At 42.2% G+C, this 111,829-nt stretch overlaps 3 protein-coding genes across 3 annotated transcripts in view; 2 read left to right on the top strand and 1 right to left on the bottom strand.

Moving 5' to 3' along the window:
* The window catches only part of CLTRN (collectrin, amino acid transport regulator), a 22,893-nt gene extending 1,118 nt beyond the window's left edge, over positions 1-21,775 (top strand). The window contains exons 3-6 of the mRNA XM_054186595.1: positions 5,268-5,353; positions 12,172-12,288; positions 15,074-15,268; positions 19,379-21,775. Of these exons, the coding sequence (XP_054042570.1) occupies positions 5,268-5,353; positions 12,172-12,288; positions 15,074-15,268; positions 19,379-19,535 (555 nt within the window). The 3' untranslated portion in view covers positions 19,536-21,775. The remainder of the gene's footprint in view (positions 1-5,267; positions 5,354-12,171; positions 12,289-15,073; positions 15,269-19,378) is intronic.
* Positions 21,776-30,284: 8,509 nt separating this feature from the next.
* ACE2 (angiotensin converting enzyme 2) lies at positions 30,285-55,766 on the top strand. The gene is made up of 18 exons (XM_054215123.1): positions 30,285-30,569; positions 33,279-33,437; positions 35,370-35,463; positions 36,090-36,233; positions 37,509-37,621; positions 38,174-38,282; positions 39,012-39,109; positions 40,596-40,765; positions 41,817-42,043; positions 42,842-42,986; positions 44,585-44,683; positions 45,349-45,471; positions 45,832-46,004; positions 47,410-47,468; positions 51,666-51,766; positions 52,737-52,853; positions 54,127-54,321; positions 54,971-55,766. Exons 1-18 carry the CDS (start codon positions 30,387-30,389, stop codon positions 55,092-55,094), a joined length of 2,433 nt encoding a protein of 810 aa, XP_054071098.1. The 5' UTR covers positions 30,285-30,386; the 3' UTR covers positions 55,095-55,766.
* A 2,772-nt stretch (positions 55,767-58,538) lies between these two features.
* Positions 58,539-88,279, bottom strand: BMX (BMX non-receptor tyrosine kinase). Its single transcript, XM_054214570.1, has 18 exons — positions 88,142-88,279; positions 87,045-87,149; positions 82,466-82,547; positions 81,768-81,887; positions 79,912-79,973; positions 75,036-75,214; positions 72,969-73,031; positions 71,926-71,985; positions 71,139-71,193; positions 69,478-69,557; positions 68,277-68,404; positions 67,791-67,865; positions 66,876-67,047; positions 65,738-65,954; positions 62,841-62,905; positions 61,775-61,893; positions 59,647-59,804; positions 58,539-58,645 (listed from the first exon to the last, which is right to left on the bottom strand). Exons 1-18 carry the CDS (start codon positions 88,277-88,279, stop codon positions 58,571-58,573), a joined length of 1,953 nt encoding a protein of 650 aa, XP_054070545.1. The 3' UTR covers positions 58,539-58,570.
* Positions 88,280-111,829: the final 23,550 nt, after the last annotated feature.

Raw genomic sequence — 111,829 nt, 5'->3', positions numbered from 1 at the left:
GGCTCTCAGACATGCATGATCTGTAGAGATCATTCAAGCATATCTCATCAATTCCCTGCTAATGTAGGGCTCTGGATAGTGGCCTTTCTTCTCTGTGGGTGGTGCACTGGCTAGTCTCATGAGGACTGAAATGCTTTGGCTTAATTCAAGTCCTTGCACTTAATGTAGAAGTACTGGTGTGAGCAATAAAGGTTTGTGATACGTAAGAGTTTGGGACATTAGATGACAGAATGGTACTTACTGATCTAAAGCGTTATGAAATGTGGCAGAGCCTAGTACTTCATTTGCAGTTTCGAATGCTTAGAGCAAATCTGCATCGTGTTACAGGGCTCAGCATAAAATTAGATATGAAATGCCTTGGACAGTCATTTCTAATGGAAATCTGGTGTCTGATTACGTTAGGAGCTCTGGGAAGCAACAAGCAGTAGGTTAGATGTTATAAGAGATTGAAGATAAGAGAATCTCCCTATGACTGTAGAAGCCATTCTAAAATTACCGTGAAATATCAGGTAATTTAAACTAGCATTAGCAGAGATCTAATTCCACTGGTAACTTCAAAACCAGGCAAATTGGGAAGAAATATTCAAGATACTTGCTAAAGTATTTTTCTGCGGAAATTCATATTGAAGTCAGTTCTCTTTGGTGAAAGCCTGGTTTGTTTAAAAATTTATTAAAAATAGTGTAATCCTGTGGCTGAAAATATGTCAAAATCATTATTGAAGCTCCTCTTGATTATAACTGCTAATATTTTGATTTAATCTTGGCTCAAAATAGTATCAAAGAATGAAAATTGCAGTTCCCAGTAGTGTTCTTTCTTAGTGCTTTGTACTCCAACTATAGTAAAATAAGGGGGTTTTGTTTGATCATTTGTGATTTTTTTATTTTTTGTCCAAAAAGGGTATGATACAAATCATTAATCTTAAAGTCACTTTATATTACAAGAAAAAAGCAATAACTGAGGAGTCTACTGTTTTTTGTGGCTAGATAGTAGTCTATTTCATATAACAAAGTGTGTGAAAGCCCTAAGAACAGGACAATCTAGAAGAGCATTTTAGAACAACATGTTGAAAGTGGTGTGATACCATACAAAATTACCCACAAATAATGTACAATTTATTAAGTGCACAGGTAATAATAGTTCCTTTTCAGAGCCATTGCAATCTTCTCTGCAAATGACTGAATTTGAAAACTGAAACTACTATCAAACTGAAATTCATTTTACTTGAAGACTTTGGAACACTTTACTTTTTAATTTTATTTATTTTAGCAAAGTAAAGGGTAATACTGTCATTGTATCACCGTAGGACACAGTCAGCTTAGAATATCTTGATATGATGCTTTGCTGTTAAATCCCATTTCATTCATTTCCAAGTCACTTCAAGATAGATGATAACAGAAAACCCTTATACTGTGGGCATTTTGGTCTAGGACTGACAGGATAACTCCAATGTTCATTCAGGGGCATAGGAAATAGGTTAGTATAGTTTTCCACATGGTTTAATGCATGCCATCTACTTTGTGTCATGCTAATATAGACAGGACATCATTTTTTAATTTGTTCACAAGGTAGGCTGTACTTTGGCAAGGAATGCCATTTAGTGTATTTATATAGTTCTTATCACGATGGAGCTGGCAAGAGTAGCTAAGATACAGTAAGTATTTAGCGGTTATCATTTTATTTGCAAATAAGGAGTGTACTTGACAGAGACGTTATTTGCTAACTGGTGGGAGGAAACACGGTGTCTGTAAGCCTGAACGGAAGGAAGGTGATTTATGAGTCTCTCTGAGGATGGTGTTACCTTTATGAGTGGCTTCTGGAATAGCTGCTAGTCACTAGTTGCTTCCTAATTATGGAGTTAGCAGAGTGGTAGAGAGTTAATTCAAAAGAGCCAAAGACAGCTAGGGAGCGAGCAGAAGTGATATGCGCTGAGAAGTCTATGTAACTCTGTGTCACCACTCAGTTTAACTGTAAGAGTCAAAGAGCTGGCACATGAGGGCTGCAGCCAGGTGAAGTAGAAGGTGCACTTCCCTTCTGGCTCATGTATTCAGGCTGTTCCTATGGTAGAGGATGAAGGGGAGGAAGGCTGACATGCACCTGGAGTTTTGCCACCAAATGGGGCCCAGAAGTGTGTTCGCATGTATGTTGTCACATGCCCGAATGGCTGTCTAGTTAAAACACAGAACTATTCAGGAGGGAAGGGACCTTAGGAGGTCCCAAGTCCCCTGCTGCTCAAAGCCAGGTCAACACTGAAATCAGATCAGGTTGCTCAGGTTGCAATCTTGTAGTATTATAATCTTGTTCTACTAGTTTAAATTTTGTCTTCCTTAGAGCACTACTATAGCATTTCATCCCACTGACAATGTATGCTCATCATCTTCTACCCATTATCTCATCAACCTCCTCTTTCACTAACAGGCACTTAAGACTCACGTTCACCGTCAGCTGTGTCTAATTCCGCTCCTCCTTAACATATAAAGGGTGGCAAGTTCGACTGAGCCAAGGTCTTTTTAGAGCAAAGAAGATGGTAAACGTTAATAATTCTGATACCATCATGTAATGTTTCATTGATAACAGAGTTATCTTATGTTTATAGTGTGTGGTTGCAAATTATGTTTAATACATTTCTTCTATAGCGGCACAAAATGTGCATCAATAGCTGCACTTCACAGGAACATAAGAACAGAAGCGACATTCTCAGTCATCATCTGCGGTCCAGGCCTTTGCAATGGCAGGATATAGATGAAACTGATTATCCCCATAGTAGAAGGATTCAGGTTTCTTTGCATCTATTCCTCCAACTAGAGAAAGTTTATGGTTAGAAATTGGCTTCTGGCAATTTGTGCCCACTTGTCTTTAGTTGATACAGTTGATTAGCTTAAAGGTATTCTTGCTGTACTTTTTCTCCTCATTATGTTGCCTCCCCCTGCATATCCCTGCGTGCAGTCATGTACAGAGGTTCTTGTTTATATGGAGCTCACAGCCATCTCCATCTCCTCTACCTCCTGTCTGATCACTGTTTTCTTGGGGCTTCTTGCCCTTCTGCCCAGAAGGTTGACTGCAGCATCTTCCTCTCACTCAAGCAGACCTCTGATTTCTGCTGAGCTTTCTCTGCAGGTCTCCTCCCCCATTTCTGCTGAGCTTTTGGTTTATCTGTCTTTTTTAAAGTGCTTACTCTTTCAGCTGGGGCTGGAGTTCCTCATTACAAATTATTTTCCCTGTTTTGAGATACCCTTTTTGTTACTTTGACTTAAAGAAGCTCTAGGCTACTTCATTATTTATAAAAACTAAATACTTGATATTGATAAATTGTGCATATACATGTACTGCACTAAACATAAATAAGTATATATACTTGGTAGTGCTGCATTGCATTTGTGTCCATGTAAGCATGAAATGGAGTGTACTTCATCATTATCCATTTTCAAGACAACAGATTACATTATCTCTTCAGCTGGTTTAATCCACTGGATAACAAATGACTTTTTTTGTGTCCTTTCGGACCTGTTCTCAAAGACTGCAGATGGCACGTAGGGATTTAGTCAATAGTACTACACACAGAAAAAGGAAGATCTTGCCTTTTAGTGCTGCTAATTATGCTCTGTGGTTTAAATACAGATGTCTTTAAAATTACGATAAATAGTTTTATGGCTGTCATCTATATTAATTCCTCTACTACATGATCTCTTTTTCTTTTAGTACTGGTTGTTGTCATTACTGTCATGTTTTCGTCAGTGCAGTGGGATCAAAATACAGGCTTTTATAATTTCTTTTCAAAGACACTCTCTTTTTTTTTTTTTTTTTTCAGTTTAAGTTCCCAGACTGGCACGCATTATCACAGTATGCTTACACCTTCCTTCATTCACAAGGCAAGAGTGGTGAGTCAGAACCCAGATTCTCAGCACTGCATCTGGATTTTAATGCTACTCAAGTTCTGTATTGCTCAGCTTTGTTGTCCCTGTCCTGGTGCATCTCAGAGAGCCTATTTCGCAACTCATCATTTTTCTAGGGATGATAAATATGATCAGTACAACATTCCGCCCTTTAAATGACTGCCGCCTTCCCTGTTTACATTCCCAGTCCACAGCATGTCAGAGCAAAATGATGCCTGGAAGTTGTATTCCTTCTTTCTGCAGAGAGGTTGCAGCTCCATGTATCCAAAATCAGAATTTAAAAAATAGAATTAAGATTTGGTATTTTCTATGCTGTTTACTGTTTTTTGATGTACATTGGTGGTTTTTGAATGTGTTATAAAGGCCCATGAGAAAGTAGGTCCAAGTTGTCAACAGTAGGTCCAAGTATCCACATCATTGGGTTTCTTGTTTGGATGATTACAGTGCGGATTTTTTTTAATGCTGAAAGTTAAAGATTAGATTTGTGTTCTGATTGACTGAAGAAAGCTGCCTCTAACCTCCATTAATATAATTCCAAGAAACTATTAATCTTTGTGATCTGATGAAAGGGGAAATTCAATCAGTATGCCTCAGTCATGTCTCTTGTTATAAAAATGTAATAGGTGCAGTTCTTACAGGTCATTAGAATTGCATACATGAATGAAAGCCCAGGGGAACCTAGTGAAGCTATCTCAGAAAACTGAAATTATGGAAGCATGATTTTTCATCAAGACAACAGAGAACAGGTTTTGGAGCCTGCATTTTCCTTCTTATTGAAGTAGTAAGGATGCTGTTTTCTTTCATCTCACTTGCGATGCAGTAATCCATACTATAGTTGAGTCTGTCTTCTGGTTGCAAGGATGATGTGCAGCAATAAGGCCATAATCTCATTTTATTTCCTGGTGTCCTGACATCCAACTCCCAGAGACTACCTTCAACATTAGCTTTTTTTTTTTTTTTTTTTTTGGGCAGAGCCAAATGGTCTTTGAGAGTGAATTTAAACCTCCTACTTTAACAGGGCTTATCCAGCAAAAGAGGCAAGGCCATGGGTGCCGCTGTGTGTGGAGAATTCTAGTAATATGCCTAGTCTTTGGTACAAGGAACTTTGCATCTCCAGTTTGGTCGGCTTTCAGAAACATTCAGTTCATTCAGTTTTTGGAAACATTCTTTGTACTTTATATTGCGCTTTATAACAACTGTTAGAAAAAGGTCCTTTGTGCACACTAAATAACGGTCAGGAATTTCTTTTTGTAACACAGCCAGAGAATTTATTCATTTTCTTGATCAATATAGCATTTCAAGTTCAGTGACTCCTTTCCCTTTCAGTACTGTCCGCACTACTGCTGAAACTGATTATTTTCCATCTTCCTTTACAGTATACCTGGGATGCCAATGAAGAGTACCTCTTCAAAGCAATGGTGGCTTTTGCAATGAGAAAATATTCCAGGAAGAGCACAACTCAGTAAGCATCTACTCTGATTTGCCTTTATACGTATTAACAATGTTGCATGTGGTGGCCCATTCTCTGCTGTACTGAACTGTAGAAATCATTATACACAGCTTCTAAAAACAGACCATTCCAGCATATTTGTTAAACACCAGATAGATCATACTCTCTCTGTCTTAAGCAAGCAGTATTCAATCTTTGGACCAATATCCCTGTTGATGTGAAGTGACACAGCTGTGGATCTCAGTGAGATTGTGCCAGTTCACTCTAGCAGAATCTGACACGATACCTTCTGGAGGCCATACTGGGAGGAGACGAAGGCACACATTAGCAAGGTCAAGAAATGCGGTACAGATCCTTGAATAAGCAGCTTTGGTGCACGTTTTCTTAGAGCGCAGCTTCAGCAGTATGCTGAAGATGAGCTGACTCTGAGAACTGGAAGGTGGGTGGCTCTGCTAGCGCTGTGTTCTGCTGGGTGTATCTATCCCCAATAGTGCAGTGGTTGAGTTACCTAGCATCAAGAAGTTTCAGATGTTGCAGTTCAGACATAAATCAGCCTTTAATTGGTTTTGGGATTAAGTCTACCCTGAGGTATTGAATATTCTTCTCAGGCTTCTGATCCTTGCTACTTATGAAATTAGATACCAGATTGGACAGACCATTTAGCAAACTATTTTCAGTATGTTCTTATCTTTCTTAAATGAGAAACCTTGTAAGTGTATTTCTATAGGCCTATTATTTTTTCATTGTTTTGCAATCTTAAAGGAAAGATTTATGGTTCTGGTAGGCTAATGAGGATAAGGTTCTCAATTTACTTTCAAAAAAACTGCTTCAAGCTGTCATTGCATCAGATGAAGCATATTCCATATTTGCAAAGATATTAGTTCACTTTAGTCACATGATGGTTATTGTGGCTGCCGCACTTTCTCTTAAATAGAAGGTGATTTTCCCCTCCATGTAACAGGAGTGTTTTGTTCCTTGCTCTTTCATTTTTGTCCCTCAGAAGTTGTCGCCTTTGAGCAAGAGAGCCATTACACCAAACTTAACAAAACCAGACAAGTACGCTACTGCACACAATTAAAATGAGACTTACAAAATATGAGTTCAGCATACAAGCTAATTAAAGGTGATTATGCAGGGCTTTTTTTCAGGTTTTCAAATTAGCAGAGTTTTCATCCAGTATCTGATCTATAAATGTTCGCTTTTGTATACCTATTTTAGTTCCAGGTCCTTTTTAAAAATTATTCTCTTCCTTCAAAGTCATGGTGCTTTCACACAGCAAAAAACCTGTGTCAGAAGCCAGTGATCTTTTTTTCTCTTCAAGCACCATTGCTTTCTGCAGACTCAACTAATATTAGAAAGCTTGGTGCAGAAATGGGAAAAAATCAAACCCGTATGAAAGGAGTTTTAATGGAAGTTATCTCTATCCGGTCTGGGAAATCATCGAATTCATGCTCACTTAATTCAGTTTCCTACCAAGACAATTTTTCCTATGGACAAATTTCATAATGTCAGTGTTACTCCAGTTCGGAGGTGGGGTTGGACACATCAATAATTTCCTGCTACTGTGTTTGTCAAAGGAGAAGTCAGTGTAATATTTGGAAACAGCTAGGTGTGGGCGTCTTTCCCTCTTTTTAAGATGGTATAGGACTTCCTTATGGGGTATAACTTATTGGGGTGTACCTTGGAGGTATGACTGATCTAGGAGTTCTAGATACCTTTGGGGTCACGTGTAGATGGGCATGTCAGCCGAAGTACAGCTCTGCAGCTCTGAGATCTGGTACAACTTACTAGGCAACAGGATGAGGAGTTTCCTATCCGTAGATCTCTCCCAAATCCCAGGGTACCTCGGAGTCCGTGTTCAGTGAGGGAGAGCTAGATGAATCTCCCGATACACCCCAAATAACCCGCTTGTTACACAGGAGCAGGAAAGCTATGAAAGCCTCCATCCTGCTAGAAGTCCTGGGAATAATGCACTCCTTTCCCCACCCTCGTGGCTGTCAGCTGGAAGGAACTGGGTACAGAGGAAGGAGTGAGGTCCATCTCCATCTCCTCTGCAACGGGTATGGAGGTGTGGGAGCACTCGCCATCCTAGAGGGTACAAAGGGTACAGCAGCATGCCGTGCACACAGGAGCAGCACTGTCGCATAACTGGTAAGGATAGTGGCAGGGGCTCGCAGTGTGGTGAAGAGGGAGACAGAAGCAAGAGCTTGTGGCAAATAAATTACATTATGCTATGGGAGCTTTTACAGTTAAAGGCCAACATATTTTCATCAGGACCTGTAAAAGATCAATGATCAATTATTCTGTCATAAAAGAACAAACAAATTGCTTGTGACTGCATTCTGGTAGCATCTAAAGTTACGCAAATTTTGCATCTGGTTAATTAAAGATTTTTGTCAAAATAAAGGCTTATGAAAAATTCACCAGTATTTTACATAACCAAATGCTGGTTCTTCCAGGCTATAAATTCTGCACAGGGCCATAACCAGGATGTGACAAACCTCCCCTTTAACATCCCGTTAATTTCTAACACACTCGCAGCCCTGCAGTAACTCACAGCCACAACTAACTCCCACATGAGACCAAATGCCATTAACTTCAGCAAGCTGGATCAGGCCCTGATAATTTGTCTGGTGGATCAGCATAACCATTGTTGCAGCCTGTGCCACCATTTTTGAGAGTCAAAGTCACCTTTTGTTAGATTTCTGAAGCTGGATGAAAGCCAGGCTGTAACGACAAGCATTTGAATGTGCTGCAGTTGATGCTGTTGTTGCACTTGTGTATCCACTGAGTGACCTAACACAGAATGGACAGGATTGCACATTACATCTCAAGTTCTCTGAAGTTAATTTCTAAACTAAAATTTAATAAACCATGGAGCTGTGTTTAATGTTTGAAAGGCTTGTCAAATTTTCAAGTTTATGTGAAACTTGAAAATTTATGTGAAAGACACAATCCATCAAATTACTCAATAGTAATTAATACAGATAAAATAAATACTTCTTTTTTGGTGGAGAAATAAAAATCCTTTATTTCCTGCTCTACATATGGACTTTCTCAATACATATATTCATGAACTACGTAAGCCAACCTTCGATCTCTCAGTGTTAAAAAATGATTGTTTGTAGTCTGTGTTAGTAACCCTGGTTTCTCTAATCTGTGACTCATTTGAAATAATATGCATCTCTTTTGGGCCTGAGACTAGTTAATCTTTAGAGCAGAAAGAATGTCATCACATTTACTTTCATTCAAGTGACAGAATCTACTTTTGGTACATCTCCCCATTTGTAGATAAAAAAAGCTGCAGTTTTCCTCAACCAGAGGAAAAATTAATCAGACCAGAAAAAAAATCAGACCAGAAAAAATTAATCAACGTTATCCATCTTCCTAAAACATGCTATTTTGATACTAAAAATATTGTGACCATTTAGAACAACAAAATAAGCTTCTAGAGTTAAAGCTGTTATATCAAGGTGATCCCATGGCTGCTGCTCACAAAAAGGAAGAAAATAACATCCCTTTGCAGGAGCAGCTGTGCAGCACTAGGTTGGAAGAGGTCTGATGCTTTTGGGGGAGCTAGAGATAGGTGCTTGGGACTTGGGGCTGTGGTTCTCCCACAAGCTAATGGCTGCTGTAGGCACCCAGCTCCCTTTGAGTCTCTGGAAGCTCTTTCTTACCCCTAAACAATCGTTTAAATCTCCATAAGGAACAATGATGGTGTTTCAGGCCAAGGAACCATCAGGGTTTCCTGCCCTCTACTCACTGGTGTTCACTTGCAATTTTGGACTTTTGCCATGGTGCCATAAGGCCAGGACCAGGATCTTGTTGTTCTGACAACAGCCGCCTTATCCCCATGACAAAGGTCTGTCACTTTCTGAGGAAATAAGATGTCCGATATTTGTTCACAAATACACTTAATTAGCATAGTGCATGAAGAAGTCAGGTTTCTGAAATCTAAAGAGTGTAAAGGTATATTTTTTTTAATGCTTCTGCATGCTGTGAATCAAACCTACATACAAATAGCATAGGAAAAAAAGCCTATCTGCTGCAGAGAAATTGCATTGTTGCTTGTTGAACCAGTTTGTTTTGGTGTTTACTCAATCCCCTTTGAACTTCTCGTGAGCAGTATTATTCTCTTTGGAGACTGGAAGGATTTACAGCATTCAGATTCCACTGATGAAAAAGTGGCAGTGAAGCCAAGTTTTGGGTGCTTAAAATCGAGCAAGGATTTTAGACACAACAGGGAGCAGGAAGAAGGCAAAATTTACATATCCTACTGCGAGCCTTGCTAACTGACACATTCAGTACTGTTTGTTCTAGAGAAAGAGAAATGCTGCCCCAAATGATGACTGACTGCCCTATCTCAAGTTGAAAGCCCTTGACACTGTAGGGAAGACCCCAGGCTGAAGAGTCTCTGAGTCTCTGAATGAGAAAGTCAGGGTGTTCTGACAGTCTTTGTCTATCAAATTTATTTTTCTCTTTGGGGATTGGACTTTCCGCGCTCGCCCCATTTTGAGAACATCCGTAGGGCAACATGAACACAGATTTTCTAGCTGGACCAGTTTTTGATTGTGCCACAGAAATTCCAGCTTTAAGAACTGCAGAAGCATGAAGATTTAGGTCCTATGGTTATAAATTCTCCTCATGGAAAACTTCCTCTGCAGATACAATTTTAGATATTCTGTGAAGTCAGCAAGAATTTGTCAGCCACCAGCCAAAAGTAGACTCTTCCCCTCCCCCGCCCTCTAAATTTTGTGCTTTGCTTTTGTTTTGCAAGGAATAAATCTGCTTTCATCTTTTGACTGTTGCCAGCAAACTGATGTGAACATCTTTTCAAATTCCAGAGGATGGCTTTCCTCTTTTATCCATAAAAATTCTGTATTTGCAAAACTGACATTGTTCCAGAGAGGTAAAAGTGGATATTTCAGCTCTGCAAAATCATTGCTTTCCATTTTACTGCACGTGTCTAAGGAATATTTACCTTCTCCGTAAAATGAAAGGTTGCACTACTCGAGGCATCCAAAATACCACCCCCAAAAAAAGCTTTCAGCAGTAAGTAAAATATTTCTGCAGAATATCCATAATGAACTGCTGTGATCAAGCCAATACCTGTCCCACTTTAAAAGTGGGATGGAGACTACACATTCATCGGTAATTTTGGCTCCCTTACATTCCTTCCTACCTCATGCTTCCTGCTTCTCAGGCCGCCGTAGAGGTTATTTAATTATGTTTGTAATTAGCCAGCAGATGGCACTACAAAACAGAGCTCTGTGGCAGGGGAGATGGCTTGCAGCCGGAGACCTGTCACCCGGAGAGAGAGGAAAAAGAGCAGAGGTGGGAAAAGAGATGTTAAAACTTGCTTTTTGATGGTGGGCAGGCCAAACTTTAAAACCAATTATACTAGTTAGTAATGAGCATTACAGACATGACTGTAGTTAATTAAAAGAGAAACTGCATTCTTCTTTGCTGGCTCACAGCGGGGTTTCCTTCTCCAGAACAGCAGGTAGTGTCTGAAGACTGATCATCCCAAGCAGGGTCTGTCAAGAAAGGGCAGCTGTGGTGTGTTTGTGGCCAGGTAGACCTCATGCAAAGGTGAACCAAGTCCAGGCTGCTCCCTGGAAATAAAAATGATCCTAATTCTTGGTTCTGGACTTTCAGAATATCTGCTCGCTGCTTGGATACGGCCAATAAATCTGAACCCTGAGCAAAATTCTTTGGGTTGTTTATTAATGATATAGAACTAAATATTTTTTTCCCATTTTTATCTCTCTAGTTATCTGTCATTGAATTCATAATGGCTTTGACTGTCCTTTTATGATACATGCTGTGTTTCTTGCCGTGCTGTAATAAATGTCACCTTGTACAATTCCTGTATGTTACACAAGTTTGCCTGGTTTGTTTCTTAGTTGTGTGAATAAACTAGGAACAGATAGAAGAACACAGGGGCACTGTCTTCCCTCATTCACTGTTGATATTAATGTATTAGCCTTCACTTATTTAGTTTGAATACTCATGATGATGTAATTCCACGAGGTTTTTCTAATGATTGTTCCACCATTTACTAGTATTAGTGGTAGAAAACAAATTTGTAAGAATCTGAAAAAAAGGAATTTAAAGGACATTTGCACACTTTTTACATAGTATGCCATGAGAATCTGCGTGCCTGTGCCCTTCCAGTATTAACTTCACATAAAGCTGAGCAATCTTCTTTTAAAACAGATAAGTATTTGTCATAGCATAAGCTAAAGGGCATAGGCTGGTGCCAGTAAAATGTCTAAATTTAGCCTGTTGCCTCCACTCAGTGCCTGACTCTGTGAACAAAGATGTCAAAAAGAATAACATCAATTTCATTGCTCTTCCCTCCAACAAATATATCCTGTAGAAGGAATGCACTCACTTGAAAATCATGTGGGGAATCTCCCATGCTTTGTTCCTGTGGTATTAGCTGTCAAAACCAAAATTCTTAGTTCACCAATGACTTTGCCCTATTATATGGCCTTTGTCACAGCCCTGATGATTAAGATGCAAATATGTATTTTTCCATTTGATTACACTAAAAGAATGTCAAGACCATGCAAGTTTGTAATAGATTCAGAAATTTGTTTGAAGACTCAAGTTTGGTCTCAATAAGCTTTTTTTCTTTTTTATCATATTGGAAAATGGGAAATGCTGTAAGCGGTATTTCTTCTTTGAGCACTAACTGTTAACTTTTTTTAAAAGTAAGACTTTTCCCCTCTTTAGACGAAAGCAATACTTGAAGAAAATCTGAAATATGTCAATTATTCCTTCCGTGCTTCTTTGATGATGGTTTTTGTTTTAATTATCTGCAGAATTTCCAATGTGCTGCTCTGCAATGTGACAGATCGGGTGTCATTTTGGTTTGTGGTCACAGATTCTTCCAAAAATGTGACAACTGTTCCTGGAAGTGAGGTAGAGGCAGCCATCAGGTACAGTCACTGCTTCTGCAACCTTTTCTTCCTTGCTGATTGAGGATGCTTTCTCTCTCTGGGGCTTGTATAAATGAGCACTCTGCCTCTTTAAGGATGAACTAATCCAAGTTGTTACAACACCAAGGGGTCAGTACTCTTTCATGCATGTGAGGTTAGAAGGATTTTTAACAGTCCCACAGAATGCAAAGCATGTGAGCCTTGGGATTATAACCTCCGAAGGAGTCTTACTCTTAACGCTGGAGCCTCAGAAGAAATAGAGTCCCTTTCCAGAGCCCTACCTGTAATTTGCTGTACAGTCTGTGGCACATACACTGCTCTTATCCAGCTGCTACATTTCCCAGTGAGAGAATCTTCTCTCTCAGATGACAGAATTGCACACTTTCTGGGTGGGATTTATATCATTTAACTTTGTGTGCCACATGCACATCCATACCTGGACTAATGACCATAGGCTCCCTTTCGGTGCTTCTTGTCTGACTTAATTTAGAAGTCAGTTTTCACATGAGAAGAGCTCGTGTGAACCCTTCATGAGCAGAGCTGGCTGTGTCCCAGCTTGGCTTAAACAACCTTATACTCACATTCTTTTCATACCAGCTCTGTCTAGAATGCCAGTCAATATCTTAGCTGAGCATTGCTTGTACAAAGTACCATGCGGTACAGATCAGTTTGCTTTCTACTAAATATTGCATTCTGTAGACAATAAAAGCAAGAGTGTGGAGCTGAAGAGGGGAAAAAGAAAAAATGAGTAATCTCACTTCAATGGTTCACCAAACCTACATAAGGGGTTTATAGGGATGACTCCCACAAGCAGCATAACGCATGTACATTTCTCGAGCGCGGAGTGGAAAACAGACCTCTTTGTTTTCAGGCATTCTGTACTTTGTCTTGAAAATTCATGTTATCTCTATGGAGGTGTAATACCTAATTCCTGATGAATGAGTATGCGTTCTTTTGGAAAGATTAACTTTTAAGCTTATGAGCAGATTAAACTATTTCCTACAGAGACACCAAACAATAGCTTCATAGCATTAGTGGAGGAAGCAGATTATTTATTCACTGAAGCTCTCTGTAAGAGTGCTGGAATGCAGGGTTTTTGCATTTCTGTTATTCTTTGATACTTTCAGTAGCGTAAGCTGATTTATTTAAGTCTTTTATGTGCCCTGTTTGCCACAGAAATTGGATGCTATTATAGTATGTTTGGTTTTTTAACTGTTGTCTGTCACCCAATAAAGAATATGCTATTTATGAAAAGTTTTAATTCCTGCCTAACTTAGAAACAGAAAATAAAATGGTCTATAAAACTACAATACTTTTTATTCAGCCATTTCTGATTGCAGGCTTCCATGCTAAACCATTATTCTAATTCTTCATACTGCATTAGCACATAAGAACGCTACTCATGGACCAGAATTTCATTGAATGAGATTCTCTACAAAGTAAGAACAAAGAGGAAGGTAAATCTTCTCAGAGCTCTGTATGAGACCCAAGATCTTGCATAAGTATACACAAGATATATTTATGCATATACAAACATGAAATGCACCTGTAGTTGCCTGCATGTGGTTCAGCACATAATTCTGTAACTCCAGCCGTTAGATGAGGGTGAACAATGCTTATTTCAGCTGTTCACAATGATCCTTTCATCATCATAAGGATGAAAATCTTTTCTAAATCAAAGACGGCTTACTGTATTATGAGTCTTATCATATGCAATGGCTTTCAGTCCTCTCCAGGAATCCTAGCTTTCCATTAAGGCTAAGAACTTCCTGTTTAAGGGACAGTCAAACGTTATGATTTCCAAGAAAAGAAATTTGCAGAATTTCACCTCTAGTTCCCATATATCTGTTCTTAGGAAATGCTTGCTCTATGGTAAATAAATTGAATTGTATACAAGAAAGAGCTGCTGTAAATCATACAACTGCAATCGAAAAGAAGCTCTCAAGACCAATACATGAAACACATTTTCTCAAAAAATGTTAACATTTTGGAAAAGCTAATGAAAGATACTGCTAAAACCTCTTAAGGCTGCATAGACTCAGATCCAGAAATACCTGCAAATGCTTAGAAGTAGTGAATGTGGCTGAAGATATCCATTAAAGGATAGTACTTGTCCTACTCATGTGAAAAAGCGTATTTCTCAGACTTACAGTTTATCTAACGGAAAAAATGTGCAAAGTACAAATCCCTTTAGCTGCATCCTGCAGGGAAGAAAGGCATGTTGGCAATAGGGGTGGATTCTTCTGGACCATCTTGTATCCTGTGCCTCATGGACCTACGAAAATCTATAGCAGCGAGAGCAGATGTACCGGCCCTTAGCATGCAGGATGGTTCAGTTTGAGGAGCCAAGGGGCACTGATAAGTAAATCCTCTGAGCATTGCAGGGTAGATCTGCCACTCCCATGCTAATCTTGAATGCTGCATGAGCAAGACAACACAGCCACCCTTACAGATTACAACCTGCTATGTCTTTGGCACATGGTCCAAACCAGAAATAAATGCTAATATTGTATGTACTTTAGGTCTCATCTATATTTCTACTTTTTCAGATAAATACATACATAAGTCTGGTGTTCAAAACCCTGTCTGTGGGTGTCTATGGATTACTGACAAGGTCTATGTTAAAAGTGAAAGTCTCTGTAATCCTACCAACATCATGCTGGATCAAATTCAGCCCTGCCAGACTTGAAGCAGACACATGAAAATTCTTTTTTTTTTCTTGTATCTTTTTAACTTATGAAATACCGTCATAAAGATTTGTGATATTCTTTGTGTTTTTATGAAGGATGAACCGGAACAGAATCAACAGCGCATTCCTACTGAGTGAGAAAACGCTGCAGTTCCTGAAGATAACCTCAACTTTATCACCTCCTGTTGAACCGTCCACACCTGTCTGGCTTATCGTATTTGGTGTTGTTCTTTGTCTCATTGTGGCTGCAATTGTTTTCCTCATTGTTGCAGGGATTCAGCAACGCAAGAAGTAAGCGGCTTAGCCTTACTTCTGTTTTCACTGAATACTGACTGGCAAGTTAAGTCAGCTGGGGTGGTTTTGCTTTCCAGATCAGCCTCAGAGAAATTATAGCTGTGCCCTACCCGCCCCCTCCCTCCAGAGGTAAAGAAAACCCATGTGTCCTTTACTGAGGAAAGGGATTAAAATTTTCAACTGTGAAGTATAGTATATCTTAGTAATGCTGGGCTGTAATGAGGAAATAAGTATAAGAATACGATCCTACAAGCCACATATCTAGAGATGATAGCTTTACAAAGAGATTTGCTGTCATTCTTCTCAAGGTTTAATGTGCCACAGGTGAGCCTCCTCTCACAGATTACTCAAATAGCTACCAAGAGGGAGAAGGCTGGCAGTGACTGTGTCTCTTCCTTTGTCAAAAGCTGGCAGGGCTAAAAAAAAATTTGCTGCTGCAGTTTGAGAAGCCTCAGTAGAGGACACAATAATGATTAATGTATGGCCTAAGAGGGCCTGCTCAGTGGAATGGTGGTGCACGGTCTCACCTACCATTGACCTGATGAGTCCAACATACCCAGCCCTTCACAGTTCATGACCAGATCTCCCCATGAGCCTAGGAGTTTGCTGTTTGTCAGCAGGGTGGGAGAGAGATACTCTCTTTTCCTTTCAGTTTCTGCCCTGGGGTGTCACTGGTGAAAAAGGGAAGGCTCTTCATGCTTCCCTAGTGTGAGCATGTTGGAGCAAGACAGTGAGTATGTGGAGTTTTGGTTCTGCCATAAGGGGTAGAAATTTCTCAGCTGAGCTGAGATTCTGCCACAGAAGTTCAGCTGCTGCCATGCTTTAGGCTGCCATGGGGGTTACGTTAACACAAAATTAGGACTTCAGCAAGAGTCGTACAGGAACAGCAGAAGAACTTAAAAAGGGTAGATTTCTGCTGATAACTAGATAATTTTAAAGTTGTTGACTGTATGGTAGACTGCATCTGCAAATATATCAGAATAAGGGATTAATATATGAAAAGTGGTGTGTTGCAGAGACTTTTCCTTTCTGCCTCCTTATCACCTTGAAGAACAATGTTAAAAGACCTGAGAAAAACAATACTTACTGTGAAGGATAAGTGCTTCTCATAGACAACCCTTAGTAGTGTAGTCAGAATCTCTTCAGTTACATTTTGCATTCAGAAGAGTTGCATGAATTTGCAAAAACCCTTTCTGTTTTCCAAAATAAAATTCAACAAACAATAAATGAGAGATGCTGTTGGGGAAAGCCTGGGTAGGTACTTGGGTTCTGTGAGTAGTTTAAGCCCTGTCACAACCTTCCATGTGGTATGGGCTGAGTTATTTTATCCCCTGAAGCTAGGCAAACTCTCCTGTAAAACTGGAGAACAATGTTGCTACCTGGAGCCCATACCTGCCCTCTGTGTAGTTTCGTGGCTGTGTGTGTCTATATAGTGCCTAACTTAAAGGGGGTCTTTGAACATTTCAAATAAATGTAATATAAATAAAATATGCTAAATAGCTATGATTTTTCTATCTAAAATAATCTTTTATTTCTTCTTAATTCTTCTAATTTCTTCATAGTTCTTCATATCAGACTGAAAGACAGCATTTTCCCCCCTCTGTTTTCAAAATAACTCAGCTGAGCTTGAGCAGTTCCCTTCAATATGGTGTAAACTACATGCTCTTATTGTCATATTACCAGTAATATGGCTTGTTGCTGCCTGCCTACAGTCACTTGGCATCCTCTCTGTCTCATGCTCTTGTTGTCCTTTTAGTTGTTTGCTCCTTTTCACTTCTGCCTCTGCTTGCCTACTCTGCCTTTACGTATCGCTTTTCCTCAGAGCAGATTCATCAGTGATTGAACTCTAACCCTCCGTTCACATCAATGGCATCTACCGGCAGGGGCGGGGGAGTGAGAGGGAGGGTAGGACAAGCATGTATTTCTTCCATCTACTGTTGCAAAGACTGGAGAGGTAAAAGGGATGGTCTGGGCTGTTTGGCTTCTCGAAAGAAGAGCCAGACATCAGAGAAGAGAATTTTGAAAGTTCTCATCTCTTTTTCAGGCACTGAAGTATGTGACCAGGTTGTCAAAGACTTCAGCATGTCCAGTAATGAGTTTTCTTGAAAACCTGTCCAGAGCTGGCATAATGGCAGCTCTGTTGCCTAGTAAACTGTGTTGGAAATCTGGCCCCAGGGATGGTGTTGACTTCTCATAAATCTGGCATTTTGTCTTTATAGGCCTTTAAAGTACCAGTTAAATATCTTTGTTCAGATAAGCCCAAAAGCACGTGCTTCAGGCCATTCTTACTCAGGGTGGCAGGGAAACACATGATTGGCCTATAATGGAGTTTCAGTAATGAGTTAGACTCATGCGTCATTTCTTGAACTGAAAGATTTTCTTAATTAGGTCTTCACTGTGCATCCCTGCCAGCATATAAAATTCCAAGCCACAGCTGCCTGCAGCTTGAAGAGCTCTGTGTGATTATTGCCCTTGACTCTACAGTGAGCCAGATCAGACACACTGTCTCCCAGCCTCATGTTTGTTCTGCTGTCATTGCAGCAATAGGACACCTCCCTCTCCGATAACGGATTTGGCACGTACCCAAGGCAGAACCATCCTCTACTGGCTGTGCTGAACTAGGCTCAAGTCTACCCCTACCCTCCAAAATACCATCTGCAGCAGAGGCCATAAACGTTTGCCTTGGGAAAACGGGAAAACAGAATAAACGCACACAGTGTTTCCCTCTATTACTCTCCCAGCATCTAATTTGCAGCTGGGGACCTTCCGAAGCTGTATTTGGTCTTCGTGTATTGGGTAACCCACGATGTTTTCTCTTCCCTTAAATTGTTGAGTCTCCCCTTGGACACACAGAAATTTTTAGCTTCTCTGAATTCCTGTGTCAGTGAGTTCCACACATCTCCTACTCCTCACATTTCTTTTGAACCTGTGTCTTAGTATCTTCTTTTATGTTCTGCCCCCAGTTTTTGTATTAAAGAACGCTCCTTTTATGCTGTAAGAGCAGATACAGCAGCCAGAGGTCAGAGGTTTCCACTACCACCCTCCCCCCCATTTATTTATAGCAAGTCTGTAATGCCAAGAATCTCCCAAAGGCCAATAAAATTTTATTATTGTTAATATCGCTGTTATTAGCAGTTATACTGAGTCAGGTTGTTACGATTGTCCTGAGTCAGATTGTTACAGTATATGTTGCGGGATAGGAAGAAGCAGTGGAGCTGACCTTTGAGTTTCTTATCCTCTGAAACCGCTGATGCTGCAGGCTGTAAAGTACAGCAGGTTTTTCAACTATGAACTAGTAGATCTTAAGGTCAGAATAAATCTGGAGTTAAAGGAACAGCACGACATGTTGACTGGTATTTCTGCATTACATCTTCTTGTGGTTGTATTTTTTGGTAATTTTATTCAGCAACTATTTTAATATGCTTTTGATGAGAACTGAAGCCTGGAAAAGTGAAAGCCGTGCAATTGCTTGATCTAGAAAACAAAAATATAAAGTACTGGATAGGAAGGTGGCTGTTAATGAAGTTTGAGCTAAAAATGCAGATTTGCAGCATTAAGAGTACCTAACTTCTGGAGAAGATCATCAAGGAGTGTGAGGGCATTCAAGTCTCCACATTTGGAGTGTATAGTCTAAAGTTGATCTGTTTCTAAAATGTATGTTTTAATTTGTCCACATCATGGGGTGAAATCTATGACATGCATAACAGGGCCAGATTAGGTGTTTAGTGCAGTCCTGCCTCATGTAAAGCGAAAACCGATTTAGAGATTTTGTCCATTTTTTTTTTTACAACAGCTTTTCCTTCTGCAACCACCAGTCATTTTACAGAAAAAGGAGGTTAAGTAATATTTATAACATACTTATGACATGATTACTCTAGGTTTTCTGATTCCCAATCCTGATCTCAGACCACTAATAAGGGCTTCCAATTTGTGGGCCTCCCACCTTCCATGGTATATTTGCAACAGCAAAGAGGTGCGCTGTTTTATGCCTTTCAGAATATAACCTATTATAAATTTCTGTCTAAATGTCCAGTTTTCTGTCTGTGGAATCGTGGTGGAGTGCTGCAGGTCAACAGAATAAGATGATTTTCTCTTTCTTGTTTTTAGAAAGAATAAAGAGTCAACAGAGAGAGAAAATTTAGAAGAGAAAGGCGAAGTGACAGTAACAGTAGAAAATGGCAGTCCTTGCGAAGCGCTGGATTTAAAAGCAGGCCATGTTAATGGAGTCTTTGCAGCAGATGATGAACGGTTCACGTCCTTATGAAATGCTGCCATTGCTATCTGGTGTTTTTTGAAAGACTCCTGTGTCTACCTTATCTCGTCACTACTCCTGAATGTCAAGCATGAAGACAAGAAAAATGTCCTTTCACTTAATTTCCCTCGAGAGAACCTTTTGCTGATAACACATCCACTCGAACCTCCATTGCAAAGCTTTTGTTCATGAGCAAAGCAAATGAGAAGACCTCAGATTATATCCATTAAAGATTTCCAGAAGATGTGTGGCAGAACAGGGGTGAAACCTGCCTTGTGTCAGACATTTAATTTTAATGATTATTTAAATATGTCCATTGCTTGTTTTTCCCTGAGGTGAATGTGAAACGGCATTATTCCTGCATGTCACGGGGGAGATCATCTATCATTGTCAATTCTTGCTGGGCTTTCTTTCAAGCCATATGCAAAAGTTTCTCTGTAAAATGTAAAATTCTGTTTGCTGATATGCAGTAAGCCTTTGGATGGAATAGTGATCAGTGCATGAAAGTTTTCATTTATTGAGGAAAAAAAAAAGCAAGCTTTGGCAGCCTCCATAAGAGCAAGTTAAAAAGCATCTGGGTCATCTATAGCTTTAGGGCTAGCAAAGATCTGGTGCTTAAAGTGTTTTTCACTTAGCAGTTAAAGTCACGGATTACATGACCTGGAAATCAAAAGTTGCAAAAGTTTGAAATTTGTTGAAATCAAAAGTTGCAACAAAGGGCAGATTTTCCAAAGGTGCAGTCTCTGCTTAGTGGCCCAGCTCTCAATAAATCTATGAGGCCATTTCACAGCTCTTTGAAAAAATCTTACATTTTTAAATAATAAAACTAGAGTAGATTTCCAACACATAGCCAACCCGGGGTCAGATGAACCTTTATGTGACAGCTGGATAGCTTTTGAAAGACTCGGTGCTTGAAACACCAGCTGCTGGCCTTGGTGCACCTGACCTGGAGGAGAACGTGTAGGTGGTGGTAAGTTGGCAAAGACCATTCAGTTCTGTGTTTCCTTTTTGCGTGGCTGGGAGTTGAGGGCATCAAATGGTGCCAGACCCTGAACTGCATTGTTGGATTACTTTGGAGTCCACCATACATAGAGACTGCGCTATCTGTGCCCTAATCACATTCCCATTTAAATCAGTGATAAAATTCTGACTGATTTCAGAACTGGGCCCCAGTAAAGGGGAGTTGTATGTGTGGGTAACTGTACACAGAGAATGGAAGTGTGTTGAAGCAAATGATATTTGCAGTCACCAAATAGCTGCCCACGTTACTGGAGGCAGGACTTGACCATTAGCCATCCTGTTTCCAGTGTCATGTTTGGAGGCAATATTAGAAAACCCATTTACTTATGAGGGTTATTCCCTCAGACTCCTCACCAACAGGAATGGGGTAAAACAGGGTAAAAGCTGCTTGTAAAGGACAATCCAGTGTTCTGAAGGATACAAAGGTTTCTTGTCTCCCAAAGTACAAATTCTTCAGCATTTTGGCTGTTTTGAGCACCTTTGGCTGCCCATTTGACTCAGCGCTGGCTCTTGGGAACGGGGTGAGCAGAAGAGGAGGAATGGGGAGGAGAAGGGGAAGCAGCAAGAAGAAGGGAAGAAGCTGAGCGAGGGAAGGCTAGAGGAGGCGGGGAGAGAAGGGCTAAACGCAAAATAAAACTATGGAACCCACTGATCATTTGCCTCACTTGGTCTCATCTGTCATGGTTGTCTTTGACGTCCTGCTGATGGGTCCCTCTGGACAAAGGCTGCATCTTCTCCGTGTCCCAGGGGGTGCGCTGCTCCATTCTGTAAAAGGATTAATAAAGTCAGTTATTAGTGATAATATCTCAGTGCTTCAAAATTGCCATCCACAACTTGGAGATGTATTTCTGACAAGAATGTCAAAGATTAAGGTTACCAGTGCTTAAGATCGTTTATAGAGTACGGTGTTATTATTGCATCTTCAGTCATTGCTCTAAGGTCTTTCACTCAGGCAGAGTGTTATTGAGGTAATGCAGATCCCATCGTTTCTAAACCTTCACACTTTTCACATTCGTCGTATGACAGATAGCTACACTGCAGTGTGACCACAATGGATTGCCGTAACTGCAGCACCTCTGCCAGAACCTGTGAAGGATTTTGGTGAGAATATCTTGGCGGTGCAAGAGCAACCTCGAGCTATCAATTAAGATTTACTGTTATCCTGTATTGTGGTATATGATACCGAAATAAAATTCACGTGATATGAAAAAGGGCCAAGCATATCTGAGCATACTTCTTGGGGCCTGAGCGACGGTTCAATTCAGCCCATGGCACTGGCCAGCGATTTGAAAATAGACTGAAAGCCTCTGAACAAAACATTATGTGATGTGGGCTGACTCTGGTGCTAAGTATTTAATCACCGCCTTCCTCCCAGCTCACCTTTTAGACGCATAATTACTTTACAGCAATTTGGCGTCTTTTCCGCTAATGATGATATGGGATTCACCCAGAGCATACATCCTTTCTGCTGACAGAAGATGGCTTGAGAGGAGCAAATGATACATGAACAGGGAGGTATCACGCTTAGCAACGCTTTGAAGTCAGTGTTGGCATTAGCTCTTTCAGTGAAACAGGTACCACAAAGTAGGTTAATCAAGGGCATGGTGCTACAGAAGAAATAGATCTCTGTTCTCTCTTTGTGCAGCAGAATTGTATTAGGAAGCAAAGAGCACTTTGATTTGGTAAAGCCTGTCCTCCAGAGCCTGCAAATGTTACGATGACAATTTATATCCCTTGAGGATCTGGCCCAGATGTTTTATGTAACTTTCACCGTTTATTTTCCCCAAACCACCTGCCATCCAACGACCTGATAATAAACAGGAAAGTGAGTTACAAGCAATACAGACTATACTGTAAACTACTTCCTAAAACAATGAGTCGGTTCTGCTTTCAGTTACATTTGTGCCATGCTAATGAATTTCGACAAAGGAACATGGTGTGCCTGAGACTGAACTGTTTCATTTTCAAGAGCTGCATTTGAGAAAAGAGAGGAGAAAAGAAAATTCAATTAAGTGAAGGAATAAAGCCAGAGAAGTTCTGTTTGAAGAAAATCTGCAATGCTTATTGCTAGCTCCACATCCCCAGCGAGTCGACGTTTCAGGAAGGACACTACAGTTCTGTTCAGCTTACTTGAGAGAGAGAATTGATGTCTAGCTTAGAATGAGCACAAATCATGCAGGAGTAAGTCGTTTATGATGTCCATCATTAGCTACACATTTGGAGGGCTGGAGAAAGTCAGGAACTCTGCAGGGCCCTCCTTAAATTAGGGACCGCGTTGGTCGTGACACAACCATTTGCTGTGTGCAACCTTCGGCATTGTACTGGCCAGAGGCTGGTTTTGTGAATGAAATTAGTAGTCCTTGTTTATCAATATTCGTTTAGGAAAGATTGCAAAGTGTGGGCAGATGCTGAAGTCCTTACTTGAGCCATTCTGCCACTTGCTTTTAGGAAAGCTGACCACTCTGTCCTGCAAGCTGATGCTTACTCTGTGTTGGAGAAAACTAGACTGAAGCTTGTTCTGTCACATCAGCGTTTGCCTCTTCTCTTCCAGGACAATGCACAAAATCTTGAGAGAGTCTTGTCTGTGGCACTCACCCCTAAACGTCTCTCTATCAGCCCACCTTGAAGTCTGGTACTCACAACTGGACCCAGCATTCCCCCAGGGTTCTGCTGCTGCTGAAGAGCCCAGAGGGCTGACCTCATGGGCCGCTTGTAGACCGTATGCTCCTATTTGTCTGTCCAGGTACGACATTTGCTTCTGTTACATTGACCTTCACAGAGAGCCCTTTGCTGGCTATGCCCTCGTAAAGGGACACCTCTGTTCTGCATTTTGAGGGAAGACATAACTGAAGCCAGTTCACTGTTTCTGCTGTTTTTCACAGAAGAGAAGGGTGAAGTGGGCACAGCGAGACTCAGGGCAGGATTCAAGTCTTGTTCCATCATCACTGTGAGAATGAAATAATTCCCAAATTAGCATCAATCACGACATTAGCACAAGAGCTTCTGGTTTGATAATTTGGTTCCAAGAACTGGACATCAGTTTTGACCAAGCAAGCGTTATCACATCTTGACAGAAAGATTTTTTCATGTGTTACCTCCCACATGTGGGAAAACAAAAAAAATTACTTTAAAGTTTAGGGCAGAAGTGCAACAAAGACCTAAAATAACTCCCAGTGAAAAGTGTGAGTCTATGTTTCTAGATACTCTTAAAAACATGGCTCAGATGCCCTCAAAAATTTGGTGGGTTCATCAGTGCAGTAACCTGTGACTCATGAAATGAGCGGTTTTAAATGCGCCAAGTTTTTATAGAAAATTCATTGACCAACTGTCCACAATCCATTAGCAATTGAGCAATCTGTGCTTGGTCTTCTATCAGCAGTTCCTTTTGGCCTCTCATGGTTTTTGTTTCCTTTTAATGTGGCGTGCAAGAAGGCATGTGTGCCACGGAGTGACACCGCAGTTTCCTATGCTACCGGGCAATTGCTAATGAAAAATTTGCAGTGTTAGATATGCCTAATTTGACAAATTGAACTTGCTAGTTTTCAAATCACATGAAGCTAAAGTACGTTGGCGGTGATGAGCGATACACACTTGCCAGCACAAATGTGTCAGTATATTTGGTTTTGTGAACACATTAAGCACTGTGGATGCACTTAGCATAATGCATTTACGTTTTAACTGGATATTCTGTGGCTGGATTGATGTTTGCATCAATCCAGTGGAATTCCACCTTTGTATCATTGATTCGACTTTGTTCTCAGTGAAGTCAGCAGGTTCAGTAGGAACTGAATTTGTCTTAAGATTAAAAAGAAAAGTTTGATTTTGCTAGTCTGTCCTCCTCTTTCCTACTGTTTTTCCCTTTCCCATAGAGGTGGCAATCTGAAGCTATCAAAGCATATTAGCTACAGCAATGGCTAAATAGAAAGCATTTAATTTGGAGAAATGGCGAATGTTCTGGCATTATCTTTCAGTTTCTGCCTTTCCACTATCATTTAGATTCTAATTGCTACAAGTTACAGTGCATAGCTTTTATCAGTTGTGGACCATCAGGAGTTTTTGACTTTGGACTACTGTTCTCTATGATGTTATATCTAAATGACATGCTGATGTTCACGGACACATGGTCACTGTAAAATGAACTGGGACCATTCACTCCCGTCTTAGTAAAACTGAAACGAGAAACACAGGTTGCCTAGATGAAGAGCTGCATTTCACAGGATCAATACCTTTCCCTTCATTGGTGGGAATGGTGGCTCTTTGTAATGGACGAGGTGTAAGGAATACACAATATTGTGCCTCTGAGGGGTTCCCTCTCCTCTGCCTTCTTAACGTATGGTCTTGACTTAACATACGGTTTTGACTGTGGCCTTCAGCAATGACACTTTATGATATGCTAATTTAACCTGCCAGTTTGTACGCTCATCTGCCTTCCTGAAAATCATTCAGCTTCAAAGCTTTCTCCTTTCTCCCTGATGCTTCGGGCAACTGACAGCACCGCTACGCACCTCCTGACGTTGTCTTCAGTTCTGGGGCTAGCCCCTGCCCACGGGCACTTTCCCCCTTGGTGATGCTGGGCATGCTTTGAGTCGGGAACAGCCACCAGCCTGCGCCTCCCTTGGAGCCCAAAGGACCGGTGCAAAGGCAACACCTTCTCTTTAGGTCTGGCGTCCAGGGAGCAAAGCAGCCTGTCTTGGGACAGGAGGTTATGGAGGGATACAGATTAGTCATCCAAGGCACTGGCCCCAGCCTTGCGCCAGAGGGGTGCGAACCCCTCCCCACTTGGGGTGGTCACTGGGATATGGCTGCACAGACAAGCCAGCTGCAGGAGGTGGGTGCAAGCCAGGTGGCAGCTCCCCCTCACTTCTTCCCCTCTGAGACAGAGTCCCCCAGTGGGTGGAGAGTCTCTGTGCTCTGCACTCACCGCCTTGGCCTCCGTTCCTGCTGGGCAACAGGGAATTAATCCTACCAGCTGCTGATCTGCCCTGTCTCTTTTCTGCAGAAGAAGAGCCAGCTAAACCCAAACTGATGATGCTCGTGCCAAGGCTGGCTGCTGGTACGTGCCTTTTGCACGGGAGCTGGTCCTGGGTGTCTCAGAGGTCGAGCAAGATGGTGTGTGCCTGCCTGCAGAGGAGCAGAAACATCCATCCCCCTCGCTGCCGCACAGCTCTGCTCCCTGCCACAAGGATTTCATGAAAGCCCCCTCTTGTAGGAGGGCTCCCAGCATGGGGAAAACCCCGCGTCGCACGGGCTGAGGGCAGCTGGTGAGCCAGGGAGCCAGCGCCCCTGCTCCAGCACTGGCAGGAGGGCTTTTGTCCGAGAAAAAGTGGATGTCACGCATGCAGAAGAGTTAGTCATGTGGGAAAAAGGCTGCTCGGGGGATTAAGAGGACTATTTGCCCAGCCCCCAGTTCGAAGCGCGAGGAAGAGGGAGAGGATCTGGGATTGCCCCCCCAGAGATGCCCAGGTGCGGCTGCGGCACCGTGTTCCCTCTGCAAGCACTACTGCCCTGTCAGGGCGATGTGTGGAGGGGCTGAAGCCACCCCCGGGCCGTCCGCTTCCTCCACAAAGCCACTTTACGGGGAGTCCTCAGAGCAAGGATTTGACAGGTATTTAACAGATGTGAACTGCTTTTTGGCAAATGGCAGAGGAGCTGCGGCTGCAGCCTGCGCAGGCGGTGGGGTGGCTGTCCCCTGGCAGCTCATCCTCCCTGGGGATGCTCCAGGCCAGGCAGCCCCCGGCATCGTGCAGCGACAGCCCTTCAGAGCCCCCCTCTGCAAATCAATCACCGAGTAATGCTTATGTCCGTCTTTTATGCAGTAGGCAGAACGACAGAGTATAGCAGAGAGCTTAAGCAGTGCTCCTGCCTGACAAAAATGGCCTGACGATGGTATTATAAGCAATTTTAAGGGTGTGCGGTGCCCAATACGCAGCACGGTGGTTTCTTATTGAGGCATGCCCTAAATGCAATTCTTTGTTATTGCAGTCCTAGTTGCATAGCACAGCTCAGCCAACAACATGAGTGATGAGGCAGAAAAGTGCTCTAACAGAGCCAGGGTACCGCTGAGCATTGGTGGGCAGCTATTTAAGCAGATGTCAGACAACTCCGACCCTGCGGGCTACCGAACTGGGAGTACCAGGTAGGAGCTGGGAGCTGCAGCTCATGCGGCAGACCTGAGGGGTGGAGGGGAGGACTGGCACACACCGGAGGAGAACGAGCCTGTGCCATCATGTCAGGGCACCCACAGCCTCTGCACTGTAACGGTGGCAAAATGACATAGTCGCCTTTGCTCTGAGCCAAGCAGGCTGGCCGCCATCGCGTACCACAACGTATTTGCTCAAGACCAAATTTTAACTCCCAGTTGCCCCGTCTCCCATCACCCAAACACAATGGCTGCTGCTTCGCTGCCCTTGCTGGAGGTTTTTTCTTTCCTGGCAGCTGGAGGTACTTCCCTTTTTCAGTTCTTTGCTGTTTCCTTTTTGGTGTGGCACAAACTGTCTCCATGCTCTTGCCAGCTTTCCAGACCAGCCTGAAGGTCCACCTCGAGAAATGCTCCCAGCTCATCTGAAGACGGGCGCATCCCCTCCCCGTGGACCTGATGTCACCATGTCAGGCTACACAAATCACTCCCCGCTTAGAGCCCAGCCATCCTGCAGAAAGCCTGCTGTGGTAGTAAGGCTGACGCAAACCAGTCTGTATCCAGTGGTCTCCCATGTGGCCTGCTCCATGGGAGCAAATCCTTCCATGAAAGTGTGATGTGTGTGGGGCTTAGTGGCTCCCCACTGTTGTAATGCTGTTTTTCAAAACGTAACTTTGTGCTAATTCATCTCACAGCTTAATTTTTTTTTTCTCTTGTGTTAAGGCAATGGCAAGAAAGATGCAGTGTAATTCTTGTATTATTCCTCAGATACGATATCAAGTATTGCATTTAGGTACGCAATAGAAAAGAACTTAGAAATAAGGCTGAAAATTTGAAGCATAATTCAGCGTGACTCTCCCTACTACATTTTCAGCTCACCACAATGCTTGCACGCACACTCCCTATATGAAATAAGGTGACACCCTTCTCTCCCCTCCAGGTATCCCCCAAATATCCCGTTGCTCGGGGACCCCTGGGTCGTGCAGGCACCCCGAGGGGTTTCAGGGCTGTGCAGGGGCAGGGGGCAGCCCCAGGCTGGAGCGAGGTGCCTGGGTGACTCCTGCACCATGGCAGGGAGGCAAGAGCTACCAGGGCTGCCCCTGAGGAAGGCACCAGAGCGCTGTAAAGGGTGGGGAAAAAATAACACCTGTAAAGAGGGAATTTTGGATCAGCCAGCTCTGTTTTAGTACCCTAAAAAGTACTGAGTCCAGTGATTGTGGAGTTACCTTATCAGCATAGAAAAGAAAATACAAGACTTAAAACAAACTGGGGTTGTTCAGCCTAGAAAATAGAAGGCTCTGGGGAGACCTTATAGCAACCGTCCAGTACCTGAAGGGGACCTACAGGAGAGATGGGGAAGGGCTGTTTGCAAGGGCATGTAGCGATAGGACGAGGGTCAATGGTTTTAAACTAGAGCAGGGTAGGTTTAGATTAGACATTAGGAAGAAGTTCTTTACAATGAGGGTGGTGAGACACTGGCACAGGTTGCCCAGAGAGGTGGTGGAGGCCCCATCCCTGGAGACATTCAAGGCCAGCTTCGATGAGGCTCTGAGCAACCTGATCTGGTTGAAGGTGTCCCTGCTTATTGCAGGGGGAGTTGGACTAGATGGCCTTTAGAGGTCCCTTCCAACCCAACATATTCTATGATCCTATGATTCTATGAAATAGTCAACACAGTCCCTGTTCTCTACCAGTGGAGAAGGAATAATACCGAGGTAATAATAGACATAATTGTGTGCTCTGACAGACAACAGATGAGACAACAAGACAAAAACCTTTCAACATTTCACCATGTGACAGTCTCACTGACAAATTAATGAAAGATGAGGTAGACAAGAATCACAAAAGGCACATAATTACTTAAAAACCATGCTGCATGGTTCTCAGTCAAGGAGAGGGGCCATTTTAAGTGATAGCTCTCCCGGGCCTTGCTGTATCCCATTCAATCTGGGTGTGGGAAGAGAAAACCTGTTAACAGGTTTGTGGGCATTGCCAAGCTGGGAGTCCTTTGAAGGATTACAATTCCAAATGATCATAAAAATTTGCAAAAATGGTCTGAAATCAGCGCAATGGACTTCAGCGCAGACAAATTCAAAATGCACTAATTAGTGCCACCCTAGAACCAGATGTACAGGGACAAAAAAGGGATGAGCTGAGCAGGTAGCAGTACTACCAGAAGGGTCACCACTGGAACATAAGTCAATGTTGGCTAATGTCACCAGAAAGATGGTGTGTATCAGCAAGGTACAGCATGTAATACGCAGACGGTGATTGCATTACTGATAGTTGATTAGATTTCAGTTATGATGGAACAGATGTGGACACCATGGCTGAGGAAGCACAAAACGTGGTGAGTCTGAATATCACCAAGAAGAGTAACGTGATTTAGGGAACATGACCTTTGTGGAAAGGTTAAGTGAATGTTGTTGTCTTTCCCTTGAAAAAAAAAGATTGTTAGCGGATCGCACATGGATGAAAGAGATCACTTGTCCTTGGTCCACAGGACATGGGTATCAGAAGATATTGAAGCAAGGTGCTTCCTCAAGGTCCCTCGTTTCTGGCTCTGCTTGCTGGGGAAACCTGTTGCTGGTGTTCAGCCCATCGCAGGTGGGAGGGATGGAGCTCCTTTCTTGGGGTTTGAGAGTGAAGGGGCTCATTGCTGCTGCTCCCACATAGACAGACTCATAGTGGTTTTGGAGAAGCTCTGCTGGGAACTAGAAACCAACACCATGGATGTGGCTGCAGAGTTGTGTCTCAAAAAGCCTCCCCCCCACCCAAGGAAAAAACCAAACAAACACAAAACAAAACCAACCAAGTGATTCTGAGCAGAAATAGGCTAATTTAAAAAGTACTAAGGTATTGTCTGATCGATAACACTCAACCCAAGCTACATTTCCAGAACTAATTTATGCATCGATTTTCCCATTGATTTGCAGTAAGTGCTACGTTCCCAGCTAGATTAGCAAAGGTATTTAGATATTAAACTGGAGTCATTTTAGTAGTCTTAGTCACCTTAGTACTTAAATCTAGTTGATTTATAGTTCAGATTAAGTCTCCACACAAGATGCTGTTGACCCCATGAAGTCTCTTGCTACTTTTTGTTAGTTCAGTGAACACATTTAAAAATCTGTTTTTAGCTGCGCCAGTTGCTTTGAAAATGAGATATATTCTCCAAATCACTTGGGCTTTGCAAAGCCTTTTAAAACATGGGCCTAAACACCCAACCAAGTACCCTGTGTCAGGCTAACTGGGGTTTCTTCCTGCATGGGAGTTAAGGTTCATGGCTTGGTGTTCCAGTGAAGTTTCCAAATATTTTTACAGTTTATCACCAACCTGTTAAAGGATTCACAGATTCTGAGCTACCAAAGACACGGGCAGGCTATAGATAGAGTGACCAGCTGTATCATTGACAGCACACTTGGGAAACATTAACCAAAAGTAAAAGCCTTTTATAAGAAGGCCATAAAATGGCAGGAGTGATTATGTTTTTCCAAAGTTAATAATTGACTTTTGTTTATTTGACTTTTTATAAAAAACTTTTTCCTTTCTCTCCTACAATGGATAAAACCTATAAAAGGCTTGGCAAATTGGATTCAGCCTTTTTTCTTCACGCTAGCCATGCTTAAAGGCTGATGAGACAGAACCTGACAGAGAAGCTTGCCTGAGGAAACGTACTTCGTTGGGAGGTTCTCAGCCTGGACACGAATATGTTGGCCCACCTCTTGCTTCTCTGTGGACTGAGCGCTGTTGTGACCCCCCAGGATGTCACACAACAAGCCCAAATGTTTCTACAAGAGTTTAACGGGAGGGCAGAAATTATCAGCTATGAGAGCTCCCTTGCCTCATGGAACTACAACACCAACATCACTGATGAGACTGCCCAGAAAATGGTAAGTGCTCCATCCTGCAGGGTTTACTGTTTTTTTTAGGAATGTGACAGCTCCTTTCTACTTTATTTTGGTTCCACCGAGTTTGGCTGAAAATGGAGTGCTACTTCTTTGGTAGCTGTGGTTTATTTTCAGGAGAGTAGAGGGGCTTGCTTTAACGTACCAATGCCTCATTGGAGGTGCCTGAGTTACTACCAGCCTCTACCACCTAGTGTTGGTGCTTGCACTGCATGGGGACAGCCAGAGGCTGGACTTCTCCCTAGCCATCACCCTGAGTCACCCTGGTAAGCAGAGGGAAAAGGCGAGGGAATGCTGCATGATTGGCCCCAAAATCAGAGCTGGATGGAGAGAGACACCTTCTTCTGCTTGGGGTCCACCACCACCAGTGCCTCCTGGCGTGGCGTCGCTGTGCAGGACCCAGTTCCTCTTGGAGAGGGCACAGCCTGGAGGGATGGCCTTCTCCCCAGGGCTGGGATAGGTGCTGCCCTGCGGTGCGAGGGAACGGGATTCAAATCCTGCCCCCACATGAGCTCAGGTCTCCCACTTTTCGTAAGACTGAACTAACACTGGGCTTTTTACTGACACGGACAATGCTCTCTCTTCACTGTTGCTGAAATTGTTTTATTTCTCACTGAATAGGCAAACATTTTCTGACTTCAGGCATTCTTTTAAAAATGTTTGCGGATGGTTTTATATGGTGGTCCCCACCCTTTACCCAGTGGGGGACCTTCCCCCCTCCACCTCCCATCACTCTTCACATAGTCAGGGCTGGTGCTAGACTGCCTGGAGGTATTAAACTGGGAAAAATGAAGTGAGTTCATGGATTTCCAATTGCCAGCAGTGGAGTTTATAGTACAGTGGTCTAGTATGTTGGTTTGAAAGTCAATTTCTATCTGCAGGAAGGACCAGAGCATTTGTACTTATGCTGTCTTGCAGCAGTTTGTCCTACTTCTCAACACCAACCTCTAGCTGTCCCAGCCAACGGGGTCTCTAGGCAGGCATCATGTTTATCAAGAGCAGTCAGCCATGATCTGCCTGGCTACCAATAACTGCCATGCCTCAGCTAGCATCTTGTAACCTTGGAGTTAATCTCAAAATGAACAAAAACACCTTGAATTTTGTAGCTGTGTGTATTTTAAAGTCAACTCGAGTTCTAGAGAAAAACAATTCAGAGCATAAAATGAAGCTGAACGTCCTACATCTTCTTGTGTGTAATGGTTTAAGTCTTCCACTTTGTGGTTTTATAGCTTAATTAAAACATGGTTTAATTATCATATTTCCTAATTAAAGCAAGGAGACTGGTTGCTGGAAGAAATCCTAATGGCTAATCATTGTCAATCTGGAATGTTTTCTGAGGCACCGGGTACTTAAACTGTAACGTTTCCAAACACGTAAAATGAAAGCCCCGTATAGTACTTTCAGCATTAATGAGATGATAATAAAATACATGAGGAGATACCAGCAATAAGAAACAATTAGTCCAGTGCTCAGAGAGGACGTTTTCTCACGCTTGTTCTCTTCAGTAGCGCTGGTAATAAACCCACTGCTTCTCCTCCCCGCTTTCTGCTGGAGGAGCAGAGTTAATGAATACTGTCCCTTCTGGCTCCTACCCATCCATTTTCTTTGTAAATTGGGCCACAAACGCAGTAACTGTTTCTCTGACTTATCAACCAGTTCCTCTAATTGGGCAAAAATCAGAGAGTAAGCTAACTTCTTTCCCCCGGCTTTTGTAGCCAAAGAGCCCCCCTCTTCTGCCCCGCCACTCCTAAAGCTCCTCTCCATCCTTGCTCCTGGTGGAAGCACAGGGGTGAAGTGTGACTGAAAGAGCTCGTCAGGCACAACATGACATTTGTGTTTCCTGATGCCTCAGCAGGGAGGCACGGGTGTTAAAAGGTGCCCTCTCCACAACCTGGGAAGTTCTGGCATGAGCACAATTAATTCAACTCTCCAAAGGACCCAGGTTAATTAGTACTGTTCTTGTTGCCATTTTGGATGGGTGGTGATGTGCTAAACTCTGTACAAACACATTAAAAAAAGGTGAATAAGACAGTCCCAAATCCAAATAACGTTGTTACGGTGCTACTTTGTGCGCTGAAATTTGTGAGCTTCATGTGTCACGGAATGTAATTGGAGCAGGGGTAAAAACAATATCTCATGCACAACATTCAGGTTTCGTATGCCCAATTTAAGCATCTGTTCAGAGCCTCCTGTGCCCAAGTATAATCTTGTATTTACCAAAACTTCAGGCAAAAGTGGTATTTGTATAATGAAAAGACTCAAGATCAATATCTCGTCTGCTGTCTGTCACTGCTACTGAAGCAGAAATGGGGAATGACGTCGGGGTCTGGGAGCTCTTATGCCCTGGCTTGTATGCAGTTTCTGTTAACCAGGGGTGAGTGAAGGAAAGCACTAAGGGAAGAATACGTGGTGATTTAGAGTGGCAGGGAACATGGCTAGGTGATGCTGGATCAGTTATAACAAGCATGGTGTGAGGAGCCAGTCCTGCTTTTTGCTATTTCCAAAGAAAAATTGTTATCTGAGTATGCAAATAAAGCCAAAAACTGCTTCAGTTGTTTCACTGCGCAATGTAAGTGCTCAGCCCGCAATCTGCAGGTGGTGTCCACAAAGTAAGTTCTTCCCAGAAGTAATATTTTTGCCCACTGCTGCAGTCTTTTGGCGGAGTAATTCAGGGTTTGTGTGAATCCCTTTCAGGCCGAGGCAGATGCCAAGTGGTCCGCATTTTACGACGAGGCCTCCAGGAACGCCAGCAGCTTCCCGTTAACCAGCATCCAGGATCCTCTCACCAGGCTCCAGATCCAGGCTCTCCAGGACAGAGGATCATCTGTGCTGTCACCGGAAAAATACAGCAGAGTAAGTTGCTGAATGTAGCTCATTTTTGTCAGGCAAGTTGAGCTGCCTCCCACAACAGCTCTGAGCGAGGGCATGGTGCTGCGGCCACCCTGCTTGTCTCGGGGTGACGCTGTCTCCCACTGTCGGTATGGAGAGCGAACCTGTGCAAGGTGCTCATAGCAGGACAGGGCTGCAGGGGGGTCTGGCTTGGGCAGCTGGTTCCCATTCAAGTCAGCGCTTTTGCCATGTAACCCATGGAATGAATTCCAAACACACACACACACGCCTCAGAGTTGTCCTTGCACAAATGCCAGATTAGTCATAAGAGGAAAGAGGACTTGGAAGTGCTTGGCTAAGTCCAGACCTAGGGCAATGAGCAGAAAGAGATGGGTGAAAGGACGTTCAGTGAGTCAAAAAGGTGGAGGTAGAAGAAGTCCTTCATTCTCTGCATGTGTTGCAGTATCAAACTGTGCAAAAACGGGGATGTTTCTGTGCAGGGGACACCCCAGGATGCCTGACTTTGGGGAGGGTTCGTGACCTCCTTCCACAGAAAGCTGCTGGAGGCCATCAAGATTTAGCACGATTCACAATGAGATTTGATATTTCCACTGACAAGTTCATGTAAAAGGCATGTATATGGATAACGACTATATGTGGAATTGGAGCGAGCAGCTATGCAGACACAAAAGGGATTTATAACCAAACACTCGAGGGTTAAATTAGTTTCCTTTTGGTGGAGATCAAATTGAATGACAGCACTGAGTTAGGGGATCCTGCAGTCCTGGTTATATAAGGATCCCGAGATTTTTCTGCTAAAATCAGCAGTGTTAAACCACTGCGCAAGAAAAACAGCGAACTGGCTGGATCTCCTGTCTGATCCAAATGAGATGTGTTTCTGGAAAGACAGATTACCTTGGTAGGAATGCTGACAGTTCATACAAACTTATATTTATTTTGGAGCACAGCAGTGCACTGATGGTAATACTGTCTCAGTTGAGGAGGAAATTTCTTTGGTATCCTCCCTGTTTAGCCACCTGCAGTTTCCCAGATAAATTGACTTTGGGGCTGAAATTGTTGATTCTTTCTTGAAAAGTGACTTTTTGAACAGTCTGGTGGGATTCCATAGGAAGATTCTTCATTGATACAAAAATTTCCCTGGGCGCACACTTATTTTAATGCTGACGGAGATAAAGTTAGAGCTAGTCATTAACAACCCCTCCCACTGACAGCTCTAAATAGTTCTTATTTAAAGCTTTAAATGAGAAATAGCATACTCCTAAAGGAAAAACTAAAAGTGGTGCGTGTTTTTCTTGAGGTATGAAAACTTGAAAACAACCAAAAAATGAAAACAGAGCTATGTAGCATAGTTTCGGAGATAGCGCTGGATGATTTCAGATGCATTTGGCCTTCGGCTGACCCAAGACATAAGCAATAATTTCTCTGCAAAGGAGTGTATATATATTTTTTTTTATATATATATGTGCAATCAGTGCGTTGCAATGTTAAAATCCACAAGTAACAGTCAGCCTGGCAGCACCTGCAGGAAGGGACCCTTTCTGCTGCCATTCAAAACTGCGACCTACCTGGAAAGTTTAGGTGGGTTTGTGCTTACAGAAGCACATCGCTAAAGTTTATTGTTTTATTGCTGCTGTATGTTGATAGCTTTCTTGTGACAGTCTGTGCTCATTAAATCCAGAGCTCTGTCTGACTGGATATTAAGGACCTGTAAGTTACGTCATATATTTGGGAGATTATCTGTCTTTTCCAACTAGATCCTCATTCAGTAATGCATTTAGGCAAATTCTTTCATTAATCTCTACTGAGCTTGAACATATGCTTAAATGTTAAGCTGGTGGGCGAATTGTTGAATCGAGCTCTTAAGGAATTAGCATAATTGGCTGTTATTTTGCACAGAGTGGGTTTCTAACGGGCTATCTCGCATCTAACTTGCAGCTGAGCACCGTGCTAAATACAATGAGTACCATCTACAGCACCGGGACCGTCTGTAAAATCAACAACCCGTCTGAGTGTTTGGTGCTGGAGCCAGGTACGGTACTAACCACTGCCCCTGCTGGGTCCTTTACACTGAGGGTTCAAGGACAAAAAGAGCCCAAGGGTGGCTCCTGACTGCAAGAGAACAGGCTGAAGTTTCAATAGATATACCCTGCTATCTAAACCTTAGTCATATTTTAATTGCACCTTGCAGTTCAGGGACCTCCAGCAGGTCTGCTGCCCACGAGACATAGTGTCTCCTTCTTGGAGTAGACAAAATTTGGAGAGGGCTGCTCAGCTTGTGTGACAGCCTGCCTGTCACCTGGGGTTTGAGTATGCCACAGAAAGTCTATTTTTCTTCCCCGTCATCAAAGTCTTGTTGGACTCAGTGTTGCGTTGAGGCCAGTCCCAAGAACGCTACCAACTTAAGGGAAGCTAATGCAGAGAGAGCACTAAAGGGACTCATGATCTGCTCCATGTCTCTTAAAGAGAAGAAGGGGAAAACCTTAAATCAGAAAAGGATGCAATAAAATAATGGGATGTTTCAGTATATCAAACACAAAGTGTTTTCTTCTTAGTTAATGAAATTTCTCTCGGTTTGGCTCATTTGCCTGCTGTGAAAGAAAAATAAAAAGATTCTGCTTTTTCAAGAACTAGTACTGATTTCTTTCGTTCTGACAGGTCTGGATGTTATTATGGCTAACAGCACGGATTATCATGAGAGACTGTGGGCCTGGGAGGGCTGGAGAGCTGGTGTTGGCAGGATGATGAGACCATTATACGAAGAGTATGTTGAACTCAAAAATGAGGTTGCAAAGCTTAATAGTAAGTCACAATTTTTATAATTTTTTTCTGGCTTCCAGAAATTAACAAACATACCACAGTCTTCCACAATTTGCAGAGGAATTCAAAACCCATACTTTTTTACACATTGATAAGCAGTGCTTTGCACATAATTTGCTCCCGGTGTGCACATTGCAAAGTGAGACGCCAGGCAGACAGGTGCCATTGACCAGCCTGGAAGAAAAGCGGGATGTCTTTGTTGGCACCTTTCCCAAACACCATAATGTATTGGTGCCCTTCATTACATGCTGCCTTACCCAGAACTGCACTGCTTGTGACTTATGGGCAAGCACGCTCAATTTAAAAAACTTCTGAGTGCTGCTGAGTCTTCGCGACATCTCCTCTTTTCTATCGGCCTTGACCTTCTGGCACCAGCCAACATTTATAAGGATTATGCCCTAACTGGAAGGATTTTGCACTGAGGGAAATGTGCTTCCAGTCAGAGATCTCCAGACAAATCACAGGGAACTGTCTTTTCGAGGAATAATGGCAGATGGCTGCTAATTTTCTTTGGGGGTCTTCTAAAATAGTTTCTGAAGTAGCTACATCATCTGGGTCTTGGCCAAACTGCAGCTGTATCACCTACATACCTATGCTCCCTGTGTTCTGAAAATTGTCAAGCTGGAGCTAGACACCAGGAATGAGAAATTATGGTCCAAATAGTTAGACAGGGAAAAATCAAACATTAAGAAATAGTCATTATGACCTTCCTCCATACGACTAAGGAAGAGACCTCAGCTATGAACCATTTCTGCTCCAGCTTTGATGGGGCTTAAGGATTGGAAGATTTAGTGGAACTGGGGGCTGAATTTCAGTCCTAGTGTCTACACTTGCCCTGGTGGTTTTGTTGCTGGAGGAGGGGGCCCATATTCAATGTCCACCAGTTTATACCTTCTGTGAGAACCCCTTAGTATCCAGCCTGAGCAGAGGCTGCCCTCCCTCATAGCCACAGGAGCTCCAGTCAGGAGAGACGATTTCCTTTGACCTCCATCTCCAGTTGGAATGACCCTAATTAGCAGATAACCGTGACTGCAGTTTCCACCTTTCTTGGATATCTCTGGTGCCTACGCGTTCATGGGACAGAGCCTTGGGGGAGCACTCTCCTCCCCACTAAACCCAGAGCACCTCATGCTTTGCCACTTTGCTTTGGGGGAAAAGCTGAAGGTCTGCATGTGGTCAGCAAGGAGCTGCATGGCTCCTGCAGACCTGAGCAGCGTCGTGTGTGGTGTCCTGATGTGATGCATCCGTGCTTTACAGGCTATTCTGACTATGGAGATTACTGGAGAGCAAATTATGAAGCAGACTATCCAGAAGCATACAAATACAGCCGTGACCAGCTGATTGAAGATGTGGAGAAGACATTTGAGCAGGTAGAGGCAGGAAAAAGCTGTCACCTGGGTCACGGGATTGTGTTTTGTGATGGTGGGCTCACGTGTAAATGTTGTGAAGGAAGATGAGACCTGCTCTAAACTGGCTAATCTCAGTCTACATGGGGTTAAGAGATGTTGGGAGACGTACATGACATTTTTACCTCTGCAGCCTTTCTAGGACCAGCTTGGTCCCCTCAGGCTGCACAGCACCAAAGGCTGTGAAAGAGGGACCTCTGCAGATCCATGTCTCTCCTCCAGGTAGGGCCCATGGGGAGAGGTATGTTTCCCATAGGGTAGGTGGCATCCTTGGTACTCCGCATCTAAAGTTAGCAATGCTCCTTCCCTCCTAACTGAACAGGACTTCTGGAGCTAGGATCTGGACTCAGCGTTTGAGCCCCCAGGCAGTGGACAAAGCTCAGCTGCAGGTTTGATGTGCACTTACCTGTCGGGGGAATTTCATCAGAGACACATTCGAGTTTCTTTGTTTAGGAGGGATGAGTGGTGTAGAGCAAAAAGAAAATAATTTATTTCCTTGTCCTCCTCTGCCTCCAGATAAAACCTCTGTATGAGCAGCTGCATGCCTATGTGAGGCACCGGCTGGAGCAGGTCTACGGTCCCAAGTTCATCAGCTCCACGGGATGCCTCCCTGCTCATTTGCTGGGTATGTCAATGTGCTGTGTCACACAAGCCTGACTTTGTACATGGGACAGTCACCTTCAAGGCACACGAGAACTGAGTAATCTGCTTGTTTAATCAGGATATTAACAAACAGGTTACAGATAAGAGAAGGGGAGAAGAGAAATGGAGAAGTCGTCCCTGGCAGAGATGACACAGGTGCTTAGCAGCAGAGGCAGGTAGGGAAGGCAGATGTCCTCATCCTCAATGGAACTGGCACCACCCAGCTCAAAACTCCAGCACTGGGCTGGGACGTTTCTGCAGCACTTGTTTTCCTTAGAAATGAGAGTTTCAGAGAGACTTGTTTTTCCCTTTAAATCTTATCCTAAGCTCCTATGCATTTCGTGACTTTGCTTTCAAAGCATTCAACATCAAGCTGCCGTAACTGTAATGTACCTGAACACGGCAGCGGCAATCACATGGACTGGCAGCATGGATGTTCAGTTGCAAATAGACTTTTAGGAAGGTGAGGTGATCATTCCTGAAACTGTTTTATACAAGAATAGCTGATCTTGGGGAATAAAAGGATCTTTGATCTAAATTTGACCTGTGCATGACTTCCCCAAACTGCTCCCCTCCACATCTGGATCAAGCCTGTTTAGATGTACAGGAGTCCCTATTTATGACACTGCACAATTTATAGAACTGTCTGGAACTTTTGAACAATATGTAATCAATCATTTAAACTATTTCTACGTTTCTCTCTTTTTCGAAGGTGATATGTGGGGTAGATTTTGGACAAATCTGTATGACTTGACCGTTCCCTATCCAGCCCAACCAAACATTGATGTAACTTCTGCAATGTCTGAAAAGGTAAGGCATGCCTTTATGCGATAGCCATTGTGTAACAAATCTAGATGGTATAAAAATTATACATCAGATGTCAGCTGCTCTCCAGAAAACCATAGCTGCCCTAAGGCAGACACGCCACCAGCAAAGCATTGCTTTCCTCATCCTTTTTTGCTCTTCACCGTAATGTGTTCATGCATTTTCCACTGTACCTTTTCCCTTAGCTCTTCTCTCTTTCTTCTCCACCCTCTTTGACTGGCTTAATATTGGCTGCAAGTCTGTTTTCCTCAGAGACACCCATCCATTAAGAGATATATTTTGTACATATAAATATTTCAGCTCTCATGTAGCTGGCTGCTATCAAATATGACCTTTGCCAGCCATTACCATAATCAAATAGTTTGTATATCGCAAGGGAATTTTTTTGCCAGTCTTGTTTATTTGGATACAGCTAGGAAACTGCAATGCTGCCTGTTATCTTTTGATAACTGCATAGTACCATAAGGTCCATGTTTGAGATCTGTAGTACCGTGTAGTTAGCTGTGACAGCACCTTTACCAGACTGAGAACATGGGTGAAGATAACTCTCCGTAGTCTTACCTAAGCTTCATGCCTTTTATAAAATAAAAGGTGGTCGATGGAACCTGATTTCTGAAATGTGATTATTCACCTGTAATCTACCCTCCTCTCACAGGGAGCAGTCCATGCAAACGTTATGCTGGCAAGAGAAGGAATAGCTAAATTTGATTCATAAACAGTTTGCACAAGTCCGCATTACTCTCACCTCTGTTTTACAGTACTCACACCCTTGTGGTCATAAATGTGTGTATATTGAAGTACCACCATGAGGAGGGAAGCATTACTCACAGAGCCTCAGGCAAGAGCTGGACTCATCCTTGGTGGGGGTTGTGCCCAATTTAGGTTTCTCATCCAACTGATCTGACAGCCACCTAAATCTCTGCAAAAACTCGGCCCAGGAAACGCAGAGCTCCTGCTATACAGAATAATAAAACTGCTGAATGGCAAAAATATTCTGGACATTAACACACAGTTACAATCTTATAAGCAGCTCCTCTGGATACCTTCTGGTGGAGATCTCCTCTCACACTCATCTGCTGGGAGCGCAGCTCCACACCCTCAAATGACTTGCCCCTAACTGAAGTGGCTCAAGGGTCGGACCCCAGATCTGACATGCTACTGACAGGAATGCCTTTTTTATCTCCTCTACCTTATCTTTTATTGAGGGCTTCTCTGGTCTGAGTCAGGTGCTATCTGCTGAACCTCTGAGTGCAGAAACCTGTTTTGTTTGAGGGGAAAACACTTAATTCCAGTTCCCAGCAGAATTTACAGAAGTGCCGAAGGCAGACACTACCGTCTTACTCTCAGTAAGTCAGGTGCTGATCTGAAGTCGCTGGGAGATAAATATGAAGTTCAGCTACCTTGAAGAGATAAATATGAAGTCAGCCAGCCGTGCAGAAGCAGTGGTTAATGGTTGCATTGTCTCTTTCAGAAATGGGATGCAATTAAAATATTCAAAGCCGCTGAGGCCTTCTTCACCTCCATCGGCCTCTACAAAATGACGGATGACTTCTGGAATAAGTCCATGCTCACAGAGCCGACTGACGGCAGGAAGGTTGTCTGCCATCCTACAGCGTGGGATCTGGGGCAAAATGACTACAGGTACTGCAATTACTATGACCCCTTTTTATACCATCTCCTAGAACATTCATATTTTCACTAATGGTGCACCATGCTGGTTTAAATTATAATTTTCCTCATTTTTATTTTCTTCTGGCTGATAAGAGGGGAAAGGAAGATGAGAGAGCAGGGATCCTGTGGGACTGTAAACCATTCTGTATAACTTCTTCTGTGAAGACCTAAGGACTACTCTCAAATTTAAGCAGAGCAGTAACTATTATTTATATGAATTAGAGAAATAATGACTGTGTTCTAGGGCTTAAGGAATAAGCAGAAGTGCAGGTGCTTGTGGATACCGGCGAGATTTGTGCACACCTGAACATTCTGCAGCAATGGCACAGGGTCCCTGGGTAGCAAGTGAAAACCTCCTGAGAGCCCACCATCTACCTTTAGCAGATATATCCAGTTTCGTGGAAACCTATCAATCTCTTCCATATTTGGGAAAGGAGAGGGGCAGCAAGTTCCCACACAATGAAGTCTCCTGGGGAAATTTTGTCCTCTCTTGCAGTCCCTGCAGTTACCCAGGGAAAGAGGCTGGTCCTCAGCAGAGCCTTAGTGAAAACTGCCAGCCTCACACCTCAGCCATCTGGGGAAGGTGAAAGGAAACCCTATTTGGAAGAAATTCCTTCATTAAATAGTACCTATGCGAGGATGAAGTAGCAGGAGTCACGGACACACAGTTTTTTTTCACGCTACTGCCTGCCTAAGTTTGATGGTGGGTACTCACTCCAACACACACAAGGAGTTTATTGCCAAGTTTCAGAGAGCAGCTGCTTCTCACAAAACCAGCAATTTCCTCTTGCTGGCAGCACAATTTCAAGGTGGCTGAAAGTGTTTTGCCGAGTTCACCTCCAAACCTCGCTCTTGCTGGAGGAACTGTAGCCCCTGCTAGGATGTGGCCGCCCAGGTTTTGCGGGGGGCGTTTGCAAGCTCTGGAGGCTGCTTTGCTCCCTGGTTGTGGCAGGCAGGGCTCGGTCAGCAGCTGGGTGAGCCACCATCTCTCTAACCACAAATACTTCGCTTTGGTGCGTAGGATCAAGATGTGCACCAAAGTGACCATGGACGATTTCCTGACCGCGCACCACGAGATGGGCCACATTGAGTACGACATGGCGTACTCCACGCAGCCCTTCCTGCTCAGAGGCGGCGCCAACGAGGGCTTCCACGAGGCAGTAGGTGAAATCATGTCACTTTCTGCAGCCACTCCTCAGCACTTGAAATCTCTTGACCTCCTAGAGCCAACTTTCCAAGAGGATGAAGGTAAATAAATGCATAAATATTATATATTTAAGTGAAAACACTTGCATGCCTTATTTTGTAGCAGAAGATTGTGTTTGCAAACTGAGTCATCAACTTAGAGGCTTCTGAAAATCTTACCCCACTAACTTATCAGAAATACTATATTTTTTCCTAAAATCACATCATGAAGTAAGGATCACTACTTTATAATGCTGCTAAATAATTTAGAAACAAGTAACTAGCGCTTCATTACCCTCAGTACTGAACAACTCATCCCAAAATCTACATAGGTCATTTAGATGAGGCTCCAACAGTCTTTTCAATTTCTGTTGCATGAATCCGTACATATATATCTACCAAGGTATGTATTTAGCAGTTCAAATGAAACTGAAACCTGGAGATTTACGTCTCCCACTTAAGTGAATATTGAGTGGACAACATAGGTAGGCCCTTACTATAATGCAGTTTGTCTGGCTTCTCTGAGTATTACTTTAGAAGGATGGAGATGTACCAAAGTCTTCAGCTCAAAATTCCCCAGAGCCTGGGAAGGTTTTCAGTGGAGGATAATGAAATGTAATTGCCAAAGGGATGAGTTATTTAAGAAGTAGGGGTAAAGAAAGAGAGACAAAACTGTACACAATACCTAAATGATCTTTTCTCGTGGTTCTTTCAGTAGTGTTCTTCCTTCCACTTTTTCCTTAGTGAAAATCTGTAATTCAAACCAGATGTAAGCATTAGCTGTAAAAGGAAGCAACTTTAGCTGCCTAATCAGATACTAATTGCTACCATAACCATTACCTTAACTGCTTCTCTCTTCAGAAACTGAAATCAACTTTCTGCTCAAACAAGCACTAACGATTGTTGGAACAATGCCTTTTACTTACATGCTGGAGAAGTGGAGGTGGATGGTGTTTAGGGGTGAGATTACAAAGCAGGAATGGACGAAGCGGTGGTGGGAGATGAAGTAAGTTTGAGAAAAAAAGAGGATTTTTTTGCAAATGAACCTGCAAACTCAACCCTTCATAGTTACTCAACATACTGAGGTGCTTGTGCCCCCATAGGGCAGGATCTGTCTCTTGGTGTTTCCACAAAGCCTAGTAGGGTGCCACCTAGAAACACCCAAAGTGATACAGACAGCATCTCACAAGCCATGCATCCCCATTAGTACTGCATACTGCCCTGGGAAGCTTACCCTGCCTCTCAGTAGACTTGCTCCTCATTTCTAATGTCAGCTTTTCTGAGAAAGACAGCCATTGGCCTTCACACGGGATGTTCCAGATCCCAGGATCAACATTGCTGTCCCCCCGATGCATGCCCTGAGACATCTTCGTAGCTTAAGTACAGCCCTTCCCTAAGTCTCATTGGGTGTATGCTCTGGTTTGCTCCCCACCTCCTTAAGGACAAGTGAAAAGTGGAGTTCATCATACTTGCCAGCCTGAGAAGCATACAGATCTCAATCTACCAAATATCTGTGCACACTTCTCTGCTTTGCGTTTCCTCCCCATTCTAGAGTGGTTTTGAAGGCAAATTGTCTGAAAGACTCCAGACTGATTGTTTCCTTTCTTATGTATTAAGGTACCACCTTTTTTGGTCAAGAAAATACAGTTACCTTGGCAAGTAAGATTCAGAGGTGCCTTTTCAGATTATGTCCACCAGCCAATCTATTTTCAACACCTTGGAGCTCAAGATTAAAAAGTGGTTTGATTCATACTGGAGTCTGTCATTTCCTGGGTTGGTTAACAAGGAGGCGTAAAAATGCAAAGAAACTAAACAAGCCCCACAGTGAAAATGGAGTCTGCACTCTAACATGAACACAAACAGTGAGCCTCCATCAGCAAACAAAATCTATAATAAAACTTGATATAGGCAAGCCTCCTGACCCACTGTAAAAATCAGTCAGCTTCAATTTATTCAAAAGTAGCAGGGATGTCAGAGAGATGGAGAATGACAAATTGTTCAGGGAAGCTTATCACATCTGTTGTAGCAGCACTGCAAAGCTCTCTGCTGGAACAAGACCTTGAAATGCAGGTTTATGGAAGATATTTCCATGTAAGTTTACTACCATTTTCAGAATTTAGAGCATGGGTTTGTTTCCATAGTACTGCTCAGGAAACACGCTCTCAGGAGAGGAACATAAAGAGCAACCTCATGTCCAGCCCAGTGGCACAGCAGGCTATACACCTTTAGAGTCACCCAGTCTCTCCATGGACTTGCCCAGCACAAAACCGCAAGTGTTAGTCTCCAAACTTGGGATGGCCCGGGGCATGAAGTGTATGTGTGAAGCTCATGTCTTGTAAGTTATTTCATACGACTAATTACTCCCTGCATGCCCTGCCATCATACGAATCCCCTTCTTGCACTATTAGTTTAAAAGCAGCTTCTCTGTGGTCTCCAGCTGTAGAGCAGTACTCATTTGGGGTTACTGACAGCTGTATGGACTTCTTCTGTTTGGAAGTGAGAGAGGTGCCCATATGTATCAGACAATACAGAGGAAGAGAAGAGTAAGATTATTTTTCTTTATTACCTGTTAACAGAAATCCTGTTTTTTTCCTTCATCCCCAGGAGAGAAATAGTTGGCGTTGTTGAACCACTCCCTCATGATGAAACCTATTGCGACCCTGCAGCGCTGTTTCATGTGGCCAATGATTACTCATTCATAAGGTAGCTCAGTGTTTAATTCATGACTTACATTTTGGCTACAGAACAAGCCCCGACTACCTAAAGCATCTACTGGAGAGTCTCAGGACACAATCTTATTTTGTTTAAAGTCCTGACTGGAGGCCACTGATTTCAGTGGAAGTTTTTCTGTGGACATCAGGGGCTGCTCCGTAGCAATTTCTGAGCAGCGAGGGGGTTGCTGAGCTTCTAATTGAATAGAGAAGCTTCACGCTGCCATCAAACCATTGGGAGCACATCTGTACGAAGCGCTTGCCTTTTGGGGAGACAGCGTGTCCTGTACCACTGTCACTCGGGCCGTGCACGTGCAGCCCTGAAGCAAATAACTCTAGATGTCCCTCTGTGTCCCAGCCATCTCATTTTAGAGGATTCAGCCCAAGCAGAGACTTGGGCCTTAAAAGCCTTACTTGCTCCTGGTTTATGTGGCAGCAAACAGATTTGGGGCTCTTCTGCTGCATTTGATCTTGGCATTTTGTTAAACCTGAGTTAGCATAGCCTATAAATATCATCTGGCCTCTCTCCCTGCAGTGCAGCCTTCCAAGCAGGAACACTGGCTGACACAGCAGAGCATTCCAAAGGCCAGGGGCTTGTAGGTTTCCTTGCCAGATGACTAACAAAACCCATGCCTTCCTTCTCCTTACCTCGTTTAGGTATTACACCCGGACCATCTATCAGTTCCAGTTTCAGGAGGCACTTTGCAAAGCAGCTAACCATACCGGCCCTCTTCACACATGTGACATTACCAACTCCACAGCAGCTGGTCAGAATTTGAGGTAACAAAGCAAATTCCTCACACATAATAAATCAGATTATAACAAAGCCTAATTCATTCTTGAAAGTGTCTGGAGTCAATAAGGTTGCATCAAGAATGATCCTAGCTTGAAAATTTAGCATATATCTGCTCAGTTTATTTTGACAAGTTGACTAAATTTATATTCACTGAGGATCGAAACATCAAAGATTTAATTGCCTATTAATGAGAAAATAATTTATTTTTCCTAATAGGAATGATGGGAGGAAAGAGGGAATTCAAAAGCAAAAAGAAAACGTTGATACCGATTGCAGATTGTTTTGCTAGATGTCTAGACGGAACATGGCAATAACATATATTACCCCTCCTTTCACATACACAGAGAATTGCTTGAATTAGGCAGATCCAAGCCCTGGACTCAAGCACTGGAAAGCGTAACCGGAGAGAAATACATGAATGCAGCGCCCTTGCTCCACTACTTCGAACCTTTGTACAAGTGGCTGCAAAAAAACAATTCTGGCAGATACATTGGTTGGAAAACAGACTGGGCTCCATGTACGTATGGCTTGTGGGTGAATTAAGTACCCTTGACCAGCGAAGTCCCTCTCTCTTGCAGCTGTTGAAAGCTCTTCTGCCTAGGGAAGCAGGGTTATGGGAAATACACACCGAACAGTAAGTTTTACTCTTGGGAAGGCAGACAGGCTTCCTCATGGCCAAAGCTGGAGAAGTCAGCACATGTGGGGTTTGTCACAACCTCACCCAGTTTTCAGAAATAGAGTTTATTTTGTTATATAGTGTCAGCGCTAAGAGTGTGGGATGGCTGTGCAGAGGGAAGAAAGGCCAGAGGCTTGGACTTGCATGACGCTTGCCTGAGAGCAGTATGCCTGTTCTGCAGGGCTGGGAGCCACCAGTCCTGGGAGCCAGAGGACCCTGAACTGGGGGCATAGGGGCAAACCAGTACAGAAAAATTACTATTATTTTGTTTGCTGTCATGTGCTAATCAAAGAAGGGGAGGAGCTCACGGGAAGGAAAAGGAAGAGATCATGGAAAAATGGTCCAGAGGAGGGCCATGAAGATGATCAGAGAGCTGGAGCATCTCTTGTATGAAGACAGGCTTAGAGAGTTGGGGTTTTTCATCCTGGAGAAGAGAAGACTCCGGGGAGACCTTATAGCAACTTTCCCGTATCTGAAGGGGGGCTACAAGAAAGCTGGAGAGGGACTGTAGTGATAGGATGAGGGGTAATGGCTTCAAACTTGAAGAGGGTACTTTTAGATCAAATATTAGGAAGAAATTTTTCACTGTGAGGGTGGTGAGGCACTGGAACAAGTTGCCCAGGGAAGTTGTTGAGGCCCCATCCCTGGAGGTGTTCAAGACAGGGATAGATGGGGCTTTGAGCAACCTGGTCTAGTGGGAGGTGTCCCTGCCATGGCAGGGGAGATGATCTTTAAGGTCCCTTCCAACCTAAACCATTCTGTGATGCTATGCTTCTATAAAAATGCATTTTTTTGCCTATTGTGGAGAGATTGAGTGTTGAACCATGCAGGTCATATACGTGTAATCACTGCCAGTACTGGAGGGCACCATAACCCTTACAGCGCTGTGCCAGTCTCTAATGGTGGGATTCATCTAACCAGACACCAACATCTGCATCTGAGCTGCTCATGCCCAATGGTGGAAAAGAGGCATTTCTTTAGGGAGATGTCTAAAGAAGACCAGAGGACTGCACTCTGGTGATGTGCTCGCTCTTTCTGTCTACTACAAAGCCAGACTTGGGGGACTGACAGCTCAGATGCGAATGTTTGCGGTAGAAGTGGCTGAAGGGAAACAAGATCAGTCCCACCAAGCTGGCCTGGGGGAGCAGGGGAACCTGTAAGGAAACTCTAGCCATCCCAGCATTTCCCAGGGACAGACTTTCTGTCGCTGCAGCTCTGACACGGCCCTTCTTTCTTTCTAAACCAGATTTTGACAATGCCATCAAAGTGCGCATCAGCCTGAAGTCAGCACTGGGGGACGAGGCGGTAAGTGTGTTTGTGCTGTGGCACTCTTCCCATTGCTCGGGCAATAGAGATGTGGAGCTAATATCTCTCAGAAAAGAAGGCAGGGTATAGCTGATCTTTGTGTCTGAAGAGTGGCATCAGATCAGGTGAAAGGTTATCCCATAAAAGATGTCTCGTCTGAGTTTGTGGTCAAGACTCCCTCTACAATTAGTGGAGGGACCTCTCCAGGGAGCAATCCCACCCATTTTAAGAGAGACATCTCAGCTAGATGAATTGAGTTATTCTGTGGAGGTACCAATCATTTTTTACCTGCTAAACAGGTAAAAACAGGCCTGGAGGGCTAGCACAGGGGAACCCATCTACCTGAAAACAACAATATTTTTCTCAGCTATGCTGATGCATCTAAATAAAACTTCTACCTAATTTCTTCTAATTTCCATTATCATAGCTATGGTGGCTGCCTTCAGAAGTTATTATTAGAGCAGCTACTTCACGTTTAAATGTGGGCCTAAAGCAGAGGGACTGAATCCCATTGTCTATTCTGAAACGTTCTTGATTTCACACTGGAACACTTCTGTCAGCATTCCTTTGCAGAATTTTGTTTGTTTGTTTGCTGTAAACTTTCCAGGCCCTGGAATATATTCGGCTGCCTCCTTGCCCTCCAACCTTTATGCAGAGACGGCTTTGTTATTAAGATTGCGGGGTGGCAGTGCAGCCGCTTCTGTTTCAGATGAGGAGAAGGGCTTTCCTTCCCAAGAGTTTGTCTGCTTTTCTCCAATTATACCAGCTGATCCAATAAAACGTAATACAGCAACCAAAAAAACTCATCAAAGCCAAAGATGGTTTTTAAGATTTTAAACAGAGCGTTGGCTTAGCCCATCTGCTTAACCCAGGCTGAAAATTTGCTCCTTACTCTGGCTGTGCCTCTCTATGCTAATCTCACAGAGGCAGCCTAGAAGGCTTAAGTGCAGACACTTCATTCCTGTTAATAGCCCTTTTCACCTTGCAGAACATTAGTAATTTTCCAAGACTGAGTATGTCATCAGGCAGGTCATTTAGACCTGCGCGTCGGAGCCTATTGGACTAGCAAGGACACAATACCATGAGCTCATTCTTCATATGAATTGATGCTCTCGCTTCTATCGCTCTCTCACATGCGAGCCCCACTGGAGTTTTATTGCTTCCTAGACCGCTGAGTTCAGTTAGATACAATTCAAAACTGATATCAACAGCATGAAAATGTTCCATATTACAACACGTTTATTAGTCATTATGGTTAATGTTTAGCTTAATACCATTTTTATGCCTTCCTTTTGCCATCATGGTCTTTTGTTGTGCAATTGAGCAGCTGTAAAACAATCTCATACAGATTACTTAATTTGAATTATTGTATGGACGGTAGGTTCCTAAGCTCTGAAGAGCAAGCCATGCGTTTTCCTCTCAAAAACAGTCCACATCAACAACTTGCAAGAAACCTTTTCCATTCAGTCGCTTTCTGAGTCCCCACAAATTTCCCTTACGCTGAGCTCCCGGGGACGTGACTCTCAATGCTGGAATGCCGGCAGTGGGTAATGGTACATGCATGAACTGTCACAGAAAAAGGCAGGGGGAATCTCGGGCAGGAATACGTTTTGGCTGCTTTATGCGGCTCACGGCATACAGAAGCCGGGAACCCAGTGCAACTGTTTGTTTAAGATGTTATTTCGAGCTGCTTTGCACCCTTTGGACAGCAGAAAGCATTCTGAGTGTGCAGTATTTCTGCTTCTTAGCATTGGATAGAGCAGAAAGGGAAAGACACCCCTCCCCCTTTTCTGCATAGGGAGCTTCCCTGGGGGGCAGCGGGGGCAGCGGCAGCGCAGGCAGTCCTGCCCCTCTCAGCTACATACCCTGGCTGTAACCAGTAGGGAGGATTCAACAGCCCAAAGTTCTGACAAATTAAGCATCCAGACCCAGGGATGGGCTTACACGCCAGCTGTGCCAGAGCGTGTGTGCTGCCGCAATTAGCCTACTAATTGTTTTCAGGCTGATGAGATTAAAGCTGCAGCCTTGGCATGGCTGGATCACCAGTGTAGCTGATGAGGCTGAAACACCCACAGCTTTGCTTCAGCTGGGGCTTTATGCAAGTGCCCTCCCAAAGGAAACTGCTACAAGACCCCTGCTGAATCACTCGGGGTCTGTCTTATTTAAAATAAAGGCTTCCAGGAGCATCAGTCCCCTGACCGGCGCTTGAAAACAGGAGCCCTCTTCAAGCGTTAATTCAAAATCCCCCACTGGGGTCAATGTCATACGTGTGATTACACTGTAAAAGGCTGGCACACAGGACGGTGTTAGGAAACGGAGAGCTGTCAGCCTGCAGGCATTTTCATGTATTTTACAATGGAAAATCCGTCTTTTGAATTAGAGGCCAGACTGGCACTGTCTTTCAAGCCACACGTGGGGTCTTGGAGGGAACGTGCTATAACAGGGCAGGGTTTTGGCAAAGTTCATTTCGCTCTGAAAGGCAAAGTAGCCTCTAATGAACAGTGAGCATCACGGTAGGTTTCTGAGATGTCTAGGGAAGGCGTGTGGGTAGTCATTACTCAGACACAGATCAGAAGCCAGCTAGGTACTTCCCATCCACACAGCCTGTAATGGTATTTATAAAGGCACTTGAGAGGCACAGCGGCAATTAGAATACATTAGAGTTAAAAAGACAAAATATATGCCACGGAAACAAATAAATGATTAAAGATGCTAAGTACAGAAAGCAGCAGTAGAGGAATCAAGCTCAATTAGCTCCTGGCTAAGAAAAAAAAAAATAATATAATAAAAAAAAGCACTGCAGAGCCTAAAGATGTTGGGGATAAATGAAAAATGGAACACACGCCCCCCGCAATGGCATTGTCAGCTGTGACGGTGAGCACTGCCAGCTGCTGGAGACAGTGGCTGTAACAAGGAGCCGTGGTTCAGCGCAGGGCTTTGCCTGCCCCCCAGCAAGACAGAGAAAGCCTGGGGCATTTGCCCAGGCACAGGTGACTCACAGCATCCACCTTTGCCAGCGGGAATCGCTGGAGCTGGCGCAGCCCCTGCCCTCTGCCAGGATGGGGCTGGGGGCTGCTCTGCTGGCGGGGAATTTAGGTCACCTGCATCTTTCCAGGGGCCTGATCCTGCAAGGAATGACAGCAGCTGGCTCCTTCTGCTCTTTTCTCCCCTGAGCTTTCCCTCTTCGCTTTATATCAGTGTCAAGAGGAGGACAGGGTTGAAAAATGTAGCTGGGTTTTATACAGCCTGTTACCACGGAGCCGCCTTCTACCACACCTTTCCTGAATGATACTTGAGTAAGTCAGGAGCTGTGTAAAACTGTCACTGACAGCAGCTATAGGCATTCCTGCTCAAGTACCGTAAGTGCAATCAAATCTAGGCCTCCGGGGGATAAAAAAAAAAAAAATCGCTACAGAGTTCAAACAGGAATTTTCCCTCCGCATACACGTGGTGTTGCACAACAGACCAGGCTGCATTATCAGGTGTTTTTTGCCCCTGTACAGCTCCCAGTTTCTGCCCCAGAGAAGCTGTTTTTGACTTCCACTGCAAATAACTTTGGACTCATAAGGCAGGCTGGGAGGTGCCTGTGCAATGCATTTTTTATATCACCTATCTATTCTGCAGTGAAAACCAACAAATATATGCCTGCTGCAGAAATACCGATGCAAAGAGTTTTTTACCGAAACAAAACAAACCTCAAACAAAACTCCCAGCTCATCAAGCAAATAAATGAGCCACTTTCACACAACAACCCCGCCTCGAAGCTCCTCCTTAAAGGACAGGTCTGCAAATAAAATTATGTGATTAAAAGAAGATCTAAATTATGAAATCTTTAGACTTCAAACAGAATGCATGATATTTACTGGGAATAATGTTGCTTCTGCTGCCTTTCCCCCCCTAAGGCAGAGAGATGGGCTGGGACTGCAGCATCTTCAGCAGCCCCACCTAAAGGTACCAGAAAATGCAGTGTCTGGCAGCAGAGGTGCCTGCTTGGTTATTCTCCTGCAGAGCGCCCAGAATAACACAGCTAAAAGGTTTGAGTAGGTTCCTGAAGTGCTATCATGGTGCAAATAAATAATACTGAAGTGCATGCCATGCATTACAATGGCTATTTCTTTCTAGAATGATTTCTTAGTGTCAGATAACTTGCTGTAGAATTACCATCTCTAATGAATTTCTCTTGCGCTGTTTTTGCAGTATAAATGGGATGAAAGCGAGCTCTTCTTGTTTAAGTCATCCATCGCCTATGCCATGAGAAAATACTTTGCGAAGATGAAGGGACAGGAAGTTAACTTCGAGTGAGTGCCTTGCTTAATTGTGCCAGCTATGTCTATATTGCTTCTGGTTCACTGGTGGCATGAATTGGTGGAATTAATTGTGCCTTCTGTCAAATGTAAGGCGATAGCAAACAATGTCAAACGTCAGCTGGTTGTAAGAGGCAAGATGCCAGCTTGGCTACAGGCTGTCTTTTCTCTTTACTCAGGAGCCTGAAGTTTAGGAGTAATGTGCTAAAGTTAGGTAACTTGAGTGGATTCAGAAGGCTTTGTATCCCGCAGTTTACCAGTGGTGAAAGTGAGCCTTTAGAATTTGTGCCTAACACCTCTATACGAATATCAGGGAAGATACGTTGATTAGAAATAAGAATTTCTTTAAGATACTGAACACCCAAGAGGTTTTGGGCCCAGGAAAGATAAACTTGTTGATTATAAAGCACTAGAATTCCGTGCAGACTTACTAATCTTATCTAGGTTCACTTACAAACATAAAATCTATCATCTGAAATTGATTTTGGTAAGAAAAAAAACCCTTTTTATTAGGTCTCTTCAAAAATATTCAGAAGCTATCTACTTAAGCTATTTGATATTACTTTATGGAACATCAGTCATGTAATGCCTAGGATCTATTCCCAGACAGTATAAGGAAGAAGGATTTTTTTTTTTCACTTGGTACTTCATACATCACTTCATTCATGAGACCTGCGCCAAACACTGTTCTGCAGCTGATTATGCGCTTTGGAAAATTACACCAAGGATTGTCTTAGCTACGGGGTAGACTCTCTCCATCTCAAATTTGAATTAGCACATAGAAAAAGAAATTCTGTCAGGAAAATTGATTTTGCTTCCCAGTTGAGGTCACTAGGAATCATTTGCTCAGTATAAACTAACCTCCTGGCATTGCTGATCAAACACAACTGTTCACATGCCTGAATTTAAAGCTAATGTCATCTCAACAATCAAAAAAACCCTTTCTCTTCTCTTTCTCATGCAGGACGACAGACGTTCATGCTGAGCAACAGACACAAAGGATCTCCTTCTACCTTACTGTCAGCATGCCAGGTAATATCAGTGATATTGTGCCCAAAACTGACGTGGAAGGTGCCATCAGGTGAGTTTTTGCTCTCTGGGGAAAAAAAACCACCAAACAATCAGGTGAAAGGGTGGAAGGAAAAGCAGTGCTCAAGTCAGCAGAGGCAGAAGGGGTCATAAGAAAGTCTGTTCTGCAGTTAGCATAGAAATAGTGGGATGAGAGAAACTGTTATGACAGAAAGAAAACAGTCCATCTATCTGATGGTGTCTTGGACAACAGCCAGCATAAAATGCTTCAGGGGGACTTGTAAAACTGCTGTAACGAATCTAATTGCATCATACCTTGCCAGGAAATATCATTGCTCAAACTTTAACAGGAATTATCTAATATTCTGAAATCCAGGGCACAGTAACAGTGTGTGCATGCACGCATGTTTTCTTCCTCTCGTTAGTGAAGATTCAGTGCAAGAATTATTGTATAGCAAGGACTCCAGAATAATGTATTAGAAAGAATGATGTATTAGAAAGACAGCCAGATATATTTGATCATACAGAAAAAGAAGAGGTCAGAGCAGGAGCTAGTTCCCACTTACGGGTCAATGAAGAGCTCTTTTATAGCACAGTATGACACCACTGTAAGTCATTGCTGTAAAAATGATAAGTAGAACTGCAGCTCTGCAGGTGGTCACGGATAACGTACAGTGGGAAATGAAGAGGGCACAAATCTAAAAGCAGCAGCAACATGAGATGGGATTGAAAAAGCAGTTAGAGATGTTGTTGAACCAAGGGAGAAGAATATGGCTATGAAAGTCACTGTCCGGTTAGCACCCAATAGCAGAAGCAGAAGTTCAGGGAAAAACAAGGCACAGAAAATATACCAGGGAAAGGGATTTCAGGGCAGTGGAAAACACAAGAATCAAAACCGTGGAAGACTGTAGAGTGGAAACAGGTGAAAAAAAAAATCAAAGCTGTGGTTTTCTGTCACATATGCAAGAAGCTTATGGATAGCCAAGAAACTTAGGGTAAAGAGAATGAGGGGCAAAATGCAAATAAAGAGGGAGATCAGAAGGCTGTTTGCCTCATTTTGATAAATTTTAAGAGTAGTTTAAGAGCTCATACAGTGTCTGAATGTGTCAGTTAAGCTGCAACAGGTTAAGGGCTCAAGATACTCTGCTTGTCACCCACCACCCTGTGCCAGAAGAAATATGGGTTTAGCAGTACCCTCAGTGCAGCCTTTTCAGCTGAGCAGTTCAGGGGAAGCTTGGCACACTGGAGGCTTATAAAACAACTGAAAACTGTTTAATTCCTTCCATTAAATGTGTGAAACTCTTTGAATTTGCTCTTGATGGCAGAATGTCTCGGGGACGAATCAATGAGGCTTTCAGACTGGATGATAACACCCTGGAGTTTGTGGACATACTGCCAACGCTGGCCGCGCCTTATGAACCACCAGTCACCATCTGGTTAATTATATTTGGGGTGGTCATTGGCACGGTTGTCATTGGAGTTATTGTCTTGATCATCACTGGGCAGAGAGATCGAAAAAAGTGAGTAATATTTTTGATACTATGATCATGACCATTGGGAGACATCCTGATGATTGAATCATCAGGTTGCTTCCAAATGGTCTGCCAAACCTAACCGAAGAAAGTTAAGGAATTAAAGCTTATTATCCCTCCCATCAACCGTGATGGCTAAAGGTTCAGGTCCCTGCCTTTCAGTGCAAGGCAGCTTTGGTAGAGTAGTGCAATTTCCCCGTCAACAGCAGTTTAGCCAAGGCAGCTGGACACTGTGGCCGCAGGGAGCCACGGCGTGGCCAGGCTTCTGCCAACCCCACTGTGAGGTGGATGGAGTAGCCCACAGGGAACACAGCGCTTTCTCCAACAGCAGAGTTTGCCCACATTCCTCATCACCTGCGGTTTTCAATAATCTTGTTGGAGCTTGTCCAGTAACATCATTTTCCTTAAATATTACTGCATTAACAGCAATATAGCTGGGTTGGTTTTCTACGTCTCTCCATTAACGGGGTTTCTAAGAACATAGCAAGTTTGCTACAGTTCCCCTTAAAACCAACACAATTCCTTTTTGTATAAATATTCACAGTTAAGCACAATATTATTTACAATAGGTTCTTTTTGGGACCCATAAGGACTTGAACAGAACAGAGGCTTCTAATAAAATGAATTTTCATTACAGGAGAGCGAGAGGAAGTGGGAATGATGCTGGATCAAAATGTGAGGAGGTGAACCCTTACGCTGAAGAGGAGGGAAAAAGCAACATGGGGTTTGAGCCATCTGAAGAGACACAAACAACATTCTAGAAGACACTAAGGGTTTCTGTTTTTTTTCATTTAACTTTTAACAATAATGCCTAGCAAGGACCAAAACACTATGGGTGTTATCAAACATAATGTCTTCTGCTTGACTGTTAATCTACCAGTTCATAGACAACAGCAACTAAATCTGCTGGTTTTGTGGTAACTAGAAAACATGCAAAAATTGAAGAGGTATGTGTCCTGTGGCTTTTCTATGAATTATGCGCATAATATTACACACTATTTGTACTGCTTTTCCTAAGTGAGCTGCATCCAACTTCTCTTTGTTTCCTCTGTAATGAGATCCAAAAGCTTGGAAGTATAGAGTTGTATACAGATCAAGACAGACGTAAGAATAACACATACTCCTGATGCCCATGAGGAACATCTTGATCTTTCCAGATGGAGACCTCAAAAGTGTATCTAATAGAAAGTGAGAAAGAAACCTGATCACCAGAAGAACCTTAGTGATGAAGAACTCAATTTGATATGAAAAAACTGCAGTTTTTGCACCTTCAGGAAATCTGTATCCATGTAAAGCAGATACTGAATGAAGACTAACAAGCACTGGAACTTTGTTAGGAAATTGTAACATAAGTTATTTTTCTAACTGTTTGCTTGATAAGTATTGTTGAGACCAAAAAGCCCCTGCCCCCTCAGAAAAAAATATTTTAAAAATCTGTGTTTTATTGTCATCTAAAAATGGAATAAACTTCCTTAATACTAAATGATCAAAGTTGTTTTTTTTTTTTCCCAGTACTTTAGCCATTGCCTCTACTATTACAAATGCTGCATACTACAAATACAAATTGCACCGTTACATACAGGGAACAGTAGACTGAGGCTTGGAAGGTTCAGGTTGCACGTGCAAAAGAAAAGCTGTTCACAAGAAGGGTAGTGCAGCACTGGCACAAATTGCCTATTCCATGCTGTGGGAGAGGCTGTGGGATCTCCACCTTTAAAAGTGTTCAGGGCTCAGGTAGACAAAGGTATGGCTGATCGAGTAGTGGGGACAGTCCCACTCTGAGGGAGAAGTTTGGCTAGATGACGCCCACAGGTCCCTTCCAGCCAGCGTTTCTATGATTTTATGTCTTGTACGTCCCTTGCCAGACCTGCCACCATGCCGGTGCAGTTGTTCTCTACACACCAGGGTGACTGAAAGCACGAGGTGTCTACTCAGTCCTGCACTCTGACAAAGACCAGTGGCAAACACGAGCCTGCATGAAAAACATTCAGCAAATGCACAGACTCTTGAAGTCCAAAATTATCAGAAACTGTAAAAAGCAGTCAAACATATATCTGAAAAATACAGCTGGAGTCTCTGAGCTCATTAAACGCTTTCCTAGTGCTCCACACTCATTTCCTATTTAAGAGACAAGACCCTTAACTGAGACAGTTCAAAATGGTAGGCAGATGATACTGATTAACTGCAAACTAGGCAAGAATATAAAAGAATTAAAATCATTTTTCTTTCAGTTGCCTACCTACACCACATATCCCATTGTCATAACATCCCCAAACTTAGTACTTTAGCTGAACCTTTAAGATAAATAATTCAACTCTATGTGAACTTCCCACTTACTGTGCAGTAACAGAGAAAGGGAATGGCAAAGCTGGAAACAATCAAGTAATGTAATTAGTCATGCCAGCCGTCTTCAGATCTGTTGTTAAGATTAACACTTCCATTAAGGCAAAGCTTTCATTTCAAAGCAATTCGTCTTAAAAGCTGTGCTATGAATCAAAAAAAAACATTCACAATTGTCAACACATAAAACCACTTAGAAAAATATAGCAGGATGTCGGAAGAACAGAAATAAAAAGACCATGTTTATATTGAAAAGCTCAGCCGCATGCACTACCCCCAACAGTCCCTCACACCCTCTGTGCCGGGGTGTCCACCCTCCTCTCATATTTCACCCGTGCCAGCGCTCCTCCCAGACCCTTTCCCTGGATCAGCACTCCTTGCCCCAGCTTGATGCACAGGCAGCACCACACCATGCCCTACCTCTCCCTCACGTGCAGCCTCCCATGGCCCCCCCAGGCCTGTGCAGATCCCCACATCATGACCCCAAATGCTGCTTTCCCCCAAACAGGCGCACAGCTCCCCAGGCAGACAGGGATGCGCTCTGCTAGCCAGCTTCCAGTGGTGGGACCAGGCAACGTCAACAAGCACCGGCGCCAGAGCCTCTGGCTGCCCAGACACCTTCATTTTTTTCTCCCCTCCCCTCTCCCCACATGTCTGCACCCTGCGTTTCTTGCTCCTTAGGTTCAGGTAGGCTCAAACTGGAGCTGCAGAGGGCTCCCCACTAGGGCTGGGCCAGCTCCACCAGGGAACGGGAGAGCAGGCGTCGCTTGGAGTCTCAGAGGCATCACCCACTGAACTACCTCAAATACAAGGAGAGGAGAGGATTTTTTATTTTTTCCAGACCTTACTTTATTTTAAAACCCCTTTGATACGTATTAGATCAGCATTTTACAAATGTCAGTGTCTGAGTTTAGACTCCTCTGTTATAGTTATGTAGCTTCAGATGTATTTGGTATCTCTAGACTTACTGAAGTTAGCATTAATTTGTGTAGTGCTATGCACATTTGAAAGTTGGGTGCTCTTATTTAAGAACTCACTGATAGCATCAGGAGCCAAATTTCAGCTCCTCAGCAGGAAAATATTTGGCTAAGCAACTATACTAATAGCATTTTCAATTCCCTTAAAATCTTTGCTCTTCAGGTTTTATAGAGATCAGCAAATTTACCATTTACTATTGCAATGGCTATGGAATTCTGCATTAAATTTTTTTTTTTCTCCCTTTTTACCTTTAGGAGGAAGCAATAACAGTCTAGTAAACACCTCATATGTTGCTAAGTTGCAGATATCTCAGATAGGTAGCTTGGAATAAATTCCAAATCAAGCATATACCTCGAGGGCCCAAACTAAAGTCAATAGTACTGGTAAGCAAACTGATATAATATTTTACCATCAGTAATTTCTAAATAATTGAAAGTGAGACTATAACGACTTATGTTGCTGCCACTTGCAGCAATTCTAAATTTGACTTCAGGTGTCAGCTTCGAGTGATTATAAAGAAAAAACACATTCAGATGAGTTATGATAATCAGAAAACCTAACAAGCATATATTTCCCGGTTTACATTTCCAGTTAAGGCCAAATAGTGACAGCTTGGACGCACTGAAGGAGAGTACGCAGTTGGTATATATATCTCAGTGTCTGAGAAATCCTTTGAGACGATGCTAACAAAATGAATTATATTCTTCCGCAGTATCCTTCCAAATTCTGTCACCCGCAGAGTGTCACAAAAGCTTTTTCCATACATGTCTTGGTCAACTCCCTGATTAAATGAGAAGAACACTAATATACAGAATAACAGGGGGGGCTAATGTCAGGCAGATTTCAGATTTAGCTCTTGTACAGAAGACAGGTGATATGGAACCAGCGTGAACAGTCATCTGTTTATGAATCTTCCTTTTCAAGCTCTGCTGTCTTCTCTCAGTGCCTCAAAAAATGACAAGAGCTGAAAAAAGGCAGGGCGCTTTTCTGGTAGCTAAATGAAGCAAAGATGATGGGTATGGTTATTTAATTTTGAAATCACTCAAGAACTGTAATTTGCATTAGTGTTTCTTGATTTTAGCATGCAGAAATTCGTAGAGACAGTGATGCTTATGAGGCAAAGAAAATTGAAGTTACTTTTAATATCTTTCTTATGTTGTGATAGTGTAATCTTCTTTCTTTGCATTAACATGTCCTCAAATATAAGTTTTTTTTCCTCATTTTTCTGACAATTATCTCTAAAAAAATCCCAAATCACTGTCATTTCATGGTATCACCAGTAATGTGCCAAACAGTTCTTTGTTGCTGGTGAGAAACAAATCACATCCACAGACAGCTGACTAAAATTTAGACGAAGAAGAACAACAAATCAGGGTAATTCTTGGCACCGCAGACACTGATCTCTCAAAATAAAATGAGCATGATCAGCATTTGACTTACAATTCCTAGGGGACTCACAGATGGGGTAACACATCCTTCCCATTCTAAGAGAGGGATTATTTCAAGCAACATTAGATATCTAAAAAGGTAGAGGTCTAACAAAATTAGTTAAGACCTCTATGCATGAAAGCAGATACCTTTTATTCTGTGGTGGCTAAGACAGAAAGAATAAACGAACATGGAGAGGTACCAGTAATGATCCTGTAATTATGGAAAGGATGTAGACAATTAGCTTAGCTCAGCACCCAAATTTTAAACCATTAAAACTGGGTGAGAAGAATCTCACTCTGTATCTTATGTTGACGTTGAAGGGTATTTTGCTGTTATTTGCTTAAACACATGGTTCTGAGAAGAAGGGAGGCAATCTTCCTTTACGCCCTGTTCCCTGTACTAACAATGTCCTGAACTAGACTGCTATATAGAAAGTACTACACATAAGCAATGGCTTTTATAAGAGATATTTTCCACTATGAACATTAGTTGGTCTATCAACAGCAGCTCCTAGTGACCCCTATTATTTTGTTTTCTCCAGTTTGCATGTGCAGATATACATACCTCATGCCAGCAGTTGTACATTATCTGGTAGATGACGTCGGAAACTAGTTGTGGCCTATAAAGTCTGTATCCTTGCGTCACTTTCTCAATCACCTGGATGTTGTCATAAAGCTCATAGGGCTGCTTTCCCAAAGTGAACACCTCCCACATTAAGATACCTGCAAAAAATATTCACGACAATGGAAGACAAGAAATGAAAGTCAAGAAATGCAAGATAACCCCTTTTTCCTGGAACAAGAGACACATGCAACATGTGAGCAATCAGACTCTTCACAGAGAATATTGTCCAAAGAAAAGTATGGAGATGACTGACAAGTGCGATTCTGTACCCAAATGTAAAACAACTTCTACTCTAGTAGAAGGTGAAGTTAGATTATACAATTAGTTATAAAATATATTTAATGTGGGCAATAAAGGACAAAACCTAAGACATAACAATCCACAGATTGTAGTTTTTACAAAATACGTACAAACATCCCCTTAGCTGTGTGTGTCTGTCAACAGAGAGGGAGAGAAAGGGAAGGAAAAACAAAATGACAGCTAGAGGTATCTCTTGTTTTTGTAGAGTAAATCATAAGAAAATTTTTACTGATTTTGTGAAGTGAGTGGGACATATACTCCTTTGGTATCAGAAAGATTTCTAAACGCTTTATAGTGTTATCTATACATGCCTATAAGAACTGGATTACACTGAAGCAATAGAAACACTGGATAATATCATAATAATTAATTCATAACGATAGCATTGCAAGAAACAGTTTTTGCACAACTGAACATATGTGATAATTGTGCCAACTGTAAAGTAAAAAAATAATTGTGAAATATTTATTTCACAATGGTATATAATACTGGCGGTAAAGATTTTTTTTGTGAAATAGATTTATTGGACCTTTGACTTCCCTCCAGCTTGAAGGCTGGGGCATTCTTGTGTCACAGTGGGATCAGAATAAAATGGTACCTGAATCCCCGCTTTCCCTAATGAAAACATTAGTAAAACCAAGATTATTTGTTCTCTGACACCTGCTTTGGGATATGAATACATCAGTTCAGTTCTTTAGCTCTTTGAAGTTTCGTTAGTTTAAAACAACCAAACAAGAACTGATGGATCCCACTCTCCCCTTGCTTCCACTGCATCAATGGAAAGTGTTAAAATGAGAAATGACCTTCTAAGGAAAAATAAGGTTTCTCACTGAAGTGAATGACAATATTGAAGTTAACGACAATAAAGCCTGGAGCCAGGATTTCATTGATAAGAGCAAAAAGAAAAGGTAACAGCAGAAAATCCAAGTCCTGATTTAATTGTATATATTATAAACAACTTGTAAAGGGCATGAGCGAGCTGTTTCTCTGCCAGAGTCTCTAGTTCAGAGACTAGCAGAAGTTAAAGATAAGAAGCAGCCCAGCATTTGGAAACACTTTGGTCTGCTTTATTCATCATTGTTCAATGTCAAGAACAGTGGGTTGCCAATCTTTCATTAGCTTGACAGCCGCCAAAATTTTCCTACTGGAGGACCAAACCCATGTAAGTGTAATTTAAGCCCGTTCACAAAAGGCTCCCTTTCCTTTGACAAGTTTTGCGGACTTTTAGAAACACTGAACAGACTCCAGGGATTTGAAAATCAGAGCTTGAAAACCACTGAAGTAGAAGTTCAAATGTTTGAGATTCCTGGGTAGAAAGTGATCTGCAAATGCATCTTATTTTTGCTGAGATACAGAGTCCCAGCTCACCCAGACCCTCTTCCGCAGCTGGCTTAGGCACAGAGCGCGCTCTGACCTCTGCAACTAACAAAAAAGCTCTTTTGACTTGGGCAGAACTGATTTACGGCCTAGACACGCCAAAGATACCGTTTGATCTCCGCTGCCAACAGTTCACTTTACCATATTAAACAGGTATACAGCAAATGGGGAGCAGGCAGAGTTTCTACGGGCCTAAAAGAAAAACAGTGGGGCTAAAAAAATCCAAAGGGGATCGGGCTTGGATGCATAAACATATTAAACAAGAACATAAGCTGTAACTGCTTTGTACATTCCTTCAGTGTCTTAATGTCTAGCATTTCTGCTTAGTAAGCGGAGGAAACCCAAATGTAATGGCATATATACATATTTATATGCCAAATTCCATACATACCAAAGGCCCACACATCTGACTTGCTGCTAAATTTGGTGTAATGAAAAACTTCTGGTGCTGACCACTTCACTGGAAACTTGGTTCCTAGTGAACTTATATACAGGTCATCCAGAACATACCTACAAGGCAAGAACCAAACTTGGGTTTAACAGAGTTACAGTGAAATGCTATTTACTGCTTCTTCCTTGTGTATCACAAGGTTCCTAAAAAAAGCCTGGGCAGAATCCCAGATTTCCAAAGGATGCTTGCTAGGGGTATTAGCTATAATCTATAGAACAGATCACTGCTATCAACTTATTAGAGAAATAATGCAGAATCATAGAAGTGCCTGTTGTAAGGCCATCTAGCCCAGCCCCCTGCTCAAATAGGATTACTCCCAACAGTAGGTCAGGTCAGCCATGGCTCTGTGTACCCAAGTCTTTAAAGCCTCCAAAGACTGCAATGTCGTAGCCTCCCTGACAGGCATGTTTCACTGTTCCACCATCCTCCTGGGGAGTCAACTTCTCTTACTGTCCAGCTTGAACTTCCTGAGCTACAGTGTGTCTGCTGTTATATCACCTGGCATTGATAAGACTTATTTGGCTCCATCAGCTTTGTAACTGTAAGTAGCTGTAGGCAGCTTTTAGATCCCCTCTTAGACTCCTCTTCACCAGACTACCTCAGTCTCTTCTCGGGGGACATGTTCTCTATGCTGCTCATCCTCAGATGCTTCTCTCCATTGAGGCTGCTGATTAAGATGGCTGGCCCCCAAATTTGCAGGGAGAAGGCGGGGGGCTAATGTACAAATTTGTGTACAAATTACTTGTACACAAAGTAAACTCTGAGATTTCTTTAACAGACCCGACTAGTGAACTCCGGCCTTTGAGCCTTAACTTTTTGAGACAGCAGAATGACTTTATTCTGACCCCATAACAGCTTATGGTCATTAATGGAAAGGAGACACAAAGAGCTGTATCGCTCCCTGTGGCTTAACTTTCCTACCAGGAAGTTGCTACCTGATCAGTGCCAATAAACTGTAAATACACTAACATAATAGCTTCACAAGGCTCCCAATTCTTTTACTTACCTAGTCATCCCGAAGTCAGATACTTTCACAGTAAGATTGCTGTCAACCAAACAGTTCCTAGCAGCCTTTAGTAGAGAAATGAGAAAAGAGATGAGTGGAAAAAAATATAAAAAGAAGCAAATAATGTCATGCCTTGGTAATTTGTTAATAATAATTTATATCCTCTAGCATTTCAGTGAATAATGGCATTCTTTGATTGAAGCAATTAAGTTTGGAACTGTAAGGGAACAGTAAGTAGCTCTCTTATTTCACTTTCTGACTATTGATCGTAAAACATTCTTTACCATTATCCCAGCTTTATGAATAAGGACATTGAGGAAACAGAGGTGAGAAACAAACATTCACCTAGAAAAATAGCAACAGATCCAGAAACTAAACCCTGTCTTTCAAATTGTGTCCTACTCCAGGGTCTTTTTCAGTAGTCTCAGAATTTACCAAGACATCAAAAAGTGAAAAACATTGATTGGATTATTTGCAATACACTATAAACAGAGTGGAGCAATGAAAGGTGATTTAAACAGCCTGATTTATGAAAAGTTCAATATAAGCCTAGTTCTGCAGATGATCACTTGATAACATTTATCTAAGGCTGTATACTCTGCCCGCATGTTTATTAATTTCTGTGATAGAGTTTGCACCTACAGTCTTCAACCTGAAATCAAGCTCAAGTTTTACTTCTGTTTTCCCATGGTGTACAGCCAGGTTTTGGGAAACTGACTTTATATTTACAACTTGAATTCTGCTACCTAAGCTGTCTGATATTTGTGATTTCTGAATCGGGGTGTGAAAACTGGTGAGATAACAACTTTATTTATGCATAAAGATAATTCTTTGAAAGCATCAACAAGACATTTAAAATGCTACCTGAGAAGACCACACCCCTATTAGAAAATGAAGCAAATATGTAACATAAATTGTCACAAATTTTCCAACACATTTTCGTCTAGAGCTAGAAGGCAAAATACTGCTACTGACTGTGAAGTGCAATACACCAGAAATCTGGATAGGCTCACTTTTAGTAGACCAATAAAATAACAGCTTATTTCCCCAAAGACTTATGCCAGTATTCTAGAAAGCTAAGTTTTGCATAAACTTTGGGTCTAAGTCCTTGAAAGCACTGATCATCTTATTAAAAGCAACTTGAAATACTTGCTTGAAAACTGGCAGATAAATGTATTTAAAAGAGCTAGGCAGCGGCAGACTTTCAAGTTCTGCTCCTGCTTGCAATACACCAGAGTAAATTCCAGTTTATCCTAGTAGTGTTCACACTTATTTTATAAAAGAAATAGTTCCCAAATGGATAAATCATTAAAAACAGTCTAAGTGTCCCAAGTCTTTAATATTTCACCTCTTTCTCCTGGAGAACTACAGCACCATTGGACAGAACCCTTTACTTCAGTGGACTAATTTTACAACTGGAGGTCTGTGCCGCTGAGTGATGCATCAATCCTTGAGACTAGAGCCCGTAAATGTGGGCAGGGCAGTATGCAGGGCTGTAAGTCTGTCAGTTCAACTCCGAAGCAGAACATATTAGGTTTTTGACGCTGTCTCTCATAACATCCTCCTTAGGAAACTGAGGAAGTGTGGACTAGACGAGGGGACAGTGAGGTGGGTTGAGAGCTGGCTGCGTGACAGGACTCAGAGGGCTGTGATTAATGGAGCAGGGTCGAGTTGGAGGCCTGTAACCAGTGCTGTCCCCCAGGGGTCAATACTTGGACCAGTATTGTTTAACGTATTTGTCAATGACCTGGACGAGGGGACAGAGTGTATCGTCAGCAAGTTCGCTGATGATACCAAACTGGGAGGGGTGGCTGACACCCCAGAGGGCCGTGCTGCCATCCAGCGTGACCTAGACAGGCTGGAGAGCTGGGCAGAGAAGAACCTAATGAGGTTCAACAAGGACAAGTGTAGAGTCCTGCACCCGGGGAGGAAGAATGTCAGGCACCAGTATAGGTTAGGGGTGGACCTGCTGGAAAGCAGCTCTGAAGAAAAGGATCTGGGGGTCTTGGTAGACAGTAAATTGTCCATGAGCAAGCAATGTGCCCTTGTCAAGGCCAAGAAGGCCAACGGAATTCTGGACTGCATAGGGAAGAGTGTGGCCAGCAGGTCAAGGGAGGTCATTCTCCCCCTCTACTCTGCACTGATGAGGCCACAACTGGAATACTGTGTCCAGTTCTGGGCTCCCCAGTTCAAGAGGGACAGGGAACTACTGGAGAGAGTCCAGCGTAGGGCAACAAATATGATTGAGGGCTTGGAGCATCTCCCTTCTGAGGAAAGGTTGAGAGAGCTGGGACTCTTTAGCCTGGAGAAGAGAAGGCTGCGGGGGGACCTTATTAATGTTTACAAGTATCTAAAGGGTAGGTTTAAGAAGGATGGAGCCAGACTCTTTTCAGTGGTTCCCAGTAACAGGACGAGGGGTAATGGGCACAAGCTGGAACATAGGAAGTTCCGTTCAAATATAAGAAAAAACTTCTTTACAGTGAGGGTGACAGAGCACTGGAACAGGCTGCCCAGGGAGGTTGTGGAGTCCCCTTCTCTGGAGACTTTCAAGACCCGCCTGGATGCAGCCCTGAGGGATGTGCTCTAGGCAATCCTGCTTCAGCAGGGGAGTTGGACTAGATGATCTCTAGAGGTCCCTTCCAACTCTGAAATTCCGTGATTCCATGATATTAGCTTGTGGGCAGTGCTGTTTACATGGAGCTTTAATGCTTTACTTGTACAGAGCTGCCTTGTATTGAGCGTCTCTGGGTGTCTCTGCTCAGCAGACCACACTGCTTTTTGGGGTGAGTGCCAACAGAGCCGGTGCGGCTGTGGCTGATCCTGAGGGGTAGGACTGCCTGGCCTTTTATGTCATCCCTTTACCTTTCCTGTTCCACTTCTCCCATGGGGTAGCTTACCAAATCTCGATGTATGAACTGACAGCTCTCCAGAAATGCCATAGCATCACAAACATCATAACATATTTCCAGGAGCTGAAGGGGCTGTAGTTCCTTCCCATGACTCCTTAGGTAGCTAAGCAGACAGCCATTAGGCATGTATTCCGTCACTAGATAGGTGGGATACGATTTTGAGCATACACCATACAGTCTAACAAGTTTGGGATGGTTAAGTTTCCTGAAATAAAGAAAGATAAAATAATCAAATAATAAATAGAGATGATTGTGCATTTCTGTAGGTTTTGTTCTTCAAATATTAATACAAGGTACTGAAAAAGAGACTGGATACAGTCCCATCTCAGACTTTAAATATTCTTTTTCAAGAAGAAGTGGGTGTCCTTCTGCCTATTACTTTGAAACTCAGTATTGACAATCAAAAGAAGACTCAGTATTGATGAAATGACAATTTTTTAGTCAAATTTGAAATAGGATTTAGCAATTTAGCAGCACAAAAGTGCAACTTTCTTGGTGGGAGAAAATAGATCTGAGTTGGTGGGGGACCTTAGGTCTTAAGATTTTCTGCTAAAATCATGTTGCAAAATTTTCAGATGGAGAATCCTGATCATATCAGCTAGTTAACTGACAGGAATGTAGTCCCTTCCTCCAGGATACGAGATATCCAAAATATTCTTGAATTCCTGGCTTCAATTATCATCTCATGGAATTTCACTGGAAAGTCTAACATCTTTACCTCTTTGGAGTCAGACACTAAACTTCAAGTCTAGTTCACATTTCTGGCATTTCTCAGTTATTAATCTGTCTCTCATTCCTACCTGCAGGATGGCAGGAACAGCTTTTTAGCTGTTTCTGTATATATGCTAATGAAACATAGTTTTAAGTGACATAGATGGAACCTCTGAAGTTGTGGAAGAGATGTTAACTGAAAACTTTGTAGATGACCCTATCAACCTTTCTGAAGTTCCTTTGGTAATACTTCACATATCCTGTGTGGGTACCTATTTAGCTTGTGCCTAAGGTACTCAACACTACTTAATGCTATTTTTAAGAGGAAATTCGCTTTCCTGTGTGTGCTATACATTACCGATTAATGTTTGGAAAGATCATTATTTCCAAATAATTAAGCAATGCCATAGCTTACATCATGGTCTGAGCTTCTTCTATGAATTCGTCTTCTGACATTGCTCCCTCTTTAATCATCTTTATGGCCACATCGTATTGTCTCTTCCACTTTCCCAGATACACCACTCCAAACTGACCACTCCCTAGCTCTCTGAGCAGGACAATTTCTTCTCGTTTCAGCTCCCAGATTCCTAGTGGGACAAAAGAAATTCCTTTAGCAAAAAAAAATAATGCAGACATGGTATCCCACACATGCAATGATGTTGTTTTCTCTAGAGGGTTGCAGAACCGTGCAGCACTGAAGCAACATACCTGTCTCTTGGCTTTGTGTTTGAGTAACGGAAGGAGACTACACTTCTACAAGTGTTGGTTGCTACTCCTAAATTTTAAGCATTATAAATACTTTTAAAAAAGATTTATGCATATATATAATGATATATTTTCACGTAGGGGATTGAAGAACAAGTATTACTGTGCCAGGTAATGTGGAAAAGGGAAAGAATGGCCATGACTCGGATGTACTGGGGAAGGAAGCATGAGAGGTCTTGCACTGTTGATAAAACTTAACATAAAATGCCTTAAAAAGGGCACAACATAAAAGTTGATATAAAATGCCTTTGCATTCACCTTGCCCTGGATGTGGACTAGATGCACTTGTAGGAAGGGATACCCTATTTCACAGAACCATAAAATCTCAATGCTATAGTGGACAAGAAGAAACCACAGGAGGAGCTATTGACTGAAAGACCATCCTTCCCAAATTCTCACATTGCCTCCTGTGTGGACAAATGGAAGTGGCCATGAAACAATGAGCTTAAAGATCCTGTGTAATCTCCTGCAAGCCTGAAAGCAGTAAGAGTCATGATTTCCTGGTTATTCTTTTCTTGGTGACCAAGACAGACATCAGTTTCAAAAAGGAAAGTTATCTTCATACCTTTTCCTAATGAAGCTGTGGTTGGGACTTTATTTACTTGTGTAGATACCGCATGCCGCAGTCTTGTCACCATACCTACAAAGAAAACCTGTTAAAGGTCACGAGTCTTCTGAAATCAAAGAAAATACAGGGAAACTAATAGCTCCCTCAACCTGTCATATTACAAGCATCCAGATAACGACAGATATTCAATATTCAATATTCAGCATCTGCTGCATCATGACACAAAATTGAAAATTTTCTGTGCTTAAGGGCTAGTCCAGCAAAGGTATTGCAAGAAGAGGTAGTACAATACCAAAAAGCATTGCACAGCAAAGGAAAGCAACTATATTGATTGTGAATATGTTAGATCAAGTTCCACCCAAATTCTCCCAAAAGATGTTTCAGTATGTAGAGCATTCAGTATCGGAAGAGATTCACCATAACTCTGAAAAGTCCAGAAGCCTAGGCCAAAGTCAATCAAGTAGAAAGAACATATAGGATTACCGGCTGAGTTGTGCTGATGGTAGTGTATAAGCTTGGGAATTGATTCAAAACAGTAATTTTCAGCGAGGTAATACTTGTTGTCAGGAGTTTTGTGCACATGGTAATGTTTTACTGTTCCTTTTTTACTTCTGAAAAACATCACAAAGTGCTGTATAATTCAAAGCTTCGCAAAAGGCCTTCCAGCCCACCCGTTAATAGATCAGTCAGTTGCTGCATGAACCGCAACACATCAGCTGGCCAAATAAAAAAATATGTAGTAGGTGCCACCAGGAAGACTGTTAATTTTGCTTCAGTCCCGTTTTTCCCCCCTTTACAACTGCTGGCTGTGTAGTACAGGCTTCTAGCACATTGGAGACTTCTGCTGCATACTCTAATGTAGTCTGATGGTTAGTACTTGTCTCTCAACAGTTACATCTGGAGCAAAAGACTTTCATATACTGCCCTTGCAATATTTCTACATCGAATTTTGAACACATTTCCTTTCCCTTCCCTTTCCCTTTCTCTTTCCCTTTCCCTTTCCTTTTCCCTTTCCCTTTTCCTTTCCCCTTCCCCTTCCCCTTCCCCTTCCCCTTCCCTTCCTTCTCTTTCACTCTTGAGACTGATCTGGTTTCAGCTGGGATAGGGTTAACTTTCTTTCTAGTGGTTCCTGTGTTTCAGAATTGGTGTGAAAGGTATGTCAATAATGCATATTGGTTTAGTTGTTGCTAGGTGATGTTTATTCTATTCAACGAATTTTTTTCAGCTTCCCATAGAAGCTGAGAAGAAGCATAGACAGAACAATGGAATGGCCAGTAGAATATTCCATACCATAGACATCATGCTCAGTATATAAATGGGGGTTGCCCGGGGGGCCGGAATCCACAATCACTGTTTGGGATGGGCTGGGCGACCAATTCACTGGGTGGTGAGAGTGATTTGTGCTGTATTACTTTATCTTGTATATTATTTTACCATTATTATTATTGTTATTGTTATTTTCCCTTTTCTGCTATTGTTCTATTAAACTGTCTTTATCTCAACGCATGAGTTTTTTCCCATTCAGGGACCCGGGGACATATATGAGTTCAGGTAACTCATATGACCTGAACGTGCCCGAGGTTCACCTTTAACACAATGTAGAGAATTTTTTGTTGACCAGTGACACCAAGCAGCATGCCCACAGCATGCTCATACAAATTATACATATTCTTTGGATACTCACTCAGAAACCTTGCTGAATACAGACACAGTATACATTCCTGCTTGGCTAGATTTCCGAACCATAAAAGCACCTTCTTTCCCCTAATTTTAAAAAAAAAAATAGTTACAAGGAACAATGATATTGGGATTCATTTCAGTGAACTTTCGGCTTTTACACTGTAATGTCCACAACGTATAGAAGGAGACATGATTCGTCGGACCTCCTTTAAGGACTGCATTAGGATAAGATGAATTATGCCTTAGAAATATTTCTTTCTCTCCACTAAAAAGGGGGTCTAGGTAGCTGGTTGTGGTATCCCACTGTAAATCAGGTGAGTTTTACCCCAGCCCAGACATGAAGCAAATAATCTGCAATTTTGTTTTGGTGCACAGATAAAGATTTATAGCTGGGGAGATGGGGAGTTGTTAACCCCCATCTCCTTCTGCATGTCCACCTCCCGAGGTAGTACATGTTACCGAAACACTGCCACATGCATCCCATCTGAATTAGAGCTCTATCCACCACACTCAGTTCCTTTACATAATGCACTAGATTGATGTATTTTCTGTTGCCAAAGTATTTCTGCATTACTGAATAAGTAAAAAGATTTTTGCTGCACTCTATTATATTTGGACTATTTTTAGCCTTTATGTGGCATTCCAGTCCTAACTGTCACCATCCGCTTTTACTTCTGTTAATGGTTTACCATACTGGGCTGGAAATTCTGGTTTTCAGAGTTCATTTAGCAGCTACACCTCTAATGTGCTAGGAATGGCTATTGTGGGGATGAAAGAAGACATTGGAACCTCACATACAGGCCAAAGGCCATTGCTGTGAAGTTCAAAGGAAATTTCATGTCCCCTTAAAATTAACTGGAGTCTGGAGTATCCAGCACCTTTTGGGAATGGGACATTCTCCAGTCTTTCTCCAGTGATCTGCCACACTTTAATTTCATTCCTGAAACCTATGGTGGGGGTCTAAGGGAAAGGACACTGAGCCAAGGCTCCCAAAGGGTCCGGTTATGTCAAAGTAGTTAGTGGCTAAGCGCCAAGGAGACAGGCTGTGAGAAAGCAGCAAAACATGAGGAGAGAACTTGTTTACACAGCACACCCACGCACGAAGCACAGCTGAGGCTGCCTCTCCTCCAGAGAGATACACGGACAAGCCCTTCTGCGCTCGTATCCTGCAAAGACTTGTACACCTGACTAGTCCTATGGTGGTATCCATCCTTGCTCCTAGTCAGCTGTGCCCAGCCAATGCTCGGTGGGCATAGCCTTGGAGTTTGGTCGGGGTGGTCTGCTTGTCTGGGTGAATTTCTTTTACTCCACATTTGTATATAGTAAAACCATCACGGAGAATTCCTCTAGACTGACCTGCAGAAAGAGCCACCCTGGAGCAAACAACACAGGCCCAGAGGTAAAATCTAAAAGCAGAGCTTTGAGGGGAAATGCACTCAGTGTGGCTTTGTTCCAAGCCTATTTTAGAGGTGTATCACTTATGCATCCAGACATTTTTTGAGATCTGTTTATCAACACTAAGTTAGCACAAGAGTTTCTAGCACTCTCTAATACTACAGCTATTTAAAGAGCATCAGCATCCTCTAGCTACACAGTATAGCAAAGACAACAGACACAGAAACATTTCCATGGTTCTTCATATAAAGGATAAAGGATATGTAGGACCTTCTGACGGAGCAGCTGCTCACACTGGGCACGGGAGATATTACCAGCATACCAGCTGCAAAGAGAAATATTGGGCTTATTATTGACAGGCTGATTTCTGAATAGGGCACAGCAGACACGTGAAAAATGCCAGCCATAATAAATATTTTCAAAACTGCTTTTAAAAGCCAGAGGGTAGGCTTGGGACTTGTCCATCTGCTTCCTCTCATCCAGTGGGTGTCCTTGTCCTGAAACATCCGTGCCCACTCTGTGACTCTGACTTTTTACAGTATCTTTTTAGAGGAGGATCCTGCTGCCCTAAAGCTCTGGCAGGAGCCCTATCAGAAGTAGTTTGCTCTGCCTCCTGCAGACCATAACACAGCTGTCTCCCTAAAAGCTGGGACGTGCTTAATTCTCCTCTAACCTTGAACCTTCTGGTTGTTATAGTATTTAAGTAAACTGAGAGATCCCAAAGGGAGGAAACAAGCCAAGCACGCTCTGTCAGATCAGTTCAGGGAGTTCCAATCAAGTCCTTTTAATAGCAGTTCACTTTTATGAGGCATCCCTTTTATTAGCGTACAAGATTGATCTGTCTAAATGACTTTTTTGTCTGAAAGCAAATACATTCACACCTTTGGAAGTCCCTGAGCAGTGATCTTGCTGATGACAATATCTATAATTACTATATTATTATAACAGCCATAAGTAGGATACCATTGCCCTAGATATAGTGGATGTGTGAAGTGGAAAGACAATCTCCGCCCAAAGAATCTTTTGGTTCTCATAAAGACGTATTCTATGTACTCACTCATGATTAGCAATACTCTGCTCTTCTGCCAATGTCTGTTCACTGACACTGGAGTTTTCCCTGAAAAGATAAAACGTGATGAAATTGTGAAAAACTAGTTATGAAAAATACCTTTCTTGGTTTAAAAGTCATACTACATGTATTTTTTGAGTAGTTATGCCATGGTCTAAGGTGAATATTTAAAAAACTTGAGAAATATTTAATTGTCTGGATTTTTTTATGACTTGGTAAACACTTATACAGCCTTTCCCCTCCACTGTGCAATGTGTTGGAAAGCCAAATATTCTCTGTGCATGCTGTTACAGCCAATGAAACTACACATCCTTTTAGTGACCTTATGAAGAGATTGCATCTACCTTTTCAAAATTTACATGGAAGATTTCCAAATCTGCGCAATCCTAGACTTTCCAAATAGTTGTTCTTAGCATGACAGACAACAGAAGGCGTTCATGTGGCAGACAAAAGAGGCCTTTAAAATAACCTCTTGTGCAGAAATAATAATGATTCTATTTATGCTGTATTTTTTTTAAGGAAACCTCTGAATCTTGTCCAGTATGGTTTACTATGAGACAATCTGTTACGTTTCTGTGAGATTTTTATTCAAATACTTACGCATGCATTTAACGCTTACAATGTCATGTCATCTCACTAAAAAGGAAAAGATGGGTCTGATGTATCACTTTGACAGACCTGGACTCCCTTTGCCCTGTACTGGACTACTCACGTACATACAAAGGCATGAGAGTGCTAGCAAGGCTGCTTTAATGCTGAAATAAGAGTACAAAGTTTGAAATCCTAGCATTATCGAAGTCAGTGGCAAAACCCTATTGATTTAAATGAAACCAGGATTTTCAACTGATGTTTTCTGCCTTAATGTATGACTCAAGAAGACAAACTGTATCTGATTCTATACCTTTCAGGAAACTTTATGCTTGGTAGTCAGAAAGTTATTTAAAAAGAAAAATATTCCAGAAACATTGCCTAATCTTTACTAGAGTGGTGAGGAAAACATTTGAGCAGTGGATGGCTGCATATTGATTCACCTTGGCTCATCATCATTCAGAGATAACTTTCTCAAGCAAGTGCTTGGTACGAAACCTTCATTCCTGCAAAGTAAACAGTTCACAGTTTAGCTATCGTACATGGCTGCATCTTCAATTTGGTCACTTAAAATAGGAAAAGGGATTAATCAGAGAGTCACTTTTCAGAATGTCACTAACAGAAATGCTCATGGTTAAAACATTTCTGCTGTTACTTACCATGTGGAAAAATACAGAAGTAATTTGTTTTAGAAAATTACATTTCAATGAAGTACTCTTTTTGCAAGTCTCTGAAATGGCTTCTTCCTCTGTGATTGGTTTCATCATATGGAATATTGGAGCAGCTGTTCCACAATATCATTACATGCCATCTCAGTTGCTGTGATGAAGGACGCCAGTGACTAATGGGTTCCAGCAGAGTATCCAAGATTGAATGCAGAAAGTCAATAGGTGGGCTCAGCATTCTTCCCAACACAATGCCGGATGCAATTGAGAAGCTAAGCTAAATGAACATGGACAGTTGAGCTACCACTTAAAGCAACTGGCAGCATGGCACGTTCGACCTAAGTTAGGGGGACCAACAGGCACCTGTAGTTGTAAGGGGGTGGGCTGTACACTGTGCCCATCAGAATAATAAATAGAGAGAATAAATTGTATATTTGAATATGGGTGGACATAGAAAGGAAAGGTTTCTTTATGAGATCTCAGTAGAGTGAGAAGAAAACTAAGAGTGTGTGGAAACAGGTGAAACGGGTAACTCCTGATGTTTGTTCCTACTACATTCGAGAAAACAAGATCTTCATTTTTTTTTCAAGCAGAATGTAAAGGTTTTGTTACGATGTATATATGACTTGTAGTGATGCAAAAGTCTCAGTTTCTCAAGCCAAAGAAAAAACTGTAAATGTCGGCCCTTTCTCTTGATCGCTTTCTGCTCCATTCATCTTAGAGCCCTCCACTCAGGGTCTAAGCAGAGCTGCCTGTATCATATGCTTTTACATAGCCATAAACAGTCCAGTGAAGGCATTTAAAAGCGTATCTCAGTTTACTAATTTATTATTGTCTTTGAGTTGCAGGGATTGTGTGCTGCTTTCTTCATCCAGAACAGCATGACAATACTGTGAGTTATAAAGTGCAATAAGTTAAGGCTGCTTTATTTGTTGGTTTTCTTGCAGTTGTAAACTTAATCAGTGAATTATGAGTGGATCAAGTAATTACATTCTGTTCCAAACCTGTTTGGGCGTCCCCTGGCTCAAAAATTCTTCCCTTCCTCAATTCTATCAAGTACAAAAAATCAAACTCAGCTAGCATCCATCATGAGACAGACAAGGAATCTTATCTCTTCCAGGCAGCTCCTGTTTGTTGCACTTCCTTTGTCTCCAGTGTACTCCTAGAGCTGTTTCTCGTTTAATAACTCGAGAATAGACTCCCTCTTCTGCCTCAGCTGGATATTAACCAAAAATAGCTTATTTTGAGGTGCTGAAGGGGATTCCTCCACTTGTAAGCCTCAAAGAAAATAATTAAACTCTTCTTGTTTTGCACAAGATGGGGGTGCTCTGTCTCTGTGGAAAAGTATTGCTAAAGCTGGGGAGAGACTGAAGTAAGAAGTGATTCGCGCTTCAGCAGTTCTCACTGGTCTCCCTGCTGTCACTGCTATTGTGGTAGTAACAGTGATAGTCTAAAAATGGTTTAGTGCAAACAAAAGAGGCAGCATTTGTGAGGAGAAGTTTCATCTTTTTATTCACTTAAACTAAATAGTTCGAAAATATGGGCAGCTTCTGTATACACAAGCCTTTCTTCAAGCACATATCAAAGTTAAGGCCACTGGGTGCTGTCTTAGTGTACTAGGCAGTGACTGTTGTAAATCTTACCCAACCTGGCAGCTAAGGATGATAGTGAAAATGGAGTTGTGCAGAAGACAATGAGGATTCTAGAGCAAGGTTTAAAATCTACTAAGGTAATCCCAACATAGATCCTGAAAGGTACCAGGACTGGCTGCAGTGCTGTTGATGAAGATGGGATATGTGAAAGACCATAGTCATGGAACAAAAGTATGCTGCAGTGTATACTTACCCCTCCAGATCCCTTACTTTCCACCATTCGGAATCTTCCTCTTGCAACACATAGTATTTATTGCTTCTGACAAGCCGGAAAGCTGAAGTTCCTTTGGGGTCATAGTTGCATTGGGCCACAGCCATTTTCAGGACTGAAGTGTCTGGTGACAGCCCATGGGGCAGGCTTCTATGCTTCCGCTTTTGAAGACAGAGGGAACAGAATGATAAATAAGGAGATGCAGCACAGGGCACAGTAAGAAATAACACATGACATGTACACAATCACTTATATCTTCAACATGTATAATGATATTAGGCAAATTAATCAAAGCTAAGAAGATGGGCACAGACAAGCAGGTTTTTCCTCATCCATTTAGAAGCACAACCCAGATACTGTTGTCCAGATTTGTGAGACAAGTGAGGACAGAACCAAGATCCATCATGATGACACCAGGAGCAATTAACTCTGAGTGGAGGATGACACTGCTGTAATAGGAAGATCTCATTACCAGAATTATGTGATAGACTTCATTTGTATCAAAAGCCTGCCACTTACCTGAAAGTGACCTGTTGCAATTCAAATGCTTTGGACACCAAAAGACCAAATTGTGCTTTACTATAACTAAGTGCGATGACATCCTGTTGTATCAAAAGACCCTGTCACAAATAACTTTGGGTTTTTTTGGATGGTGTTTGATCAATAGTAATGTTACCAAGAAGCCCAACAAGCATTAGTCAATTGTTACTACTAATCACTGAAAGCAAAAACCTATGCTAATTCTAAATCATTCCCTTTCATTACCATCTTTAATTGATGTTCCTCTGCTAAGCATGTTGGATATAAGGAATCTCACTCATTGGTGCCTAACTTTCCCTGTGCAGAGTTAAACAAGTGTAGGTATGTAACTATGGGATTCATCTTACCTAACTTTGACCCATGTCTTCACGTGAAATATGTCATCCTACATAAGTGCCTACCTCCCATCACTGGTTGTTGAAGACATCTACACAAATAACTTAGATGAGAAGCCTGACATTAAAGTGAGATGACATCAATCAAATCACGGGCAAAAGAGCATCTAAAATTAAGGCACTGAAATGCATTTAGAAATCAGGGAAATGTCATAACTGAGAAAACCCAGACACTACACTTGAAACACAGAGCAAAGGACGAGGGAAAATAAGACAGACTTAGGAGAAAAGGCTCCAAATGCCACCTATTTATTACTGAAAACCACTGTGATGCAATGCAAGGGAAGAATGCCAAGTGTCCTGAAGCAGGCTGTGATTCCTTTAAATCAAGTTCAAGTGATCATGACATTGTATGTTTGCTTGCTTGTTTGTTTGTTTGTTTTTATTGGCATTTCTATACTTAATTTAAACAAGGAAAAACCAAAAAGCCAAGTGAATGCTTGATTCAGTCCACTGAGCCAGAAGACACACATGATCTCTTCCTGCAAACAGACAAAATCTCAGTCTCCACCAAGAATCTCACCAAGCTCCAGTGGAGATACTAATTTTTAAAGAGGTAGCACTCACAGCAGCGTCTTCCTCAACTGACTAGAATTAAGTCTGTTGCTTGGCGAGTACTACTACTTGAACCTAATATGGGTGGTTCCTGTTGGTCATATCTGACTTCAGTGGAAAGGAGCTTTTATAGCTTGAGGGCCAGTGTTAGGCTGGAGTTGAGTCTTTGACTGCCTGTTCGCTTTGTGGAATAGTGACAGAACTAGAGTTGCCTTCAGCTGTCAGAAAGACAGAGAAAATTGTAATACAGAGATTAAACTGTTTTATCTTTAAAGCGTCTAGTGATGTTAGAGCAAGCTGATATTCAGTAAACGTGTTTATGAGCTGATGCACACCTCTGAGCTTTGTCCTTGGTAATTTTTGGAGATCAAACTGCTCTTTCTTAATTTCCTGTATTTCGCTTACAGAACAATCAAGGTGTCATCCTTTGATGGAGCTTTCATCTTTTTGTGTGAACAAAAGAAAGTACAAAGCATTGGCCAAAGTAAATGGCAGAAAGAATTATGATCACAGAAATGAATTTTGCTTTGTCCAGCCTGCCTGGGAAAGGAACCAGCCAAAGATGAGGACATCAGATTTGCATCCCTTTGGGTTTCACTGCTGGATGTGTATTGGTCTGTTGCAATATTCTGGATGGACTTCATTTGTAACCTGGTACAGATTAATGTCTTGATTTGTGTCCATACATACAGCTTTCCATTTCCAGCACTGGCTAAAAGCCCCAGAGCATTTCCTAATAGTAACTGAGTGGATCTTATTATTCCCTTTATGCTGGCAGTGATAGCATTGTGGTTTTCATATTGATGACTGTACCATTGTCATCTAGAGAGCTGTAGGTGACAGTCTGAGATTCAGCTGTCATGTGCATATGGGGAATGGCCACCATCCGCAGAACTGCACCCCTGACGAACAGCTGGAAGCATGTGCTGGATCACTTCAGCTGCCATAAACCTTATTCAATACATATGCATGAGAAGGTATGTGTGCGCACTCAGTGGACTTCTGTGATCCGATCTACTGAAGTACTGGTCTGACCTACATGAACCATTTGCCGTTGCAAAGATGGTGGCTGCCAGGCCCCAGCAGAGGTCAAAGTGTTTCTGAGGTAGGAAGCTCCTGCTTCCTGCTGTTATCAAAGCACAGGGGAAGTGCCCACTGGTTCCCATGAAGGGACATTTGTGCCCACTATTCTTTGTAATGGCACCACTCTTTAGGAACCAGCTCGTCTGCGGGAGACTAGAGGCATAACGCTGAACCGGTGACAGGGACAGAGGCATCAAAGGTGCAGGACGTAAGCAGGCAAAAGTAATGCCTCATGCAAAATTCAGTGCCTCTGGTCAGTTTTGCCTACATGCAAAAGCAAATGCCTCTGGTCAGTTGGGAAGCAAGCAAAGGAGCAAGATTTGCAGCGGCTGGAGAGGCGAGGGACAAGAACTGGGAGAGGCGAAAGGAAGGCTGGGGCTACGGTGGTACCTCCGACGATCAAACTGAGTAGATAAAAGGGCAAAATAAAAATGTGCAGAGAGCTTATAGAAGTAGCTCCGTGGCTAAATATAGACTGTTCCTCACCATGAGAAGTCAGTATTAGCCTCCTTAAGCTTGGGAAAATTAAGTCAGGTTGTTCTAACCAGATGTGGTAGCTATTATATCTGCATTTACTGAATCTGTTTTAGAAGTACCCATCTGAAAACTGTCATATGCTTGCTTTTTAAATTTCCCTTTCAAAATATCTTCTCTGAACTCAAGCAGATAATAAAAATAAATCATAAAGGCCTAGCAGAAGCCAGCATGTTCAGCAGCAGATTTGCATGACTGATGATCTCTCCAGATAGACAAAGCATCCCCTGATGGAAGCCAGGCAAAACAGACCACGGTATTCAAAACAAGTTACGCTGCTGCATGTTTACAATGCTATTACTTTCAGATCTCATTATGAGAAAAAATGTCAAAAGGTTCTTTGTTCATAGCTTCTTTCCAAGGCTTTATTATTATTTTTCTTAAAGCTCCCTTTTACAGCTTTTGTGGTTTTATCTTCTATCTCTTGATAACCTACGTGTTTCTTAAAGCCCTGTCTGTTCATGTCAGCTGTATAGACAAAAATTCCACCTTTTTTTGTTTTTTGTTAAGTTACTTTCTGATTAACAGAGAAACTAGGAAATAGACCCAGACTGTATTCTAAAGATACAGAACAGAAGACAAATTAAAATAAAACAGAAAATACAGATTTAAAAACGGCATGATTTGAAGCCAAATCTGGTTTAATTTGGAGGAGGCTGGGGTAACAATCTGTGAATACACAGGGTTTTTTTAAATAGATAAAAACATCATAACTTAAACCACTTTGTTCTCTTCTATTATGTTGTCAGTTACTTCCTTTCTACCTACAAACCTCAATAATTAGGCTAGGCAGTAAAACTAAGGTCAAAGATACCACTATTGCCCTTGTATTTGTACAGGAGGAGATAGATGAGGAAATAAACACAGAAGTGCATCTTCCAGTCTTGCTTTTATTTATAACCCTGCCAACTGTTGCCCTTCTTCATCAAGTGACTGCTGTACTAGAGGACTCAGGCTGAATCGAGCATGAGCAGTGCTTTTTGGCATCCTGGTTTTTTTCTTTGGGTCTGTGAACGCTTAGCTTTCTCAGACGGACAGTATGGCCCAGTGGATGCTGGTGGGACACCACACTCTTGGGTTTCTGTCTGATATAAAGTCAAGATACAGTCAAGAGCACATAAAGAGCTCAGATGGACTTCCCAATTAATTAACTTAGAGGCTGCCTCTGTAGAGTTGGGCTAAACAGACCTTCCTAACCAGCCGTCTGTACTCCTGACCCAACACTCTGGGGCCACATCTTGTGACTTGCCAGGGATATTTTCAGTTCATCCACCATTTCTCAGCCGTGTAAAGGAGGTATATTTGTTCACATCTTCAGTTACAATGTTGAGCACCATTTTCACTGGGGAGGGTGGTGGAGGGGAGTTTTTTGCGTCTCTAGGAATGGGGACCTCCTACACACTAATTTTGATGGCATTCCCTGATCCCACAGGAAATAAGTGTATAAAGTAAAAGACATCACTACAAGGGCTGTGAGCAGTACTGCCACCAGCACATTAAAGTGAACTGAATGTGGCTGAGACTTTCCCAGTTTGGGAAAGTAAATGGAAAGTCTTTCCATTTACAGCACATGGAAGAGGGAGATGAGTCCTTCCCTCTGACATGCTGGCGGACACAAGGAAGCTGAAGCTGCACTGCAGATTAGAGCCGTACATCAGCTTCCAGTGAGTGGTGGTTTGCCATTCTCCGTTCTATCCTACACCCCTCCCAGGTCTTTCCCTGTAGCCAGATACTCAAACGTTTTCACCTACCAGTGTTTGAGGGACTGGAGGCAGTGGTTTCACAGACCCAGTTGTGCAACACAGAGTCACATCTAGAAGAGAGGGAGAATCAAAGAAAAAAACCTTGAATTTAATTAAGGCTTTATCTCTGGAGGTTTCATCACTTGCAGATCTATGCAGTGGCAGCAACAGCATCAGGCCAGCTGGCATTTCACCTCCCTGAGGTATTGACTTGCTTTAGCTCTGTGTTTTCCAGCTTCCTCTTAATTGAAGCACCACCTCAATATCTTTAAAAACCCCATTAACCATTGTTCTCATCTATGCCAAAATACAAATTCATGGAAATTTGTGGTTGTATTTAGCTTTGTGGTTTTCTCAGTTCTGCTAGCTTATTTGATTACATACAGAGAGAAACATATATATGCTTTATTTTTATTCTGTTTTTTTTTTTTTTAAATTGTTTCATTGACATTTTTAATCTGTGAAGCAGTAATTAAGAAATACCACTTTCTATTACCCAGTGATTACAAGACTGAGGCTGTCTGGAGTCATCCCTACATAGACAGTCTCCCTGTGCTCCACACATCTCTGTTAGCAACCTCAGGAATTTATTTAGGAACAAATTTAGAGTAGATACAGCACATTATCCTGCATGCATTATTATCTCAGACATAAACGAAACATTCAATATACAAAAACCTCTTTCTAATTTGCCTCTTGGCTAAGCCATCCATGACTGGTAATGAGGTATTTCCTTGTCCTTGCCACTGACTGGGGGTTTCATGGCCTTGTTTGCTTTTGTAATAAGTGGTTTTGCAGCTGTATGAAGCTATTCAAATTACTGTTACAAATCATCTGACAACTCTTTACATTATTTAGTGTGCTACAATAATGAAACCTGTAGTAATAGTCGATAAGCCTATATCTTTAATGTCAAATTTCAAAAGTAAATGCTATACTGTTACAGGCAGCCTCACAGGTATAAGTCAGGTTCCTAACTGCTCACACCTACATTTTTGAATTTAACATTTAATTTCGGATTCATACTTTTTTGAGTGGGAGTGCAAATGCTTAAGACCCAGGTTCAATCATGACTGAAATCAGTAGATCTAACAGTGCTCTATGATTCCAAATAATCGAGCTTTAGAAGGCTGGAGCCCAAACACTCAAAAACTGCCTTGCCCTCTCCCAAACATGGAGTTTCACTGTTAAGCATGTACACAGACATGCAGGAATTCTCTTCTGAAAATGTGAAACCTAGGAGGGTGCCACTTTACAAATTTTCCTCTCTCTCAGTCATTCCAGATAACAGCTAAAACGCCTAAATAATTGCAACTAAGTTCTACAAAATAACACTTTAGAAAAGCACGTCAAAATAAAAAAAAATGCTGCAAGTTAAATCACAGTTTAGAAAAAAGAATCGTATAAATATAATTATATATTAATATAAGAGTTTTACTTCTATTTAGTTATGAAACTGTGTTGTGTTACCCTCATACACACTCTTGTGCTGAATTTCTATTGTTCCTACCCATCCAGCTTAGGGGACATCATCACTAGACGGGTCTTACAGCATAATGCTACAATTTAGCTAGAGATTTTAAGAATAAGGAGAAAAATAATCCCATCTGGTTTATTTTGTACATAAAAATATCACTAAATTTCCATCAAACACTCATATATAGATACAAGATATAATTTAGTGTATTATTTCCCCCAGTTATACTATAAGATACAGTGCATAGCAGCTATGATGTTAAAAGGAGCTTAGCACATACATGAAAAGGTGTAAGCAGATTAGCTTTTATATTGATTATACTGCCTTAAATGTCCATGTGATTTGGCAATACTGTGAAAAACATCAAAGAAAGAAAAGAACACATTACGTTTCTCCCAAATCGTACATCCAGGGGCTGCTTTACAGGTCTGGCTGCAACAGAGAAACTTCCCGTTGATGAAGAATCCTTTATGATACTTGTTTAGTAAATCAGAATTGTCTTTAATTTCTGGAAAGCACAGAGAAACCAAAGAGAACATGACAGGCTGCAAAATGCAAATGCTCCTTATGATCAATAGAGTCTGCTGAACCAGACCCCAGAATGCTTACTGACTTCTAGCTCTAGACACATAACCTGGCCACGTTTTTATCTCTATACCATATTTCTCTAAGCTTCATAGAAAACAATAGAAACGTCCTTGAAAAAAAAAGAGGAATATAAAAAAGGAAAAAGCAGTAGCAGTATTGATTATCAAAAAGGTGTTCATGCAGGTAAGCACTATACTAGTCACATCAGCAGTGTTTGTGCTCTATTAACCTGCATCAGTAAAGGCTGAACATATGATGAAGATTAAAAAATGCCCATGAAAAATACAAAAATAAGCTTTATTTTCACTTATTTCTCACTGAAACTTTCAGCTTTTAGTCCATTCTTGAAAATACCATTCATGTCAAGCAGCTGGTGATGAAAAATGAATGAGACTAAAAAGAGGTGACAAAGTATTGCACAAAATGATGAAGCAGGAGCATTTTCCTATCTCTCCTCATATTATTTGAATATTTTGGTATACAAGAGAATAGTGTTACCTCTATGCAAAGCTTCAAGCCACCGCTCCCGGCTCTCTTCATTAGCTGCATAGACATAGAGAAGGCCACCCTTGTACACAATCTGGAAGAGGTTGGGAAAGCCAGCATGGTAAGAGTGTACTCCCTGAAAGTGTGTTACGATGCAGGAGGGGAAAGGAGAAGGAGATGGAAACTGAAAAAATAGGCTTTGTGGACCCATATCAAACTCTCACATCTTAGTAATGTTTCTCAGAGGTCACGTATATTATTGCAATTTCATATAAATACTTAATATTTCATATAAATACAAATACAATCATAGAATCATATAACCATAGAATACCAGGTTGGAAGTGACCTCAAGGATCATCTGGTCCAACCTTTCTTGGCAAAAGCATGATCTAGACATGATGGCTCAGCACCCTGAACAGCTGAATCTTCAAAGTGCCCCATGCTGGGGAATCCGTCACTTCCCTGGGGAGATTGTTCCAATGGCTGATTACTCACATTGTGAAAAGGAGAAAATACGAAAGGGAGAGAAGTAAAAGGGAGAATGTTCTTCATTTCAGTAGCCAGTCGGGCCCAAACCATGACAGTGCCATCAGAATCTCCCCAGGAGTATCTTCTACCCATCACCCCTCATCTTTTACATGTGACTCCTTGTAAAAAGGGAGTTTCCATCTTCTTTGTAGCCACACTTTAAATACTGGAACATGGTGATAAGGTCTCCCCTAAGCCACCTTTTCTCAAGGCTGAACAAGCCCAGTTCTCTCAGCCTTTCCTCATATGGCAGGCTTCCCAGTACTTTGATCACCTTGGTGGCACTTCTCTGGACCCTTTCCAGCCTGTCCACATCTTTTTTGTGTAGTGAGGACCAAAACTGAACGCAGCATTCCAGGTGTGGCCTGACAAGCGCTGAGTAGAGTGGGGTAATGACTGCTTGATCTCTGCTGGTGATGCCCGTGTTGATGCAACCCAGCATCCTGTTGTCTTTCTTTGCCGCAGCAGCACACTGTTCACTCACATTGAGCTTGTTGTCCACCAGGACACCCAGGTCCCTTTACACAGAGCTGCTCCCCAGCCAGGTAGATCCCAGCCTGTCCCACACTCCTGGATTATGTTTTCCCAGGGGCAAGACCTTACGGTTGTCCTTGTTGGACTTCATGAGGTTCTTGTTAGCCCACTATTCCAGCCCATACAGGTCTTTCTGCAGAGTGGCTCTCCCGTCTGTAGTGTCCGCTTCCCCGCTCAGTTTGGAATCAGCAAATTTCATTAGGGTACACTTGATCCCATCATAGAGATCACTTATGAGGATATTAAACATCGTTGGGCCCAGTATTGATCCCTGGGGGACCCCACTTATGACAGGCTGCCAGTTTGAAAGGAGCTATTTACCACCATCCTCCAGATGCAGCATGTCAGCCAGTTCCCCACCCACCGCACAGACCACTTGTCTAGACCGTACCGCATAGGTTTCTCTAGGACAAGGCTGTGAGGAACTGTGTCGAAAGCCTTGAAGAAATCCAGGCAGACAATGTCCACCGCTCGCCCCACATCAGCCAAGCAGATTACTTTGTCGTAGAAGGCAATCAGGTTTGTAAAGCAGGAGTTTGCCCTTGGTGAATCCGTGATGAGTTTTCCCAATCATGCGCTTCATTTGACTTGTGATAGCCCCCAGGAGGATTTGTTTCATAACTTTCCCAGGGACTGAAGTAAGATTGATGGGCCTATAACTTCCTGTATCCTCCTTCCTTTGTAGATGGGGGTGACATTACCCATCTTCCAGTCTTCTGGGATGCCCCCGAGTCTCCATGACTTCTCAAAGGTTATGGAGAGTGGTCTCACATCAACGTCAGCTGCCTCTCTTAACACCCTTGTGTGAGTAATGTCAGGGCCCATCAATTTGTAGGGGTCAAGCTTCTGCAATAGTTCACATACCAACTCTTCCTTCACTGATGGTGGGTCTGTGTTTGCATCAACCTTGATTTTTGTTCCCAAGGCCTGGCACCCAACAGTGCTGGGAAAGACAGAAGTGAAGAAAGTGTTGAGAACTTCTGCCTTTTCAGCATTGTTTGTGACTAATTCACCTCTCCTGTTTAACAGTGGGCCAATATTTTCCTTCCGTTTCTGCTTGCTGTTTATGTACCTGAAGAACCCTTTCTTGTAGTTTTTGACAAGCAAACTTTTTCTTGTAGTTTCAATTGGAGCTGAGCTTTTGCTTTTCTAACTGCATCTCTGCATGCGCTGGCAATACCCTTGTAGTTCTCAATGGGCATTCATCTGCTTTTCCATCTCTGGTACTCTTCTCTTTTGGTTTTGAGCAGACTCATACAAATATGTACTGCCTTAACAAAAGTGGTTTATGTCCTAAGGCACAGTTGCAGAAACAAAGGACAGCATAGAATATTTCTAATATACCCATCTTCTATGTAAAAAAGACCTTAGAGCCCACATGTAAACTCTTTCTTTTCACTTCAGTTTTTCCAGATTTATCTTACAGCTTTTGGCTGTTATTACACAAGGCCAGACCAAATGCTCACCAAGGCCAGGAAACTGTCTCTGACGGCATCCAGTAACAATACTGAGGCAGAGGACATGCTCAGGACAGCTGTACAGTGATCAAGGAATCCTGATCCAAAGGTGATGCCTTCATACTTAATACCCTTTGAGATGTGTTTTTCTTCTGTTAATCAGTTCAGTTGCCTTTTTAAGCAAATTACTAGTATCCACAAGTAAGCATCCCGCAGTAAGCAGTCCTACAGCTTAGCTACACAATAAGAAGTCAGCTGCTTTTGCTTGTTTTCATCCTATCTTCTGCTAGCTTCATTTGATGCCTACCTAATAATTACTAACATCTGCTTTGCTTTTTTGGATGATGTTTAGTACTAAGCTAACTCTGTGTGTGTGTGTGTCTGTGTTAAGTCAGGGTTTCATTTTCCTGTGTACCTACCTTCCTTCCTTTCTTTCTCTCTTTCTTTTTCTTTCTTTCTCTTTCTTTCTTTCTTTCTTTCTTTCTTTCTTTCTTTCTTTCTTTCTTTCTTTCTTTCTTTCTTTCTTTCTTTCTTTCTTTCTTTCTTTCTTTCTTTCTTTCTTTCTTTCTCTCTTTCTCTCTTTCTCTCTTTCTCTCTTTCTTTCTCTCTTTCTTTCTTTCTTTCTTGTCATTTCCCTGTGTACCTTTCTTTCTTTCATCTGCATTGAATTTCAAATGCCACTTTATTGCTTTAGTTTGTTAGACTGAAGAGCCCTCATTATTAAACATGTACTCCCACTGGTAAGTATACACGACCGATCAATTTGCTTCCTGTCTCTTTATTTAGTTAAATGGTGGAGCCCTGCGAGCTTTTCTCTTTAACATGTTATCCATCCAATCTATTAGTCATTGTCAAGTCTCTCCTTTGACCTCTCTTCAGTTTACAACATCTTTCTTCAATTAAAGTCACCAGAACTAGACACAATACTCTCCTGGTGATCACAGTAGTGTCAAAACATATTGAATGCTTTACTCAATATGTGCCTGTTTCCACGTCTAAGGATGCCATTAGCTCCTTTGGGCACAGTATCACACCGGGAATTTATGTTCAGCTATCATGATCCTGAAGTCCTCTTTGGAGATACTGTTTCCCAGAACAGAGTCCTCCATCCTGTAACTATAGCAGACTCTCTTTACCCCACTTAACTGAATTATGCACTCCTGACATAAACACAGTAATTTAACATAAATGCGTCATTTGGTGCCACAAAACTGGGGGACGGAGAGGGGAAAGACAGACTGGAATGACACCGAGGATCAACCAGGCTGTGAAATATTAAGTATCTCTCATGAGGCTGCCCTTGGGCATGTCAATTATTGTGAGGTCATGAATTAATGCACTATTCAGCAACTCTGTTATTCCCCCTAGCAGCCTGCTGCTTGTGGTTGTACGGTTTGGCAGAGGCACTCCAGAAGAAGATCTGTGGCCACTTCTCACATCTGCATATCCCACTGCCCATAGAATTGAGATTGATGGAGGCTCTTTAGAGGAACCTGAGCTGGGCAACTGAAACAGATGGAAGGCAGCAAATTTGAAGTTATGTTTTTCTCATCGCATGTAATTATTGAACATGTGTACTGCTTAGTGCAGCTGCATCTTCTGATACATGCACAAAGGATAGTCTTGGATTTCTTGACCGTGGCACATTTGAATGGTAATCAAGCAGTCAGGGGTCAAATCACACACTTGGTATTGAGGCAAAAAACAAAAATGTGGAAAGAGACAGTGAGAACTAAAATAAGAATTTTAAGTGCTTAATTCTGCCTTAAAATAAGTGATAATCACATAGTGTTGTGATCTATGTATTCCAGAACTTATTAAAGGAAGTATCTGATAGACCTTTCAACATAAAAGAAACAAGACTTGACCTAAATCCTATCACAGTCAATGAAAAACATTTCAGCAAAGTCACAACTTGAGTAATAGGGACTGATTTTCTGTTTGCTGTAAATAACTGCAGCACTCGGCAATAACACATATCACCACTCAGGATAGGAATGATCAGTGTACCCTTGCAATGGCTGGAAAATTTCACATGAAATGTAACTGAAAGAGATTTCATAGCTAACCTGAAAAGGATATTGTCTCGCCGGAGGTGTTGATTCCTCAAGATTCACTGTCTCAACACATCGGATTTTCTCAATCTCAATTGACCCCTTTTTGCTTCCTTTTTTCTAAGAGGGAAAAACCACAACAAACTGTAAACTGCTGTTAACAAAATAGAAATGTTTTAGTTTGACTATTTTGTGCAATTTCATGTTTCAAGCTGGATAAGCCATAGCTTCAAGTTTGTTAAACTTTACAGGAAAGGTAGTAAAAAACTTCCTTGGTGCCCTACCTGCACCTAATATACCGATCAAGTTCCTTTCTAAGTCAGTCAGGTACAAGAATTACAGGACACAGCCCTATATCTGAGAAAACATCAGCTGCAACTGCAGGGGTACAAGGCAGAAGGGGAGACTAGGAGGAAAAGAAGGAGGAGGAATTAAGAGGAAAACACCTTAAGTGCAAACCAGAAGCCTAGCTGTGGCATTCATAATTTCGTTAAGGTAATGGAGCTTGTTTTCACTGAGCCCTGCAATCTCCTAATGGGATGTAGCTCACAGGAGGTGTCCAAATGTATTAAAAGAAGCAAAAACTTTAAAATAAGTTGCCTGGGACATATATTTGCATTCCCGATGGGAGATGTGCTGTGTGAAAAGCCACCCTTTTGTGATATACAGTCACTCCTTAGGAAACGGATAGTTTAACCATCTGCTTTGTGCAGCTGAGGGATGAGATTATGAACTAATTATGCCTCATACAAGTAACTTCTGAAAGCAGTTATTTGCATCAGTTCAGAGGGAGGCCTGAGCAAGGAAAACATTACTATTCAAGACAATGTGTAAACATATGCCAATGTTAATTACTTGCTTAAGTTTTCTTTGGAAGGACATAAACAGATGCTCAATGTAAGAGCTGTGCTGAATAGAGACATCCTTAAGACTGTGGTTAAATGTTTTCCTGAACTGAAACTACGATTTGATACCCTATAATTCTACTCAAAACAAAGTACACCTGCTGTTCTAAATCATAGTGTCTACTCAAGTTCCACAGAAGAAAAACAGAGGAATAAGGTGACATTGGAAAATCTTAGAACAGTTTACTTAAAAAAATTATTTCTTACCCCTTTGTCATACTCATAATAAGAAAGGGTTGCTTTCGTCAGAACAAACAACCTTTTCTTGTAATTAATTGGTGATATTTTTTTCTTCTGTTGTGACTTCTTTAAAAGAAGTTCTTCTAGAATCGTTTTCTTCTCCATTATATATCCCTAAATGAACATTATAGTTACTTTTATTACTACTATTAATAAACATAGCAACACCAACTATAGAAACTGCAATAGCGAGTATACCACGAGTCATTGCCTTCTATGTTTTCTAAAATTTTTAGTAATATATGGTTACAAAGCATGAGTTTAATACTGCTTAAAAAAAAAATGAGGTTGATTAGCTTATTCACCCAGTAAAAACAATCATAATATATAAAAATTAAGCTACAGATATATTGTAGTTCTAAACAAGGAGTCTCTGTTACTTTATTGTCTGAGTATCTCTGCTTTTAAAGCCATGCACGCTTTCTGGCAAAGAGCACAGTCTGCTTTATGCACAAATGTATTACATCTTCAGCATAACACTGAAGTCATTACAGACGCAAAGAGAACAACAACAAAAAAGAAAACCCTTCTATTTACAGGCCAGAAAAACACACCTAGTGCTGACAAGTGTGTTCCCGCTACTGGAAATTTCCCATTTCTTTCTTTCAACTGAAACGAATGCATGTTTATGGGAAAATGACACATGGTAAAGATCAAAAAGTAAAAATGTTCTTGCCTCCAATATATATACACGCATATATACTTATAATTATGTATTTTTAATTTGCCTTGATAATCATACAGTAGAAAATGCTAAGAAGGACCCACTATATTTCTACAAGTTTAGTGTGGTTTCAGGTTATCTTACCCAAGCGTAAGGAAAGCGTGTCACGTCCTTTGCCCTGTACGTTCTGGAGCTCCAAAGGGAAGTGTTGTGCTAAGCTACCCACTTCGCTATGTCCCTATTCACTACAGAGAGCCCAGCAGAAAGAGAATATTTGCATGACACTCATCACACCCACTTGTTCTATCCACTGAATCCTATCCGAAACCAAAAAGCAACAATATCTAGTAGGAACAGTCTGAAGAGGAAAAGGGGGGGCTTCACTAGGCATTGCTCCACCACAGATATTTGGATACCCTCCCTGTGGACAGGATGCCTACTTACACCTTCCACCAACTCCCTTTTGGACAGATAAGTGTATGCTAGTGCCACTAGTGAGTCAGTTTAAAGGCAATCTTGCCATGATGAAGTTGTGGATGCCCCATCCCTGTAAATGTTCAAGGCCAGGCTGGATGGGGCTTTGAGCAGCCTGGTCTAGTGGGAGGTGTCCCTGCCCAGGGCAGTGGGGCTGGAACTGGATGACCTTTAAGATGCCTTCCAACCTGAACCATTATGTGATTCTATGACATGCGACATCTGAAGGAGATATGAGCTTGGGGTAGGTAAAGAAGGATTAGGGGCTGAAATCTTTCCATTGAAATATCTGCTCTCGTGTGGAGGAAGGGAGTGCCCACCCCACTCTAGGAGAGTGTTCAGGTGTTACAGGATAGGTACTTGCCCTGACCGACCGTAGGAATAACTAGCACAAAATTAGGAGTTAGTTCAATGTAGCTTAGAGAAGTTGTCTTTGCATTCAAAATGCGATGTTCAATAGAAGATCTAAAAAGCTAATCTTTCCCACAGCGGAGCAGTAAGAACTCCTGCTTTTTGTAGCAGCGTGTGCTTTTGTCTCCTAAGGCTTGGAAACATCCAGTTTTTAGCTCCAACCCATTGAAGTTTATGGAGCTCACAGGGATTCTGGAGGCCAGAAATAAGGATGGGTGAGATGGAATTCCAGCTACTTTATTTTAAAGCATTATTTGCAGGTCCTTTTTCTGGGGTTATCGCTGTGTGATCTTTACGAAATTTCTTAACTAACTGCTGCTTTAATTTTTCTGAACAATTACCTGAACTCCCAGCGCTGATAACATTGCTCCTGTGAGACCAGGTTTCTAATCCACACCGGCTCTTAAACTGTGACCACTGAGACCCCAGGGAACATCAGCTGAAGCCAGAGTCACTCGACTGCAGCGTAGGCTTAGAAAAAAGGCCAAGTACTTCCCTTACTGCTTGTAGAAATACTAACAAAACAACCTCCGGGTCTGACAAAGTTGTGGCATGAGTGCACACCAGGAACTGAGTAGGCACAAAAGGATTTATCATGATATGTAGTTTCATTTAAATATTAGAAACTTATGTTCTATAAACTGTACCTTGCAACAACTATTTGTTAATAAACAGTATTAAAAATACAGTAAAATATATTAAATATATCAAATACAAATTATGAAATAAATAGTAAACTCCTACAAGATTCATTAAACATTTATTAAACAAAATTATAAATATTTATAATAGTTAAAATTTTGGTTTCTTGATATGGGAAAAAACACATAGTCTTCTTTCTAAAGTAATTAGCTGAAAACAATATTCTGTTAAATTTAGGAACTCAGTGTCTCTGGGTATGTCCTTGCTGACTGACATATGGGATCACCTTGTGATCTAACAGCAGGCCTTCTGCCCTGTTGTCTCTGGACCTGTAGCAAGAACATCACCTAGTCCTAAGGGTGCAATAGAAGGTGAAAGGTACAGGTTAAGAGAAACACCTAAAAGACTCAAAAAAGCCTACAAAAAGTATTAAATCCCTTAGTTTCTCTGGGGCAGAACACTGTGTATTCAGCCTTTGAGGAAGCAGCTGCTTACACTGCAGCATATGTAAGGCACTTCATTACTGGACTGCTCTGGCTCAAGTTTAAAAAAATGTTTTCCAGATTTTGACTTCTCATTATGATTTGAGATAGAAAACAATTTCAATCTCTAAAAAAAAAATCTTGACAGCGAAACTACTTCCTGTCCAGATCCTCTGCACAATGCTCTTCTTTTTCTGCTTGTGGAAAAGAAATTACAACAGCTGAAATTATGCCAAATGAAGTATTCAACTACTTTTTTTTTTTTTTTTTTTAAAATGAAGTTGCAGCTCCAGGAATAAAATGGGGTTGTGTTGCGCTGCCTTTTCACTGCCCGGGCTGCCCTTCCTCTGGGAGCAGACTCTTTCGTGCTGAGTCAGGACACACTGGCACTAACCGTTCAGTCGTGCTGAAGGGATGATCCTTCGGTGCAGAAAGTGCACAGAGTGGCCCGTGCTGTGTACAAATTTCTGCCTACCTAGAGAATTGCAAGGTAGGGTACCCTCCCTCTTTGCTGGATGGAGCGCAAATCCTTCAACTGTGAAATCTAATTTCTCCCTGGAAGAAGATAAAGAGCCGTATGGAATTAGCTGTAAACATTGGTTCCGTATGATTTGAAGAGACATGAAGGATCTAGGGATCTTTGATTGCTTTTCAATGGCTTGAAATTTGTGTCTTGTGTTCCCAACAGTTGTGCTTCTACTGAGGATATTTGCATTTCCTTTGCTTTCTGTGACACAGTGACAAATATAAAAGGTTTGTTCCCCCAACAGATCTTTAAAGGCTTAGAAACCACCCTGTCTTTCGGAAAGAAGGCTGTTGTGAGACAGTTTATCAGAACTGCACTCAGCAAGGAATGGGCGGAAGGACATCCAGGAGGCAAGAGGCACTTTCTCTAGCATGAGCTGATTTTTTCTGTTTCCTTCTCTGGCAAAGTGGTTTGGATATGTTGGTCACAGAGAAGTATTTTCTAATGGTAGGCTGTGATGCAGAATTCAAGCTGCAGGGTACTCTGGCTTCTTCCCTCTTGGCAACCTTATCTTCAGAAGAGCGAGCAGCTGGGAAATAAGAGGCAAAGGGACAGCCGATTTGACAGGACAAGCTTGGAGAAGAACCTGACTAACCTACGGTGGCTGGGGAAACAGCCATGCTGGAAGCATGACTCCTGGCTCAGAAATGCTGGCAAGGTGGAGCTCCTGACTCCCAACCAAGTAGAAACATGTCCCTCCCCTGGATGAAGGAAGCAAACTTGGGACGCACTTGCCACTGTGGCTTGGCTCCATACCCTCAACAACATGACCCAGCAGGGGTAGACTGGGGGTGGTGGGGATGGATGTAGAGGGACCAGGACAGGATGATGCGGTATGGGGTTGGCCAGGAGAGAGGAGGCATAGGGGCAGGCAGGACAGCAGGGAGACAGGTAGAGCTGGGGAGATGGGACAGAAGAACAGGTTAGCTACAGGAGCAGCTGCCTGCAGCAGGCGGGGGCAAAGGCAGGACCTTGTGCAGCCCTAAGCAGAGGCTTGGGCAGCTGGTGGGGAAAGTAACATGGTCCTGGGCAGCAGGTGAGGCAGCTGGCAGGGGCCTGTGTGGCTACTGGGGTAGAATATAGGGTCTGAGGCATCTGTTGTGGTGGCAGACAGGGTCTTGTTGGGGGTGCAAGCAGAGCCATGGTAGGGTGTCAAGCAGGGGAGGGTGGCCCAGCAGCTGGTTGGGGACAGCAGACAGGGGTCTTGTCAGCTGGTGGAGGTGGTAGGGTGGGGGCAGCAGGCATGGCCCTGGGCAGCTGGTGGGGTAGGTGGTTAGATGGCAAAGCAGGGCCAGCTAGAGGGGCAGCAGGCAGAGGCTGCATTGTGTGGCCATGTGTTACGGTGTGGGCATTTGGTGGAGAAAGTAATAGGGTCAGGGTCTGGGCAGCTAGCAGGGCAGAAAATGGGGTCAAAGTAGGCAGGAGAGGTGCCAGGCAACAGCTTCAGGGTGGTGGGCACATGTCCATCAGGGTAAGCTGCTGAAGAGATAGATTACCCCAACTCTGCTGCATGGGCTATCTTTGAGAGACTCCATCAACTCCTTCCACCCCTGCCCCAGGGACATGCCGATTTGTGTGAGGACACCTCACCACAGCAGGCTTTGTTGGCATTCACTGTACAAAAGATGGCCAAACACCACTTCATTTCATAGAAATACTGAATCTTCCATGGCGTTCTCTCCTGCAGGTTGAGGGGGAACCCTTTCCTTCATTTCAGGTTAATGATTTCAGCTCATTAAGCTGTTCATTCGTAGCTCTGAAACAATCCAGGATTTGGAATAATACAATTTTTCTTCCCTCTTCCAAATACAGTAGATGTAGAGGGTGAGAGTAAACAGTGCATAACCAACCGCATTGCCTCCTGAGATCAAGCAACTGGCTTAGTGGGTGCAGGGAGAACTGTGGGTATCAAACCTTGATATTTCACAAGGTGTTTGACATAGCCTACCCTGGCACCCTTGTGGACAAACCGGTAAGATACGAACTGGGCAGGTGGGCTGCAAATTTCATAGGAAACTGGCTAAATAGATCTGAAAGGTTGATGGTTAACTGCTCAAAGGTGAACTGAATAAACGAGTAACACATGGAATTCAAAGGGGTCAACATGGGGTCTGATATTATTCATGTTGTGTTTATGTATGTGACAGTCACATCTCGTCACTCGCTCTTCATGGGTGGTGAGACTGAATGTGCCCTCTCCAGGCTTCTGGAGTACACCAGACCAGGAATCACGGAATCACGGAATCTTCAGAGTTGGAAGGGACCTCTAGAGATCATCTAGTCCAACTCCCCTGCTAGAGCAGGATTGCCTAAAGCACATCCCTCAGGGCTGCATCCAGGCGGGTCTTGAAAATCTCCAGAGAAGGGGACTCCACAGCCTCCCTGGGCAGCCTGTTCCAGTGCTGTCACCCTCACCGTAAAGAAGTTTTTCCATGTATTTGAACGGAACTTCCAATGTTCTAGCTTGTGCCCATTGCCCCTTGTCCTGTCACTGGGAACCATTGAAAAGAGCCTGGCTCCGTCCTCCTTAAACCCACCCTTTAGAGAGAGAGGGTAAAGAGGAGAGGTAGGTACACAGGAAGGAAGAGACATCAACAGACCTTAGGGCCATCAAGGACTGTAAACTGCTGCCTGTGTGTTGGAATAAGCCCAAGCATCCCTACAGCCTGGGAGCTGGCTGGTGGTGACACAACTCTGTGGCCAGGGCCCTGGGGCTCCTGGTTGACATTAACAAGCGTGAACCAGCAGTGGGTCTCGGCAGCAAAAGGACCCTACAGCATGCTGGGCTGTGTCAGCAGGAATATAGCCATCAGAGCACGGTATCTGGTTTTACTGCTCTACACAGCACTTGTCAGGCTGCAGCTGGTATACATGCACAGTTGTGTTTTCTACATTATTAGAAAGACATTGAATAATTGGGAGAGGGCAATCAGGATGGTTAGCGTGTTGGAGAACTGGATGTACAAAGAAGGACTGAAGGAGTTGGGTTTGCCGAGCCTAGAGAACAGAAGTCTTGAGGGGAACTAGTTACGTTCTTCAAATATTAAATTAATCAGATATTAAATTAATCAATTATTAAATATCAAATATTAAAAGGTATTTCTGGAGAAGATGGAGGCACTCTTCATAAAGATACATAATGATGGAGCAAGAGGCAACAGACAAGTGGCCTCAGGAAATTCTGTCAGGAGGGATAGAAGGGAAAAATGCTTCACTGCAAGAACAATTAAATATTGAAATAAGTTGCCCAGAGTTATGGTGGAATCTCCTTTGCTGGAAATAGTCGAGACTCAGCCTGACATACTCAGGGCCCTCCTTTTCCACACGAATTTGGGCAGAAGGCTCTCTGGAGGTCCCTTTCAGCCTGGGGAGCACCCTGTGGTTTCTGAGCTCTCACCAGTCTGTCTTTCACAGGAGAACCAGCAGATGGCACGGTGCAACAGCAGTAAAAGTCCGCAAGCAGCAGTAAGGTGTGTTTGATACTAGGATAAATACTAAAAAACCCGTGTTGATTTAAGGAAAAGGGCTTAATACGGGGTATTCAGCACAATTTAAAAAAAAAGAAAAAGTTTTTTTTATGATCAATTTTGTTTTAAGGGTATGTTTTGTGTCTGTGTGTCCGAACCAGGTGACACTACGCTATTCTGGTAGGCATTCCTGGCATAGGGCTAGATCCGTAGGTTAATGGTGATCTTCCCCAGCTCTCCCTTTCTGAAAGGAAGGCCATTTGACCCCTTAAGGAGCATCTTATATGTGCCTTATAGGTAGGCAGTCTTGTGACCTCAAATACACATATGAGCTTGTTGCGGGAATGAAAGACATGGACCCTCCGACACAGCAGGGACATTACAGGTTGGTCCCCAGAAAGGCACATTGACAGTCATCAACAGGACCAGGGCATGGGACTCTAAGGAGAGAAGGCATTTGGGACCTTGCTGCTCACAGTTTAGCCTGTATCTCATTCCTGGTGAGCGTCTGAGGAGCCCTCGGGAAACACAGAGGCAGTATGTGATTGCCTTCAGGTCAACAGAAACAGTTGTTGGAGATGATTAGGCTCTGTCTAATTTAATTGTTGATTTATTATGGTGGTGGTGTTACCGTACTCTGATACAAGCCACGAATATACCAAAGCAAATGTAACAAAATGAACTATTTCTCCTGATGCAAAAGACTTCTGGTTAAGTAATATTTGCCTTGGTAAAGAGATATGGATGAGAAAAGTTAGTAATTACCATGTACTATGTTCAGGTACATCCAGCACAAGTGAATGTTGCAGCTGGAAGGCGTTCCCTAGCTCTTGTCAGCTTCTATGTATGCATCACCTTAATCTCCGTGAGGAGCTCACAGAAATGAGCAGACATGTAATACAAATGTTTTTTTTAAGCTCATGACTACTTGCACCTGAAGGCTTTGTTATTACTGTCAGTTTAGAAATTTTAGCTGAGTGCCTGGAGTAAAAGTTTTCTTATCATTCTAGTATTAGATTTTTTAGTAATGAAATGCCATTGCTCCTAATTACACAACAAAGATGCAGGGCCAAACTGAGCTATTTGAAGGTGCTTAATATGATGAAGTAGTAATATATTTGTACAAATGTCTGAGGGGGAGAAACTGAGTAGTCAGAAGTGGCATCTGACTGCTCAGTGGTGGTAGTGGGGTGAATTTAATGAAACGTCTTTAAAATAAATTCAGAAACAATATTCAAAGGACTTAGTGCTAGGCCTGGAAGCCCACCCTCGTAACACAGTGGTCAGAGTACTCGTTTTGAAGAGTGGGAGGGAAAAGAGCACCTTTCCTTAGGTCATTTCTTTGCCAGGTTTGGGAGAGGAATTTGAACCGTGATCCTTTCTTTCCTGTGGAGCTTGTTTTGCCGTTGGCTGCAGGGGATTCAGGGTGGTTTCTTCTGGTCTTTGAAACTGCTCCTCTGAAATATGTACTGGATTAAGAGCTGAAACCAAGATCTCTCCAAAGAATTTGTTAATCACTATCACAGCGTAAGTCTCTTTCTCTGTGGCCAGTAGTTGTCTGGGTACTGGAACTGGTGGAAAAAGCATGAATGTAATGGGTCTCCACCTTTGATTAGAGTAGGAGACAAAGCTTTAGTTCAAACTTTTGCTCACAGTGAAGCAGAGAAGAAACGTTAACTGCACTTTTCTGCAAAGGTGCCAAGACTGCTATGGAGGACATTAGAGGGATTTGAGGGCTGTTTCTCTGCCCTTACGAGTTTAGCCTTGTATATTATAAAAAATGCCCACGATGACTATCTTAAACAGATTGTTTTGGGGGTTTTTTAATGTTATTTTTGCCAAAATCACCATTTTTCAAGTTTTGCGTTAACACAAATAGATTTTTGTTTTGATTTAGCCACAAACCCAGGGATCTTCAGTCTTGTAAACACTGTAACAGCATTAATGTGGTGCTTCTCAGCGAGGCTAATTAGCCCACAAACAGCGTGGTTCTGATGTAATTACATTGCTGCTTGTTTTGCAGCTCATTTATTGTGTGATAGCTTGGGGATCTCTGTGCCATACTCCACTGCACAGTGTAAGGATGCCCTCAGTCATCTTAATGTCTTCCTTATGCCTCACTCACGCTTTCACTTTGAAAAAAAATTACTGCCCCTGTTCCTCTTAATGTTTAGCGCTTACTGAATTTAACAGGCAAGGTGGGGCTTCAAAATTGAGTCAGTTAAATGAGTTGGTGGAAATTTACAGCAGTGAGGTTGTCTAGTGGCCAGAAATGAAGGCCAAATGGAGAAGGACAGAACATTTCAGTCCAGCTTCATCAGGCGGGCAGAGTCTGTCGGGTCACTTACAACCATGTGCTGAAGTAGGGAGCTCTTTGCCCCGGGAGTGTTGGAATTTCGGGAGGTTTGTTTGTGATTAGCCTGATAATGTCAGAGCTCCGACACCGGGATCCAGCCATAGCAAAGGGTCATGAAGAATAACATGTGGTTATTTTCAATCTAAATTCCCTTTAATGTAAAAAGTAAGGCCATCAAATAAGGCCCAGAGTGAGGACAGGAAAGGGGGAGGAGTGGAAATAGGATGCATCCTCAGAAATGTGATGCGCTGCCCAGGAAACACATTCACTGTGGATACATACCCTCACCCTGTGGCGTATGGGTCTGTCCTTCCACCCCCCTGTAAGGATGGCAATGCACATGCGCAACGCCAGCACTTCCGAGAGGAAGAAGAAAACTTGATCTGTCCTTTCGCTTGCCCGTGCTTTTTTGATCTTTAAAAGGTGTGAAATGAGAAAGTAATTGAAAGGGCTTGCATGTGCCCCCTATTTACTGAATTGAACCTTTGGATCTGAGCTTAGCGTGGTCAGGACACTGGTGTCATCAGTATTAAACAAGGGAATGCTGACTTCTAAGTAAAAATGCCCAAAGAGCTCAGAGTTGGGCTTGGGGTTCCTCTGTGCTAAGCAGTGTATAACCATAGAGGCATACACTGCTAAAACCACAAGAAAGGAACTGCATTATTGCTTTGCAAAATGCGCTGTCTTGTTCCTGGAGTGATACTGCTGGTTTTGCTCTATTCCTTTATGAAACACCGTCTGAAGAGTTTAAAAGCTTAGATTTCACTTCATGTTTTTCCAGACTTTCTGTGCATGTTAACAATCAAATTTTATCATTCTTGTTGACTCTCTCTGGACTACGTCAATGTCCTTTCTCTAAAAGGCTGCCAAATATTTCACAGATGATTATAAATGTTTTAAAAGAACTAGATTTAATTCTGCATTCTTGTTCACTAGCAGCCATTTGTTGGTGTTGATGGTTTCATGAGTCTTCCTCACACCCAGGCCTTCACTATGTGTTTCTGTAATATATGGTGTTTAGTTTTCATGACCAGTGCAGAAAATTTAGGAAGCAATTCTGCAGTTAGGGTCAACCTCTAGTTGAAGTTCATTAGGTAGAAACCCATATAAAGCCGAGACAAGAAAATGTGCTGAATCTCATGCAAATGAAAACTACATAGTGCTGCACACTGTTGTTGATGAGGTTTGAAAGAAAGTGCAACATCCCACTAGCTGGTTTATTTGAACTTGAATTGTGTTAGTGAGTTGAGACTAAATTGCATAACGGCTTTGTCAAACCAAAATGTTTGCATTTGTAAACTCATCCTCTGAGAGGACTCCTGGCATATTCTGTGTTGCAGATGTTCCAACCAAAATGCTGAAATACATAGAGTTAGAACTGCAGATAATAATGACCTTTATGACCTATTCTGAGTCAAATCTGAGCCTTGATGACTCAGAGTAGTGAAACTGTGAGCAAATATATTGAGCAAGGGACCGATCATAAATGTATAAGGCCATGCATTCTTCCTATCTGAGAGAACCTTTGTTATTCAGATATGTCTGCTTTATGTGAAGGGTTGCAGCAAGGCTAAATGTTAAATCTCAAGATTCAGAGATAATTAATAGCGAGAAAAAAATCTAGAAAGGGTTGCTTTGGTTTATTTTTAACTAGCAGAAACTATAGTAGATTTTGCGATCTCCTCTTGTCATAAGAATAACTTATTGATGAGTTTTCAAATAGCAATTCTTACAGAACAAAAATACTAGCTGTCTGATGCCTCTGCATCTGAGGATTTCACTTAAAAGGAAATTTTTCACTTGGAGATGAAAACAAGAGTCTATGGAGAGCGAAGCCTTTGTTATTGAGTGATCTAAGCACTTCCTGATGCACACACGTCCTGAGAACACGTATAGCATCAGTGGAAGGAGGGAGTAGACTTGGTTGTAGGACTTTGATAATACTTCCTAGAATCTGAAAGGTTTCGTATTTTTCAGGAAATGGTGGTTTCAAACGGGGGATTTTCTTGGTGTATCAGGCTACCAGTTTAAGCCAGGGGACCTTGAGGAAGATGCTGAGTGCATGGCCAGGAGCTGGATTCCCACTTTTCTCCTGTACCTATCTCATCTCCAAAGATCTGAATTCTGGTTTAAATTTGTCTTTGTAGAAGTGCTGATTCTGGAGGGAACATCTGCCTGAGGCCTTGGCAGCATGTAAGCAAAATTGACTTGCGTTCAAAATCCAGATCAAGACATTGAATTTCATCTGGCTAGGATGTTAAGCTGGTTCTCAGCCTCCTGTCTCCTGAAGTGATGTTGTGCCCAAACCTTTTGCAGGTTTACGCAGCAGAGAAGTAGCTCTGTGCTGGAAAAATTGCAACCAGCTGTGCAGAGGCTGGTCTGCCTCCAGAGCACATGGCTAGGCAATACAAGTTAGAGCCTTGCATACCGGAGTAGCTCATGCTGGTCACGGAGAGTGGGCACGCTGCTAGGAAGAAACTGATTACCTCTTTCTGTTTAGCCTCCAATTACCAAGTAACTGGCTTCTGGTTAACTACAGGAAACTCAAACCTTGGGAAAACAGAAACAAGTCTGGCCAGAACTACTGAATGAAGTTCATGAGCATTCAGAAGAAAAACACCATTTCTAATAGCATGTCTTTTTCTGCATGAGCCTTGTTTACAAAAAGGAAGCTGAGGTAAAGGAGAAAATGACCTATGCAAGGTCACTCAGATTGCTTTCTCCTTGGCGGAGTCTGTTGGTTAGTGGCTCACCTTCCGCTGAACTGATTTGACTCACTAAAACAGCAGAAGTGTCTTCATTTTTTGCCAGGTTGTTTCTGTGCATTGCGTAAGTTACACTGGCTCATGGAGAAATCTGATGAAAGACATCAAAGCTGGCACAACCAAGGCAACAGGGAGTGTGCAGCTGGCAAGAGCAAGCTCTTATGGTAGTTCACCACGTGTCATGACACTGCTTCCGCCATAGGTCTGGTGGCAGAACATGGCAAGGAAGGGCAGGTGTTGTCAAGCTTCATTGGTATGGTTGATCTGTTTATTCTGTCTGGGAGTGGATAAAGCCAAAGACCCCTCTCTTGATTTCGCGATCTTTTACTTTATTGTAGGCATGTGTGTGTGTATATAGAGAAAAGCACCTCTGTTTTGAGTTGCATTCACATTATACAGACATGGGGAGGTTGATTTTTTTAGGGAGAAAGCATGGACAAACTGAGGGAAAGCAACACTGCGTCCTGACTTGTCAAACGCAGATGGGAGCATTGCAGGTATTGAGCCTCATGCTCATGAGTCAGTCCAAGAAGACATGAAATAAAGCCTTTTACAAATTCTAATTTCATGCAGCTTTTTGCCTTCTAGATGTGTTGAATCATCAGGGTTTGTGTTATCAAATTTGCCTTTCAAACCACAAATGGTTTTTTTTGTTTGTTTTTTAATGTAAATGAATTTTTCTGGGTTCCAGAGCAGAAGGGCTACCGGAAAACAGCTAGTATTGTGAAATTCACATTACTATAGCAAATGCAGCTGATGCTGAGAGGGAGTAAATGTGCTGGCCAGGGCCTGGGGAGTAGTTCTGGAGAGCCAGGAGCCTGGCTGAAGCTGGCTGAGCTCTCAGGAGGGTGCTCTGCAGTGTGTTTTCTTTGGAGACAAGACGTTCTTGCCCTCTCCTGTCTCCTGGCTGCTCTTTCCTATTCCTGCAACCTTCTCAGTTGTGCTAACATAACTGTTTGTGGTCTGTGCCATAAACTCATTTCTATGTGCTAAAAAGGACTTTCATTTTCATGATGAATTGTGCTGCAGGGTTAGGAATAAGGAACTGAGAAGGGAGGAGATGGGAATGAGATGGGATCTTCGTATGCCAGGATTACCGCTAAAGAAAGACAATAATGCAACTGAACCCACCAAAGATTCAGAGCAAGAAAAAACAGTCTCAGAGGGAACTGAAATGTAACTTTCTAGCTAGCTGCTGCCTGCTTTCCTTATTCTTCCCAATTCCTTAAAGGGAGCATGGAAACTGAGATGCTTGGCTGATAGGAAACCACCCGTGCCAGGTGCTGGCCAACTTCATTGCCTTGGTTCAGTTGCTGACTCAACTCACTCTTCTCGGTGAAATTATTATTTTGAATTAGCAATATTGTTAAAATATTCCCTTGAAAGCATTTATTCTAGTGCATCTTTTTTAGTTGAGCTTCACATTTACCTCTTTCTCCTCCTCACACCCCATCTTCAGGTGGTGGGGCCTTCCTCCTCTTACCCATCAGAGAAGTTTCTCTAATCCTGCTGGCTCCTGCTCATTGCCTCCGCCTCCCAGCCACGTTTTCTAAAAGGAAAAACTGTCAAAGGAGTATTCATGTTAGACACACTTACTAGATTCTCCTATGTGAAAATAAATCTAACAAAGTAGTCTCGCTTCTTTTGTACCCTGAGCCTTGTGTTGTTTCAGTGCAGCAGTACATGTCCATAGGAGGATGGTCGTGGAGGCAGCAACCTTTAGTTAGAAACATTGCAGTGTGTCTTCATCCCTAGCCTCGGGACGACAGCTTTTTTTTGACTTTTTTTTTTTTCTCCTCTTTTTCCATTCCTCTGCAGAGAATCTGGTTTCAAATTATGTTAAAAGACTTAGGGTTTATTTTTTTCTTGACACTGGACCAAATAAATATTTTCCATTGGCAAAAACACTCTTTGTTCTTTAGTCACTATTAAAATGGGTTTTATTCCTTCTCCTCCCCTTTTTTTAATCTGGCAGAATCTCCTAGACAGAAAATTATGATCTGATTAAGTCTACAAATGTTGCTGTGGCAGAGCATTCTGAGTTGCTGGGACACTGTTATCCTATGTGTGTGTCTCATTTGGCTATTAATAAACAGAATTTGTGCGTAAAACTTTCTTCAACTATTTCATGAATGGTTGGTAGTCTCTCTTTGGAGACTGAACTCTCATTTGTTGCAGTGAATGCTCTGATTAAAATCAAGTACTGCTTCAGGATAAAGAATTGGCTCTATCTGATGAACTTTATATGGCACGGCTTAAAGTTGGAAGATGCTTCACATGTCCTTTGCTAATAACAGTAAGTGGTGATTAATGCATCTGTAAATTGTTCTAGCTGTGTGTTGCATTTTAAATTGCCTGAGCCCAGTCAGTGGTAAACCTGTTCAAAGTTCATAATTGTGGAGGAGCAATGGGTGCTTGATGTCTTCCTCCTCAGAAAACAAAGGTTTGAGGGTCTCTGCAAAGCAGAGGTAATGTTTGCCTCTTACTGTTGTTTCTCCACTGTTTTGCCTCAGCAGTATTTCATTTAAGCAAGAGATGCGCAGTCACTTGTACAGAGACATGAGACTTCTTTTTTTCTGGGTTTCTGGTAGCATTCACACTTGGATGAGCAGCCTCTCTGCCAGTGGCAGCTCTCTGAAACTCACCTTAAAGGGGTGATCCAAGGGTAACTGTATTACCTGTTCCCATAGCTCAGACACCTGGCAGTTCTTTCTTTTGAATTTGTGCACATTTACGCACATTATCTCTAGATGATTGATTGTTAGGTTTAGTAAAAAATCAAGCTAGGTCTTTTAAAGAAAAAACTGCGTAAAGGTGTTGTTACAAAGTCTAAAGCATCTTTAACTTTTCTGGACCTTTTAATACTATAACAGAATGAAAGGGTGAAATATTCTGTACAAAAGTACTCCGCACAAATTTATCCATACAACTTTTCTCTTGTAGTTCTCCGTTCAAGGGCCTGATGCAACATCCGTTTTGTAGTGGTGTAGGACTGCTGACTTTTTCTCGCTGCAAAGTTTCAGTGGCATAAAACTAAGTGTGGCAGTAGTAAATTAACTCTTCTTTTTAAAAGAATAGGTCTCATTATCCTTGGGGGAAATAATAAAATGCAGGTTTTAGTTGACGACTGGCGATTAAACCGTACAAACATAACAGGAAACATATATTAACCAAATGCCTCAGTAAATTTTAAGGCAATTATTTTTTTTTTTTAAGGCAAGTTTTTACACAGGGGAGAACACAAGGCATCCAAAGTTTAGTGAATGAAGAGGTGGAATATCAGTGGAGCACTGAAAAAAGATGTAACAGTAGAGATTGTAATTCATATTGAAAATCATTGTTTTAACTGGGAAATGGCAACCACAGGTTTTTGGTTTGAAACATTGTTATGTCTTACTATATAATTCCAGAAGTTCAAGATAAAAGACGTGTGTATTGAAAACAGCAAAATAATTAGATGGAAATTACCAGAGTGTATGTAAAATAATAAATAACCTGCAAAGATTGCATTTCATTTGATTCATGGTGTACTAAAACATCATAAAACACAAAAATCTAACTTTAGACAGCTAGAAATGTTAGCCATACCCCTGTAATTGAGTATACATTGAAGTAACTTGTTATATATCCAGGATAAATGATAGAAATAATTCAGGTTGAAGCTCTTTGATGAAAAGGGGAGGGGGTTTTACTATAACCTCATACATGAGTTGAGTAAGAATATTAATGTGGGTGAAGTTCTGGAGATGGATTAGCTGTCCTTGAAATTTGATTTTCAGCAACCTTTTTATGCAAATGGTGAAACAAAGTCATAACTGTATAAAATACTGCCTCACTGTAGCACAAAAAGAAATTCATGGCTGCAAAATGATACAGATGATTTTGTTGAGGTGGTGACAAATTGTGCAGACATCCTGCAAAAACTGCTTCTTAATATTTTGAAAAAACTTTCTTTGTCTTTATAAATATAAAAAAAAAAAGTGTTCTGGACCAAATTCGCCCATGGCATAACTGAGCATATCACTATTCTTGTCTGTGACATGCAGCTGCGAGTTTAGTCTTGTGATACTGAGACGTGTTCCTAATTTACATGTAATTTCCATATTCCTGCCTTCCATCTCCTGGGATTTTATTTCCTCATTCAAAACAACTGCAGATCCCCATCACTTTCAGTGGAGTCCAAGTGGAGCAGAATGGCTGTCATTTTCATAATTTACTCATTTAAAGACACTTGCGAGTTATTAAAAAGAAAAAAAAAAAAAGAAAAGAAAAAATCTTAATTCTGCAGATGTCATTGATGGGTCTGGATGGGTGGGATGCAGTGGGAGAGAGATGGGGCAATGCAAACACATAGACAGAAAACTGAGGAGATGAAGGAGATGACCTGGGAGGAGGCATGAGAAATAGAGAGTAGAGATGAGACTAGAGGGCACAGGAGATATACCCACTTGCCTGGGGCTAGGGATTTTGTTATGATAGATGGATGGAGCTTCCCTCATACGGAGACTAGAGGACTGCTATTTGCAGCTTCACTTTTGTAGTAACTATTGAAGTCTAATTGTTTACTTACATACTGAAGTTAGGAGGCTTCCTGGAAAAATAAACAGGCACAATAGGCAATGTCTAAAAATGCATATATATTTATTAGAGCAGCATGATTTCTGGAGGCTTGACTTACGGCTTATAAATGCTTAGGATGGGCTGTACTGAGGCTTTCGCTTGGAGCAGGAGGACAGAGGCTTTTTGATAATTGGTGTCTGTGTCAGTCCCTGCATGGGAGATTATATTTGGTTTAAGTGGCTGTTAATTCTAGGTGCCCACATATAGTCTTTTATATTTGACTTACGATCCTCTTCCCTCCCATGTAATTATACTCCTGGACTTTCTCAGTTCTTGGCTTTATTGTCCCAGATCTGTAACTGGTTTGACCTAAGTTCTGCTCAAACTACAATTTCTTTTTTGTGAAGCTGAGCCAGAGAGGAGACAACACAGCACCATTTTGTAGCTTTAGATGTTGGGGCTCACCTGAGGTGAGCAAAAGCAGATGGACAAATGCGTGAGCCTGCACCCATCTGGCAGCTGAAACCAGCTGAGCCCCAGAGATACTTGGCCAGTGGAAGGTATTCCTTCTCGCCTCGGCAGTTACAGTCCAGCTAACCAGGGAATTCAGCTGCTGGTTCACCCAGATTTAATTTGCAGTTCTTTGAAAACCTCAAAGTGAGCATTATGTGCCTGTAGGAACAGCCAGACCTGCACACTCCTCTGCAGACGTCCTGGCAGAGCTTTCATTAAGATGTTGTTGCAGGAAAAACTGACCATGGCTCGTGTTGCGGCGTTCCTCCTCCTGATTTCCTTGTTGAATGCAGTCTTAGCAAAATGTGGGTTTTTTTGCGTTACCTTTGTAACAAAACCTGTGGTGTGCAGGTCTTAGCTTATTTCTTCTCCTCTTTCTCCTGTCCTAGAAACAAAAGCAAAAAAAAAGACGAAAGTTCAAAGGTGTAAGAATGGAGATGGCAGAAAAGGTGGAAAAGCTTAATGAAAAGACATGAAGGAAGTTGAGGGATGGAGAGAGCAAAACCAAAAAGTGTGATTTTCACATCAGGTATGGAAACCACACAAATTGACTTCAGCTGCTTGCTGCAGTGGAATAAACTATTTCTGTTATACCACTGCCTATTCTATTAGTGTGTATTTTTATTTTCAGTGTAAAGTATTTGGGTTCGTGATTATTTTGAATGTAGCTAGCACTTGCTGCATTAATCTGTATCCCTTGTTCTTCAAGGTAACTTAACCATTAGTGGTTTTACAGCTTATGATGCTTTCTGTGGACATGCGACTAAACTGAAGACAAACTATTTACAGTTAAGGGAATCTTGACAGAAAAGAGTACTTGATATTTAAGAGGCTTCATCTGCCTTCTTATGTGAACTGATGAAGACTTTGCAGCCTAAAATTATTGCACGTCTTTGTTACTGCATCTCTCTGGTATGCTGCAACCAGCTGTTGAAGTCAGGCAAAGTATTGTACTTTGCCCTCAGAAATGTAGCATGCTTACATTCCAGATGAATTCTCAACACGCCATGCTTTGCTGACAATCTTTAGATTTGAGCTGCTCAAATCTCCACCAGCAGTGAATTGTCATGCTTTCTTGATCTGCTAAAGCTGCTTAACATTTTAGTGGTATTTTTCCGTGCAACATTTCAACATGGAAAAATCAACAGATTTGATACTTGATACGAAGTGGTTGTTGACCTAACTTACCTTCAAATCAGGTGATGGCCTCAGCCATATCCGTTTGTCCCATAAAATGCAACCCTAGTATTTATCTTTCTCCATCCATGCTTCCTCTAGCATGGTCTCTCCTATTGAAGGAACATAGGATGTTTATGATGTCTTTAATACTGTGTGTTTTCCATCTATGTCACCACACTGTGCTTTGTCTTTTTGTATTTTGCTGTGGGTATTTCTTATGCTGGAAAATGTTTTGTGGCACTGCTCCGCTGCTGTGGTCCTGTGTTCTAAAATTCAGTGGCTGATATCTGTTTTTTTGTGTGTCATGGGTTATCCTTTTCTTCTTTACAGACAAGTCTTCATGCAGACGTTTCTCAGAGAAAATCGTCACGGCCTGCAAATCTGAATCACCTTGAGCAGATCTGAGAAAATAGTAAGGCCTCACTATCATGAAACAAAAATGAAGCAATGCCAAAACTCTGCAAACATGGCGTAATCCCATCCATCATTGCAAGAAAGATGCTGGGGGCAAAGGTAAATTCGTTAGAACACTGGGACAGCTGGTAGGTACATGCAAGGGATTTGCGTGAGGTAGAGCTTTATTTGTCATACATCTGTAGACAAGTTTAAACATAACTCTTTTGTCAGTTTCCTTATACTTTAAGACTAAAGATTCTCTGGATTTTATGAATAAATTTTGAGGGTTGCAGTTATGCAGTAAATGTTCCATCTTGTCATTTCTAATTAGCGAGATATATTTCTTGCAATGCCTCGTTTTATTACAATCATTTCTTCATATGATATACTATAAATCATATTTATGGCATGGTCGTCCACTCAGAATGAAAAAAAGTCTTATGTATATAGGTTGTTAGGGGAAGAATATCATCACTTTTTCTTTGCAAAGGGCTTGTCTGTACAACTCTGACTTGCAGGAATAGTTTGAATCCACTCTGAGTACTTGTCTGAGAGGGGCTAGTTAACGTCAGATTGCAGATACTTAAAAAATAATATTTTTAAAAGGATAGCAGTGTTTCCTTGAAACAACTCATCCTGCTGGGGGGGTCCAGTCTTGCTGACAAAGGGTTCTGTCAATGTAGCTTTTTATGGGATGGGCTTAACAGTTCAGGGGAAGAGTAGTAGGAACCACCAAGTCAGGGTGGGTGGTCTGATGTCATGGTTTGGGCTGGACTGACCACTGAGTGAAGGACAGTTGCTCTCTTAAACCTCTCTCCCTTCAGAGAAGGAGAGAGACAAAATAAGAGAGAGAGAGAGACTTATGCATTGAAAAGAAACATAGCTACTTTAATGAAATATTAATAATAAAATAATAAAAATATAATAATAATAACAACAACAACAAAAATAATGAAATACATACAATATATACAAAACTGTATTGAGTTCCCAGGATGATGATCATGTCACCAACAGGCACTGGGAAAGTCCCAGACTGGACTCAGCGACTGATGGGAACAAGATTCTGGATCTGGATTCAGGAACGCATAGATTGGGATCAAAGGGCAGATGACCAGACAGATTCCTCCTCAGACACTGGCCATTGAACAAAGAGGGCTGATTCTTTGATTCCTCAGCTCTTATACTGAGCACGATGGTTCTGCATGATGTTATCCTTTATGTTGTCACTTACATCCAAGTAAAAGTGGGTGGAATGACAGCCTTTCAGTCCTTTCCCACCTGTGAGAACTGATGGTACTGACCATTAGGAAGCCCAGAGGAAGGTGGTCTCCTGCTGGTACCACAACAAAGTTTTGGCCTATTGGCATAGCTGTGTAAAGAGAAGCATTACAATTTGTCTACTTTAAGGCCTGCTGACGTTAATCCCTTCAATTTGACATGCATTTTTTCCCTTTGGTAAGCAAGCTATTCCTGCAGCTTGTAAAGATAAAACTGCTGACCATAGCTTTTACACTAACTAAAATCCAGATGTGTTTGACTATAATTTCGGCATAAAGATTAGGGTAGTACTCTACTCCTTACAGGAACATGGAATCACGGAATGGTTAAGGTTGGAAGGCACCAATGGAGATGTTTTAGACCAACTCCCCTGCTCAAAGCAGGGTCATGCAGAGCAGGCTACTAGGCTTGTGTCCAGTCAAGTTTTGAATAGCTCCAATGATGGAGACCTGTTCTAATATGCTATCACTCTTGCAATAAAACAGGGTTTTTTTCTTATGCTTAAACAAAATTTCTTGCATTTCAATTTGTTCCTGTTGCCTCTTGTCCCATCACTGGATACTGGTAAAAAGAGTTTGGCTCTTTTTGGTGTGCTTTCATCAGGCATTTGTACACATTGATGAGATCCCTCTTGAGCCTTTTCTTCTCCAGGTTAAACAATCCCAGCTCTGCCAGCCTCTTCTCCTATGTCTGACACCCCAATCCCTTGATCATCTCTGTCACTTCTTGCTGCACTCACTCCAGTATGTCTGTGTCTCTTGTACTGGGGAGAACAGAAGTGGACCCAGCTTTCCAGATGTGTCTCACCAGTGGTGAGTAGAGGGGAAGGTTCACCACCCTCAACCTGTGGCAATGCTCCTCTTAATGCAGCCCAGGAGACCGTTGGCTTTTATTGCCATAAGGACACATCCCTGGCTCATTGTTTTCCACCAGGACTCCAGGTCCTTTTATGCAAAGCTGCTTTCCAGCTGGAAGACCCCCAGCATGTATTGGTATCTGGTCTTATTCCTCCCCAGGTGCAGGACTTTGCACTTCTTGTTGAATTTCATGAAGTTCCTGCCAGCTCATTTCTCCTGCCTGTCAACATCCCTCTGGATGGTGGCACAATCATCTGGTGTCAAAGACTCTTTCATGTTTCTTTACATGGTTTTACTTCCCTTAAAAATTACAAAGGCTGCTTATAGACAATGTAAAGATTCATATTAGTGTCCAGATTAGAAGCTCTTCAGTATACTTAAGATATATAAATTAAATGTATTTCAGAAGTATAAATTCCCTTTCACTGAGCCTCAGGAGAGATTTTCTTTCTTACTACTTGTAGTTCATAGTAATGAGAGTTATGTGCATCAGAAAGACAGTGATCTTATTTGTTTCTCGTTAAAAATAGAAAAAAAGCCCCACATTTTTTTCCAAATGTCTGGTCAAATACGAACTTGCCTTGGAAAATTTCTGTGGAGTACTAGTGTAGTATGAAATGGAAACATTTAAATAATGGCAAAAAAATAATAATTTTTAAGCTCACCTGCTTATGTAATTTCCTATCCTAATAATTTCCTAGTAGCAAAATGGGCCTTGTGTTGAAAGAATAAAAGCACAATGAAAAGTGCCTTTGTTCATGTTTTACTTCCTGTTTCTGAATGATTAGAAAAAATAATTCAATCTTTCCTGTCATTGGGACAAGAGGTTTTGGACAGTTACGAGTCAAGCTGCTTATTTTCACTCCTAATTTTGATATTAGAATGAAATGTGTTATTAGGGTTGGATTACACACAGGTCTAGAAGCAGATGGAAGAGAGAATCAGTTTCTTCAGACGCAAGATTTAGGTAAAAAAGAATGCCATTGTGATCTGCAGGAATGTGTCTTGTGAAAGAAAACGGAGTTTTTGTCTTTGCTGTGAACCAGCAGGATGTTTTAATCAGAGAAGGCTGGGAAAGAAAAACAAAGCTTGCAGGGCAGCTTCCCGGTGCCCACTCAGAGAACTGGTGAGCTCACCCTCCTGCTCCCAGCTTCAACCCCAACCTTGGCTCCTGCATTCACCCCCTCCTTTTAACCTGACAGCCAGCTCCGTAGCAAGTCAAGAGCGTGCAAGTGTCTCTGTCAGGAGCACGCGTCTTTTTGGCAGTCCCCAGCCCCAGGGGAGTTTGGTCCAGGTGCCCATTCAAGGAATGGCTTCAGAGGACAGAGCCTGCAGGATTAGAAGAGGATCTGTGCAAAATAAACAGCATATGTAAGGAAATGTACCCATTGCGTTACACCCTCTAGCGAATCCTAGTGCTTTCTTCCTTGCCATTGCACCAAGATGAAACTTTCTGTGATAACTTTTAGTGCCCCGAATAACTGCCTGCATCTTACTGTTTTGCCTGTGGTTCAGTGAGGATGAATAAGAGGTATTAGTCAGATAAATGATATCTCCAGGCTGTAACTTTTTTCATTCTGAAAGCTTGTCAATTTTGTACTTTTCCTGTAAAGCATGTAGAGCTCTACAGAAGTCACCTGAACATCTGAAGATCGTGTGTAACTGGTGGAAAAGAATCATCTCCCTCTATTTCACACGTGTTCTTCAGATGAGATAAACTAACTGTCCAAGCGCTTCTCTTGCTCCACTGCCTTTACAGAGAGTTAGGCAGCAAAAACTTTTATGTAAAAATATAGGCCTGATGCGTAGTTTTTAGGAGGCTAATGTTAGGCTGCATGTAAACAATGTAGTCTTGAAAGAAAGTATAAATGTAAGTAACAGCGCACCATGATCATCTTATCGAGCATGTCTCCACTTACAAGCGCATGATATAGAGGGGCATATCTACCTACACAGTGTTTGCAGGCAGATGTAGGCTTCTCTGTCCGTGGGACATGTGAACCAGGTCAGGTTTGGGCAGGGGAGCTGCACTACGCAGCTTGGTGCCATGCTCAGGCTCAGGTAATCTACTTTTCGCTAGGCTTATCTGCAGGTATCCATGAATTCATCCGTAGGATATCTGCTCCATAGCTGGCTTACATTTGACTTGCTTGCAGTGGGCACAGAATTCAGTCATAAGTGTCTGGATAAATGTATCCAGAGCATCTGAGGAGCAGTACAAAGTGTACAGAGGAACCATTTCCGAACTGAGGAAGTGGGTGGTAATGGGTTCCATCTGTAGTTGCAGACAGATAAATGAAGAGAAGAAAAAGCATCAACAGTTTCAGGAATGTTTAGCTTTTTTTGGCTGTTCTAAAATGTTTCTGATAGGCAGATATGAACTAGTGTACTGGGGACTGTGGATCAGAAGGGATCCAATTTTTCTGTTGCAAACTGTAGCTTGGCACAGGAAAATTCTTCCTCTCCAAGCAGTCCATGAAGCATAGCAAGAGTGTACACAGAGGGGGAAAAAAAAAAACAACGAAAAAAAGGCCAGGCTTTCACTGGGTATCAAGAGTGTTATGGATGATAGAGGGGATTTTTTTGTAGAGTAGCTTTAAAGGAAGTGCTAGGAATCCCGCCAGAGGCGTTCATCTTATGAATGAGGTGTCTCCTGGGCTGTCTTTCACAAAGTGTTACTGTATTTTTCTATTTGTTCTGTAGACCTCTTTCTATTGTTAGTGGATGCTGTCCCAACACACACCTTTACCCTGAAGTCCAGTTGTTTCATACCAGCTCAACAATATGTAAGGTCCATGACTGAAAAGAGAAACTCAAAATTATAGAGCATTGCTTCATAGCACAGAGTCCATGCCATTCAATGAATTTACCAAAGAAAAGTACTTGGAAGACTGATGCACAGCATTCTTCAAGTAGAAGGCACTGCAGCTAGGAATTCCTCTGTGTACAAAAGAGTTGCTAGATATGAAGGTATTTACCTTTCATTTGGGAATTATATCCTGGTTTAGCAGAATTGCACCAAATATATTTTTCTCTTGTATCCCAAACAGAGTATTTACCTGATTGCAGCATATTTAGAAAT

Source organism: Rissa tridactyla, chromosome 1 (assembly GCF_028500815.1).
Source record: "Rissa tridactyla isolate bRisTri1 chromosome 1, bRisTri1.patW.cur.20221130, whole genome shotgun sequence".
Lineage (NCBI taxonomy): Eukaryota > Metazoa > Chordata > Aves > Charadriiformes > Laridae > Rissa > Rissa tridactyla.
The sequence above is the reverse complement of the archived record's forward strand: the minus strand, read 5'-3'. Positions and strand labels throughout refer to the sequence as shown.

What these genes read in the sequence shown, in the direction of transcription:
- BMX (XM_054214570.1), bottom strand. Translation starts at nt 88,279, where the DNA reads ATGGAGAAGAAAACGATTCTAGAAGAACTTCTTTTAAAGAAGTCACAA. An exon ending in CTCCAGTCCCTCAAACACTG is followed by an intron (nt 75,215 to 79,911) that starts GTAGGTGAAAAC and finishes TGTCTTCAAAAG; the next exon opens with CGGAAGCATAGAAGCCTGCC. An exon ending in CCATCAGCACAACTCAGCCG is followed by an intron (nt 67,866 to 68,276) that starts GTAATCCTATAT and finishes TTTTCTTTGTAG; the next exon opens with GTATGGTGACAAGACTGCGG.
- ACE2 (XM_054215123.1), top strand. Translation starts at nt 30,387, where the DNA reads ATGTTGGCCCACCTCTTGCTTCTCTGTGGACTGAGCGCTGTTGTGACC. An exon ending in CAGCACTGGGGGACGAGGCG is followed by an intron (nt 47,469 to 51,665) that starts GTAAGTGTGTTT and finishes CTGTTTTTGCAG; the next exon opens with TATAAATGGGATGAAAGCGA. An exon ending in GGACAGGAAGTTAACTTCGA is followed by an intron (nt 51,767 to 52,736) that starts GTGAGTGCCTTG and finishes TTTCTCATGCAG; the next exon opens with GACGACAGACGTTCATGCTG.